Source organism: Lagenorhynchus albirostris, chromosome 2 (assembly GCF_949774975.1).
Source record: "Lagenorhynchus albirostris chromosome 2, mLagAlb1.1, whole genome shotgun sequence".
Lineage (NCBI taxonomy): Eukaryota > Metazoa > Chordata > Mammalia > Artiodactyla > Delphinidae > Lagenorhynchus > Lagenorhynchus albirostris.
The window spans coordinates 166,697,021-166,841,199 of record NC_083096.1 but is presented as its reverse complement, the minus strand read 5'-3'; positions in this window follow the sequence as shown (position 1 = coordinate 166,841,199).

Sequence of the window (144,179 nt, the reverse complement as noted above, 5' to 3'; positions counted from 1 at the left end):
CCCAGTACCCTCCCCCTCATCTGGCTGGTTCGCTCATTTACTGAGCACCTGCCGGCTGACAAGTGCTGCCGGCACCTGTGAGCCCACCTGAAGCCCAGCGTGTCTCCCATGGGAGCGTGCCCCAGCTGAGCCCGGGGGTGTGGGGGGAGCTGGAGTGAAACTCAGAGGGGTCGTGGTTGTCACCAAAAGGGAGACTGGCTGGTGGTCTTCAGCTGTGAAGTCAGCTTTGGTTTTTCGGTTGAGAATCACACCCACATTCACAACCCGCGGGAAGGAAGATGACTGGGGCCAGATTCTATGTTCTCTGGAAACACCACAGGGCGGTGAAAGGTTTTCCAGGCCCTGACCTCAAGCTGAACAGGCAAGATTTTAATCACTGAACTGTCATTAAGTGTCTCCCACGACCTGGATCCAGCTTTGTAACCCGAGAACATCAGGAAGAGAAATACCCCGGCTCAGAGGCCCCGCCGCCTACAGAGAACGTGACAGAACATTCGTCAAGCACGGACTTTGTGCCAAACATGCGTTGGCCTGTTTAGTTCTCAAACCTGTGCCGTGACAGGTGCTGTGATTCTCACTTTATAGGCGGGGAAGCCAAGCCTCAGAGATGTCAAGTGATGTAGCCATGGCCACACAGCCGGTGACCCAGATCTACCCCCTCGAAAGCTCAAGCTCAGAGCTGCTAAGCCACAGAGCGCCAGGCTCCCAGAGCCCACCTTCTCCTGCACCTGCAATGCCTCAGGAGCATTGCCCGGCCCAGCGGGACCTGGTAGCAAGACCAGAAGAGGAGCCCGTGGACCAGGAAGACCACACATCCCCTGCCCTCGGTGAGGGTTTAGGAAATGTCTGTTGACCAACGATCCCGTTTTTATAAAAACAAAACTGTGGGTACATGTGCATAAAATAGATACTGGAATAAAATGTACCCGAATGTTAGTACTGGAGGGGATAAAGAATGAATTTCCTTTTTCTTTTCTGCATAAATCTGTATTCTCCAAATTTGCTGCAAGACGTTGGAAGAAAAACGATAAAAGGGAAATCGGATGCCTACCCCAGAGCTGTCCAACCGACCTGGGGCTCGGGGATTTCGGGGAGGGGTGGTCTGTGATGACTGCAGATGGCCAGACAGGCTCTCCAGTGAGGTGGCCATTTGGCTTCACACCCAAGAGGGGACAAGGACCAGCGGCCGGCCTCGCAAGTGTGAGCATCTTGGGGTGTGGGGAGGTGGGGGAACACGTGATAGTTTTGGGGGCTAGTGGGCAAGGAGGAGGACGTTGGGGCAGGCAGACCCCGGCTGCAGCTTCCCCTTTGGCTCAGGGCTTTAGCTGGGGCAAGTCATTGCCTCTGTTAGCCTCAGTTTCTGCATCTGCAAAATGAAGCTCTGGAGGGCTGGCATAAGGACTAAATGAGATCTGTAAACAGAGGGTCTGCCAGTCCCTGGCACACAGTAGGCGCTCAAGCACTGGCAGCTCTTGGCCATGGGTCTTTTCTTCCAGGCCTGGGCAGCTTTTGGGAAAAGCTCTGGCACCCAGCTGGGAGTTGGCTGCAGGGGAGTAGGGTCTAACCCTCTTGCTGAAGGTGAAGAATCTGAGGTTCAGAGAGGCGAGGAGGTAAAGACAGGATGGACTCCTCCCCCACCACACCCAGCTGCCTCTTCCAAGCCTCAGTTCCCCGTGCAGCTAGTGTGGGGCTCTGCTGCTCCAGGAGACCCGAGATCCATTCTGTGCGTCCTAACATCTTCCCTGCGCCGGGCCCCTCCCCTCCTCCCGCCCGGCCTGACCCAGGACCCGTGGAAGCCAGGAGGACTGGCCAAGTTCTCCTTCTCGCTCTCCTTCTGAGTCAGTGCCCCTGCACCACGGAGGTGACTCAGCGGAGGCAAAGCCCCACACCGCACCCCAGCCATCCCTGAAGAGAGGAGCTTCGCCCCAGGGCTGGGTTTCCCAGCGGCCACCCTGCCCTGCCTGTGTCTCTCGGGCTCCCTGGGAAGAGGAGGCTGGAGGGATAGAGGAGGAGATAAGGAACGGGAGGGCGCCGCGTCTTCCAGATCTCTGTCTGCTGCAGCCCCACCTGCCAAGTCTAGCGTGGAGACAGCAAGAAATCCAGGGCGCCCCGTTATTTGACATTTGTTCAGGTGCTCATTTGTCCAACAAACATCTCCGAAGTGCCCACTCGGTGCCAGGTACTGGGCTGGGCTCGGGGGTGAGAGATGAATCAGACTGGGTGCCTGCTCCCCGGGGACCCCCAGGCTGCTAGAGGAGACATTCATGGAAACAAGTAATTAAAGACATAATGAAACTCTTTGAGATAAAAATACACGAGGTCTGTGAGCGAACACAGAGGGGCCGCTGAGATGAGAAACTTAGCGTTTTACGTAAATTTAACTATAGAGGGAGGACTCATGTATCCCCCAGAGTGGGGTGGGTGGTGGAAGGCCAGGGCAGGGTGTGACCCTGAGGGATGCCGAAGGCCCCACCCTCTGCCTGTGATCTTCCTTCCTGCCGCCAGCATTCCACTGTTCTTCTGGGAAGCGTTACCCCTATACAATTCCGGACCAGGGAGAGGCCCCTCGCAATTCAGAAATCAGGTTTGGATTCAAGGATCCATTTGTAGGCCTTGATCTGTAGCCCTCTTACTTTGTGACTGTGTGCACGTCACTTGTCTCCTGAGCCTCAGTTTTCTCATCTGCCAAGTGGAGGACTGGATTTGAAGATAATTAAAATAGCTAGTATTTGCAGAACATTTGCTGTGTGCCAGGCATTGCACCAAACTCTTTGCATGTGTTACCTCGTTCAGTTCTTACATCCGCCCCATGAGGTAAGTACTTTTAATAGAAGAAATCTCTTATCGAATGAGAGCAAAACCAGTGGTCTGTTACTAGAAAAAAAATATTTAAAGCGGGACATCTTATGATACATAAAATAGGCATTATATCAAACATAACTCGTGTACAAGTTATATTTATTAGATGATCTTTGGCTGAAGGGCCAAGGCTCTTTGAGACCTGGGCCTCTGGCCAAAGTCCTACCTTATTTTTCTTGCATAAAACAAACCTGTGCAGCAGAGCTGATGGTCCCCATTTGGGTTTCTTTCAAGTGGAGGGAGACGTAGAGATGCTTGTCAAGCGACCTGTGAGCAGAATCCTTCTGGATTTTTAAAAGCAGCCCCACCAAGTTTTAACCTACGCCCAATTCAACATGTTTCCAGTGGATTTTTTTTTTTTTTTTTTTTTGCTGTACGCGGGCCTCTCACTGCTGTGGCCTCTCCCGTTGCGGAGCACAGGCTCCAGACGCGCAGGCTCAGCGGCTGTGGCTCACGGGCCCAGCCGCTCCGCGGCATGTGGGATCTTCCTGGGCCGGGGCACGAACCCGCGTCCCCTGCATCGGCAGGCGGACTCTCAACCACTGCACCACCAGGGAAGCCTTCCAGTGGATTTTTAACGCTTGTTTTCTCCAGTCTTTTATGGTTGTCTTGCCCACGCCTAACTGAGCGTGTTTTCTCTTTAGGACAGCTCTCCTTTGTTGGATCTTTCCAAGGCCCTTTCTTAGCTTTCAGAGACACACCAACTCTCTGTCCCACTCTCACTCATGTCGCATTGGTTTAGCAATTACAACTGGCAGCTACGGGTTCGGGGACGGGCCTCACCGGGCCAGCAGGAGGACCTTGATAGCACTGGGGAGTAGCCGGCCAGCCTGGGAACATTCGGAACATTGTGACACCCATTAGTCTGCCTTTCAAAGGAAAGGAGAATGTTTATAAATCCAGAGAATTCGTTGAATGGAGGCCAGTTAAGGCAGTCTAAACTGTTTTGTTCCTAGTTTACAGGTGAGGAAACAGGTACATGAAGTCATTTCCCCGAGGCCACCCTAGGCTTGGCAGAGCTAGCGTTTGAACCTGGGCCTCTCTGGCTCCATGTCCTTCATCCCTACATTCTGCTGCCTCTTTAACACTCTGAGACCCTGTGATCCTCTGGCTTCCCCGCTAGAAGCATTAAAGGGTGTTGTGATCTCCCACGTGGGATTTGAGGTGTATTTAAAAATCTCAAGCACCGTTCCTGTATAAGAGTCAGGGGATAAGGAGTAAGGCGCTGTGTCTCCCTCAGGTCCATGTCCCCAAGCCCGGGGCTCAGGCCTATCTGTGCAGTTGGCTGGGAGCAGTTAGGGTGCGTTTGTCTTTTGGTGTGTCCGAGGACCTGCTCTGGGGCAGGCGCGGGGCTCGTCCTGGGATATAACAGGACACTGCCCTCAGAGCTCAGTGTCTGGCGGGATCCTTCCAATGTCTCCCATGTCCAAGCCTCCTCTGGCTCAGACTTCCTCTGGGGCCCACTGTGGATGTTAAATGTGCAAAGGAGGCAGAGTTGGAGTCAGACACATCTGAGTTCTAATTCTCGTTCTGCCACTTCCTAGCTGTGTGACCCTGGGCCACCGACAACCTCTCTGAGCCTCAGTGGGAGTGAGAAGGCCTCGCGGCAGACCCTCCGTAGGCAGCTCCCCCGAGGGCCCAGCACACAGCAGGGCCGGGAGGTGCTCAGCTGTGGACAGGGGACCGGGCGGGCAGCCCTGCGCAACTTCCGACCGTTGGTGGCTGTGGAGAGCGACGCGGTGAGCAGGGGAAATGAAAAGAGGCCAGACGCCGTCCAGGCCGCAGCACGCGAGGGGTGCCTCACTAGGCCGCCCGTCCCCTCCCAGGCTCAGAAAGGGGAAGGCGGCCCAGACCGGGAAGTGGTCGGCCTCTGATGACCACCCCACGGGGACCGCATCAGCCCGAGCAGGAAGTGGTCACCCCTTCCCACCCTCCACCCCAAGCCGGTCCTGCCTGAGCTCACACTTGGGAAACAGCTGGGCCCAAAAGTCCCTGTTCTCTGGTCTGTTCTGGGAGCCGGCTTTATTCTTAGAAACCCAGCTCGGCCTGGGGCCACTGACTCTGTGGCTGGGGGTCTGCAGACCTGGCTTCTCGTCCCAGCTCTGCCACTTCCTTGCGCTGAGGCCTTGGCCAAGTTGCTTCCCTGTCTGGACCTGTTCCCCATCTGTGAAATGGGGTGATAATCCCCCACCTGCTGCCTCGGAGAAGAAACATGGACAGTCCTAAAAGGCCAGGGCTGGAAAGTCCCCCAGGGCTCCTCTGGTCCAATATCTTTTCACGGACGAGGAAGCTGAGTCTGGAGAGGGAAGGGGATTGATCCTCTTCCCACAGCCAGGGAGTAGCAGGGGTTTCTGAGGTTTTGGAAAGAGCACTGGATTGGGAGCCAGGACGAGGTCCAAGGCTTCACTCAGCCCCTTCCTTGCGGTGGGACCTTGGTCAAGTCAATCAGCCTTTCTGAGCCGTTTTCTGCAGTGACGGAACTAGCCTTACTTCTCAGGGCTCTGGTGGGGCTCACCTATAACGATGCATGTGGGGATGCTTTGCAGAATGTAATGCCCTGCGACCGTGAACAGCTTTTTAACTAGGGTGGAATCAGACTGGAACCCAGATCTCATGTTTCCAGCTCTTTGCTGCCCCCTGCTCGAGGCTCCATGCACAGGGAGTGCAGTCTGGGCCCCAGGAAGCTGCCTTCATTCCCTTTTCTCCCCTCACTTGGGTATAGGTAGCTAATCTCTTTCCCTGATTCCACTGAGTCACTGGAGGCCGTGCTCCGGGAGGGGCCAGGTGTGAACTCACTTTGCCCACATCAGTAACCAGAGATGCTGTTACCACCAACATCCACCCCTTAGCTTGTGGCTTCTACCCACCAACTCCTCCTTTCCTGTAGGGCCCTCCTAGGACCCTGAGCCCAAGCAGATTCTGTGGTGGGGGCCAGAAGAATGGGCAGGCTGGATCAGACACGGGCAGCCCCCTGGTGCCGCCTAGCACAGGCCACCCAGGCCCGGCTTGGGCTTCAGGAGAGAGGGCCTCAGACCAGGGAGTCCTGGATGACGGGGCTGGCAGAGGGGTTAGAGATTAGCCTATCCAGGGGACAGAACTGGGGTCCACGGATCTGAAGAAGAGCTGGAAACCCCCAGATCACACAGAGACTTGTGGTTATGTGGGCGGTTGTGTGTGTATGCGTGTGTGTGGTTGTGTGTACGTGTGTGTGTAGCTTTGGTTGCGTGTGTGTGTGTGTCTGCATTTCCTGAGGGGGGTGGTCCAGATTTCATTAAATTTTCAAAGCAAAATTTTAAAGGTCAGGACCAATGTGCTTTCTCCCCTTTCCCATTTCACAGAAGAAGAAACTGAAGCAGAGAGACATGAAGTGTCTCACAGCCTTTATAAGCAGGATGATGTGGGGTACTTAGTGCTTCGATTATGACCTCCTTTTCCTGACTCAAAAATAGTTCCTAGGAAGTTCAGAGGCAATCTGTATCCCGTCCCCTTGTCCCAGGACTTTGAGGGTGGCTGAGGCTTGAGGAGATTGGGAGAGAGGAAAGTTAGGTCAGGTTCCCTGTGCCAAGCCCCAGAGCTCCTGCCAGCACCACCACCAGCAGCACCACCACCAATATCACCAGCAGCACCACCATCAGACCATCATCAGCACCACCGCCGTCAGCACCGTCATCAGTATTATTAACAACGCTGCTATCAGCATCACCACCAGCAGCACCACTTCAGCATCACCATCAGCATCACCATCAGACCATCATCAGCACCACCGCCGTCAGCACCATCATCAGTATTATTAACAGCGCTGCTATCAGCATCACCACCAGCAGCACCACTTCAGCATCACCATCAGCATCACCATCAGACCATCATCAACACCACCGTCAGCACCGTCAGCACCGTCATCAGTATTATTGACAGCGCTGCTATCAGCATCTGATCTGCCTTACAGGCCGGGCCAGTCACCTTGTTTCCACCATCACCCTGCCTCTGTTGACGGCAGTTGGGATGCCCAGCTCAGACCTCATCTAGAGCCATGCGGGGCCAGCCCAAGGGTGGGATGAAAACAAGGGTGGGGTCATTCTGAATTGAAGATGCCCATTGCAAAATGAGCTCAACTGATCTGACCCTCATATAAGACCCCCTTAGAGACAGGTTGTACAGGCAAGCTCTTATCCGATTAAGATTGGAAATATGTGCGTGTTGTTCCTTTCATCTTTCCACAAATATGTTTTCATTATTATTGTAGCTGACACCTATCCAGAATTGACTGGGCACTGCTCTGAGTACTTTAGATGTATGAATTACTTCAACCCTTTCAGCAACCCTATGAGGTGGGTAGTATTATTATCCCTATCTTATAGCTGGGGAAACAAAGGCACTGAAGAAGTCCAAGGTCAGACACCTAGTAAATGGCAAGACCAAGATTTGAATCCAAGCATCCTCACACACTCTTAGCCACTACACTACAGTATCAGATCAGAGAAGTACAGAGCAGGCCAAAGAAAACCCCGGATGTGCAACCCCTGCAAATGACTGTGATCTCTTTGAAGGCATGGGCCATATTGTTTTCAGTGCTGTGTTCTCAGGGCCTGACACTAGGCCTGGTATACAGAAGGAGCTCAGTAAATGTTGGCTAAGTGAGTCAATTGACAGTACTTGCCTCCCAAGCCTTCCCCAGCTTCTGCTTCTTCCTCCACTGAACCACGCTTGAGGGCTGTCCCTGAAGCTGTAGTTCTTTTTCCAGCAAACAGAGGGCAGCATGTACAATAAGGCAAGACCCTCTTCCAGGTGTCAGGAAGAAGGAATTAGGAGGAAAAGGAAGAAATACTTTGTGGCTGGCAGGAACACACTTATTGATTAAAAACAAGTTGAGACAAACCCTGGGTCCCACAACATGATAGGATGCCACGGCTGGTGTTCTTAATTTGACAGCTGAGGAAACTGAGGTCCAGAGAGGGAAAGCTTCTTGCCCAAGATCACACAGCATGTGAGCAACAGACCTTGAAATCCAGGTCTCCTGGCTCTTTCTCCACTAGAATGATAGAAATAGCTGACAGGTTGGGGTATGGACGAGGCCTCCCCTTGTCTGTCAGGAGAATAGCAGATGTTAAAAGTTACCAACCAGGGGCAGCTCTTTGTGCACATAGCCAGGCCGCCCCCTGGTGGCTGTAACTGTCATATACCCAGAAGCGCAGTCACGATTTTGTCAATCCATCAGCCAATGGGCTGCATCTCCACCTTACTGGCCCTCGGCCTGGCCTCAGGCTGTTGGGAAGACAAGAGACCAAGAGGATCAGGTTCTAGTCCCTTCGGGGACTTACAGTCCAACAAATGAGGCAGGATGGCCCATGGAACAGAGCAGAGAGCATGTGTGCCTGAGTCCCAGGGATCACAGCCACGGCCACCTGTGCGCCCAGCACCGTGGATGCCCCATCCCTTGGAGTTCCACGTCATCCCATAGGGTAGCTACTCATAGTCTCCCATTGACTGTTAGGAAACGGAGGCTCAGAGACAGGACACAATTGTGTATGAAGCCACACAGCCAGGAATAGAGGAGCTGGGAAGTGAAGCCCAAACTGGCAGTTTCCAAGTCTAGGGCTTATTCAACTTCCCCCACGTGATAACCACGGCAGCTCTGAGCAAGTGCGGTCAGCTTGGACTGGAGTGGTCTTGGAAAACTCCTGTGAGGAGGCGAGGTCCACCATCCCAAAGGCCAGACCCAGTTCCTTATGGCTACATCACCCAACGATAATGATGAAAATCACCATGACAGAAAATATCATCAATTAAGGATTTAGTGCTGGGTGCTGTGGTTTAAGTGCTTTCCATGAGTCAGTTATTCATTCATTCATTCACTTAAATATTGATCAAACATCTTCTATGCGTCTATGTTTTAGGTACCAGGATCACAACAGTGAACAAAGCATAGAGAAATCCCCGCCCTTGTGAAACTTGTATTCCAGACAAGGGAGAAAGATATATTATAAATCATTATAATATATATATAATTAAAATATATAGTGTGGCAGGTGGTGATAACTTCTGGAGAAAAATTAAGTAGGGAATAAGGATAGAGAGCATTTTGGGAGGGAGGTGGAATCCCCCAAGATGACATTCGAGCAGAAAGCTGAAGGAGAGGAGGAAGTGAGCCATGGGGGTGTCTGAGGGAAGGGTGTCCAGGCAGAGGGAACAGAGTGCCAAGGCTCTGAGGCGACTGTCTCGTTAATTCATCTCAATCAACCTTGAGTTATAAACCACCACTGTTCCCGTTTCATGGTTAGGGAACACCTTCCAAGTCTGGTAGGGAAGAGGCAGGACGGAGCAACTGAGGCCAGGAAGGTCATGCCCAACAGCGCATAGTGAGTCAGTACCAGAGCGGGGATCCAAACCCTGTGCTCTGCCCCCCATACCAAGGCTCTTTAGAGTGTCTCTAGTGTCTAAAGGGATACATCACATCCAGCACCCCCAGAGATCACAGCCCCCAAAGAACAAGGGCAGGATGCAGGCTCTGGAGGGGCTAATCAACCAACGGTAGGAGCTGGATCCCAGCCTGATGGGTGCAGAGCTGGAGTTGGTGGCCATGATCAGCGATAGTGGGACTCAGGGTCAGACAGGCCCCGCCTCCCTGCCACCCTTTCCGTTGTTTCTCCATCCTAAGGAGAGGCTCTCCTACTTGAATGCGGTTGTACCTCAAACCCACTTGGCAGGGAGGGTAGCTGAGGAATATCAGTGACTAATCTTAGCCTGACCAGCCACTGCCCAGAAACCCGAGGTCAGTCTGTGGTTGGGATCAGAGTTCAGCCTGGGTCTGAAGTTTGTGGCTGGACCAGGGGTCGGTCAGTCTGTGGCTGAGATAAAAAGTCAGTCTGTGGCCAGGTCAAGAGTCAGTATACGGTTTGGCTCAGGGGTCAGACTGTGACAGGGACAGTGTCAGTCTGTGTTCAAATCAGGACTCCATTCATCACCAAGGTCAAAGACCAGATGGGCCAAGGTCAGGGCTCAGTCATGGCCAGAGCTGGGAGTGTAGGTCTGTGGGATAAAGGCTGCCAACTGAGCTGCACTGGGCCGAAGTCTGACCTCAGAGCCAGGCAGGGACAAACCATCAGGTGCTCTAACCACTGAACCCCAGCCCTGCCAAGTAGAGTGCTGGACAGAGGGGACAAACCAGTCCCCTCCATCCCCTATGTCAGCCTTAGCAAGTCTGCACAGTCTAGCCCAAAGCCTCCCCCTTTTCCAACAACTTGAGGGACTTGACTGATCACACACACACACACACACACACACACACACACACACACACACACACACACACACACACACCATCCAACAGATGAAGAAATGAAACCCAGAGACAGCCAGGATCTGTCCAAAGTCATTCTGAGGCTGAGGGTACAAAAAGGACCAGACCCTGACCCTCCTGACATCCCTGGGTTTTCCTCATCTGAGCCTGAGACAGGGTCACCACCTGCTCAGTCACTGCTCGGGGAGGGAGATTTGAGTCACTGCACGGGCCCTGTGGAGAGGCATCTGGGCAGAAACGGGGAAAGCAAAAGCCACATCTAGGAATCAGGTGCTCCTGGGTTCTCTTCTTTTTTATTTTCTTTTTTTTTTTAACATCTTTATTGGAGTATAATTGCTTTACAATGGTGTGTTAGTTTCTGTTTTATAACAAAGTGAATCAGTTATACATATACATATGTTCCCATATCTCTTCCCTCTTGCGTCTCCCTCCCTCCCACCCTCCCTATCCCACCCCTCTAGGTGGTCACAAACCACCTAGCTGATCTCCCTGTGCTATGCAGCTGCTTCCCACTAGCTAGCTATTTTACGTTTGGTAGTGTATATATGTCCATGCCACTCTCTCACTTTGTCACAGCTTACCCTTCCCCCTCCCCATATCCTCAAGTCCATGCTCTAGTAGGTCAGTGTATTTATTCCCATCTTACTCCTAGGTCCTTCATGATCTTTTCTTTTTTCTTAGATTCCATATATATGTGTTAGCATACAGTATTTGTTTTTCTCTTTCTGACTTACTTCACTCTGTATGACAGACTCTAGGTCCATCCACCTCACTACAAATAACTCAATTTCGTTTCTTTTTATGGCTGAGTAATATTCCACTGTATATATGTGTCACATCTTCTTTATCCATTCATCTGTTGATGGACACTTAGGTTCCTTCCATGTCCTGGCTATTGTAAATAGAGCTGCATTGACATTTTGGTACATGACTCTTTTTGAATTATGGTTTTCTCAGGGTATATGCCCAGTAGTGGGATTGCTGGGTCGTATGGTAGTTCTATTTTTAGTTTTTTAAGGAACCTCCATACTGGCTGAATAGTGGCTGAATCAATTTACATTCCCACCAACAGTGCAAGAGGGTTCCCTTTTCTCCACACCCTCTCCAGCATTTATTGTTTCTAGATTTTTTGATGATGGCCATTCTGACCAGTGTGAGATGATATCTCATTGTAGTTTTGATTTGCATTTCTCTAATGATTAATAATGTTGAGCATTCTTTCATGTGTTTGTTGGCAGTCTGTATATCTTCTTTGAAGAAATGTCTATTTAGGTCTTCTGCCCATTCTTGGATTGGGTTGTTTGTTTTTTTGTTATTGAGCTGCATGAGCTGCTTGTAAATTTTGGAGATTAATCCTTTGTCAGTTGCTTCATTTGCAAATATTTTCTCCTATTCTGAGGGTTGTCTTTTCATCTTGTTTATGGTTTCCTTTGCTGTGCAGAAGCTTTTAAGTTTCATTAGGTCCCATTTTTTAATTTTTGTTTTTATTTCCATTTCTCTAGGAGGTGGGTCAAAAAGGATCTTGCTGTGATTTATGTCATAGAATGTTCTGCCTATGTTTTCCTCTAAGAGTTTGACAGTGTCTGTCCTTACCTTTAGGTCTCTAATCCATTTTGAGTTTATTTTTGTGTATGGTGTTAGGGATTGTTCTAATTTCATTCTTTTACATGTAACTGTCCGGTTTTCCCAGCACCATTTATTGAAGAGGCTGTCTTTCCTCCACTGTATATTTTTGCCTCCTTTATCAAAGATAAGGTGACCATCTGTGCGTGGGTTTATGTCTGGGCTTTCCATCGTGTTCCATTGATCTATATTTCTGTTTTTGTGCCAGTACCATACTGTCTTGATTACTGTAGCTTTGTAGTATAGTTTGAAGTCAGGGAGCCTGATGCCTCCAGTTCCATTTTTCATTCTCAAGATTGCTTTGGCTATTCGGGGTCTTTTGTGTTTCCATACAAATTGTGAAATTTTTTGTTCTAGTTCTGTAAAAAATGCCAGTGCTAGTTTGATAGGGATTGCATTGAATCTGTAGATTGCTTTAGGTAGTATAGTCATTTTCACGATGTTGATTCTTCCAATCCAGGAACATGGTATATCTCTCCATCTATTTGTATCATCTTTAATTTCTTTCATCAGTATCTTATACTTTTCTGCATACAGGTCTTTTGTCTCCTTAGGTAGGTTTAGTCCTAGATATTTTATTCTTTTTGTTGCAATGGTAAATGGGAGTGTTTTCTTAATTTCACTTTCAGATTTTTCATCATTAGTGTATAAGAATGCCAGAGATTTCTGTGCATTAATTTTGTATCCTGCTACTTTACCAAATTCATTGATTAGCTCTAGTAGTTTTCTGGTAGCATCTTTAGGATTCTCTATGTATAGTATCATGTCATCTGCAAACAGTGACAGCTTTACTTCTTCTTTTCCGATTTGGATTCCTTTTATTTCTTTTTCTTCTCTGACTGCTGTGGCTAAAACTTCCAAAACTATGTTGAATAAGAGTGGTGAGAGTGGGCAACCTTGTCTTGTTCCTGATCTTAGTGGGAATGGTTTCAGTTTTTCACCATTGAGGACGATGTTGGCTGTGGGTTTGTCATATATGGCCTTTATTATGTTGAGGAAAGTTCCCTCTATGCCTACTTTCTGCAGGGTTTTTATCATAAATGGGTGTTGAATTTTGTCAAAAGCTTTCTCTGCATCTATTGAGATGATCATATGGCTTTTCTTCTTCAATTTGTTAATATGGTTTATCACGTTGATTGATTTGCATATATTGAAGAATCCTTGTATTCCTGGAATAAACCCCACTTGATCATGATGTATGATCCTTTTAATGTGCTGTTGGATTCTGCTTGCTAGTATTTTGTTGAGGATTTTTGCATCTATGTTCATCAGTGATATTGGCCTGTAGTTTTCTTCCTTTGTGACATCTTTTTCTGGTTTTGGTATCAGGGTGATGGAAAGATTTTGGGAGTATAGAAAGATTTTAGAAAGAAAGATAGAAAGATTTTGGGAGTATTCCTCCCTCTGCTATATTTTGGAAGGGTTTGAGAAGGATAGGTGTTAGCTCTTCATGTTTTCTTCTTATAGATTGACTTAGTCTGTGACTTCAGAGAGATCTGTTTATTTGCTTGTTCATTGATTGGCTTATTCAACAAATAAAAACTGCAGAGAACTTCCCTGGACCTCCATTTCCTCATCTGTAAAATGGGCAGAATGCCCTTTCCAGGACTGTTGTGGGAATCATATGAGAAAACAGGTGGGCAACACATAGTTACTGAGCACACAGTGTAGAAGTTGTGGCAGGTACCATCAGTGCCTCATCCGTTTCCCCACTCTCTGTGCACGCCAACCTGATAGTCTGGAAGTCCCCACCTGACATCTTTCCCCAAGTCACAAGTGTGGGGCAAGCCAGAGTGCCTGGCAGGTAGCATTCCCCTGGGAGTTGTTCTCAATCGATGATTGGCAGAATCATCTCCTGCCTCCTGGTGGGGTGAATCTAAGGCTTGTCATGCACTGTCCCCACACTCCCCATCACCCACAGGCTGAGTCCCCTCACCCACACCAGTAACTTTCTGGATGATGCCTTCCTTGGTGACAATCCCTCGCTCTCACTTCCTGCCTCCCCTGAAAGATCTCCCTGGGTCATGGCTCACGGGAACCAACTCCACCTCACGTCCTAGTTTTAGAGCCCACTTTGGATCAGCCCAGCCTAAGGTGCAAGTACATCACATACACGGAGAGGTCAGTCTCACTGCCCCACTCTACAGAAACCAAGGCTCGGAAAGTTTAAGCACATAAATGGCAGATCTGGGATTCCTCCCCAGGACTGTCTGTCTCCAGAGCCAACACTCAATTCCAGTGTTACACAGGGACCTCCCTAATAGTGGAAGGAGGAGCACGGACTCAGTATAGATGGAGGTAAGTGCTGGTGACAGTGTTGTCATACCGGTAATGGTCCCTCAGCAAGCTGAGAACGCTTCACTGGGGGCATGAAACTTGAGCTGGATGTTGAAGGATGCGTAGGAGTTTTCTAGGGGGTGATAAAAGAGAATGCACTCCAGGCAGAAGGAAGAGGATGCACAAAGGCTCAGAGGCACAGAGGAGGATGTCAGGTTTAGAGAATGCCAAAAAGCAACAGGGCTGTGTGCAATGTGATGCATTCAGGGGAGTGGTAGGAACCTTTGCTGCAGGGTGGGGACCTGCACGACAGGTGGTGAACTGGGTGCCACAGTGCTCAGAAGGCACCAGAGGACCTGCAGAGGCTTGAATCAGGAGCGTGGTCTGGTCAGATGGGTGGCTCTGGTGGCAATATGAAGGGGCTAGTGCTCGATGCATAGTATATGCTCAACACAGGTGTGTTCTTAACTATTAATCTTTTATTTTACGATTTGAGCTTTTGTATGTTGTTTTGAAAAGCTTTACCCAAAGTCATGAATAAACATTTTCTTCTAAAAATTTCAAATTTTGTTCTTTCATATTTAGGGCTTTAAATCATTCGAAATTTATGTTTCTGTTTGGCATGGGTAGGGATCTCACTTTACCTTTTCTATCTGAATAGCCAGTTGACCTAACGCCATTTCCTTATTAAATAGCTTGCTCCATAAAGGCTGATTTCTGCCATATGCTAAGTCCCATTTGTAAGTGGATGTATTTATAGGCTCCCTCTTCCATTGTTTAATCCTTCTTCTTTAATTACTATAGCTTTATAATAAGTCATGGTATCTTAAAAAACAAGTCCTTCATTCTTCAAAATTGTGTTGGTGCATTAGTTTCCTATTGCTGATGTAACAAATTACCACGAATGTAGTGTCTTAAACAACACAAATTTCTTCTCTTACAGTCCCGGAGGCCAGAAGTCTGAAATCAGTTTCACTGGGCTGAAGGCAAGGTGTCAACAGGACTGCATTCCGTTTTGGAGGCTCTGAGGGAGAATCCGATCTCTTGCATTTTTCAGATTCTAATGACCACCTGTATTCCTTGGCTTGTGGCCCCTTTCTCTATCTTCAAAGTGCATCACTCCAATTTCTGCTTCTGTCATCACATCACCTTTTCCTCTAATTTGACTCCTCCTGTGTCCCTCTTGTAAGGATAATCTGGAATAATCTCCCCACTTCGAGATCCCTAATCATATCTGCAAAGTCTCAGGTATGGGTGAGACCCTGGACAGGATCCCTCCTGGGGCAAAATTCCCTCCATCTGTAAAACTAGAAAAGAAATCCTCTGCTTCCAAAACACAAAGGTGGTACAGGCATAAGATTCAGGTTACAGACGTTCCCATTCAGAACGGGAGAAGATGGAAGGGAATAAAGAATCAGCAGTCTCTAGCAATTTTGAAATCCAATGAGGCAAACTCCACTCGGTGTCAGGGCCTGGGAAAAACCTTCTACGGTTTGCAGTTCTGCCCTCCACATGCGAAACAACAAGAAGACAAACATAAAAACTTCAAACCTGACTTCACACCATATATAAAAATAACCTCAAGATGAATTATAGACCTAAAGAAGTATTGCTAAGTAAAAAAGCAGGCGCAGAAGAGTACATAGTGTGTGGTTCAACATATAGGAGATTCCAGAAGGGACAAAGTTAGAGTGACAGAAAGCAGATCAATGATTGCCAGTGGGGGGGGGGGGGAGGAGGGATTTGATTGATAGCAAAGGGTGGGAGGTAACTTTGTGGGGTGATGGAAATATTCCATATCTTGTTTGTGATGATGGTTCACAACTGTAGAGAGAAAGAAAGAGAGAAAGAGAGAGAAAGAAAGAAAGAAAAAGAAAGGAAGGAAGGAAGAAAGGGAGAAAGAAAGAAAGAATAAGAAAGAAAGAAGGAAAGAGGGAGGGAGGGAGGAAAAAAAAGAAAGAGAAGAAAGAAAGAGGGGGGAGGGAGAAGGGAAGAGGGAAGAGAGGAGGGAGCAGAGGTAGGGAAGGGGAGGGAGGGATGGGGAAATGAAGGAGGGAAGAGTTAGATCTAACAGGCCTAGGGTGGGGTGTGACCGCCATCAGTCAGAGGGGCCAGCAGAGCTCCCTGGACAGGTCTACTGGAGTTTTGGCCCCTAAACTGCTGGGGAAGTCATATCCTGCCCTCACCTTTCTAGAACAGAAAAGTGATCAGGACACCTGGATTTGTATCCCGGACGTTTCATCAAGCAGTCGAGTCCCTTAGCAAAGCTCTTCCCTCCTGCTTTGTCTCGGTTTCCTCGAGGGCAGGGATTTTAGTCTGTGCTCAACTCCAGCAGTGCCTGGCACGTAGCACACACTCCATACACGTAAGCGTCTGTGTTCTTCTCATTTTGTTTCTAAGCAAATGGAGGGTAGGGCGCATAGCCCAGCTCACTCAGCAGAGGGGCAGAACCACAGTCCAGCCCCACACAATTTGGCCCCAAAGCCCAGCTGTTCAACCACCACAGGGACTGCCCGGCATGGGGTCCCTGGGGGCTCAGCTCAGGTCACCACCTTCAGAGAGGCAGGCCTTCGGTGGGCACTAATCCACATTGGTCTCGGGTGGCTTCTGGTGGCTTCTCTTTTTTTTTTTGTTTCTTTGCGGTACGTGGGCCTCTCACTGTTGTGGCCTCTCGCGTTGCGGAGCACAGGCTCCAGACGCACAGGCTCAGCGGCCATGGCTCACGGGCCCAGCCGCTCCCCGGCATGTGGGATCCTTCAGGACCGGGGGCACGAACCCATGTCCCCTGCATCGGCAGGCGGACTCTCAACCACTGCGCCATTCTGGTGGCTTCTGATTCTCTCTGGTCAAGAAGCTGCCTCTGCTCACCACACACAGGCCTCTAGTGGGCCCTCATTTCCCTGTTACAATAGGCATGAATAGCTCAGGCTCTGGAGACCGGCAGCCTGGGTTCAAATCCTGGCTCTGCTGTTGCTTCTCTGTGTGTCCTTGGGCAGGGCCCTCAATCCATGCCTCAGTTTCTTCACCTGTAAAGAAGGGAGGATGGTATTACCTAGTCCAAGAATTGTGGGGATTCAATAAGGGAACCCGGGTGAAATGCGGAGAGCAGTGTGTGGGCCTGATGAGTGTTGGCCATTGTCACTGTTAACCACCGGCACAGGGCACCTGGCCTGTTGCTTCCTCTTGTCCTTCCAAAGCCCCAGGCCCCTGCGCACCCGACAGCAGGGCTCAGCGGAGACTGACTGCTTTCCCAGAGGGCCGGCCCAGCCCCTCCCACCCCATCTCAGAGCCCTGCCCACCCAGGGGGCTCAGGCACTGTCCCCAGTCAATATGCCCAGCTGATTGTGGCTTTGGGGTCTCGACCACAGGTCCAGCTGGGACTGGGAGCCGGTGGAGGTGACAGTGGGGGGAGAGTGTGAGCCGGGTTCCCAGGTACCCCAGGGCCACTGCTGTGGGCCCAGAGCAGACTTTGCTCTGCTGACACCAGCCCTCGCCCCCAGGGGTGAGGGTAGAGACGGGTCAGGGATGGGGGCAGGCAGAGGGCAGGGGTCCCATGACCAGTCTCAGCTGTACCAATGCCTTGCTGGGTGATCTTTGCCAGGTCTCTTCTCTCTGTGCCTCCTTTCCTTTTGTAAAATGGAGGGGATGGGAGTGGCGGCAAGCCCAGGCCCCTCTGCCTCAAGCGCTATTATAAGAGAAAAAGATCGGGGTTCTGTCTGGTGCTGAGAGCTGGGCCCTGTGATACGTGCTCACGACAGCCCATTTTACAGACGAGGAGAGTGAGGCTAAGATGTTCCCAAGAGCTTTCTCTTTGGGGAGGTCAGTTTCACCATGAAGCTCATTTCAGAAGGCTTGGGAAAGTGATCAGCCTGGCCTACAGGCTCCCTGGAGGAGGCCAGTTCCCAGTTTTAGGAAGAAATTATTTTCTTCTTAGGCCAACCTCAGCAAAGACTTTGCCCTGCCCAAGCCCCTTTCTTTACCTGGAAATCAATGTGGGGTTACTTTTTTCCTACTTCCTGTTTTTCACAACTGACACCAGAGGGGCAATCCAGGATGCCTTCTGGAGAGTGCTGGCTCCCACTCTCAGCCCACCTCTGCTGCAGCCGCCACAGCTCGGCTCCGATCTGCCCATCCGCCTCCCATGGTATCAGGGGGGTGTTTATAGAAACCCTTGCCCAGTTTGGGTATCCCCCAGGGCAGCCGCATCTTGGCAAAGGCTTGACCCCAGCGCATTCTTTGGGGAAGGGGCTGTAGAGCCTGCTGACTCCAGGGCTGGAACAGGAGCTTCGACTTCACAGCCTTGGCCCCTGAGCAAGGCTGGCCCTCATCCCGACCCCCCTCCAGCTACTTCCTGCAGTCCCACTACTGCACACACCACCGAACCTCGTGCAGGGTGAGGCCGGCGGGGCCCAGACCCAGACCCAGACCCACAGCAGCGCAGCTTCCTGGGAAGGCAGCATTTCCAGAGCACCAGCTCTTTAGAGGACGCTTTCAAAGCCCCCATCCAGTCCCCGCTCAGCATGAAACCCTGTCACCCCAGCCTAGCCCTCTGTGTGGTCATCTGAGACACTGAACCCATAATACTAACATGGTTAGGGAGTTGGGGTGGGAGAGGCTCCAACCCTCAGTAAATATCACTGCTGCACTAAACACTTTAAATGCATCATCTCATTTTAATCCCAAACAAGCCTATGAGAGAGGTGCTGCTATTAACCCCATTTTACAGATGATGGAAACTGAGGCTCAGAAAGGTTAAGTAACTTACCCAACATCATCCAGCTAGAAAGTGGAGGGGCCAGGATTAGAACCCACTTATTACAAGACATTGGCCCCTCCAGGCAGAGCCGAGTGCCCCCCGCCCCCTGCTGCCCCCCTCTGATTTCTCCCTGGACGCGTCTCATCCTACCCCTGGAGACCTGTCCTGAGCAGCAGTGGCAGCACAGGGCTGCACACACGGCCAGAGTGTATGTGTGTGGAGTGCTGTCACCCCTCCACCCAGCCCTGCAAGACCTTCCTTCCTGCCCTTGCCCTGCTCAGACCAGGGCTCCCCACTCCTAGAGGAGCCCTATCTGGGTTCCCTCTTCACCCTCACATCCCCAGCTTCCATCCTGCCATCCAGAGCTGGGCTGTCCATCCCAAGGTGCCCTCGGGATTCTGTTTGCTTCCAATTCCCAGGCCACCAGCAGATCTATTACTCCTCTCATTCCTATGATTCATTTATTCAGTGGGCTTAGGGGCAGTCAGGAAGCCCTAGGGACTTGGGAGTGAATGGATTGGCCAAGGGCCAGGCCCAGCCTCTCTGTGCACATTAATGCCTCATCAGGTCTCTGGAAAGGTCAGCACTGTGGAGGCCTTGGGCTGCACGTGGTTGCTGTGGTCAGCCCTGGGGCAGGAGACAGTGTCCAAGGCCACATCTACCTGCCCTGGCATCAGTCCCTGGTCACCAGAAAAGGCTGGGAGAGGAGGAGGAGGAACTGGGGGTAGGTAAGCCCCTTGGGGGTCCTCTAGTTACCCAGAAACCCCAGGGATAGGCAGGATCAGTCCTCTGGAGAAACCCCCACCTACACATAGTCTCCCACACCCCTCCTTTCCTGGCCCCTGAGACATGGAGGCAGCAGGAAGGGTGGCAGAAGGACCCAAGATGTGAAGTTCAAATATGAACGGTCAGCCACAAGCACCCCTCCCCCCATGACCATGACCATCACGGAGGCCCATGGGCACTCACACCCCTCCTTGCTGCCCTTGCTGTTTTCATTTGCCACTCACCATCCACTCTCAAGGTCTCTATGTTGTGAAGGCACCCCAAGCCTTGGGAGGTAAGAGTAACAGCCCCCTTCATACCCTCCCTACAAGTCCTTTTGCTCCTCCTTGGAGGTGACCCCTATGAACAGCTCGGCATCTACTCTACAGACCCTTTTTTGTGCATTTATAAAACCTATGTAGATATTATTTAGCTCTTCACATACCATACATAGTTTTCTCTGACTTGCCTTTTTTTTTTTTTTTTTGCGGTACGCGGGCCTCTCACTGTTGTGGCCTCTCCCGTTGAGGAGCACAGGCTCCGGACGCGCAGGCTCAGCGGCCATGGCTCACGGGCCCAGCCGCTCTGCGGCATGTGGGATCTTCCCGGACCGGGGCACGAACCCGTGTCCCCCGCATCGGCAGGCGGACTCTCAACCACTGTGCCACCAGGGAAGCCCTGACTTGCCTTTTTTGAAGTTGCGTGGATATCTTTCCATATTTGGGTCTACAGATCTGTCACCATCATGATTAGCCGCTGCAGATTTTATGCTGAAAACAAGACAAAACAGAAAAGCAAAAGCATCCACATGCCATAGCTTTTTCCTTAAGTACATAAATTCAGAAGTAAAAGCCCCCAAATACGCTGTGCCCTTGGTACCCTCTCCCTAAGTTTGTGGAGTCTCTGCTGTATAGGAGGTGTCTGCCCCGTCAGACATACACAAGCACTTCCTTACACGTCAGAACCATGCTGCTCCAGTTGCCCTCTGATTAGCTTTTCTATTTAGCAGTGTGTCTTGCAGGTTTCTCCAGATTCATATATTTTGATGTTACTTGATCCTGTTCAACTGCTGAATATTACTCCATTGTATGGACATACCATGTCATACCCACTATTCCCACTCTGATGGGCACTTCAGTTAGTTCCAAGCCTTTGCTATTGCTGAAATGAATAGCCTTCCATATATGTTGTCTCTGTGTCCTCCTTCTGAGGTCTGAAGTCTGAGCAGCTGGGGATGATTTGGTGGCAGGGGATGGTCAGTTCGTAAGGCGGCATTTTCCATAGCACACACACCCACAACCCCGCCTCCTCAGCCGGTGGGGACTCAGCAAGCCTCCGGGGTCTACAGATAAACAGGCGAGCTCCTTGGTCCGCATTTAGCAAGCATGTTACAGAGCTGCATCGCCCACGGTGACAGCAGCCCGGGTTTGGGGGCGGCAGAAGCAGCTTCTGTGTCCCTCCCCTGGCATCCCCTTGCCCAGCTGCTCCTCACCATCCTTCCTCCAGCAATGTGGTCACCTGGAGTGGGAGGGGGGACCACAGCCCTTCTGGATAGCCCTGGCGAGGCCTTAGAGGCCAACCTGACAAGGGGGCTGCTCCCAGGCACGGTCTCCGGGGTCCGGGTAGCTGTTCAGCTGCTTTTCTGTCCAATTGCGTCAAACTGCTGCAAAGCTAAAACGCTCTAAAACCGAAGCAGGAAAATTGGGTCCACTATTGATCCTCATTGCTGTGTGACCTCTGTGACCCCTGTTAGCCACAACCCAGCCAATAGCAACGGACCTAAAAACAAAGAGTGTTTGTAATGGGGGAGAGAAGGAGATGAAGACCGGGCCGAGGTAGGGGACAAGGGGACCTTTCCTTTGCCCCCAGAAAACTTTGCAGGAAAAAGATTGGCAGGAAAAAAGCAGTGGGAGGAGGGCAGCCGTGGGAACCTCTGGGACCTCCGTTTCCACGGGTCTTGGGGAAACGACCTCAGGCCATTTTTGTGCCACATCTGCAGTTCCAGCAACCAGCCTACTATGTGCAGGGCCCGGGGTGTTCGTTAAAGTGTATAATGTCCTGTGCACGTTAAAACTCATGTTCCAGAAACAGAATCCGGGGTAGTCAGGGCCAGGGCCTTGGAGAGTAAACAGACTGGCAGCAACCAAGCTGGCTCCAAGAAATATGGGTTCCTGAGTCACCCTGGAGACCCTGATTTGGCATGTCTGGGGCAGGGCATGTCTGAGGTGGGGCCTGAGCACATGTATTGTAAAAGTTTCCAAGCTCAAGACCCTTACTTTCCAACACAGCCGTGTCCTCTGGCGTCTTGGGAGCGGCAGAGGGACCCAGGGTTCCTTCAGGGGTGAGGGGCCTGAGCGGGTGGAACTCCAGGCTCCTTAGCTCTTCAACAGGGGTGCCGTCTTTCTCGTCTTTTCTTGTGCATTCCCCTGGGTGGATGACATCTTCAATGGACCATAAGACACACCATAGTTTTACGTCCCTCGAAGAAAAGCATTGCCAGTTAAACGAAGACAAACTGTGGATTGTAAAATGCATCTCAACTTCGGAGATGTGAATTCCAGAATCCACAAAATAGTGGTATGGTGGTCACGCCCTTCAGTGACATTTTACAGCTCTTAGGGACGTGTTCTTACCTCTCCCAGGTGACCCTTAAGGCCCCGGGCACTCTGGCCCCACTCACATCTCCAGCCAACTCCACCTCAAATTCTCCCCTTCTCTGTGCTCCTGTCCCTCAGGTGATCCACCTTCTTTCAGGCCCTTGTATCCTCCTTGTTCCCTCCTACCAGAGGGCCTTTGCACAGGCTGTACACTCTTCCTTTTCCTTCTTTTTTTTTTTACTTTTTTTTTTGTGGTACGCGGGCCTCTCACTGCTGTGGCCTCCCCCGTTGCGGAGCACAGGCTCCGGACGTGCAGAATCAGCGGCCATGGCTCACAGGCCCAGCCGCTCCGCGGCATGTGGGATCTTCCCGGACCGGGGCACGAACCCGCGTCCCCTGCATTGGCAGGTGGGCTCTCAACCACTGCGCCACCAGGGAAGCCCTCCTTTTCCTTCTTAACCTGCTCATTCTGAAAACAAACCTCAATGGCCACTTCCTTAGGAAGACCCTCCCTGATCATCTCTGTTAGCTCACAGCCTCCCCCCACCACACACCACCACCATCGTACAGTCTCGTGGCCTCTCCACAGTGCTGGTCGCAGCTGTAATCTCACCTTGTTGTGTGTGATTGGGTGGTGAATGCGGGACTACCCTGTCCGACTGTGAATCCCATGCAAGTAGGCACTGCCCTGGCTTGACTTGCTACTGAATCCCTTGCATCTAACACTCTGCCTGGCACATCTAACACTCTGCCTGGTAGGTTCACAGCAATCTACACGGGCTGGTACCTGTCCCCTCCTACGTGGGGCTCCAGGTTTCAGTGCCTTGAAGGGGCAAAGTCTTAGGGGCAGCCTGGGAGAGAGGCCTCACTGTCGTGTGCTGGCCTCATCGACGTGGCCGTGGGGATGGGAAGCTGACAGCTGTTGCAGATGCCTGAGTTACGGTTGCCCCAGCTCCTCCACCCCGGCTTCCTCGCTGGGTCTCAGCCCAGCAACCTGTGCTCAGCTGCCCTGTGGAGCTCAGTTCTGCTTTCCTGCCCCTCCTCACCCCCACCTCCACCTGCTGTTCACTCAGGAAACCAAACCAGAGGCAGACAAAGGAGAGGGGCAAGGACCACCTGCCCGTCTGTCCACCAAGCTAGCTGGACAAGGAGGAATCTAGGACATGACCAAGGAGAGACGAATCTGGAAAAATGCATTATCAAGAGCCTGGGGTTTGGAGTCAGGCTCTCTGGGTTTGAATCGCTGCCCCACAGGGGGCAAATTCTTTCAACTTCTCTGAGCCTCAGTTTCTTTATCTGTCAAATGGGGATTATAGGAGCAGCTTTCCAGGGTGGTTTTGAGGGCTACATAGGGCAATGGACTTGACTGAGTGCCTCCTCAGTAAGCACCCGTGGCAGGGAAGTGCTTAGCACACAGTCTCACACTGTGGCGGTGCTGTTGTTACCCTGTCTGGGAGCCAAGGTCAAGCCCCCAGGGCCTGCTGTGTTCTCATCGACCCGGCTGCCCTCATTGATCTGGCCAGGGCCCCCTTGGGAGCCCTTTCTATGTGGACCCGCCGCCCTCTGCCCTTGGGTGGCTGCCCTTTGCCAAGTTCACGGTCTGGAGCAGCTGGCCAGCTGGACCTCCTGCTAATGAGCCCCTCGCCCTGCCCAGACCAGCTTCCCCCACTCTGCGTCCATCCCTGACCTTCCCGGGAAGTTCCCTCCTCCACTCCTGCCTCTACCGTAACTGCTGCTGCCTGCCCTGTGCGCTCCTGTCTCTGGCTAGACCTCATCTGCAGACCCTGAACCCCAGCCTCTCCCCCTCTGACAGGTGTGTTTCAGGGCCAGGGCTGTGGACTGGACAGGTGGTCTGGGTTCAAATCTTGGCCACTTCCTAGCTGTTATGGACCTAATGTTTGTGTCCCCCGCCCCCCAAAATTCATATGTTGAAGCCCTAACCCCTAATACGGCTGTATTTGGAGAGGGGACAGCTAAGGAAGTAATGAAGGTTAATTGAGGTCATAAGGTCTCACTGTCCTATAGGATTAGTGTCCTTATGAGGAAAGACACCAGAGAGCTCGTTCTCTCCTCCCTCTCTTTCTCTTTCTTTCTCTCTGTTTCCCTTTCTCTCTCCCCACCCCCTCCCCATATACCCACAAAGAAGAGGCCGCGTGAACACACACAAGATGGCAGAGGCCTGCAAGCCAAGACAAGAGGCCTTAGAATGAAACCCACCTCGCCAGCCCCATGATCTTGGACTTCCCAGCCTCCAGGGCTGTGAGAAATGAATCTGTTAGAGCGGCCGGAGCAGACTAAGACACTCGCTTTGTGACCTTGGGTAAGTTTCTCAGCCTCCCTGTGCCTCCGTTTCCTCAAAGGTAGAGTGGAGATGGGCTGCTGCCTCCACAGGGCAGCCGTGCGGACCGGATGCATTGACTGTAAGGTGTGTGACAGCGTTCGGCCTGGACGGGGATGACACCAGTGCGTGCTCCCATGCATCCCCTGGACACACTCTCTGCTCCTCCTGGGACCCCAAGCCTCCCTTCCTTCCTAGCCCATCACTGGGGCCCCTAACTGGCCTCCCGCCCTGTCCATCTCTCCGCAGAACAGCTTGAGGTCCCCACCTACTATTTGCATCAGAGCCTGAGCCCTCGGCCTGAAGAACCTGGGATTTCTCTCTTCCTAGATGGGTACCTCCTGTCCCTCCCTGACACGCACATGTGTGCACCTGCACACACACACACACGCGCACGCGCGCGCACACACACACACAAGCATTCTAAGCATGCCCGGGCTGGGCTGTGCCTCAGTTTACTCCCTTCCCAGGAAACCAAGTGCAGGAGGGCAAGGGGCACAGCAGGCGCTGAAGAACAAAAAACACCTCAGATTCCCCCACGAGAAACGCGCCCCAGGCCTTTCCACCCCACACACAGCTGTCCTCCACAGGGTCCCTGTCCTTGGTGGAAGCCTCTGGCTTTGGCTCTGGGCACCTTGAATCCTAGCGATGCTGACGAGTGCTGATGGCTATTTGACTGTACTGTGTGCATCCCTTGACGTACACTGCCGTGTTCAATCCTGCCAACATCCTTCTGAGGGTGCTACTGGGACGATCCCCAGGGGATGAAGGAGGAAGGGTTGTAGGCTCAGCGAGGTGAGGTGACTGGTGGAAAGTGGCGGAGCTGGGATAGGTGTGCAAGGGAGGCTGACTCCAGAGCCCACGCTCCACCACCTTATCCCACCCTGCAGCTGCTTTCCCAGGCCAGAGCATGGGCGACGTTTCTGCCTGGAGTACTGCCTAGGATATTCCAAGAGCCAAGCTTTGCCCAAGAGCCAGATGAGGAACTGGGTGCCCAGGGTAGGTGACAACACTGATCCCATGGACTGAGCACTTTGCAGTGTCAGCATAGGCCGGTGGGGACGCCCTACCACCCCCTCCTCTGGGCGAGCCCTGGCCCACCCCTAGGCTCTCTGCAGAAGCATCATCTCCCAGCTGCTTTCCAATGTCCCTTTCTTGGCTTTCGCCCACACGTGGCATGAAAAACTGTCTTGGGAACTCCTTTAGGGCACACGGGCAGGGATGTTGAGGACACCAGCCGCCCATCACTGAGCGCCCCTCCCCCAGACTGCCCCTGAGGAGCCGGTGGGTTTCCTCCTTTTTGACACCAATGCTGATGTAACTGACCACATCTTCGTTTTTGCCTTGGCTTCTGGGAAGCTCAAACTCAAATTTGGAGCTCAACCTGAGCAACTATCTTGCCCTTCTCTGTGAGTTTGACTGTCTATTTCTGTTCCTATGTTCTTATTTCCCAACTCTCTGTTTCTACCTTTCCCTCTCTCCCTCCCTCCTCCCTCCCACCCTCCCTCCCACCCTTCTCCCTCCCTCAATCCCTCCCTCCCTCCTTTCCCTCTGTCCCTCCCTCCTCCCTCCCTCCCTCCCTTCTTTCCTTCTTCCCTGCCTTCCTCACTGTGTGCTAGGTCCCTGCCCTTGGAGCCCGCTCTGGACCAGGGAGGATAAACACATGAAATGAAGAATCCCAAACATAATTATATAATTATAATAAGATTAGCAGGATCAGGTGGCAGGACCACCTGCCAGGGGCTTCACAGCCTCAGGGTTTGGGGAAGGCTTTCCCAGAGGCACAGCCCTGGAGCTGAGGTCTGAGGGGTATGTAGAAATGTGTGGGTAAGGCACAGGGAGTGGAGGGTGGCAGCCAGCCCTGTGCTGAGAAGATGCTCTTTGAGCTGGAGGACTGAGGAGCTCGGGCCCGGGGCCCAGAGCACAGAGATCTAGGGAAGAGTGGCTGCAGAGAGGGAGGTCAGAGATGTGGGTAGGGCCAACCTCGCAGGGCCTGGAAGGCTGTGGTTTATCCAGAGAGCAGAGGCTAAAATGATATCCTTACATGACGTGTAACAAGGTGTGTGCTCTAGTGGTCAGTATAAAGCCCGTGTTGAAACGCGGAATCTAGACTGGCAGAACCGTGCTGGTGGGAGTGAGTCTCCTAGATCGCTTTCTTCCTGGGAAAAGCAGAAACCTTGCCTCCTTTGGGGGATAATGAAGACAGTTTGTCTGGGTTTGGTGAAGGCATGGGAGGAAATCAGAGGCTGAGAAGGGGTGGGGGAGGCATCACTGGAAGGAGAAAGCAGTCTGGAAGATTCGAGTGTTGGTTCGGCTTGTGGCCTTGAGAAAGTCCCGTCGCCCTTCTGAGCCTCGGTTTCCCTCTGTGGATGGTGGAAGGGGCTCCACAAGGGCCCCGCCAGTCAAAGCTTTATGCCTTGACAGTGAACTGCGAAGCTGGTCAGACAGAGCCCCCTGACAAAAGACCTCCTCGCCAAGTCCAAGATCAAGGTCCCCAGAGTGCTTCCACCCCAGCCGTAGCCCAGCCCCTGAGCCGCCCTCCACAGAAGTGGGGAGTGGCGACAGAGAGTCTTGGTAAGCCATTAGGGCCTGGGCTCTGTCACAGATCAAATGACGTTGTGTTGCTTTAATAGCCAGCACGGCAATCCTGCCCTCGTGCTCCCTGGAGAAAATCCCCGCACCACTGGGGGCAGGAGGCCTCTCAGCCTGCCCCAGTCCCCAGGCCAGGTCTCTCCAGATGTGGCTCAAGGATCTCTTCCGAGTCAAACACCTCCAGAGTCAGCATCGCTTCTTGGGAGGGAGGCTGTCCAGGCATTTGACCTCAAGGTTGGATCAAGGGGGTGAAGCGGAGGTAGGAAGCGATGGAAGGCAGAAGTCTGCGTTCTGGAACTGGCTCTGGCTGTAATTTGCTGTGTGCCTTTGGGTAGGTCACTTCCCACTTCTAAGCCTCAGTTTTCCCATCTGTAAAATGAGCGTGTTAGCTTGACCCTGTGATAAGCAGAGGCCAGGGTGGGATTAGATATACAAGAGATTCACTGGGGGAAACAGCTGGGAAGCCTAACATGGAGAGGGAGCAGTGGGCAGGAAGGGCCCCCAGAGCAGGACACAGGCCTGACACCTCTGCTGTGCTCAGGTATCGTGTAGGGGAACCGGGGGAGCTGGCCTGAGTGCCAACATGGCGGTGGGTCCAGAGCTGTGGCAGCTGGGTCCTCAGCCGCTGTGCTCCGTGTGGTAGGCCCTCCCGAACGAGAGCTGGGGGACACATCTCCACGGTCCCTGCAGCAGGGACCCAGTCCCCACCCGGCTGTGCTCTGGGACTCTGGCTGAGTTGCCGTGTAAAATGGGAAGTGCTGTCTCCACGTGACCGTGTGCTGATTATGTCGCAGGAGCCGGTGTAGACCTAGCCCAGGGGAGAATCTGACAGTGAGTTTGGGGCAGGGCTGGGGTGAGAGGACGGCCCCATCACCAGCCTGGGACAACTCCAGGGCCAGGCCAGCCTCACACTGCCCATCAGGCCACACCGTGAAGGCTGAGGGCAAGTGGAGGTGGGACCGAGGCAGGCCTAGAAGGTCAGTGTGAGGAGCTGGATGAGGCCTCACTCTGTGGACAGGAGGGAGCCGTGGACAGGCCGGGCCGGCAGAGCGGCTGGTGGCGCTGGGCCTCAGGAAGGTTAACTTGGCTTCGGTTGACCCGCGGATCCGGCCGGAAAGCCAGAGGCCCAGGGCTGTCAGGGCTCGGGTGGCCAGGCCTGGGGCCCGCACTTCCCACCCCCAGGGCCCCGCTGACCACAGGGATTTTCCACCTTGGGCTGAGCCTCTCTGGCCCTTCCCTGGAGACGCCTCTTACTTCTCTATTCACGGCCGGCAGGAAAGCGGCTCCCAGGCTGGGCTGTGGGACTCGCCATAGGGGCCACACTCCCCATGCCAAACCCCACGCTTGGTTCCCCTTCTGGAAGTCATGGCAGAAAGAAGGCCCAACTTCCTGAGTGTTCGCCCTCCTCCTGGGCCTTTGTTCCCCAAACACCCTATGAGCCCTCTTGGGCCCCACTGAGCCCAGCACCCCAGGAAGCTCCTTGGTCCTTCTTCCTCATCACGACAACCCTTTAAGGTGTCCTCGCTGGGGGCCAGGGACCAGGTTGAAGGCTTTCCTGAATTAGCTCCTTGAATTTCTATGCAACCCTGTGAATAGTATACTTTCCTGTCTATTTTGCAGATGAAGAAACTGAGGCCAGAGAAGTTCACCCCCTTGTCCACAACTGGTCAGTGGGGGAACTAGAATTCAAATCCAGATCTCTTCAGTCCAAAAGGTCACCAGTAAAGAAAAATAACTATCCCTCAAATCTCTCCCCTCTTGACAGTTCTCAAGTACATTTTATTTCAAACCTAGACCAAGCTGGAGAAGTATATTTTGCTGGTGAGAAAACTGAGGCCGGAGAAAAGCAGTAGCCCAAACTCACACACGTGGTCAGGGTTGGACAGGAGGGGCCTGGCCCACTGCCCCTTGCCTCCACAGGCCAGAAACAGAAGATGGGGCACCATGACCCCAACTCCTCGGCTGCAGCAGCCCGAAGGGTGCTCAGAGCAGGACAAAAAGCAGAGATTTTTCCTTGTGACACTTTTGCCTTGCCCTCTGGGTAGGGACAGACCTGAGTCAGCCAGTCTGTCAAGGCAGAGATGTCCCTTATAAGAGTCCGGGAGCCAAAACCTGGGGAGAGGCCCTCAGGACACCTTTTGAAGGTTCTTTCATATCTTTTCTTTTAAGAAACGTGTTTCCTGTTTAATTACAAAAATAACACATGCTCGTTGTAACAGTTTCCTACTCTTGGCCAAGCTGGTTCTCCATCCCGCCTCCCATCCTTCCTCTGAGAAGCAACCTAGCTGCACGCAGAGGTTTGATCTGGAATCCTCCTGCCCTTTCAATACTTCGTGAGACGAGTGGAATTTGTTTTTTTCTCTATTATAAAAACGGGCTCAGGCACACAGTGGCAAATTACTTTTTTCAGTTACTATACAATTTCCATACGAAGCCTGCCGTTACAGCATACCGTTGACCTCGTTCTGTTCAGCCGCCGGAGGTCTCGTTGGAATGTTCTGGAGTGGCGGCTGTTCCGTCGATGGGCAGGGACATGACCCCTTCTGGTTGTGCTGCTCTTACAAGCAAAGCTTCTGTGAATTTTCCAATACGTCTCATCACCGTCAGATAATGCTCCCAAAGGTAGAGGCAGAATGTCACAGCGGTTACGAGCGCGGACACAGGAGCTGGCTCTGTCACTTAGCAGCTGGGTAACCTTGGACAGGGTAGTCTCTCTGAGACTAAGTTTCCTCATCTGGAAAATGGGGATAAGAACAGTGCACCTGCCTCAGAGGTCCTTGTCAGAATTCAGTGAGTTCATACACATAAAGCACTTAAAACTGCCTGGCACAGAGAAAGCGCCGCTGGCTCTTCTTATTACTTCTAGGAGGGGGACGGCTGGGTCTCAGGGTTTGTGCGTTTTTCAGTTTGACCAGGTTTTGCCAAAGAGGACTCTGCCCCTGGGGGCCTCTTGCTCTCACAGCCGCAAGGATACTGGTTCCCCCCAGACACCAGTAACCCCCATGCAGGGCAGTCCCTACCCTCTGGAAGGTTAATCATTAGAATTACACCCCCCTTCACTGGGCCCCATGCTGCAGTTTAAGCTCCCCCATTCTCCAGGCAGAGCTGCAGACTCCCGTGTACTTCTAAGGCCCTGCATTTTACCTTTAACCAAGACCCACAGACCCCCGTCTTCCATCTTCTAGGACCATTTTCCCACTAACAAGCCCTCCATTTTAAAAGGCTCTCTTGCCGTGATGAAAAGGAAAAAAACCCTGGCCCAGAGGTCAGGGGAGACTGACCTCGGTGACGAACTCAGCCCTCCCCGCTGAGAGATGAGGGCAGGGCCGGTAGCCCCTCCAGCCTGGCTTCAGGGCCAGGACCAGGGTGGGCCAAGCCAGGGCCACAGGGCTGTTGACCCTCCACTTTCTGTAAGTGTCAGGTTGATGCCAAACAGCGAGGGCCTCCTCAAACTTTACATCTGGGGCACCTTGCCAACCTCACCCTAGTCCTGGCCCTGCTCAGTTTTCTTATCTGAAAAATGGGAGTCCTAACTGCAGCCTAGAACCTCAGGGGCTGACTCAGAGTAGCCAGTGAGAGAGAGTTGAGAGTACAAAGGGATTTGCAAACTCTCAAGTGCTGGGTTTAGGGTTATCGAGCAAGGTGGGTGTGAAGCAGGAGAGGGTGATTCCGGCTGCGGTAACTCGGAAACCCCAATTCAGGAAAACTATCCCTGGAGGTACGTGCGTGATTCAGAGAGGAGGCCCCGGGGATGTGTGCGTGGGATACAGGGTGTGCTCCTGATTGAGGGCAAAAGAGATTCACCTGGAACCTCACTCCTTAAGACTTTGGGGAGCACCCTAACCCCCTTATCTCTGGGGGAGCAGCATCTCTTTGGGCATAAAGACCCTGCAGCCACCATAGCCCCTGGGGCTTTGTGTGAGGTTTGAGGCCAAAGGCAGGGAAGTCAGAGATGGTGCTGGGGCTCCACCCCCAGCTCCAGACCACAGCAGGGGCAGTGAGAGAGGGGCAAGCAGAGGTCTGGGCAGCGGGAGGAGGCCATATGCCCTTTCTTAGGCAGGAAGCTTGCTCACTCTTCTCCTTCTCCGGCCCAACTTTACTTTTACTGACCCTTCAAAACAACCCTAGGAAGTCATATTATCATTGGTTCCGTTTTTAAAGACGAGGAAACAAGTTCAGAGCGGGGAAGTGTCTTGCCCAAGGTCCTGGTTCAAGAACCTACCAGAATCTGGGCAGGTTGAAGACTTGTATTTGATCTTCCAAGGAGACAGCTTAGGGCATCCCAGTCTCCCCCCCACGCCCACCCCGGAAGCATTCTGAGCTGAGGGAAGCAGACCCGGCCTCTCCGGAGCACTGGGTGAGTGGGTGCTGGGCAGGCCAGGCTGCGGGACCCCCCTCACCCACCCTACACCTGCCCCTCCCCTTAGCCTCACCCCGCCCCCTCCCCCTTGATGGCGATGGTCACAGCTGGGCCTGGCCGCATTAGCACCATTTTCACTAACCACTCCGAGGCCTGGGGGGGGGCAGATGGGCTCCCCCGGGGCCCAACCCTCTTTGCTACACAGACTCCACCCTCCCCACCATGGAAGCCACAGTCTTCCCTGCCCTTCCACCCTGAGCCCTCAGTCCATCCCGGAGGCCCTGCTGGGGTAGCCGGGCTTCCACCTCCAAGCTGCCCTAAAGGTCCTGGCCTTGGGACTGGGGGTCAGCCCCAATATCACAATGATATCATCAGTGATAACAAAAGCCACCTCCTATCGAGGGGAGGTTTTCAGGCTGATGGCTCCTGGGCGTATTATGTGTGGGGGAAATTGTTTGCCCTCACAGCACTTCCAGAGATATTAACCAGACCCATTTGACAGCTGAGTAAACTGAGGTTCTTTGTTTAGTTTCCTCCAGAAGCAGACCTCCAGACAAGAGCTTACCGTGAATAGTGTATTTAGGAGGTGACACCAGGGAACACTGGTAAGGAAGAGGGAAGATTAGGCAGGGGAGGGCAGAAAGCCCTGAAGGGTGAGTCATCCAGCAAATTACCGCTGCAGCAACTGGAGGTGATCCCCTTGGGGAACGTGGGAGATGGTGCGAAATATGCCTCAGAATTATCCCAACCGAAGGGTGAAGGAGCTGGGATATTTGTCCTCCGATGCCCTGTGTTTCGTTGCCTGAGGGGGGCTTCACTGGCATTCTTGCTCCAGGACTCACAGCCTGGCCCGTGAGCACCTATCTTGCTCCACAGCCAGGGAAGGCCCTCAGGAAGAGTCGTGGAGTTTGCAGTAAGCAGCCCTGAGTGTGAAGAAATGAGTGCCAACGGGACACAGCCAGGCATCTGCAATATCTTCTTTACAGAGGCTCAGAGAGGGTAACCACTTGCTCAAGGTCACACAGCTTGTCAGTGGCAGAGCCAGGATTTGAACCCAGGTCTGTCTGATCCAGAATTTTAATCCTCAGCGTAGGAGTGGGACCAGGACTAGGGGCTGAGTGTCTGATGGAGGGTCTGCAGCTCAGTTCAACCTTCTGCCACACCAAGGAAGCCTTGCCCCTTGCCCAGGAAGATGGGGGAAGAGGCAGCAGCAGGCTCCTATGTTCTCCGAAATCCTTCCTTGCCCCCATCCTTGCCGCTGGGATGTTGGGAAGCTCAGATAGGTTCATTCTGCCCTGGGACAAAGCAGATAGACATAATGCCCAGGACACAAGGGTGAAGGAGTGAATGAATGACTGCAATAAGTCAACGACAGAGTCTCAAAGCTCAAGTCCTCTTACAGGACCCAGCCTTTCACCTCTTCCTGCAATCCTAGCCACCAAGTCCCGAGAAAGCCCCAAAGTCACCACCTGCAGCCCACGGGCAGCAAACGTGTCATTGTGCTTTGCATGTCACCGTGCTGTTAAATTTTTTGAGTTTTGCCAACATTTCACAATTGTAGAACTTCACATAAAAGCTCAAAGTTTTAGCTTCGCTTGAGAAAGCAGAAGTTCTGACAAAATGAGGTGCACCTTCTTGCACAGTACAGGCTGAGTGCTGGTTGCCTCTTGGGACCAGGCATGGGCTCTCCAGGTTGTCACAGTCTCCAGCACTCCCTCTGCTTCCCTGACACTGAAGCCAATGTCAGCTTCCCGCTTTGCAGCTTGAGCTGTGGTTTTAATGCCACATACATGACCCCTGGAAGCCTGGAAGTTTCAGAGGAAAATACCTTCAACTGCAACCCTGGAGAGCTGGGTTTTGACTTGCTGTGTGACCTCAAGCAAATCCCTCCCCCTCTCTGTGCCTCAGTTGCTTCCTATATGAACTGAGGGGCAGACAGATGATCTAAGAGCCCTTCTTGCCCACAGTGCCCCAGGCTTGATAAAGAGGCCTGGGGAGCCAAGCAGGCCTTCCTTGGCTCAGAGCACTGGGTGGGATGTAGGACACAGCTGCGAAGAGCTCACTCGCTCCTGACACTCCAAAGCTGCTTCCAGGTGCTCAGGCCGTGGGCTCCACTGAACATTCCCCCAGCAGGGGGAGGAACCCCCTCAGATCCACGGGTCTCCGTGCCCGGGGTTCCACAAGCATGTCCAACAGGCCGGCGGCAGGTGGAGGAGTTGGACGTGGTCTCTGCTTCCACGGGCCATTAGTGTCAGAGCGGCAGCTACAGCAGAAGGAAAGCCACTCACCAGAGTAAAATTTAATACCCGGAGTTGGCTTGAACATGCGGGAAGCTATGGAGGGGCTGGGGTCCCCCCAACCCAGCCTCCTTCAGGTCAGCCCCTGAGAAGCCATCGGCGGTGCGGGGGGCGCAGGGGAGAGGGCAGGGCCTGGGCCAGGCGCAAGAGGTGGCTGGCTGTCCAGGGAGTCAGTTCTGAGTCTAGGAAAATTCATCTCAACCCAAATTCTTCACACGCCTCCTCTGTGCCTGGCGCTGCGCTCTACGTCCAAGCGGCCACTTCCTAAATAGGAACAAACCTCACCATCATCTTTGCAGTTACTGCTGCCACTGTGGTCGGTGCCTTCCCTAGCGACCTGGTAGGAGCACGTCTGTGAGCCTCCCCCTCCTTTGTGGAATCACCTCCCTCTTGCTAGAGCGACTGTGAAAAGTAGTAACAACAAATTGGTGTCGAGAGCATTGGAGGTACCAAGCGGTTTGATCTTTTCTCATGAGACACTGGGCATGACAGGGTCCACCCACCACGCTCCGGTGCACCCCACGCTCACACCCGTTTCCACACTCCCGCACACCCGCCCCTCGCTCCCTCCCGGCCCGCCCTGCCCCCCTCCTCCCGTCCCTGCGGCCAGCCGCCTCCCAGCATTCCCTGCGGCCAGCCCCCATGGCGCTGGGTTGGACTCCCTGAAGCCCTGACTCCCACAGCCAAATCAAGTCAAAGACCAATTAATGTTCTGATACCTGTGGCCGGCTGAAGTGATGCAGAGCTGATGATTTCTTTTTCCATTTTACTCCAACTGTGGTTTCATTTTTTTCCCAGCCCTCCTTTGGTCAGTGGTTTTAGGGGCACTAAAGTTCACTTTTGTGGGTAACCTGCACTGTTAGCTGCTGATTTAATTAACTCAGCCTTTCTCTTCCTTGACCAGAACAAGGCCAGCCGGGCTGCTTTGCAGACACCCATCTGGACAGCCAACAGCCAGAGGCGTCTGGCGGGAGAGTGTGTGGTCCCTGGCAGACACTCGCCAGCCCTGGCCGTCATCCGCTCCATGTTTTCTGAAGCACTTCTGAGCCACTATCTCATGAGGCCCCAAGGGGTTTGGTTCCCATGTGACAGGTGGGGAAACTAAGGCTCAGAGATGTGAACCCGATGACCTGGGGCCGCAAAGCCGAGCTGGGCTTGCAAGACAACTTTGTCTATTTCCATGGTCCTCTATTTCAGAGAGACAGTTTACTCCTGCAAAAGGTCCCCCATTGAAGGAGAGGAAGGAAAAGGCTGGAAGACACATAGGGATGATAACGAGGAACAGGAGGAAGGGAGGGAGATGCTAGTTGAAATCACAGCCTCCTGGCTTCACTCCTGAGGTTCTTCCCCACAATGGAGCAGGCCAGAGTCTTTCATCCTCTGAGAAGTTTCCAGAATCCTAGCATGAATCTCTTAGTGGCCAGGTGAGGGGAACATTCAGCCCTCAGCATTCAGTCCTCAAAGGCCTCTGTCCAGTGGACACCTGGTGCCACAGAGGACCCTCAGGGGAAGAGAAGCCCGGAGCAGGAGGGAGCAGGAAAGACCAGAGCAGACATCTGAAGAGGCTTTAGGAGGAAAGCTTTCAACCAGGGACGTGCAAACAGCCGAGGCCAGGGAGGTGCTGAGAATTGTGGGGAGACTCACTGTGTGACCTGACCTGAGTCCTTCCCCGTCCCTGGCCCTCAGATGCATTTGCAGATGCTCACAGCCAGCAACGACGGCCCTTTCTGTCGGTGCAGCTAGTGTTTTAGGGAACTCTGGCTGCTAGACTAGAGAAGGAAGGGCCCTCGGCTTGGAGACAGACCCTCCTCTGCTCACCTTCTCACTCCACCTCCTCCGGGAAACACCCCACACCTCACCCACACCCATTCCTCAGTCTCTATTCAGGGCTCTGTGGACTCTTTCTTCTCTTTTCTTTTCTTTTTTTCTTTTCTTTTTTTTTGGCCACCAGGGTGAATCGTCAATTGATTTGTTATTTATCCCACTGACAACAAAGAGAGTGAAAAGGTAATAATTCTGGGCCCTGGGGTAATTCAATTCCTGTAGCACCGTCAGCTACATTAACTTACTTCCTGGATCTCAATTCAATTAGAGCAACATTCCCCAGCATTAATAAATCAATACTCATGCCATTTGGATATATTTTGAATGTCTTTCATTATACATTGCAGGTCGGGGATGGCTGTTGAATTGGAAGTTAATGGGACAGGACAAGGCAGGTGGGGCTGCCTGGGGAGAAGCTTCCAGCCGTTGACTCTAATTGCCTCTGCTGCAGAAGAGACCGTTAGTAAAACAGGGGCCTGGTTAACTGAGTGAGCCCACTGGAGTTACCATGAGCTGCAGCTCCGGCCTGGGTGGATGGAGGTGCAGAGGTTGGAGAGACTGTGTTCACCCACTCTTGTATTCATTCATTCATTCATTCATCCACTCATCCATCCTCCCAGTCTTCCTCCATCCTCCTCTCATCATCCTTCCTCCCACATGTCCTCTCACTGTCCTGCAATCCCTCTTCACACCTCCTGCAAGCCTTCTTTTCATCTTCCTCCCATCCCTCCTCCTGGTTCCTCCTTTTATCCCTCCTCCTACCCCTTCTCCCATCCTTCCTCTCATCCTTCTTCCAAGTCATCTTCCCATCCCTCCCCGCCATCTTCTTCCCATCCTTCTTCCTACCCTTTCTTCCAATTTTCTTTCCATCTTTTCACCCTTCTATCAGCCAGAACATTTTGCTGAGGGCCTCCTAGACAATAGGCTGCAGAAGAGCATGTAGTGACCTGTACTGACTTCTGGGCTTATATAGATGTATATCATACATGTTCGTCAACTTCAGAGACTCAGAATCTAAACAAATAGTTACAACACAATGTTCAGGGGCCACAGCATGAGCAATCAAAACACTTCTGTGCCAGAGAAGCCAAAGCAGGGCTCAGCGGAGAGCCAGTGGCAGAAACGTCCGAATCTAGGGGTTGGAGGAGAGTAAGGGGAGGGCTCCCCCGAGGAGGTGAAGCCTGGGGTAGGCTTTGAGGATGAGAAGGTCTTGGCCAGTTGGATTGAGGGAGATCAGGAAGTGCAGAGAGCCTGAGGAAACTGAGGACTGCAGCGCAGGGGCTCGCAAACATGTGTATGGGTCCAAATCACCCAGGAGGTAAATAAAAATATGGCTCCCAGGATCCTCTCTGGGGAGTCTCACCCAGGAGGTCTAGGAAGGGGTCAGAAATCATGGTCAGCAGGCACGGCCTGCATCTCAGGCTGGCCCTATCTGGTTGTGTGGCTGAGTGAGACCCAGCCCTCTCTGAGCCTTCCTAGGTGTGCAGTCGAATTTCTCACTGAATAATGTCCCTTGAGATAGGCAAAATTGGTACCGTTTCCTGCCTTTGACAAATGAAGAAACTTAAAACCAAACAGGCAAGGGCTGAGCCACCGGTGGAGTCTCTGCCTTCCTCTCATGGAGGCTCAGGGCCTTTGCACCTGCTGCCCCTCTGCTTGGATCACACTCCCCACCAGGTATCCATGTGCTTGGCCCCTCCTCTTCTGTATTTGTTATTTATTGCTGCATAACAAATTACCCACAAGTTTGGTGGCTAAAAATGACAAACATTTATTATCACACAGTTCCTCTGGGTCAAGAAGCCAGGAGTGGCTGGTTCTAGCTCAGGCTCTCTGAGGAGGCTGCAGTCAGAATGTCAGCAGGGGCTGCAGTCGTCTGGAGGCTTGACTGGGCCTGAAGGGCTCACCTTCCAAATGGCTCACTCTAGCTGTTGGCAGGAGGGGTCAGTTCCTCACTAGGTGGGCCTCGCCACAGAGCTGCTTGAGCGTGCTCACGATGCGGCCGCTGCTCTCCCTGGAGCAGGTGATCTGAGAGAGCAAGCTGGAAACTGCAGTGTAGCTTATAACTCACCCGGAAGCCATATGCTATCATTTCTGGCACATTCCACTTGTTAAAAGGGAGTCACCAGGTCCAGTCCACACTCCAAGAGAGGACAATTAAGCTCTATCTCTTGAAGGGAAGAATACCGGAGAATTTGTGGACATCTTTTAAAGCCCCCACATCTTCTCTCAGATCTCACTCAAATGTCACCTTATCAGAGATGCTTTCCCTGACACATCTGTCTGTAAGAATCCCCAGCTTCTTGTTCTCTCTCACCCCTCTTGCCCTGCATTTTTTTGTTTTTCTCCATGGCATTTGCCATCACATGATACCCTCTTTTTTTAAACATCTTTATTGCAGTATAATTGCTTTACAATAGTGTGTTAGTTTCTGTTATATAACAAAGTGAATCAGCTATACCTATACATATATCCCCATATCTCCTCCCTCTTGCGTCTCCCTCCCACCCTCCCTATCCCACCCCTCCAGGTGGACACAAAGCACCGAGCTGATCTCCCTGTGCTATGTGGTTGCTTCCCACTAGCTATCTATTTTACATTTGGTAGTGTATATATGTCCATGCCACTCTCTCACTTTGTCACAGCTTACCCTTGCCCCTCCCCATATCCTCAAGTCCATTCTCTATGTCTGCATCTTTATTCCTGTCCTGCCCCTAGGTTCTTCAGAACCATTTTTTTTTTTTTTAGATTCCATATATATGTGTTAGCATACAGTATTTGTTTTACTCTTTCTGACTTACTTCACTCTGTATGACAGACTCTAGGTCCATCCACCTCACTACAAATAGCTCAATTTCATTTCTTTTTATGGCTGAGTAATATTCCATTGTATATATGTGTCACATCTTCTTTATCCATTCATCTGTCGATGGACATTTAGGTTGATTCCATGTCCTGGCTATTGTAAATAGAGCTTCAGTGAACATTGTGGTACATGACTCTTTTTGAATTATGGTTCTCTCAGGGTATATGCCCAGTAGTGGGATTGCTGGGTCATATGGTAGTTCTATTTTTAGTTTTTTAAGGAACCTCCATACTGTTCTCCATAGAGGCTGTATCAATTTACATTCCCACCAACAGTGCAAGAGGGTTCCCTTTTCTCCACAGCCTCTCCAGCATTTATTGTTTGTCGATTTTTTGATGATGGCCATTCTGACCAGTGTGAGGTGATACCTCATTGTAGTTTTGATTTGCATTTCATTGTAGTTTTGATTTGCATTTCTCTAATGATTAGTGATGTTGAGCATCCTTTCCTGTGTTTGTTGGCAATCTGTATATCTTCTTTGGAGAAATGTCTATTTAGGTCTTCTGCCCATTTTTGGACTGGGTTGTTTGTTTCTTTGATATTAAGCTGCATGAGCTGTTTGTAAATTTTGGAGATTAATCCTTTGTCAGTTACTTCGTTTGCAAATATTTTCTCCTATTCTGAGGGTTGTCTTTTGGTCTTGTTTATGGTTCCCTTTGCTGTGCAAAAGCTTTTAAGTTTCATTGGGTCCCATTTGTTTATTTTTGTTTTTATTTCCATTTCTCTAGGAGGTGGGTCAAAAAGGATCTTGCTGTGATTTATGTCATAGAGTGTTCTGCCTATGTTTTCCTCTAAGAGTTTGATAGTGTCTGTCTTTACATTTAGGTCTTTAATCCATTTTGAGTTTATTTTTGTGTATGGTGTTAGGGATTGTTCTAATTTCATTCTTTTACATGTAGCTGTCCAGTTTTCCTATCTATTTTAATTATTCATCTTTTCAGCCTCTCTCCGCTAGTATAGACTCCATGAAATCAGACACTGTGTCAGTTTTGTTCACTGCTGCATCCCCAGCACAAGAATGGTCCCTGGCACATAGTAGGTACTTAATAAGTAATTGCTGAATGCAAGGATGAAGATGAAGGTGAAGGAAGAGAGAGCAGCGCTGACACGCTCTGGGTCTTCCCTGTCTCTGGAACCTGACCTTGTCAGGTGACTTCCCTGTCACCTGAGACCTCATCCTGTACCAGATTGGGGCAGCCCGGTCCGAGGGTCAGTTCTGGTCCCAGATTGGTCATTAGCCTTCATTGTGATGCCGGACATGTCCTCTATCCTGGCTCAGCCTCAGCTTCTCCCTCCGACAGAAGTATGCTGGATTCCTTCTTCCATTTAACGAGTATGGCCCCAGCACCTACTAGGTACCACACAGTGTTCTGGGCACCAGACAGACACAGCAACTGCCTTCACAAGCCTGAGCCTCTAGAATAAAACCACTGAGGGTCCTTCCAGCTCCCATGTGCTCCTGTTCTGCCCTCAGCCCACTGGCAGATGCTGATGTGTATTGAATTGTGTCCCCACAAGTTCATATGTTGAAGTCCTAATACCCTACAGTGATAGGGCCTTGGGGAGGTAATTAGGGTTAGATGAAGTCATGTGGGTGGAGCCCTCATGATGGGATTAATGGTTTCATAAGAAGAGGAAGAGAGGGAAAGATCACTCACTCTCTCAGTCTCTCCACTGTGTGAGGACTCAGCGAGAAGGTGGCAGTCTGCAAGCCAGGAAGACAGCCCTCACCAGGGACCTCATCAGCCAGCACCGTGATCTTGGACTTCCCAGCCTCCAGAATTGTGAGAAGTAAACGTCTGTGATATTTTCCTAGAGCCGCCCAAGCTAACTTACGCAGATGTGGATGGCCGATTGCCTGAGTTCAGAGGCCCACAGGCTCCATATTATGTTGGGATATTTTAAAATCCTGGTTTTTAAACATCCCTTCCTGGGAAGGGGTGGAAGGCCCTGAGGGGAGGGGTGTCTTTAAAGCCAGTATGAGGGGGCTGTGGAGAACAGGCACTTGCTCATCTCTGGGCCTTTGTATATGCTATTCTTCCTGGTCTTGGCTTCAATGCCATCTCTACCAGGAAGCTCTCTTTAACCCAGAGTCTGGGTTAGGGCCCTCTGCTGGTTCCCACAGTGCCCCCGGGCATCCTGTATGAGTGCACTCTCCTCGCTAGGCTGTAATTCTTCCTTCTTCACCTGTCTCCACACAGCATCTTTTGTGAGCACCCCAAGGGTAGCCCTCCAAGCCAGGATCCTCAATACCGGCCCCATTTCTGCATGTGGACCCAGCTTCAGCGAGGTTGATGTCTTTGCCCAGATCCCACAGCTGGTGATTCTCCCAAGTCATGGTAAAAACCCAGGCCTGTCTGACTCCTCAATGTGTGAAGCACTTCCCCAAATGCTCTCTCCTGTATCTTCATACAAAATGAGTCTGCTCATGTCTCAGATGCAGGAACTGAGGTCCAGAGCTCACCTACACCCAGCCGGCCATGACCCAGGCCCCACTCACCCGGAGGAAATCTTTGGCCCAGAGATACATCAGCTACCTTGCCGGGAGCTCTTACTGTGTGAGACGCTCACCTCTGCACTCTTGTTTATGCCACTCAAATATCCTGGAGAACATTGTTATTAGTCCCACTTTCCAGATGAGAAAACAGAGACCCAGAGAACTGAGATTGCTTGTTCAGCATCCTCAACTAGTAAGTGGCAGAACAGGGATTTACACCCAGGTCCAGTTTGTCTCTAACCACTATGCCACAGAACCCCTCCAAAGCACTGAGTGAGAGGCAGGTGACCATTCATTCATCCACTCATTCACTCACACATTCATTCATTCATTTAATCAATGATAAATGAGATGCCCTGGGTGGGGGGAGATGGTTAAAACATAAATTAAACAGATATGTAAACAAGGTGATTTCAGAGAGGTAAGTGCTTAAAGGGGATGAGGTGGGGGGAGCACATCTTCTGTTTGGGGCTCCTTTCTGCAGAGGTGATGCTTGGGCTACACCTGAGAGTCCAAGAGCTGGTCCCTCAAAGATTTGGGGAAAGATGCCAGGGTGAGAAATTATGCAGCACTTTGAGGAAGAGTAACAGCAGCTTGGAGGGGCAGAGACTGGGAAGGGATGAAAGCCTCAGACCACCTGTCTCTTGGGTGGGGGACCCCAACCAACCACTGTTCCCACTGGGCAGTGGGTCCTGCCAGGTCCTGTTAATGCTGGAGGGGTCTTGATTCAGGGCTGGATGGCTCAAGGAGGCAGGAAGAGAAGGGGTCTGTGGGCCACCGCGCTGGGTGAGGCTGCCAGGGTGAGGTTCACCGAACGAAGGCAGCATGTCCCCAAGATGCAGCTGGGCCCTGCGACTGTGCCAGGAGCCCGTGCTGCTTCTGGATGCCTCTCCGGGCCTGAGGAGGGGGCGAGAAGCGGCAGCACATAGCTCTGCTGGCCCCGGCGTCTTCATGGGCCACCGGGATGGTGTCACTCACGGGGCAGGGGCTTGATCCCAAGGCCACACAGCTCAGGCATGAGGCCTGGGACGAACTGCAGGGGTGAGAGGCCTGACTGCCTCTTCCCTGTATCAGGACTGGGCCAGACCAAGGCCTCTTAGGTCCTCAGCAGGTCCTGGGGAGAGAGGCCTGCCCAGGGAGGAACGAGAGATCCAGAGCTGAGGCAGGACACTGGGAAGCACATGGGCTTTGAAATTTTATTAGAAAACCTGGGTTCAAATCCTGGTCCACCTTGTGTGACCTTGGGCAAGTCACCTCACCTCTAAGTCCTCAGTTTCCCTCGCAAAATGGGGTGCATGGTGTACCAGCAAGGCCAGTTAGAGATTAAAGGAGAAAATGCAAATAAAGAGCCCATTGCCCTGGGAGCTCATCAAGTTTTATGAGTGGGCTCCTCCCACCACCCACTTTTTCTCTCTTAAATCTATTTTTATGCCCCCACTCCCCATCTACCTGTGTCACTACTTAGGTGTGTGTGATCCAACATAAGACTTCTATTCTCTCTGGGCTTCATAGAGTTTGGTAGCTGGAGGGATTTCAAGTTTCATGTAATGAACCCATGTTTGTGTGTAATGACAAACCAAAGCCCAAGGTCAATGCCAAAGTGGAACTTTGGTCTCCATGAGGCCACAGATGTATTGTTGGAATCTCCGCCTGGGGCACCCCCAGGGTGCTGGACCTCTTCCCCATTACCCAGCTGTGAGACCTGAGCAAGTCCCTTCCTTTCTCAGGGATGGTTGCCCAGTGATTGCCAAATCACGAGGGGCTGAGCCAGGTGTGTTTTCCTTTTTTTAAAACATCTTTATTGGAATATAATTGCTTTACAATGGTGTATTAGTTTCTCCTGTATCACAAAGTGAATCAGTTATACGTATACATATATCCCCATATCGCCTCCCTCTTGCATCTCCCTCCCACCTTCCCTATCCCATCCCTCTGGGTGGTCACAAAGCACCGAGCTGATCTCCCTGTGCTATGTGGCTGCTTCTCACTAGCTATCTGTCTTACATTTGGTAGTGTATATATGTCCATGCCATTCTCTCACTTCATCCCAGCTTACCCTTGCCCCTCCCCGTGTCCTCAAGTCCATTCTCTATGTCTGCGTCTTTATTCCTGTCCTGCCCCTAGGTTCTTCAGAACCATTTTTTTTTTTTTTAGATTCCATATATATGTGTTAGCATACAGTATTTGTTTTACTCTTTCTGACTTACTTCACTCTGTATGACAGACTCTAGGTCCATCCACCTCACTACAAATAGCTCAATTTCATTTCTTTTTATGGCTGAGTAATATTCCATTGTATATATGTGTCACATCTTCTTTATCCATTCATCTGTCGATGGACATTTAGGTTGATTCCATGTCCTGGCTATTGTAAATAGAGCTTCAGTGAACATTGTGGTACATGACTCTTTTTGAATTATGGTTCTCTCAGGGTATATGCCCAGTAGTGGGATTGCTGGGTCATATGGTAGTTCTATTTTTAGTTTTTTAAGGAACCTCCATACTGTTCTCCATAGAGGCTGTATCAATTTACATTCCCACCAACAGTGCAAGAGGGTTCCCTTTTCTCCACAGCCTCTCCAGCATTTATTGTTTGTCGATTTTTTGATGATGGCCATTCTGACCAGTGTGAGGTGATACCTCATTGTAGTTTTGATTTGCATTTCATTGTAGTTTTGATTTGCATTTCTCTAATGATTAGTGATGTTGAGCATCCTTTCCTGTGTTTGTTGGCAATCTGTATATCTTCTTTGGAGAAATGTCTATTTAGGTCTTCTGCCCATTTTTGGACTGGGTTGTTTGTTTCTTTGATATTAAGCTGCATGAGCTGTTTGTAAATTTTGGAGATTAATCCTTTGTCAGTTACTTCGTTTGCAAATATTTTCTCCTATTCTGAGGGTTGTCTTTTGGTCTTGTTTATGGTTCCCTTTGCTGTGCAAAAGCTTTTAAGTTTCATTGGGTCCCATTTGTTTATTTTTGTTTTTATTTCCATTTCTCTAGGAGGTGGGTCAAAAAGGATCTTGCTGTGATTTATGTCATAGAGTGTTCTGCCTATGTTTTCCTCTTAAGAGTTTGATAGTGTCTGTCTTTACATTTAGGTCTTTAATCCATTTTGAGTTTATTTTTGTGTATGGTGTTAGGGATTGTTCTAATTTCATTCTTTTACATGTAGCTGTCCAGTTTTCCTATCTATTTTAATTATTCATCTTTTCAGCCTCTCTCCGCTAGTATAGACTCCATGAAATCAGACACTGTGTCAGTTTTGTTCACTGCTGCATCCCCAGCACAAGAATGGTCCCTGGCACATAGTAGGTACTTAATAAGTAATTGCTGAATGCAAGGATGAAGATGAAGGTGAAGGAAGAGAGAGCAGCGCTGACACGCTCTGGGTCTTCCCTGTCTCTGGAACCTGACCTTGTCAGGTGACTTCCCTGTCACCTGAGACCTCATCCTGTACCAGATTGGGGCAGCCCGGTCCGAGGGTCAGTTCTGGTCCCAGATTGGTCATTAGCCTTCATTGTGATGCCGGACATGTCCTCTATCCTGGCTCAGCCTCAGCTTCTCCCTCCGACAGAAGTATGCTGGATTCCTTCTTCCATTTAACGAGTATGGCCCCAGCACCTACTAGGTACCACACAGTGTTCTGGGCACCAGACAGACACAGCAACTGCCTTCACAAGCCTGAGCCTCTAGAATAAAACCACTGAGGGTCCTTCCAGCTCCCATGTGCTCCTGTTCTGCCCTCAGCCCACTGGCAGATGCTGATGTGTATTGAATTGTGTCCCCACAAGTTCATATGTTGAAGTCCTAATACCCTACAGTGATAGGGCCTTGGGGAGGTAATTAGGGTTAGATGAAGTCATGTGGGTGGAGCCCTCATGATGGGATTAATGGTTTCATAAGAAGAGGAAGAGAGGGAAAGATCACTCACTCTCTCAGTCTCTCCACTGTGTGAGGACTCAGCGAGAAGGTGGCAGTCTGCAAGCCAGGAAGACAGCCCTCACCAGGGACCTCATCAGCCAGCACCGTGATCTTGGACTTCCCAGCCTCCAGAATTGTGAGAAGTAAACGTCTGTGATATTTTCCTAGAGCCGCCCAAGCTAACTTACGCAGATGTGGATGGCCGATTGCCTGAGTTCAGAGGCCCACAGGCTCCATATTATGTTGGGATATTTTAAAATCCTGGTTTTTAAACATCCCTTCCTGGGAAGGGGTGGAAGGCCCTGAGGGGAGGGGTGTCTTTAAAGCCAGTATGAGGGGGCTGTGGAGAACAGGCACTTGCTCATCTCTGGGCCTTTGTATATGCTATTCTTCCTGGTCTTGGCTTCAATGCCATCTCTACCAGGAAGCTCTCTTTAACCCAGAGTCTGGGTTAGGGCCCTCTGCTGGTTCCCACAGTGCCCCCGGGCATCCTGTATGAGTGCACTCTCCTCGCTAGGCTGTAATTCTTCCTTCTTCACCTGTCTCCACACAGCATCTTTTGTGAGCACCCCAAGGGTAGCCCTCCAAGCCAGGATCCTCAATACCGGCCCCATTTCTGCATGTGGACCCAGCTTCAGCGAGGTTGATGTCTTTGCCCAGATCCCACAGCTGGTGATTCTCCCAAGTCATGGTAAAAACCCAGGCCTGTCTGACTCCTCAATGTGTGAAGCACTTCCCCAAATGCTCTCTCCTGTATCTTCATACAAAATGAGTCTGCTCATGTCTCAGATGCAGGAACTGAGGTCCAGAGCTCACCTACACCCAGCCGGCCATGACCCAGGCCCCACTCACCCGGAGGAAATCTTTGGCCCAGAGATACATCAGCTACCTTGCCGGGAGCTCTTACTGTGTGAGACGCTCACCTCTGCACTCTTGTTTATGCCACTCAAATATCCTGGAGAACATTGTTATTAGTCCCACTTTCCAGATGAGAAAACAGAGACCCAGAGAACTGAGATTGCTTGTTCAGCATCCTCAACTAGTAAGTGGCAGAACAGGGATTTACACCCAGGTCCAGTTTGTCTCTAACCACTATGCCACAGAACCCCTCCAAAGCACTGAGTGAGAGGCAGGTGACCATTCATTCATCCACTCATTCACTCACACATTCATTCATTCATTTAATCAATGATAAATGAGATGCCCTGGGTGGGGGGAGATGGTTAAAACATAAATTAAACAGATATGTAAACAAGGTGATTTCAGAGAGGTAAGTGCTTAAAGGGGATGAGGTGGGGGGAGCACATCTTCTGTTTGGGGCTCCTTTCTGCAGAGGTGATGCTTGGGCTACACCTGAGAGTCCAAGAGCTGGTCCCTCAAAGATTTGGGGAAAGATGCCAGGGTGAGAAATTATGCAGCACTTTGAGGAAGAGTAACAGCAGCTTGGAGGGGCAGAGACTGGGAAGGGATGAAAGCCTCAGACCACCTGTCTCTTGGGTGGGGGACCCCAACCAACCACTGTTCCCACTGGGCAGTGGGTCCTGCCAGGTCCTGTTAATGCTGGAGGGGTCTTGATTCAGGGCTGGATGGCTCAAGGAGGCAGGAAGAGAAGGGGTCTGTGGGCCACCGCGCTGGGTGAGGCTGCCAGGGTGAGGTTCACCGAACGAAGGCAGCATGTCCCCAAGATGCAGCTGGGCCCTGCGACTGTGCCAGGAGCCCGTGCTGCTTCTGGATGCCTCTCCGGGCCTGAGGAGGGGGCGAGAAGCGGCAGCACATAGCTCTGCTGGCCCCGGCGTCTTCATGGGCCACCGGGATGGTGTCACTCACGGGGCAGGGGCTTGATCCCAAGGCCACACAGCTCAGGCATGAGGCCTGGGACGAACTGCAGGGGTGAGAGGCCTGACTGCCTCTTCCCTGTATCAGGACTGGGCCAGACCAAGGCCTCTTAGGTCCTCAGCAGGTCCTGGGGAGAGAGGCCTGCCCAGGGAGGAACGAGAGATCCAGAGCTGAGGCAGGACACTGGGAAGCACATGGGCTTTGAAATTTTATTAGAAAACCTGGGTTCAAATCCTGGTCCACCTTGTGTGACCTTGGGCAAGTCACCTCACCTCTAAGTCCTCAGTTTCCCTCGCAAAATGGGGTGCATGGTGTACCAGCAAGGCCAGTTAGAGATTAAAGGAGAAAATGCAAATAAAGAGCCCATTGCCCTGGGAGCTCATCAAGTTTTATGAGTGGGCTCCTCCCACCACCCACTTTTTCTCTCTTAAATCTATTTTTATGCCCCCACTCCCCATCTACCTGTGTCACTACTTAGGTGTGTGTGATCCAACATAAGACTTCTATTCTCTCTGGGCTTCATAGAGTTTGGTAGCTGGAGGGATTTCAAGTTTCATGTAATGAACCCATGTTTGTGTGTAATGACAAACCAAAGCCCAAGGTCAATGCCAAAGTGGAACTTTGGTCTCCATGAGGCCACAGATGTATTGTTGGAATCTCCGCCTGGGGCACCCCCAGGGTGCTGGACCTCTTCCCCATTACCCAGCTGTGAGACCTGAGCAAGTCCCTTCCTTTCTCAGGGATGGTTGCCCAGTGATTGCCAAATCACGAGGGGCTGAGCCAGGTGTGTTTTCCTTTTTTTAAAACATCTTTATTGGAATATAATTGCTTTACAATGGTGTATTAGTTTCTCCTGTATCACAAAGTGAATCAGTTATACGTATACATATATCCCCATATCGCCTCCCTCTTGCATCTCCCTCCCACCTTCCCTATCCCATCCCTCTGGGTGGTCACAAAGCACCGAGCTGATCTCCCTGTGCTATGTGGCTGCTTCTCACTAGCTATCTGTCTTACATTTGGTAGTGTATATATGTCCATGCCATTCTCTCACTTCATCCCAGCTTACCCTTGCCCCTCCCCGTGTCCTCAAGTCCATTCTCTATGTCTGCGTCTTTATTCCTGTCCTGCCCCTAGGTTCTTCAGAACCATTTTTTTTTTTTTTAGATTCCATATATATGTGTTAGCATACAGTATTTGTTTTACTCTTTCTGACTTACTTCACTCTGTATGACAGACTCTAGGTCCATCCACCTCACTACAAATAGCTCAATTTCATTTCTTTTTATGGCTGAGTAATATTCCATTGTATATATGTGTCACATCTTCTTTATCCATTCATCTGTCGATGGACATTTAGGTTGATTCCATGTCCTGGCTATTGTAAATAGAGCTTCAGTGAACATTGTGGTACATGACTCTTTTTGAATTATGGTTCTCTCAGGGTATATGCCCAGTAGTGGGATTGCTGGGTCATATGGTAGTTCTATTTTTAGTTTTTTAAGGAACCTCCATACTGTTCTCCATAGAGGCTGTATCAATTTACATTCCCACCAACAGTGCAAGAGGGTTCCCTTTTCTCCACAGCCTCTCCAGCATTTATTGTTTGTCGATTTTTTGATGATGGCCATTCTGACCAGTGTGAGGTGATACCTCATTGTAGTTTTGATTTGCATTTCATTGTAGTTTTGATTTGCATTTCTCTAATGATTAGTGATGTTGAGCATCCTTTCCTGTGTTTGTTGGCAATCTGTATATCTTCTTTGGAGAAATGTCTATTTAGGTCTTCTGCCCATTTTTGGACTGGGTTGTTTGTTTCTTTGATATTAAGCTGCATGAGCTGTTTGTAAATTTTGGAGATTAATCCTTTGTCAGTTACTTCGTTTGCAAATATTTTCTCCTATTCTGAGGGTTGTCTTTTGGTCTTGTTTATGGTTCCCTTTGCTGTGCAAAAGCTTTTAAGTTTCATTGGGTCCCATTTGTTTATTTTTGTTTTTATTTCCATTTCTCTAGGAGGTGGGTCAAAAAGGATCTTGCTGTGATTTATGTCATAGAGTGTTCTGCCTATGTTTTCCTCTTAAGAGTTTGATAGTGTCTGTCTTTACATTTAGGTCTTTAATCCATTTTGAGTTTATTTTTGTGTATGGTGTTAGGGATTGTTCTAATTTCATTCTTTTACATGTAGCTGTCCAGTTTTCCTATCTATTTTAATTATTCATCTTTTCAGCCTCTCTCCGCTAGTATAGACTCCATGAAATCAGACACTGTGTCAGTTTTGTTCACTGCTGCATCCCCAGCACAAGAATGGTCCCTGGCACATAGTAGGTACTTAATAAGTAATTGCTGAATGCAAGGATGAAGATGAAGGTGAAGGAAGAGAGAGCAGCGCTGACACGCTCTGGGTCTTCCCTGTCTCTGGAACCTGACCTTGTCAGGTGACTTCCCTGTCACCTGAGACCTCATCCTGTACCAGATTGGGGCAGCCCGGTCCGAGGGTCAGTTCTGGTCCCAGATTGGTCATTAGCCTTCATTGTGATGCCGGACATGTCCTCTATCCTGGCTCAGCCTCAGCTTCTCCCTCCGACAGAAGTATGCTGGATTCCTTCTTCCATTTAACGAGTATGGCCCCAGCACCTACTAGGTACCACACAGTGTTCTGGGCACCAGACAGACACAGCAACTGCCTTCACAAGCCTGAGCCTCTAGAATAAAACCACTGAGGGTCCTTCCAGCTCCCATGTGCTCCTGTTCTGCCCTCAGCCCACTGGCAGATGCTGATGTGTATTGAATTGTGTCCCCACAAGTTCATATGTTGAAGTCCTAATACCCTACAGTGATAGGGCCTTGGGGAGGTAATTAGGGTTAGATGAAGTCATGTGGGTGGAGCCCTCATGATGGGATTAATGGTTTCATAAGAAGAGGAAGAGAGGGAAAGATCACTCACTCTCTCAGTCTCTCCACTGTGTGAGGACTCAGCGAGAAGGTGGCAGTCTGCAAGCCAGGAAGACAGCCCTCACCAGGGACCTCATCAGCCAGCACCGTGATCTTGGACTTCCCAGCCTCCAGAATTGTGAGAAGTAAACGTCTGTGATATTTTCCTAGAGCCGCCCAAGCTAACTTACGCAGATGTGGATGGCCGATTGCCTGAGTTCAGAGGCCCACAGGCTCCATATTATGTTGGGATATTTTAAAATCCTGGTTTTTAAACATCCCTTCCTGGGAAGGGGTGGAAGGCCCTGAGGGGAGGGGTGTCTTTAAAGCCAGTATGAGGGGGCTGTGGAGAACAGGCACTTGCTCATCTCTGGGCCTTTGTATATGCTATTCTTCCTGGTCTTGGCTTCAATGCCATCTCTACCAGGAAGCTCTCTTTAACCCAGAGTCTGGGTTAGGGCCCTCTGCTGGTTCCCACAGTGCCCCCGGGCATCCTGTATGAGTGCACTCTCCTCGCTAGGCTGTAATTCTTCCTTCTTCACCTGTCTCCACACAGCATCTTTTGTGAGCACCCCAAGGGTAGCCCTCCAAGCCAGGATCCTCAATACCGGCCCCATTTCTGCATGTGGACCCAGCTTCAGCGAGGTTGATGTCTTTGCCCAGATCCCACAGCTGGTGATTCTCCCAAGTCATGGTAAAAACCCAGGCCTGTCTGACTCCTCAATGTGTGAAGCACTTCCCCAAATGCTCTCTCCTGTATCTTCATACAAAATGAGTCTGCTCATGTCTCAGATGCAGGAACTGAGGTCCAGAGCTCACCTACACCCAGCCGGCCATGACCCAGGCCCCACTCACCCGGAGGAAATCTTTGGCCCAGAGATACATCAGCTACCTTGCCGGGAGCTCTTACTGTGTGAGACGCTCACCTCTGCACTCTTGTTTATGCCACTCAAATATCCTGGAGAACATTGTTATTAGTCCCACTTTCCAGATGAGAAAACAGAGACCCAGAGAACTGAGATTGCTTGTTCAGCATCCTCAACTAGTAAGTGGCAGAACAGGGATTTACACCCAGGTCCAGTTTGTCTCTAACCACTATGCCACAGAACCCCTCCAAAGCACTGAGTGAGAGGCAGGTGACCATTCATTCATCCACTCATTCACTCACACATTCATTCATTCATTTAATCAATGATAAATGAGATGCCCTGGGTGGGGGGAGATGGTTAAAACATAAATTAAACAGATATGTAAACAAGGTGATTTCAGAGAGGTAAGTGCTTAAAGGGGATGAGGTGGGGGGAGCACATCTTCTGTTTGGGGCTCCTTTCTGCAGAGGTGATGCTTGGGCTACACCTGAGAGTCCAAGAGCTGGTCCCTCAAAGATTTGGGGAAAGATGCCAGGGTGAGAAATTATGCAGCACTTTGAGGAAGAGTAACAGCAGCTTGGAGGGGCAGAGACTGGGAAGGGATGAAAGCCTCAGACCACCTGTCTCTTGGGTGGGGGACCCCAACCAACCACTGTTCCCACTGGGCAGTGGGTCCTGCCAGGTCCTGTTAATGCTGGAGGGGTCTTGATTCAGGGCTGGATGGCTCAAGGAGGCAGGAAGAGAAGGGGTCTGTGGGCCACCGCGCTGGGTGAGGCTGCCAGGGTGAGGTTCACCGAACGAAGGCAGCATGTCCCCAAGATGCAGCTGGGCCCTGCGACTGTGCCAGGAGCCCGTGCTGCTTCTGGATGCCTCTCCGGGCCTGAGGAGGGGGCGAGAAGCGGCAGCACATAGCTCTGCTGGCCCCGGCGTCTTCATGGGCCACCGGGATGGTGTCACTCACGGGGCAGGGGCTTGATCCCAAGGCCACACAGCTCAGGCATGAGGCCTGGGACGAACTGCAGGGGTGAGAGGCCTGACTGCCTCTTCCCTGTATCAGGACTGGGCCAGACCAAGGCCTCTTAGGTCCTCAGCAGGTCCTGGGGAGAGAGGCCTGCCCAGGGAGGAACGAGAGATCCAGAGCTGAGGCAGGACACTGGGAAGCACATGGGCTTTGAAATTTTATTAGAAAACCTGGGTTCAAATCCTGGTCCACCTTGTGTGACCTTGGGCAAGTCACCTCACCTCTAAGTCCTCAGTTTCCCTCGCAAAATGGGGTGCATGGTGTACCAGCAAGGCCAGTTAGAGATTAAAGGAGAAAATGCAAATAAAGAGCCCATTGCCCTGGGAGCTCATCAAGTTTTATGAGTGGGCTCCTCCCACCACCCACTTTTTCTCTCTTAAATCTATTTTTATGCCCCCACTCCCCATCTACCTGTGTCACTACTTAGGTGTGTGTGATCCAACATAAGACTTCTATTCTCTCTGGGCTTCATAGAGTTTGGTAGCTGGAGGGATTTCAAGTTTCATGTAATGAACCCATGTTTGTGTGTAATGACAAACCAAAGCCCAAGGTCAATGCCAAAGTGGAACTTTGGTCTCCATGAGGCCACAGATGTATTGTTGGAATCTCCGCCTGGGGCACCCCCAGGGTGCTGGACCTCTTCCCCATTACCCAGCTGTGAGACCTGAGCAAGTCCCTTCCTTTCTCAGGGATGGTTGCCCAGTGATTGCCAAATCACGAGGGGCTGAGCCAGGTGTGTTTTCCTTTTTTTAAAACATCTTTATTGGAATATAATTGCTTTACAATGGTGTATTAGTTTCTCCTGTATCACAAAGTGAATCAGTTATACGTATACATATATCCCCATATCGCCTCCCTCTTGCATCTCCCTCCCACCTTCCCTATCCCATCCCTCTGGGTGGTCACAAAGCACCGAGCTGATCTCCCTGTGCTATGTGGCTGCTTCTCACTAGCTATCTGTCTTACATTTGGTAGTGTATATATGTCCATGCCATTCTCTCACTTCATCCCAGCTTACCCTTGCCCCTCCCCGTGTCCTCAAGTCCATTCTCTATGTCTGCGTCTTTATTCCTGTCCTGCCCCTAGGTTCTTCAGAACCATTTTTTTTTTTTTTAGATTCCATATATATGTGTTAGCATACAGTATTTGTTTTACTCTTTCTGACTTACTTCACTCTGTATGACAGACTCTAGGTCCATCCACCTCACTACAAATAGCTCAATTTCATTTCTTTTTATGGCTGAGTAATATTCCATTGTATATATGTGTCACATCTTCTTTATCCATTCATCTGTCGATGGACATTTAGGTTGATTCCATGTCCTGGCTATTGTAAATAGAGCTTCAGTGAACATTGTGGTACATGACTCTTTTTGAATTATGGTTCTCTCAGGGTATATGCCCAGTAGTGGGATTGCTGGGTCATATGGTAGTTCTATTTTTAGTTTTTTAAGGAACCTCCATACTGTTCTCCATAGAGGCTGTATCAATTTACATTCCCACCAACAGTGCAAGAGGGTTCCCTTTTCTCCACAGCCTCTCCAGCATTTATTGTTTGTCGATTTTTTGATGATGGCCATTCTGACCAGTGTGAGGTGATACCTCATTGTAGTTTTGATTTGCATTTCATTGTAGTTTTGATTTGCATTTCTCTAATGATTAGTGATGTTGAGCATCCTTTCCTGTGTTTGTTGGCAATCTGTATATCTTCTTTGGAGAAATGTCTATTTAGGTCTTCTGCCCATTTTTGGACTGGGTTGTTTGTTTCTTTGATATTAAGCTGCATGAGCTGTTTGTAAATTTTGGAGATTAATCCTTTGTCAGTTACTTCGTTTGCAAATATTTTCTCCTATTCTGAGGGTTGTCTTTTGGTCTTGTTTATGGTTCCCTTTGCTGTGCAAAAGCTTTTAAGTTTCATTGGGTCCCATTTGTTTATTTTTGTTTTTATTTCCATTTCTCTAGGAGGTGGGTCAAAAAGGATCTTGCTGTGATTTATGTCATAGAGTGTTCTGCCTATGTTTTCCTCTTAAGAGTTTGATAGTGTCTGTCTTTACATTTAGGTCTTTAATCCATTTTGAGTTTATTTTTGTGTATGGTGTTAGGGATTGTTCTAATTTCATTCTTTTACATGTAGCTGTCCAGTTTTCCTATCTATTTTAATTATTCATCTTTTCAGCCTCTCTCCGCTAGTATAGACTCCATGAAATCAGACACTGTGTCAGTTTTGTTCACTGCTGCATCCCCAGCACAAGAATGGTCCCTGGCACATAGTAGGTACTTAATAAGTAATTGCTGAATGCAAGGATGAAGATGAAGGTGAAGGAAGAGAGAGCAGCGCTGACACGCTCTGGGTCTTCCCTGTCTCTGGAACCTGACCTTGTCAGGTGACTTCCCTGTCACCTGAGACCTCATCCTGTACCAGATTGGGGCAGCCCGGTCCGAGGGTCAGTTCTGGTCCCAGATTGGTCATTAGCCTTCATTGTGATGCCGGACATGTCCTCTATCCTGGCTCAGCCTCAGCTTCTCCCTCCGACAGAAGTATGCTGGATTCCTTCTTCCATTTAACGAGTATGGCCCCAGCACCTACTAGGTACCACACAGTGTTCTGGGCACCAGACAGACACAGCAACTGCCTTCACAAGCCTGAGCCTCTAGAATAAAACCACTGAGGGTCCTTCCAGCTCCCATGTGCTCCTGTTCTGCCCTCAGCCCACTGGCAGATGCTGATGTGTATTGAATTGTGTCCCCACAAGTTCATATGTTGAAGTCCTAATACCCTACAGTGATAGGGCCTTGGGGAGGTAATTAGGGTTAGATGAAGTCATGTGGGTGGAGCCCTCATGATGGGATTAATGGTTTCATAAGAAGAGGAAGAGAGGGAAAGATCACTCACTCTCTCAGTCTCTCCACTGTGTGAGGACTCAGCGAGAAGGTGGCAGTCTGCAAGCCAGGAAGACAGCCCTCACCAGGGACCTCATCAGCCAGCACCGTGATCTTGGACTTCCCAGCCTCCAGAATTGTGAGAAGTAAACGTCTGTGATATTTTCCTAGAGCCGCCCAAGCTAACTTACGCAGATGTGGATGGCCGATTGCCTGAGTTCAGAGGCCCACAGGCTCCATATTATGTTGGGATATTTTAAAATCCTGGTTTTTAAACATCCCTTCCTGGGAAGGGGTGGAAGGCCCTGAGGGGAGGGGTGTCTTTAAAGCCAGTATGAGGGGGCTGTGGAGAACAGGCACTTGCTCATCTCTGGGCCTTTGTATATGCTATTCTTCCTGGTCTTGGCTTCAATGCCATCTCTACCAGGAAGCTCTCTTTAACCCAGAGTCTGGGTTAGGGCCCTCTGCTGGTTCCCACAGTGCCCCCGGGCATCCTGTATGAGTGCACTCTCCTCGCTAGGCTGTAATTCTTCCTTCTTCACCTGTCTCCACACAGCATCTTTTGTGAGCACCCCAAGGGTAGCCCTCCAAGCCAGGATCCTCAATACCGGCCCCATTTCTGCATGTGGACCCAGCTTCAGCGAGGTTGATGTCTTTGCCCAGATCCCACAGCTGGTGATTCTCCCAAGTCATGGTAAAAACCCAGGCCTGTCTGACTCCTCAATGTGTGAAGCACTTCCCCAAATGCTCTCTCCTGTATCTTCATACAAAATGAGTCTGCTCATGTCTCAGATGCAGGAACTGAGGTCCAGAGCTCACCTACACCCAGCCGGCCATGACCCAGGCCCCACTCACCCGGAGGAAATCTTTGGCCCAGAGATACATCAGCTACCTTGCCGGGAGCTCTTACTGTGTGAGACGCTCACCTCTGCACTCTTGTTTATGCCACTCAAATATCCTGGAGAACATTGTTATTAGTCCCACTTTCCAGATGAGAAAACAGAGACCCAGAGAACTGAGATTGCTTGTTCAGCATCCTCAACTAGTAAGTGGCAGAACAGGGATTTACACCCAGGTCCAGTTTGTCTCTAACCACTATGCCACAGAACCCCTCCAAAGCACTGAGTGAGAGGCAGGTGACCATTCATTCATCCACTCATTCACTCACACATTCATTCATTCATTTAATCAATGATAAATGAGATGCCCTGGGTGGGGGGAGATGGTTAAAACATAAATTAAACAGATATGTAAACAAGGTGATTTCAGAGAGGTAAGTGCTTAAAGGGGATGAGGTGGGGGGAGCACATCTTCTGTTTGGGGCTCCTTTCTGCAGAGGTGATGCTTGGGCTACACCTGAGAGTCCAAGAGCTGGTCCCTCAAAGATTTGGGGAAAGATGCCAGGGTGAGAAATTATGCAGCACTTTGAGGAAGAGTAACAGCAGCTTGGAGGGGCAGAGACTGGGAAGGGATGAAAGCCTCAGACCACCTGTCTCTTGGGTGGGGGACCCCAACCAACCACTGTTCCCACTGGGCAGTGGGTCCTGCCAGGTCCTGTTAATGCTGGAGGGGTCTTGATTCAGGGCTGGATGGCTCAAGGAGGCAGGAAGAGAAGGGGTCTGTGGGCCACCGCGCTGGGTGAGGCTGCCAGGGTGAGGTTCACCGAACGAAGGCAGCATGTCCCCAAGATGCAGCTGGGCCCTGCGACTGTGCCAGGAGCCCGTGCTGCTTCTGGATGCCTCTCCGGGCCTGAGGAGGGGGCGAGAAGCGGCAGCACATAGCTCTGCTGGCCCCGGCGTCTTCATGGGCCACCGGGATGGTGTCACTCACGGGGCAGGGGCTTGATCCCAAGGCCACACAGCTCAGGCATGAGGCCTGGGACGAACTGCAGGGGTGAGAGGCCTGACTGCCTCTTCCCTGTATCAGGACTGGGCCAGACCAAGGCCTCTTAGGTCCTCAGCAGGTCCTGGGGAGAGAGGCCTGCCCAGGGAGGAACGAGAGATCCAGAGCTGAGGCAGGACACTGGGAAGCACATGGGCTTTGAAATTTTATTAGAAAACCTGGGTTCAAATCCTGGTCCACCTTGTGTGACCTTGGGCAAGTCACCTCACCTCTAAGTCCTCAGTTTCCCTCGCAAAATGGGGTGCATGGTGTACCAGCAAGGCCAGTTAGAGATTAAAGGAGAAAATGCAAATAAAGAGCCCATTGCCCTGGGAGCTCATCAAGTTTTATGAGTGGGCTCCTCCCACCACCCACTTTTTCTCTCTTAAATCTATTTTTATGCCCCCACTCCCCATCTACCTGTGTCACTACTTAGGTGTGTGTGATCCAACATAAGACTTCTATTCTCTCTGGGCTTCATAGAGTTTGGTAGCTGGAGGGATTTCAAGTTTCATGTAATGAACCCATGTTTGTGTGTAATGACAAACCAAAGCCCAAGGTCAATGCCAAAGTGGAACTTTGGTCTCCATGAGGCCACAGATGTATTGTTGGAATCTCCGCCTGGGGCACCCCCAGGGTGCTGGACCTCTTCCCCATTACCCAGCTGTGAGACCTGAGCAAGTCCCTTCCTTTCTCAGGGATGGTTGCCCAGTGATTGCCAAATCACGAGGGGCTGAGCCAGGTGTGTTTTCCTTTTTTTAAAACATCTTTATTGGAATATAATTGCTTTACAATGGTGTATTAGTTTCTCCTGTATCACAAAGTGAATCAGTTATACGTATACATATATCCCCATATCGCCTCCCTCTTGCATCTCCCTCCCACCTTCCCTATCCCATCCCTCTGGGTGGTCACAAAGCACCGAGCTGATCTCCCTGTGCTATGTGGCTGCTTCTCACTAGCTATCTGTCTTACATTTGGTAGTGTATATATGTCCATGCCATTCTCTCACTTCATCCCAGCTTACCCTTGCCCCTCCCCGTGTCCTCAAGTCCATTCTCTATGTCTGCGTCTTTATTCCTGTCCTGCCCCTAGGTTCTTCAGAACTTTTTTTTTTTAGATTCCATATATATGTGTTAGCATACGGTATTTGTTTTTCTCTTTCTGACTTACTTCACTCTGTATGACAGACTCTATGTCCATCCACCTCACTACAAATAGCTCAATTTCGTTTCTTTTTATGGCTGAGTAATATTCCATTGTATATATGTGCCACATCTTTTTTATCCATTCATCTGTTGATGGACATTTAGGTTGATTCTGTGTCCTGGCTATTGTAAATAGAGCTTCAATGAACATTGTGGTACATGACTCTTTTTGAATTATGGTTCTCTCAGGGTATATATATGCCCAGTAGTGGGATTGCTGGGTCATATGGTAGTTCTATTTTTAGTTTCTTAAGGAACCTCCATACTGTTCTCCATAGTGGCTGTATCAATTTACATTCCCTCCAACAGTACAAGAGGGTTCCCTTTTCTCCACACCCTCTCCAGCATTTATTGTTTGTAGATTTTGTGATGATGGCCATTCTGACCAGTGTGAGGTGATACCTCATTGTAGTTTTGATTTGCATTTCTCTAATGATTAGTAATGTTGAGCATCCTTTCCTGTGTTTGTTGGCAATCTGCATATCTTCTTTGGAGAAATGTCTATTTAGGTCTTCTGCCCATTTTTGGATTAGGTTGTTTGTTTCTTTGATATTGAGCTGCATGAGCTGCTTGTATATTTTGGAGATTAATCCTTTGTCAGTTTCTTTGTTGGCAAATATTTTCTCCCATTATGAGGGTTGTCTTTTGGTCTTGTTTATGGTTTCCTTTGCTGTGCAAAAGCTTTTAAGTTTCATTAGGTCCCATTTGTTTATTTTTGTTTTTATTTCCATTTCTCTAGGAGGTGGGTCAAAAAGGATCTTGCTGTGATTTATGTCATAGAGTGTTCTGCCTATGTTTTCCTCTAAGAGTTTGATAGTGTCTGTCCTTACATTTAGGTCTTTAATCCATTTTGAGTTTATTTTTGTGTATGGTGTTAGGGATTGTTCTAATTTCATTCTTTTACATGTAACTGTCCAGTTTTCCCAGCACCACTTATTGAAGAGGTTGTCTTTTCTCCATTTTGTATTCTTGCCTCCTTTATCAAAGATAAGCTGACCATATGTGCGTGGGTTTATCTCTGGGCTTTCTATCCTGTTCCATTGATCTATATTTCTGTTTTTGTGCCAGAACCATACTGTCTTGATTACTGTAGCTTTGTAGTATAGTCTGAAGTCAGGGAGCCTGATGCCTCCAGTTCCGTTTTTCTTTCTCAAGTTTGCTTTGGCTATTTGGGGTCTTCTGTGTTTCCATACAAATTGTGAAATTTTTTGTTCTAGTTTTGTGAAAAATGTCATTGGTAGTTTGATAGGGATTGCCTTGAATCTGTAGAGTGCTTTTCGTAGTATAGTCATTTTCACAATGTTGATTCTTCCAATCCAAGAGCATGGTGTATCTCTCGCTCTGTTTGTATCATCTTTTATTTCTTTAATCAGTGTCTTATAGCTTTCTGCATACAGGTCTTTTGTCTTCTTAAGGAGGTTTATTCCTAGGTATTTTATTCTTTTTGTTGCAATGGTAAATGGGAGTGTTTCGTTAATCTCACTTTCAGATTTTTCATCATTAGTGTGCAGGAATGCAAGAGATTTCTGTGCATTAATTTTGTATCCAGTTACTTTATGAGATTCATTGATTAGCTCTAGTAGTTTTCTGATAGCATCCTTAGGATTCTCTATGTATAGTGTCATGTCATCTGCAAACAGTGACAGCTTTACTTCTTCTTTTCTGATTTGGATTCCTTTTATTTCTTTTTCTTCTCTGACTGCTGTGGCTAAAACTTCCAAAACTCTGTTGAATAATAGTGGTGAGAGTGGGCAACCTTGACTTGTTCTTGATCTTAGTGGAAATGGTTTCAGTTTTCACCATTGAGAACGATGTTGGCTGTGGGTTTGTCATATATGGCCTTTATTATGTTGAGATAAGTTCCCTTTATGCCTACTTTCTGCAGGGTTTTATCATAAATGGGTGTTGAATTTTGTCAAATGCTTTTTCTGCATCTGTCAAGATTATCATATGGTTTTTATTCTTCAACTTGTTAATATGGCGTATCACATTGATTGATTTGCGCATGTTGAAGAATCCTTGCACTCCTGGGATAAACCCCACTTGATCATGGTGTATGATCCTTTTAATGTGCTGTTGGATTCTGTTTACTAGTATTTTGTTGAGGATTTTTGCATCTATGTTCATCAGTGATATTGGCCTGTAGTTTTCTTTTTTGTGTGACATCTTTTTCTGGTTTTGGTATCAGGGTGATGGTGGCCTGGTAGAATGAGTTTTGGAGTGTTCCTCCCTCTGCTATATTTTGGAAGGGTTTGAGAAGGATAGGTGTTAGCTCTTCTCTAAATGTTTGATAGAATTTGCCTGTGAAGCCATCTTGTCCTGGGCTTTTGTTTGTTGGAAGATTTTAAATCACAATTTCAATTTTAGTGCTTGTGATTGGTCTGTTTATATTTTCTATTTCTTCCTGGTTCAGTCTTGGAAGGTTGTGTTTTTCTAAGAATTTGTCCATTTCTTCCAGGTTGTCCATTTTATTGGCATATGGTTGCTTGTAGTAATCTCTCATGATCATTTGTATTTCTGCAGTGTCAGTTGTTACTTCTTTTTTATTTCTAATTCTGTTGCTTTGAGTCTTCTCCTTTTATTTCTTGATGAGTCTGGCTAATGGTTTATCAATTTTGTGTATCTTCTCAAAGAACCAGCTTTTAGTTTTATTGATCTTTGCTATTGTTTCCTTCATTTCTTTTTCATTTATTTCTGATCTGATCTTTATTATTTCTTTCCTTCTGCTAACTTTGGGGATTTTTGTTCTTCTTTCTCTAATTGCTTTAGGTGTAAGGTTAGGTTGTTGTTTTGAGATTTTTCTGCTTCTTGAGGTAGAGTTGTATTGCTATAAACTTCCCTCTTAGAACTGCTTTTGCTGTATCCCATAGGTTTTGGGTCACCGTGTTTTCATTGTCATTTGTTTCTAGGTATTTTTTGATTTCCTCTTTGATTTCTTCAGTTATCTCTTGGTTATTTAGTAGTGTATTGTTTAGCCTCCATGTGTTTGTATTTTTTACAGTTTTTTTCTTGTAATTGATATGTAGTCTCATAGCATTGTGGTCAGAAAAGATACTTGATATGATTTCAATTTTCTTAAATATACCAAGGCTTGATTTGTGACCCAAGATGTGATGTACCCTAGAGAATGTTCCATGAGCACTTGAGAAGAAAGTGTATTCTGTTGTTTTTGGATGGAATGTCCTGTAAATATCAATTAAGTCCATCTTGTTTAATGTGTCATTTAAAGCTTGTGTTTCCTTATTTATTTTCATTTTGGATGATCTGTCCATTGGTGAAAGCGGGGTGTTAAAATCCCCCACTATTATTGTGTTACTGTCAATTTCCCCTTTTATGGTTGTTAGCATTTGCCTTATGTATTGAGGTGCTCCCCTTTTGGGTGCATCTTTACAATTGTTATATCTTCTTCTTGAATTGATCCCTTGATCATTATGTAGTGTCCTTCTTTATCTCTTGTAATAGTCTTTATTTTAAAGTCTATTTTATCTGATATGAGTATTGCTACTCCAGCTTTCTTTTGATTTCCATTTGCATGGAATATCTTTTTCCATCCCCTCACTTTCAATCTGTATGTGTCCCTAGGTCTGAAGTGGGTCTCTTGTAGACAGCATATATACACGTCCTGTTTTTGTATCCATTCAGCCAGTCTATGTCTTTTGGCTGGAGCTTTTAATTCATTTACATTTAAGGTAATTATCGATATGTATGTTCCTATTACCATTTTCTTAATTGTTTTGGGTATGTTATTGTAAATCTTTTCCTTCTCTTGTGTTTCCTGCCTAGAGAAGTTCCTTTAGCATTTATTGTAAAGCTGGTTTGGTGGTGCTGAATTCTCTTAGCTTTTGCTTGTCTGTAAAGGTTTTAATTTCTCCATCGAATCTGAATGAGATCCTTGCCAGGTAGAGTAATCTTGGTTGTAGGTTTTTCCCTTTCATCACTTAAATATGTCTTGCTCTCTTCTGGCTTGCACAGTTTCTGCTGAAAGATCAGCTGTTAACTTTATGGGGATTCACTTGTATGTTATTTGTTGCTTTTCCTTTGCTGCTTTTAATATTTTTTCTTTGTATTTAATTTTTGATAGTTTGATGAATATGTGTCTGGGCATGTTTCTCCTTGGATATATCCTGTATGGGACTCTCTACGCTTCTTGGATTTGATTGACTATTTCCCTTTCCATATTAGGGAAGTTTTCAACTATAATCTCTTCAAATATTTTCTCAGTCCCTTTCTTTTTCTCTTCTTCTTCTGGGACCCCTGTAATTTGAATGTTGGTGTGCTTAATGTTGTCCCAGAGGTCTCTGAGACTGTCGTCAATTCTTTTCATTCTTTTTTCTTTATTCTGCTCTGTGGTAGTTATTTCTACTATTTTATCTTCCAGGTCACTTACCTGTTCTTCTGCCTCCGTTATTCTGCTATTGATTCCTTCTAGAGATATTTTAATTTCACTTATTGTGTTGTTCATCATTGTTTGTTTGCTCTTTAGTTCTTCTGGGTCCTTGTTAAACGTTTCTTGTATTTCCTCCATTCTATTTCCAAGATTTTGGATCATCTTTACTATCATTACTCTGAATTCTTTTTCAGGCAGTCTGCCTACTTCCTCTTCATTTGTTTGGTCTGGTGGGTTTTTACGTTGCTCCTTCATCTGCTGCTTATTTCTCTCCTCATTTTGCTTAACTTACTGTGTTTGGGGTCTCCTTTTCACAGGCTGCAGGTTCGTAGTTCCCGTTGTTTTTGGTCTGTCCCCAGTGGGTAAGGTTGGTTCAGTGGGTTGTGTAGGCTTCCTGGTGGAGGGGACTGGTGCCTGTGTTCTGGTGGATGAGGCTGGATCTTGTCTTTCTGGTGGGCAGGACCACGTCCAGTGGTGTGTTTTGGGATGTTGTGAACTTAGTATGATTTTAGGCAGCCTCTCTGCTTTTGGGTGGGGTTGTGTTGCTGTTTTGCTAGTTGTTTGGCATGGGGTGTCCAGCTCTGGAGCTTGCTGGTCATTGAGTGAAGCTGGGTCTTAGCGTTGAGACGGAGATCTCTGGGAGAGCACATGCTGATTGATATTACATGGGATTGAGAGGTCTCTGGTGGTCCAATGTCCTGAACTCGGCTCTCCCTCCTCAGATGCTCAGGCCTGACACCCAGCTGGAGCACCAAGACCTTGTGAGCCATGTGGCTTACATGTATATGGGTTAAATTCTCCAATCCAAAGGCACAGGGTGGCTGGCCTGCTCTCTGCTTGATCCTGCAGCCGGGCGTTTTCATCTGGGCCTGTCTATATGGTGAGCCTGCTTTGGATCCAGGTTCAGCTGCATACCCTAGCATCTGGAAGAAGCAGCCAACGCCCCCATCCTCCCCTATCCCTGCCGCAATTTGTCATGATCCTGGAGTGCCCGAGGCTCCGCCCCTCATGCTGAGCCAGGTGTTTTTGAGGATCCTTTTTAGTCTGTCTTTTTAGTCAGTTCCAGGACTCTGTAAGTTGGATCAGTAGGGTTACAGCTTTGGCCACTTCTGAAGCCACCAGGGTGACTCATCTAAGAAGTCAAGTGGCTCAGTTTCTTGCTCCAGGTGGGTCACACTTCCATGCCTTTGCCTATGTTGGTGTCTGTGTCAGGAACACCCTTCCCACCCTGGCAATTATCTTTGTTCACACTCCAAACATTTACTGGACACCACTAAACTGTCACTTCTGATATCAAGCTTTTCCTGCCTGCCAGCTCCCCATGGAAAACTAACCTACCCCTCATGCTCCCCAGGCCCTGAACACACTCCCAGCTTTAGACACATACCACTCACTCTATTGCCCTTATTTTTTGTGTGTGTCCTGGGAGTTCCTTGAGGACAGGGGTGGGTCTGATCCATTTCTGTGTCCAGCATCAGGGCTGGCACACAGTGGGCAAAGTAAGAATCTATTGAGTGAATGAGTGAGTGAATGAATGAATGATAAGTCACAGTCCAAGGTGAATGGCAGCCAACAGGCCTTGCCCCTGTCTCTTGCTGAGAGCCTTTCCCCTGCCTAGCCTATCTACCCAAGTGATCAGCCCTGGCCCACCTGGCCACCAGAGTCACTAATGAGCATTGATCCCGATCGGTCCCATCTATCACGCCGCTCAAGCTCCTTTCCTTAAAGAACATTAGGGAGCAAATGTATCATCGGTGACTGGAGGCCCAATAAAGCAGGCACCTCGCGAAATTTAGTATTCAACTCGTAAAGGCCTTAAAAGCATTTTTCAATTATGAATGGCCTGGGGGGAGTTGTTCTTTCTTCGCCGGGGGATGAATAAAGATGGAAAATAATAGCATATCAATATTGTTGCAACTTAGCAGGATTAATCTGGAAGAGTTAAAGTCATTGCTCTCTACTGCCTGTGTACTCAGGTGTGCTGGGAAGGACTTGGTCAAGGTGACCCTCACCAGGACCCCTGTGGGCAGAGTTGCCCCCCAACAGATCAGCACCTCAGGTGCCATGACCCACTCTCTACCACCCTCGGGGCCTCACCCCAGAACATTCCCTGGTTCTGAGCCAGTCTTCTTACCCACACGAGGCCTCCAGGGCCAGGCTTCTCATGATAATCTCGAAGATCTGTACCATGCTTAGGGTTTAAAAGGGGTCTTTATCCTGATTGTAGTGATGGTTGCTCTAACGTACACATGTGGTAAAATGTCATAGGACAATATACCAAAGAATAAAAGAAAGAAAGAAAGAAAGAGAAGGAGGGAGGGAGGGAGGGAGGGAAGAAGGGAAGAAGAAAGAAAGAAAGAAAGAAAGAAAGAAAGAAAGAAAGAAAGAAAGAAAGAAAGAAAGAAAGAAAGAGAAAGAAAGAAAAAGAAAGAAAGAAAGGAGGGAGGGAGGGAGGAGGAGGAAGGAAGGAAGGAAGGAAGGAAGAAAGAAAGAAAGAAGAAAGAAAGAGAAAGAAAGAAAGAAAGAAAGAAAGAAAGAAAGAAAAAGAAAGAGAAAAAAGAGCATGTAAAAGCCAAGTGAAAGTTACACTTTTGTACTATCTCTGAAATTTCCTGTGAATTTTAAACTATTTCAAAGTAAGAAATTATAATAAAAAATGTAATACATAAAAATGTAAAGAGTGGGTCTTGTAGAAACAAAAGGAATGGACCTACATTGGTGGAAATATAAATAGGCAAAACCTTTAGAAAACAATTTGCATGACTTAGTATAATAAGCAGAATGATTCACACCACCACCACCAAGAAGTGTCTACATCTTAATCTCCAGAACCTGTGAATATGTTAGCTTACATGGCAAAGGACAATTAAGATTGAAGATGGAATTAATGTTGCTACTCAGCTGACCTTGAGGTGGGAAGATTATCCTAGATGATATGAGTGGGCACAATGTAATCACAAGGTCCTTATAAGTGGGAGAGGGAAGCCTCAGAGTCAGAGAGAGATTTGAAGATGCTACACTGTTGGCTTTGAAGATAGAGGAGGGGGTCATGAATCAAGCCTCTAGAAGCTTGGAAAGACAAAGAAATAGATTCTCCCCTAGAACATCTAAAAGTTACACAGCCCTGACAACACCTTGATTTTAGCCTGAGACTCATTTTGGGCTTCTGTCTTCAGAACTATAAGATAATAAATGTGTTTCTTTAAACCACTAAGTTTGTGGTAATTTGTTACAGCAGCAATAGGAAAAATAATAATAAATAATGTCTTTGAATGAAATACACACACACCCTAAGATTCAGCAATTTTACTCCTAAAAAAATTAGGTCATAGCTGTGGTGTGGAGATATCTACAAGAATGTTCATAGAGCATTATTTGAAATAACTCAAATAGAAATGATGCAAACATCCAGCAATCACAGATGGATAAATCCATTGTGGTATATTCCTACCATGGAATATTATACAACAGTGAAAATGAATTACAGCTACACACAAACACATGGATGGATTCCACAGCACAATGATGACTGAATGGAGCAAGTCACAGAAAAAGACATATATAGTGGAATTCATTTATATAAAGCTCAAAAATAGGCAAAGCTAAAAAAAAACACTCAAGGGATATCTTTTTAAGGAGTGAAACGAAAAAGAATTGAGAATAGTTAGTACAAAATTCAGCACACTGGTTACTTCTTGGGAGAAAGGCAGGAAGCTGTTGAGATCCACAAGGAGTCTCAAAGGTACAGTTATTTTTTGAGCTGGGTGATGTGGACACAGGTATGTATTTTATAATTATTATTAATTATATTATACTGTATTCTATTATTTATAATTACTATTACTTAAACTGTATGTGTATATAAACTTTTGAGTGGATGGTATTGTTCACAATAAAATAAACAATCTTTAAGCATCCTTGCTTTTGAGCATTCATTTGATTCTTTGTATTTATGCTGTGAGCAGGCAGGATAGGGGTCTTTACCTTCAATTTACAACTGGGAAAGTTGAGGCTCTGAGGGGTTAAGTGACTTTCTCAAGCTCACCTGCCTGCTTTCCAGGCTTCATTTCTAACCACTCACCCCATCTCTCGATGCTCTGACCTGACTGAGTTCAAGGAAGCAATGAGACAGCAGGAAAAGAAAATGGAAATCTCTTTTGAATTTCAAATAGGAGAATCATAACCTCAGGTCATGGAGAAATTTTGGAGATTATGTAAAGAGTGAGAGCAAGCTCCCCTATCTCTCAGATTATGTAAAGATTCCTGGGCTGATGTAAGTGTAAATGTGTCTGTGTGTAGCAGGGTGGCATATGGGATTTGGGGAGAGGCAGAAGCAGTGAAGAGTGGTGTAGAGATTATAGCTCTCTGATAAAGGTGGACCTTACACTATACTTCCTCTAGGTCAAGTGTTATAGGAGGACAATAGAATACCAGAAAGCTTCACAGAATCTGAAAAAAAATCTATAAATCTTACTTCCAGGGAAAACCCAGGGAGGCAGCAAGAATCCAGAGTAAAAAAGTTTGAGCTGTATTCGGGCTGGTAAGATCTTGGATAGCTTCATTGAACTTCCTAAAGCTGCTTTTGTGTAGGAGAAGGCATAAATAACCAAAATCTGAAATGCAAAAAGGAAACAACACTACAAAGCTTACAGATATTAAAAAGATATAAAAGTTAATAAAAAAGATATTGTGTAGAGTTTTACAATAATGAATGATAATTTTGATGAACTGGACAAATTCCTCAAACAATTCAATTAACATAAACTGACAGAAGAAGAAATAGAAAATCTGGTTAGTCCTATATATTTTAAAGAAAAGATGTCCATTAAAAAAAAAAGAAGTATCACAAAGAAAATTTTAGGTGCAGGTTGTTTCACTGTTGAATTCTTCCAAACATATAAGGAGGAAATGGTAACAATCTTACACAAACTATTTCAAAGAATGTATTTTAAAATCATATTTTTAATACATTTTGAGGCCAAAATATATTAAAACATTCTGATAACAAAATATTGCAAGAAAAGAAAATTATAGGCCAATCTCTCATGATTAATTAATCACTCTAAGACTCAGTTGTTTATTTGTAAAGTGGAGATCATAATAATTATCTTCCTTGCAGAGTTCTTGTAAGGATTAAATGAGATAGATGGAAAAATCCTTACCAAAATACAAGCAGACCAAATCCATGTGTATAGAGATTATTATGGTCACAACCGAGTTGAGATTTTTCTCCCCAGGAATGAGAGGTTTATATAAAATAGATAAACAACAAGGTCCTACTGTATAACACAGACAACTATATTCAATATCCTGTAATAAACCATAATGGAAAAGAATGTGAAAAATTATATATATATATATATATTCTGAATCACTTTGCTCTACACCAGAAACTGACACAACATTGTAAATCAATTATACTTCAAAAAAAATTTAAATCAATTATTGTAATTGACCATATTAATAGAATAAAGGAAATAAATGAGAAAAATCATACAGTCATCTCAATACATGCAAAAAAACTCATCTGATAAAATTTAACACCATTCACAATTTTAAAACTTTTAGCAAATATTTAAAAAGGAAAATTCCCTTAACCTGACAAAAAGTATCTACATAAAATCACAGCAAACATCATACCCAAGAGTAAAATTTTGAGAACCTTCCTCTGAGATTGCTAATAAGACAATTGTATCGACTATCACCACTTCTAATTAACATTGTGCTGAAGATCCTAGCCAGAACAATAAGATAAGAAAAGAAATAAAAGAAATAAAGATTATAAAGGAAGAATCAGGAGACAATGTGGTTGTGTTCACAGAAAATCTAAAATAATTTACAAATAACTTAAATGATTTGACAAATTTAGCAAACAATTGAATTGTATTTATATATTAGTAATAATAATTAGAAAATGAAATGTAAAAATATATAATTTATAATAGAATCAAAAATATCAAATAAATAATAATAAATCTAAAATGAAATGTATAAGACCTCTACATAGAAAACTAGAAAACATTATTCAAAGAAATTAAAGACTTAAAATCAATAGAAGGTTATACCATGTTCATGGATTAGAATACTCAATATTGTAAATCTATCTATTCTCCATAAATTAGAGAGAAACCATAAGTTTGGATTCAGTGTAATCCAAATCCAAACTCCAGCACACTTTTTGGTTGAAACGAATAAGTTAACTTTAAATTTTTTTATGAAAATGCAGAGGTTAAGAATAGTCAAAGGCTTCCCTGGTGGTGCAGTGGTTAAGAATCCGCCTGCCAATGCAGAGGACATGGATTCGAGCCCTGGTCTGGGAAGATCCCACATGCTGCGGAGCAAATAAGCCCGTGCATCACAACTACTGAGCCTGCACTTTAGAACCCACAAGCCACAACTACTGAAGCCCACATGCATACAGTCCATGCTCTGCAACAAGAGAAGCCACCGTAATGAGAAGCCCATGTCCCGCAACGAAGAGTAGCCCCCGCTCACCACAACTAAAGAAAGCCTGCATGCAGCAACAAAGACCCAACACAGCCAAAAACAAATAAATTAATTAATTAAAAAAAAAAAGAAGAGCCAAGATGATCTTGAAGAACAAAGTTAAAAAACTTAAACCACTGAAAATTAAGATATTATAAAGCGAAGGTAATTAAGATAGTGTAGTATTAATGCAAAGAAAGACGAATAGACCAATGGAACATGAAAATAAAGAGATTCCATTTCTTTTTTTTTTTTTTTTTTTTTTTGCGGTACGCGGGCCTCTTATTGTTGTGGCCTCTCCCGTTACGGAGCACAGGCTACGGACGCGCAGGCTCAGCGGCCATGGCTCACGGGCCCAGCCGCTCTGCGGCATGTGGGGTCTTCCCGGACCGGGGCACGAACCCGTGTCCCCTGCATCGGCAGGCGTACTCTGCGCCACCAGGGAAGCCCAAGAGATTCCATTTCTTGCACATCTGAGTTTATGGACTGAGGTTTCTACTCACAGCACAACCATAAATGCCATAAGGGCATCTAATATGTGGGCCTTGACTTTGTCATGAGGGTCAGGAATGCTTCCTTGATGAAATGATAATAAACCTGGGATCTGAAGAAAAAGCAGAGAGGGCATGTGCAAAGGTCCTGTGGGTGTAGGATCTCTGGACCATTCAAGAATTTAAGAGAAGGCTCTTGAGGCCTGAGCACAGAGATGAGAGGGGTCAAGATAGGAGCTGTGGCCAGAGTGGTTAAAGGTCAGAATGGCCTCGAGGGCCACAATAAGGAACACAACTTCATTTCCACTTTCACAATGTTCCTTACACCTGCTCAGGCACTTGCTTCCTATAAGGCTGGGAGCACCACAAAAGTAGACCTGGGCCCTGTGTCACCTTGGTGGCAATAGAAGATGCTCAGAGGTAGCTGATGAATACCTGTGATGGCAGAGCTGGGAAAAGAGCCAGGGCCAGCGACTCCTGTCCAGGGCTCTTTCTGTTCACCTTGGATTCTCAAGGCTTCCAACAGCTCCCAGAACTTCCCTAGAATCCCCCTCCCTCCCTCTCCCCTTAAATACAAACAGAAACACCCTTTGCTTTATACACAAGACCTTATCAATACTGTGTTGTCTTCTCCCCAAGAATGTGGCCACAGGGCCAGGGTCTGCATTCTGTACTTCCGTCTCCCAGCTCCTGACACAGGGCCTGGAACCTAGGGAGTAATCGGCAGACACTCAATGAAATGTTTTCTGACAGCTCTGTGCTCAAATCCCAGCTCCACCTCTTACCTCCTTTGTAACTTCAGGTCATTTAATTGGGCCTCTGAGGCTCAGCTGTTCATCTGTAAAATGGGGATGATAATAGCTACCTCCCTCCGAGAATTCTTGTGAGGATTACATGAGGCAATGTGTGAGAAGTGCTTAGCAGAGTTTGGCACACCCTAAATGCTCAAGAAATAGTAGCTGCCATTATTATTCTTATTCTCTGGGTCTCGGTTTTCTCATCTACAAAATGGACAAATGAATATATCTGTGAGCGATATGAATGGAGATGCTCACAATTTCCTCATATATTTCGGCAATGGTTGAAATCGCCCGTCAGGCAAATATTGCTTTTGTCACTTTTAATATGAGTAAATCTTACCTTTTGGAATTGTCATGAAGATTAAACAAGGCAGTGTATGAAAGCACTTAGTGCAGTATCTGGTTTATAGTAATGACTCAATAAATGGTGAATTGGGTTATTACCAACAATAAGCAGAATCCTTTTTCCTGGAAAAGGCCTTCTCAGCATGGCAAGTCTTGCCCTGTCCATCCAGCAGGTGACCTTTTGGAGACATTCAGGTTTCCCTGGCTGATGCAAAGAGCACTGGAGATCCTTCTCTCACCGTGACCGCCTTCTCCCCTGACTCTTCCTATGGAGCATTTATCCTTGGAGTCTTCAGCCTGCCTCCTCCCAGAATAAAAAGGATACCAAACTTTGGTGTCTCCATCCAGGCTTCTGGCCATCAACCCAAAAAAGTGGTTTCAGTCCTTATACCACATGCAAGCCAGCCCTACTTTCACAGAGAGACACCGGTGTTTTTACAGGAGGCACGCCATGGAGTTTGGAGTTGAGTAGCCAGCACCTCTGGGTGACACAGGGAGCCCAGATGCCCCAGGAAGCAGGCTCTGTGGTTCCTGTGGACTCTAAGGCAGAGAGGAAAACTCTCAGCTTGTCCCTCTGACTCCCAACCAGGGCTAAACGTCACAGAGACTTAATGCTGGGTGGCAGGTCCCCCCACTCCTCCACCAGCTCCCAGGACCGGGCCACCTCATCTCTCACCTCAACCAGAGAGACAGTCTTCTTGCTGGTTTTTCCACTTCCATTTTTAGCCCCTGTATTAGGCCAGATTAAGTGGTGCTGCAGTGACAAATTATCTCCTTGTCTCAGTGGCTTACCGGAATGAAGATTTATCCTTCAGTCACACTGCCTGGTCAGTGCTGGTCAGATACAGCTCTGATCCATGTCACCTTCACTCTGTACCTGGGTAGATAGAACAGCCTCCTTTTAGAACATTGCAAGTTGTTTCGGAGGAAGGGAAAGAGACGTGGCCTATCACACAATGCCTTAAGGCTTCTGCCCCGAAATGGCACACGCCACCACTCCCATTTCATTGGTCAGAGCAAGTCACATGACCAGACTGTAAGCCAATGAGGTAGGAATGTATGATCCTCCGGACAGAAATGAGTAATTGAGGACGATAATATAATACACCCCCGCACACTACCTCCCACTTGACACCAGTCCATTTTCAATTAAGCAGATAGAGTGATCTTTACAAACATAAACCAAATCGTCATGTCCCCTTCTTCAAACCCTCCACCCTTCATCTTTAGAACAAAATACAAATTCCTGATGGGCCTGGCCCTGCCTCTCTCCCACCTCATCTTCAGTTATTCTTCTGTGTGAACACTTGCTTCATCCACACTGGCCTCTGAATGTGCAGGCTCTTTCCTACCCCAGGGCCTTTGCATTTGCCATTCCCTAGGCCCAGGTCAATGCTTTAATTCAACGCTTCCCAGGCGTGGCTCTTCTTATTTTTCAGGGATCAGCTTAAACGTCACAGAAGAGAGACTTCCTCAACCACTTCAGGACTCTCTCAAATAATACCCTGTTTACATCCTTCTTAACACTTAGCAAGCTGGAATTATTTTGTGTACATAATAGTATTATTGCTCACTGACTGTTCCTTCCACACATACGCTGGAACCTAAGCTTCTTGGGAGTCCATGTGTCTGTCCTGTTCACCACTGTACCTCTAACTCAGTAGTTCAGCAAATGATAGTGACATGACTAAAAGAATCAGATCAAGACAGAAAGGGCAAGGCCTGGCCCAGAAAGCCCAGTGCGTGTAAGTAGCATGAAACCTGCCAACCCCACAGTACGTCCCTGGGGTGTCATGGCAGGGTGGGCAGGGTGCAGCCCAAGCCTCACCTCCTCTCTGCCCTTGCCCAGCCTCTGCAGTGGCCCCAGAACCAGAATTTTTAGGTTTTATGCCACCTAAAAATTAAAGCAGATGCAACCATTTATTGAGCAGTTACTCTAGACCGGGCGCTGTGGTCTGCACCCTACCCGCAGTATCTTAAGTGTTCATTGCGTGCCTGTGAGGTGGGTATTATGATTCTTGATTTACAGATGAGGAAACTGAGGCTCAGTGCAGTTGGCAGATTTGCCGACCATGGCCATGCAGCTCACAGGTAGAAGAACTGGGATTTGAACCCGAGACTGGCTCCAAGCAAGGCCTGGACAGGACTTCCGTGCCACCTGAGAGTTTTGGACGCAGGGACTGTCTTGACACCTGTAGTGGCATAATAATAGCCCTCAAAGAGGCCCATGTCTTACTCCCTGAAATCTGTGACGTGCAAAGGGACTTGGAGGGTGTGCTTAAGTGAAGGAGGCGCATCCCGGGTCACCCCTTGTGATTCCTTTGGGACCACCTGGATGACCGTCTGGCTGGAGTGTCAGAGTCGGAGAGAAGATTGGAAGATGGTGGCTGATGGCTTTAAATATGGAGGAAGGAGGTCACGAGCCAAGGCATATGAGTGGCCTCTAGAAGCTGGACAAAGCGATGAAACAGATTCTCCCCTAGAGCCTCCAGAGGGAGCACAACGGACTGACAACTTGACCTTAATCCAGTGAAACTTCTGACCTACAGAATTATAAGAGAATAGATCTGTGTTGTTTAAAGCCAGTAAGATTGTGGTAATTTGTCACAACAGCAATAGGAAAGTGACACAACCCCTCACTGCATTGCGCACACATCCTGCAACCCCAGTCTCCCCAGCTGAACTGTCGGTTCCCTTATGGGCAAGAGCCCAGCAAATGATGGTAGGGCATACAGTAGGCATTCAATAATGACTCTGAGGGTGTAGTTCAGTGGCATGCAGGGGTGAAAAGTCCAAGAAGAGGGGAAGGAGAGGACAACTGGTGAGGTTATGGGGCGGGGGAGGGGCAGGATGCTGGCTGGAGGAGCCCCAAATGCCAGCCCCTGAAGCATGGCACAGACCCAAATCCCACTGCTGGAAGGATCCCCCAAGCTAGGCCAATCGCTCCCATTTTGTACATGCAAAGGCCGAGACCCAGGGTGAGGAAATCACCAAGACCACTAAGCAGGCTTGTGGCCAAGACGGGATTAGAAATTAGATCACTGACTCCTTGTTCCTGTGCCTCCGGCCAGCCCTGCCCCACCTTGGGTGGTAAAGATGGCCCTCATCCAAGCACCTGGAGTGGCAGGTCCCTGATAGGCCAGAGGCTGGGGACCAAGTGCAGGCAGGATGGGGGAGGGGTATGGATGGACCCAAGAGCTCCATCACATCCATTCTCTGGGAATCAGAGACCCAGATTCTAGGCCCAGCTCTGCCACCCTGTGACTTCCAGCAAGCTCCTCGCCCTCTCTGAGCCTCAGGTTCCCCATTAAGGGACGGAACCTGACCTCCAAGAGTTTTTCCGCCTCTCGTGTGGTGTGATCTGCCATCAGGCCTGCTGCTCTCAACTCCCCGTGCCCCCCACTCCAGCTGGAGCCTCATGGGTTCTCAGCAAGTTCACCTCCTCTCCAGACTCTGCCCAGACCCGACCCAGGGCTCAGCAAGGGGTCTTTTCCCCACCCTGTCCTGGCCTTCGCCTCTCCCCTCCCAGCACAGTTGAGTTTCCAGCCTGCCCTGCTCTGGGGTCCTAACGCCCGAGAGACAAGGGGGGCTCAGACTACACAATGCAAAAAGGGCATCTGGCCCCGTGTCTGTGTCTCTCCCGCCCTCAGCTCCCCATCACTGGGCCGTCCCGACCCTCCTCCCAGACCTATTATGACCACTGCATGTCTAGACACCCAGCCTTTGGCCGCACTGCTCCGCCAGCTGGTCTGGACTTTCTCCTCAGGCTTTGGAAAACCTCAAGCTCCTCTCAACCCCAATATCCTGCTATCCCCAGAAACTACCCAGCTCCCCAAACCGCTTGGATTCCATCTGTAGAGAGGCTTACAAAGGAGTGAATCCTAGCTTGAAAACCAATGCACACAGAGGGTCAGCAATTCCCTGGAGGACACATAGCAAAGGCACGGAGCTCCCATATTCAGTGTCTTCACCTGGAACCACTCCCCAGCACCCCACCACCACCCATCCACCCCCTCTGACAGCCTGAAGGGCAGGGAGCACAGCCAGCCCCTTGACCGATGTCCAAGACCACAGTGATGCTATTCTTTCCTCGAGTGAGCTCCACCCACCCTGCGCCAGATTTAGCTATTTAATGCAGCCAGGCCTGCTCCGTCCCTGCCTCTGAGATTAGCTCTGGAACGGGGCTTTGAATGCCTGCCCAGAGATACTCAGCTTAAAACACCGGGAACCAGAAAAAAAAAAAATCGACCACATTTAATGGAGCCGTTAGCAGGCGGGTCTGGGCCATCCATTATGCGGCCCTGCCAGCCCAGGGAGCCCAGCCACGTGGCCGCCTGACCACAGCATTAAGGCGACACTAGCCCGCAGGCCGGTCTGCAGGGGAGGAGCTGCCAGAGCCCAGGCCTGGGGCCTACCTCTCCCGCCCCGCAAGGCCCAGGGCCCCAGGGATTCTTGGTGTCACTCAACAGGCAGCAAGGAAGGAGGTCTCCTTGGAAAAATCTACCCCTTCTGGTCTCAGGGCCCCACTCTAGGACAAGCCCTGCATGTGGCCCTTCAAGACCTAAGATACCCTCAAGTACTGCCCATCTGAGCTCTACTGCAGTGGCAGAGATGGTATCAGTGAAGCACCCGGAGGTCCCACTGTTCCCTGGATCATGTTTGACATACCCCTACAGCTGCTCTTCTTTTGCTATTTAAAAATTGCCCTTGTTAACATCCAAGTTGCTCTCGGACACTGCCTCCCAAAATGTGCCCCAGGATACGCCAATCTCTCAAGATGCTTCATAGAAAACTAAAAGGGGGGAGGATTCAGTAATCAAGTAAGTTTGGGAAGCACTATGAATGCCAGTTCCCTCCTGGAGGGTTACAAGGCTAGTAAATGCTCTGAGAAGTCCTGCAATAGAGTTTGATTTTTTTTTTTTTTTTTTTTTTTTTTTTTTTTTTTGCGGTACGCGGGCCTCTCACTGTTGTGGCCTCTCCCGTTGTGGAGCACAGGCTCCGGACGCGCAGGCTCAGTGGCCATGGCCCACGGGTCCAGCCGCTCCACGGCATATGGGATCTTCCCGGACCGGGGCACGAACCCGTGTTCCCTGCATCAGCAGGCGGACTCTCAACCACTGCGCCACCAGGGAAGCCCGAGTTTGATTTTATTCAAACCATTTCTCAGACTTATTTGATTATAGAACCTTCCCCTTTATCCTGGCAGAATCCCCGTTAATATGCTGAGGGCCTAGTGTTCCAGGAAACACTCTTTGGGAAAGGACACTTTAAGGGTCTGAGCCCCTCTCCTTCCTCAAGCCCCAACTGTGGGACCTCCAATTATGAGGCTGTTCAAAGTCTGTGAAGAGAGTAAGGGGGCTCCGGCCTTCAATTACAGGTAGATTCAAAAGCTGGAGTCACAGGGAGGGAACATAGACTCACCTCTCCATGGAAGGAGGGCCAATGTCACATGGTAAGAAGAGCATGTGGGGTGTCCTCCATCCCCCGCCCCACCCGACTCCGATAGAGCAGGGATTTAGCCATGGAAGCAAGGTCTTGCCCTTGACAGAGCTACTTCTCAGAAGCTCAAACACTTAAACCCATGCTCCCAGGCAATTTCTTCTGCAGATTCATGGGCTACCCAGTGTCCTGGCGAAAGCCCCAAGAGAGACAACAGGAGACCTGGATTCTGTTCCTGCTTTTCCTGATGGTCTGCTGTGTGACCCAGGGAAGGCCTTTTGATCTTTCTGTGCTGGTGGCCGCAGGTCTGAGCTGGAGGGACCCCTCTGCATGGACTCACAGCTTCTCCTGCCCTCCTAGGAACGTTGGGCCGTTTGCGTACAGTGCTCTGAGATCCCACTGGCCAAAGCTTATCAAGCACCTTCTCTGCGTCGATCCTATGCCTGGTGCTGGAGCCTCAGCTTACCCTCATTCCTCAAAGCCGTGTTATCTTACTGCAGGCTGATCTGCAGGCCGATCTGGAACACCGGTGGCGACAGTCTTCAAGGGAGAAGAGCAACTTGGTAAACATGGATCTCCCAGATGTGAGAGAAGAAAGCAGAGGGGACATCAAAGCTCCTTTCTGGGACCACAGAACTCATGCAGTGTGACAGATGTATTTTCCAAACATGCCCACCATGACACCCTCCATCCCGTGGTCTTCTAACACGGCGACAGCCATCCTCTCCTCTCCCTCCCTTGATCTGGGTGGGCCTGAGATGACAGTGTTCGTGGTGTTATGTGACTTCTAGGTCATGACGGGCAATACGGCTTCCACCGGCCCACTTGGGACGCTCCCTCTTGGAACCCAGATGCCATGCTCTGAGGAAGCCCAGGGCACATGGGGAGAGCACGTGGGGGCAGCCCAGCCAACGGGCCCAGCTGCGGTCCTAGAGGATGCAGGCATCAGCCATGAGACCTGACACTGAGGAAGCCTTCAGGATGGCTCCTGCCCCAGCCACAACTTCATGAACACCTGAGCAAGAACCGCCTCCCTGAGCCCCGGCAACACTCAGAACTGAGAGATCATTGAAAAATGCCACTGCCTTAGATCACAGGGCTTGGGGCGATATTTTCTCACCAGTGATAGATAACCAGAACATGTGGCAAGTAGCTTCCTTCAAACCACCTTTGCAGGGGTGAGGAGGGCCTGCCACACCCCAGAGTGTCCCTCTCTTTCTTCTGTACTCTGCGGAACTAGGCCCCTGTCATATGACAACGATCTACACCAACCAGCTCAGACATTAGGAAACCCGTGCCCTGAGCTCCACCACTTGCCCAGGTCTGATGTCCCCTCCTATCTATATCACTCGAAACATCCCTGCCAGTTAGATATCTTGAGCTGTGTTTTATAGATGAGGAAACAGAAGCTCAGAGAGGGTGAATGATTTGCCCAATGCTGCACAGCCAGTGTGGGGAGGTCCAGGATTTGAGGCAGATCCCACTGGCGACCCTTCCCCTGGCTGCCTCCTCTCTCCCTCCTGGGGTGGGCTGACGAGGGAAGCAGAACAGACCATGAAGAGCACCCAGGCCTAGGCCCCATCCTGATTCTGCCTCTCGTTAGCTGTGTCTCTTTGGGCAGCTTTCTTTACCTCTCTGAGCCTCAGATTCCTCATCTATGAAATGGGCTACAGGTGTAGGGTGGAATAGAGAAAATACAGATACTGTGCTTTGATGCTAACAGGAGTGAAGATGTGACAGTGTCTGCTTTCAGAGGAGAACGTTCAGTGACCAAGGCCAGCCTGACAGTTTGTTGAAGGTCTGGACTCCAGACAAGATCAGGGACCACGGGGTGGCAAACTCAGCCCCCATGTCCCCCGACCAATCCATCCCCATTCCCTTGGGATGGAGCCCTCTCCCCAGGCACACAACGCCTCCACCAGGCAGAAGTGCACACCTGGCTGAGCTGGCTCCAGTGAACACACCTGTTGGAGGCTCCTGGAGAAGAAACTCCCGTGTCTTCCTTCTGCTTAATTCACTTCGACAGACATTTACCACCAGCTGTGCTGTCTCTTCTGGTCACCCCTCCAGGTCCTGTTTCTGCCTTCTCTGCCCTGCTCTGGGCCTGTGAGGCTGACCCGCACGGGTGATGTCAACACACCCCTGAGCCCTGTGGCTCCCCATTGGGCTCAGCTAATGGGAGTCCCTGGCAGGAGCCAGGGGGAGGAAGGAGAGAGAGAGAGCAGAGATAGACCCACAGCATCTCGGGCTGGTAAAGCTGGAAGGAGGCTTGGAGCTCATATTCACTGCCTCAAATGAGGCTTCCAGGGCCCAGAGAGGGAAGGTGACCTGCCCAAGCTCACACAGCAAGTAGGTGGCTAGTTCTCAGTCTAGTCTATGTTTGTGGGTGGGGAGGGTGAAGGGGCAACAAGAAAGATGCTGCCCTGGCCCACTGTGTGCTGAAGAGCACCTGCTCCCCTTAGTCCAGGCTCCCTCTGAATTTCAAGGGCCCCCTCCCCGGCCACTCCATACTCCTCAGCAAGGACTCAGACCAAACACCCACCCCCATCCCAACCCCAGGCTGACATTCCAGGACTAACGTCAGCCATCAGGTAGGACAGTGGTGTTTGCAGTCTAGCCTCTAGAGCCAGTCAACCTAGTTCAAGTCCTGACTCTACTGCAGACTGGCTGCATGTGAGCTTGGGCACGCCACTAGGCTCTCTGTGCCTCAGTTTCCTTGTCTGTAAAAGGGGAGAATAGCGGTGCCTGCCTCGTGGGACTGTGTGGGGATTAAATGAGATAATACTTTAAAACTTCCATATTAATTCCAACAAACATCAGTTGTTCCTAAGACCCACTCCCACCCCCAGGTCACAGACAACCAGGCATTTCCACACTGGAAAGGCTTTGGGGTCTGTCTTAGTCTGTTTGGTCTGCTGTAACAAAATATCACAGACTGCGTGGCTTCTAGACAACAGAAATTTATTTCTTGCAGTTCTGGAGGCTGGAAAGTCCAAGGTCAAGGTACCTGCACGCTTGTGTTCTGGAGCGGAACCTCTTCCTGGTTCATGGCGGTGCCTGCTGGCTGCATCCTCACGTGGTGGAAGGGGCTGGGGGTCTCTCTGGAGCCTCTTTGTAAGAGCCCTAATCCCATTCATGAGGGCTCCGCCTTCCTACTTCAGTCCCAAACTCCTACCTTCTAACACAATCATCTTTGGGTTAGGATTTCAACATACGAATTTGAGGGGGAAAGCGACATTCCGTCCATAGCACGGCCCACTCAGTCTAATCTGCCGGGACAGATGAGGAAACAGAGCCCCTCTCCTGGGCCCCTCCCAGCTCCCTGCCCAACCTGTGCACTTGAGGTGTGGTGGGTGGAGGAGGGAGGGTTCTGCTTTCTGGTCCCCACCCCTGCCTCTTGGCTGGGGCCACATCCTGAGACAGCCTTAGCAGCTTCTAGAAGCCCCCAGAGTCCAGAGTTCAGGGCTTGGGCCATCCCCATCCCTGTCTGCTTCCCATGCCGACCCTCACCCCACAGGACGATGGCCTAGCACATTCAGCATCTACCCAGCATTCATGTACTGAGCTCCTGTTGTATGCAGACCTTGTACGGGGCACTGAGGAGGCCTCAGAGACCAGGACATGCAGGGGAGACAGACAAAAAAACAGATGGGTGTAACCCCCAAATCAGTGCTAGAATATGACCCTGTGGGTGCTGAGGGAGCACATGACTCAGCATAGTGGGGTGGGGGGATTGGCAGGGTGGGGGCCAGGAGAGTGGGACAGACTTCCCTGGAGGAGGTGATGGCTACACAAAGACATAAAAGATGACTTAGAGTTAACCGGTTTCTTTTATTCTTTTAGTCAACAAATATTAATTGAGCACATACTGTGAGCCCAGTTCTATTCTAGGCACTGTGGAAATTGCAGTGAACAGACGGGATGAGGTTCCCAGGGCTGACATTCTAATGAGGGGAGACCTTCAATGACCCTGCAGGGTGATAAAAGGGCAGGTGTTGATAGCACAGGAAAGAAGATGAAGCAGGGCATGGTGGATGGGGGCGAGGGGGTGGAGAGGATGGACAGGCGCTGCTGGAAAGAGCCTTGAGCAGAGACTGGAGCGAAGTGAATGGGAGCCATGTGAGGACCTAGGGAAGGGTGTCCCAGGCAGAGGGAATGGCCTGGGCAAAGGCCTGGCATGAGCGGAGCATGGTCCCCAGCGGGTGTAGCTGGAGCTTGGGGTGCATGCAGGAGGAGCTGGAGGCAGGAGGTGTGGAGGAAGAGGTGAGCCGGGGCAGAGGGTGAAGGGCTTTGTACAGCAAGAAGAGGAGTCTAGGCTTTCTTCTGGGGGCGTGGGGAGCTGTGGAAGCTGAGTGAACGCACACGCTCGGCTCGTTAATGCCAAACAGGACATGCAGGACACGTCCTTGCCTATCCAGACCCCAGCACTTCACCACAACGCTGGCCTGAGCCTACACCTCCCCGTTGGAGACCAAGCCTCCCCCCACCCTCCAGCCAGGGCCGAACAGTTCTGAGAAGCACACAGGACAGAGCCAGGCGCCAGCCCAGGCCAGGGGTGAGCAGACAACCCCGAGGTCTGGGGTGACAACCCCCCACCCCACCTGTCAGAGCAGAGCTGACCAAGGCTGGAGTCGGGAGCCCTGGGTCCTCTTCTGAACCTGCCACCGAGTCCCTGTGTGACTCTGGGAGATCCTTTCCTCTCCCTGGGCCCCAGTGTCCCCTCAGATCCCTGCCAGCACTTCAGTACCACAACCTCGCCTTGCCCTTCTGTCTCAGAGGCGGACTTGCCTCTGGTTTGGCCTCTCCAAGTTCCCCCCTCCCAGAGCCTCCAGAAGCATCCGCTCACCCCAGGGAGGCCTGGGGCCTCTTTCAAAGAGCTGCACTCCGCACTCCGGAGACCAGCGTCTCCCCGAGGCCGCCCTCCCCGTGGGGTCCAGCTACCAGGAGTGGGGAAGTGTGCTAATTCCACTGGAGGCCCGACCCCACGCTCATTTATTTCAGACATGACCTTTGATTTCTCGGGTAGAGTGTAAATTACATGTCGCCAGCATAAAATATTAAATCCAATTTATAGTTAATTATTGATGCTATTATGTATTCTATAGTAATGGCATCAGAATCGCAGGCCCCGTCCGTGCCCAGTAAATAGCTTTTTTGCATTAGAGGCTCCTTGAGGTAAGAAATCTTGCTCCATTCCTTCTTAACCGTATGATTGATGATTATGGGGAAGTTCGTAAATAGTCTTCCAGAAATATTTCTCTGGTCGTCCGTCCTCTGAAGGAAGGTGGGGGCCGCACTAATGATCAGGGCTGCCGGGCGGATGCAGCTCTGCCCACCGCCATTTAGGGCCGGTGGGTTGAGGGTTGGCGAGATGGGGACGGTTTAAGCGCCGCCGTGCTGAGTGGTTTAAGAGAGAGGGAAGGAGAACCACAGTGGTTTTCTGAAGGCTTTAAGTCACATGTAATCTTCACATGGACACTGGGGTTTTGTTTTTATTGAAACATTAATAATTCCGGTTTCTTGTAAAATATTCATGGTTCCTGTTGCTGCATTCAGACCGACTCTCGGACACCACTTTTAATTTCCAGCTCAGCCTGTGCAGGCCTTTGTCGTCGACCACCCATTGCTCCTGTGCAATTTATTAAGTGGAGGGAACGGTGGCCATCGGGTGGTCAGAAAAATCGAGCTCAGGGTTTCTCTGCAGCAACTGGTTGCAAGCCAGAAAGGCCCTGGGCGGGCAGGGCTGCCACTGGGCAGGCAGGGCGAGCGCTGTGGCCCAGGGCATCTTTCCAGCCAGCGGATGACTGCGACGCTGGCAGTGCCAGGCTGGATTGCTGGCGGGGGTGGGGGCCTGGTAGGGTAGACAGAGGCAGGAGGGAGGGGGCAAAGGGAATGAGGAGGGAGAGAAGAGGGCGCTCGGAGGGTGAGAGGTGACAGTGCAGGGCAGGGGACAGCAGAGAGGTAAAAACGCAGGCTCTGGGAACAGGGGACCAGGGTTTGAGTCCCAGCTCTGCCTCCAATTAGCTGTGCATGCTTAGCGAGTGACTTCACCTCTCTGAGCCCTGAAAATGGGCCCTGAGGCCAGGCAGGTGCAAGGTGTCCGGCACATCACCCCTCCTTGGAAGATGGCAGCCGTGAAGGCTACGGTGGTTGTTTGGTCAGTGCCACGTGGAGGGCCCATGCGTGGCAGAGCTTGGAGAGACCTTAAGAGACCTAAAAACTCAGCCCTTTGAACGGAAGAGGGGTGAGACCCAGAGAGGGGAAGTGACTTGCTCATGGCCCCCAGTCACGCCTTGTGTGTAGGATTCAATGCTGTGCCCAAACCTGAGCTCTGAAATTCAGTCTTTATAAACAGTCAACATCCTGGGGATCACAACTGCCGGAGCTTATCCACGGAGCCCGGCCCCATCCCCACCCTCTGCCACGCCAAGGAGCCGTGATTAAAAGGTTCCACTGCCATCACAGCTGGGGTCCCATCCCTCCCTCATCTCCCATCAAGGGCCCATCCTTCCATCGGGATAGACGTGATTCCGCTCAGAAATGCCCCCGCATTTCCCTGGGGCTCCAGCTAAGAACACAGCCCACCCGAGGCCAGTCGAATCCCAGGATGTCGGCTCTGGAAGCAAACTCAGCCGTCAGTTTCCTCTGCTCCATGGCTTTGTGGGTGAAGAACCTGAGGCCCAGAGAGGTTAAGTGGCTTTCCCAAAGTTGCACAGACACAAACAGAACCTCAGCCCCCCCACCCTTTAACCTACAGAGGGATATCCATTGTTGACTCCTCCTGTGAAAGCATGGGGAGGAGAGAATTAGCCCAAGACTTTAAGCAGGAGTGACCATAAGGCCACACGCACCTGCGGGGTGGAGCCCTCTCCTGCTCTAGCTGTTGGTAGTCCACCGCGTGCAGGTTTTTCCGGGCCAGATCCAGCTCCCCTTGTATCTGCCCATAATCAGAAACGTGTCTGTCCACGCTGGGCATGCTTAGATTCGAATGTCCAGATGGTCTGTGCCCAAATCCAATAAACAAACTCCCTACAGCCCCATTCCTGAGTGTCAGCACAGAGGGCCAGGAGGCACCAGTGTCCCTGAAGGGGTGGGACCTCCTTGGTTCTCCAGGAGACAGACAGGGACCTGACCGGCCCACCTGCCCCAGGGGCAGAGGGGTGGCCACCAATCCTAGCCACAAAGCCAGAGATGCCACAGGAAATATCTGAAGCCCGAATCCCCCAGTATCTCTGTTGGCCCAGGAGATGATTTTTTCCCCTTGACCCTAAATGCAAATATAACTTGTTATCAGTAATACAGAAAACAAAGAAAAACCAAAACCGCTGTACCTCTACCACCAGAGATAAGCTGGAACAAAATGGAAATACACTTCCATTATTTTCTGTGTGCAGTTAGCTTCAACTTTCCTTCAGGTTTTTTTCCTTCATATTAACAGAAACACTAACAGAATATACTCTCCCTGCTGCTTAGTTTACAGACGGCTGCAGCATCCACCTTTCACAGTGAAGCACATGGCAAAGGATGATAAAGCTGGTCGCTTCTCTCCCTGTGCTTCAGTTTATCCTCTAGGCAAGGGGTGGCCTCCACGTACCCTCCGTCCCCAAAGAGCCTGTGGATTGCAGACTCTGAGGGCACCCGCGTGAGCTTCTGGGTTTCTCTTTGATGCTCCCAGGCTAAAATTCAAAAAGCTGTGTGCGTGCTGCAGAGTCAGCCAGAAGGCCTTGGTCCTTGAGGAAGTGGATCCCAGACGTGCTGGAATCTCACTCGCGGTCCAGGCTACGGCCCAGAGTAGTTTAAGGGTCTGGCAGACCTGAGATCCACTTCAGGTTTTGCCGGTCGCCAGCTGTGTGACCTTCAGCTAGTTGTTTCTCTTCTCTGGGCCTCAGTTACTGCCCGGGGGAGCTTACTAAAAAATAAAGATTCCTGGGCCCCACCTGGGAGATGCTGATTCTATAAGTCTGAAAAGAAGCAGCCCCCAACCCGCCAGCCCCAGCGTTCACTTTGATCAGAGGGAATACACCCTATCTAAGAATCTGATCCAAGATAAAGAAAAAGTATAATTTCGTGTAACGGATGGAGACCAGGAGAGAGTGGCTCTGTACAGAGGAGGCTCAGGGCCCCCACTGCTCTGCAAAAGAGAGAAACTAGAACCTGGGACCATTGGCTAGCAGCTGGGGAGGCGAGAGAGAAACAGGAGAAACAGTTCCTTTGACTGGGAGTCACAGGAAGGATACTGCCAGCAAGAAAACTCTGCTGGTAGGGTGTGGCCAAGACATTTCTAGAAACGTGATGTCTGACATTGATTTTGAAATTCGTCCTGCTCTTTGATGAAATTACCCGCTGCTCTCCCCCAACCTTCAGGAAATACCTGCTATACACAAGAAGTTTGTGCTAGGGGTACTTTGGGAGGACACACTGGTGTCCAGTGTGGGGCAAAGAGGGTGACAAGAGAAGAGGGTCAGGAGCAGGTGGTGGTAGGGATGTCTAAGGCCACAGCACAGGGGATGCAAGATGAGTGAGATCAAATGGCTTCTTCCCTAAATGCACCAGAGGATGGAGATCTTCATAAAGGGAGGAAGGAAACATCTGATGTGTCAGTTAAGACTGGGTTTGACTATATATTGAAAAATCCAATAACAGTGACTTAAAAGTTTATTTCTCATGTAAGTCAGGAAGAGCTGGAGTGGGTGTGGTAGTTCTGCAATGATCTTAATATCTTCAGATCATTCTCTCTTTCTCCTCCACTTTTCTTAGAACATGGCATCCTCATGGTTTTCTGATGCTCCAAAATGACTGCTGGGGCTCCAGAGGCAAACAAGGAAGGAGGGAAAGGGTCCAAATGGCATGTTCCAGCTGGCTGGACCCCATTTAAGACCCTTCCCAAAAGTCCCCCCCAACAACTTGCATTTGGTCACAGATTTAGTCACATGGTCACACCTAGCTGCAAGACACTGGAAAATGTGATCTTCTAATGACATCGGGATAACCTGAGTAAAACTGGTGTTCTGCTACTCAGAGAGGAGTAGGCAACCAGCTGTCTCTGGCACAAACCAGTTTCACTTAGAGTAAGCAAAGCCTGCTTCCCTCTGACTTCTACCCGCGCGTGCTGGTTTGCCCTTTGTAACATCGTCTATAACTATAGAGCCGGTCTCCTAAATGGCAGACTTCCTCTGCGCCTCCTCTTTTCCAGTTAACTATCCCCAGGTCCTTCAACCACTTCTCAGGACACAGGCCAACATAAGTTCTGAAGACTTCCATTTATCGATTCCACAGATTGTCAACATGCACCTGCTACCTGCCCTCCACACACAGTGACGTATGAAACAGACACTCGAGCTTCCAGTTGGGATGGTCATGGAACCAATCCTCGCCAGGGAGCTGAATCTTAACAGAAAAGGAAGATGTGCAGAGTCAAGGCCTCCCTGGAGGAGTGATGTTTAAACTGAGTCAGAGGAATGGGGAGTTGCCTGGGAAACCATTGAGGGGATGACTATTCCAAGGGAAGGAACAAACAGGGATGAAAGCCCAGAGTCACCAGAAGTGAGAGGAAGGCTCAGGGTAGCTCAGGGAACTAACTCAAACTGGGGAATGGCGAGAGCTTTAGGATCCAAGGAGAGCGGGCTCACAGTGAGACGCGGCCTCCGGGCACAGTCTTTGGGGAGGTTGCTCAGTTCTGCTCCACCTGCTCTTGCCAACACCTAGCCTCTCATCAGATCAAAAGGAAAACCAGGTCTGTTTGGCAAAACTTTTCTCCCAGCAGATGTCACTTTCAGCAGCTGCTGACGGGTCTGTTCTGGAACACAACAGCGCAAGGCAGGGCCTCATGGTTGGTCAATGATTTCCCAGAATCTTCCTATTTCTCTTTTGTGAAAATGATACAAAAGGCTTCATCTCCCCACTGCGAGCCTTCCAAGGCCTCCTTAGTTATCACTCCTCAGGGGTGACAATGGCTGTTATGGGGTCACTTTGGATGTTCTTTAAGTTTAGGAGATCTGAATTCATGCAAAAAAGCCTAGTATTGTCCTGAAGTGTCCTTACCTATCTTGGGCTGCCATCTCTTTGAAACCATTTTTTGATATCTACATTGTCAAGAAACCATGTAGAGACAAATCAGTGTGGTTTGTGTTAAACCCCAACAGGGTACAGACAGCAGCCAAACTACTTCCCTCTTCCTCTAAGGTTTCTGCTGACATCTCAGCCCAGAGCAGATCTGAAGAATGTTCCCCACAAGCTCACCAGAGACCCCACCCTCATCCCTCACCGGGAACCTCACCTAACACTGGGCCGTGGGCTCTTCCCATAGGAAAGATGATAGAGGCTGTGAGAAGAAAGGGAGGCATAGAGACACCTCTTAAGAAAGGCAGCAGGAAACTATCAGCAGAACACGTGGAAAACAGACCAGGGAGACCAGGGAGAGAATATGTACTGAGCCTCACGGACAACAAGGTCCCAGTCATTTCTATCTTGGGAGGATAATCTTATTAAAAAGTGGGGGAAATGCCAACAAAAAGGTGCAAATATTAAGGTCTATTTAAAGTATTTACATTTAGTGAACTTAACACCCTAAAAATTATATTGCAATTTGAGAAATTTCCAAGACTGCTCCCGGATGTATTTTAACGCATATGAATTTGTAGCTTACTCCAGCAGTGAGGTGCAGAAATAGGAAATGGGCAGTTCTCTCAGCCTGGTCAAGGGCCCTCTGTGATGGGTGTGTAACCTCATTTGAGGAGAAGGTCAAAATCTGTATTTGAGGCACTTTGATCATGGGAGGTTCTTTCCAAATATCTGGAAGGAAGACCACCCTTTAGAGCAATGGTTCTTAACCGGGAGTGATTTTGCTGCCTTCCCCAGAGGACATTTGGCAACGTCTAGAGACATTTTTAATGGTCATGACTGTGGGAGATGCTATTGGCATACAGTAGGTAGAGGCCAGTAAGGCTGCTAAGCATCCCACAAGGTACAGAACAGCCCACACCACAGAGAACTGACAGCCCCAAATGTCAACAGTGCCAAGGCTGAGAAGCCCTGCCCTTGAGCGAGGCTATTCTAGATCCTCTCTGCCAAAACCTGAAACAAGCCTGGATAAAAGCCACAGGGAAGAAAGTATTTGGAGGCTGAGTCCCAGCACGTTAGAAGGGCTTGGAAAAAAACTTTAACTTCTTCAGGTCTGTCCTAACAAGGTACAAAACCAAACTCACACAAGTTCAAGGTGACAGGCCAGTTACTGAACTACCTCATCGAACACAAATCAACAACCTTCAGAGGAAGACAAAAGAATATAGACTCTCCACAAAGAACAATCCATGGTATGTAGTCAAAAATTATCAGATGTGCAAAGAAGCAGGTAAACGAAACCCAGACTCAGCAGAGGGATTGAAACTAATTTTAAAAGAATCAAATAGAAGTTCTACAACTGAAAAGTACAATAATGGAAATGAAAAATTCACTAGATGGGCTTAACAGCAGATTGGAGATGGAAGAAGAAAGGGTCAGTGAACCTGAAGATGGATCAATAGAAATTACCCAATAAGAAGAACAGAAAGACAAAAAAAGATTGGAGAAAAGTTTCCCAGTGGAGGAAACCTCCTCCACAGGGGCAGCTGGACGAGCCTAAGGTATTCTCCCCCACTCGATGCCTAAAATGCCACCATCAACGCTGAGTTAAGGCTCTGGCCACCACGTGGACGTTACTTGAGAGGAAAAACATACTGAGCCACTGTTAGGCAGCCGCACTTTAGCTGGAACCCTGGAGAGAGCCCGTCACTGTTCCCTGCTAATGTGCTGAATCCATCAGAGACTCCAAAAAATATTCAGAAATGGGTGGGTCCTCAGCATTTTTCCTTTCTTTCTTCTTCTTGCTTAGAGAGCGGCAGGATAGGGCAGTGTCTAAGACCCAGCCTCCATAGCCAGACCGCCTGGGTTTGAAACTCAGGTGCGTGGCCTTGGCAAATTACTTGATCTCTTTGTGCCTCAGTTTCCCCATCTGTGAAGTGGGGATTTAGCAGTAGTTGCCTGGTAGAGCTCTTATGAGGTTTCAATGAAATGGTGTATAGCACATGGTATTTGTTATTATTGTGGCTTGGGGCAAGCCCCTTCCTCTCTCTCTGGGTCTTGGTTTACACACCTGTGAAATGGCCTGGAAGCTCAGAGACAAATTTGGGGTTCAGCCAGATTTTCTGGTACAACTATCTCCTCAACTCCATTCACTGCTCTTGTTCTTTAGACCTTGAATTAATGTTTCTAGTGTCTAAATGTCTGTTCTGATCATCCTTTCTGGAATCAGGATGAGTAAGTTTTGTTGATAAATATTCACAGCCCAGAAAAGGACATTCTCATACCAGTTTAAAGGAGGAGGAATCTGCGACTTACAGACTGAGTCAGACCCATCAGGAGTGGGCTGCGTCAGGATGGCCATTCTCCTTCTCCCTGTCCTGACCTTGGTCTGAGCCAGGCACAGCCTTGGACCCTGTGGGGGTACTAAGGAACCACCCCACCTCAACACACACACAGAGCATAGGGTACAGGTGGAAACGAGACCGCATGGGCCATGAGAGGCAACCAGCACACAAGACAGATCACACGGAAGACAGAAGTGGGGGACTTCCCTGGTGGTGCAGTGGTTAAGAATCCACCTGCCAATGCAGGGGACAGGGGTTTGAGCCCTGGTCTGGGAAGATCCCACGTGTCACGGATCAACTAAGCCCGTGCACCACAACTACTGAAGCTCGCATGCCTAGAGCCCACGAGCCACAACTACTGAAGCCCGCGTGCCTAGAGCCTGTGCTCCGCAAGAAGAGAAGCCACCGCAATGAGAAGCCCCTGCACCGCAACGGAGAGTAGCCCCCGCTCTCCGCAACTAGAGAGAAAACCCGTGTGCAGCAACAAAGACCCAACGCAGACGATAAATAAATAAATAAATAAAATTACTTAAAATATCATTAATAAAAAATTTTAAAAACTATGCATTTAAAAAAAAATTTGGGAGTCATCAGTGAATAGTTTTTTTAAAAAAAAAGACAGAAGGGGGCAGAGATGACTTCATAGGGCATCTGGAACATAATCCCAACTTTTCATTCATTCATACATTCAAACTTTCATTTTCAAACCTTTATGGAGCATCCACCGTAGGCCAGGCCGAGTCACTAGCAGAGTGTGTGTGAGTCAGTGGAGAGGAGGACACAGGAAAACATAACATGCATTTCAAGGCTAATGTAAAGGGTGAGCTGCCTGGCTGGAGTACGCAGCGTTCGTTCATTCATCCTGCCAGTATTTATCGGGCAGTATCCTAGGGGGTATAGCTGGAGAGATCTGGGGCCATAGAAAGGTGGGTCCTTGACCCCAGGCTAGGACTTTGGGACTTTCATAGGCCTGGGGAGCCACAGCAAGTTTCCTGAACAACAGAATGGCAAGATCAGTGAGCCGGCCTGGGCTGCAACCTGACCAGGGCCCCAGCCAACACTTCCCAGTCGCAGGCATGGGCTGCCTCAGCCTTGGCCTTCTCTGCAGTTCCCCGTCCAAAGCCCAGCCCCTCTTCAGTGCCCAGGGGCTCAAGGGGAGATTAACAGCCTCCTGGAGCTCGGGAGCCCCTCCCCCTCCCTTGAGCCTTTTGGGGTTTAGGGTGTTGGCACAGCTCACAGACGACTCCTTGTCCATTCACACATTATCCCAATTAATTTGGGTTGGTGGGAGCTGCCCCTTCATCTCCAGCGTCCCCTGTCTGTACCTGCCTCACCTAGAGCTGAGCCAGAGAGAAAAGGTGAGTGGCGAGGCCTTGAGAACTCTCTGAGGACTGGGGCCAGGCATCTGGGAGAGAGCTGTTAAAGGTGGATGTCCAGGGAGGACCTATGGAGACCCAAATTTGAAATTGTAAGGCTACGTCAGGAAAGAGGACAACGGTTGAGGTACGGTGGCAGTTCAGGCAGGCAGGACATCCCAGGACAGACCAGTGCATCCATCCACACACAAAGAGGGGGGAAGAAAGAAAACAAAAGCAAACCAAAGCCAAGGCTGGCAGGGATGCGCACCGAAGCCATTTTATGAGCTACTTCTTTCTGCTGGATCTGTGCGTGGCAGAGCGTGGCTTCCCTCTGCTTCGCGGCACGGACCACTGGCTCCAGGAAATCTGGACTCTTTTTGCCAAAGTCCCTTCCAATTGATGTTGACATGTTCACCACTTGCTTCCTGCTCTGCTAGGGCCACTCCAGGGAGGGGGTGAAGGGGAGGGAGGGCTCTGAGCCCTCCTGTCTACACGCAGTCCCAAACCAGAGACGGCCTCCAGTCTCTTCCCCTCCCGGCCCTGCCCACAGCAAACCTCCCCCACCCCACCGGCCTGGCCTCCTGCCACTGGCCCAGCTCTAAGGGCACCACCCCCCGAAACAAGCCCTGAGGCACCCATGGACACACGTGCACACAAGACAGTCATTGCTTTGGAAAATTGACGATTGTCATAGAATAATGAATGACAATGGAAAGTTGTACACAATACACCAAGTCAGTGGTTCTCAAACTTGAAAGCATCAGAATCACCTGCAGGACGTGATAAAACAGACTGCTGGGCCCCCGCTCACCAGGGCCTCCGATTCAGTAGTGGGGCTGGGGGGCAAGAATTTGCATTTCTAGCAAGTTCCCAGGTGAAGCTGATGCTGCCAGTCAAGGAGCACGCTTTGAAAACCACTGTCCTAAATAGTGAGAAGAAAATTCAGACATGTACAGCATGTATTTATATGTAAGTACATGATTAAGATGTTGATAGTAATTATTACTGTGTAATGAGATTGATTATAGCCTTTTTGTAATTTTATTTTTTCTGTCTTATCGCAATCTTCCAAATTGTAATAAATATGACTTATTTTAACATTTAACATTTAAGCACCTCCTTCATGAGCTCTCTCCCCAGGCCTCCCCTGATGAGAACTGACTACCCTCTCATGTCCCACTGCTGCTGACGCCTCTGATGAACTCTTTTTCCTCCTGCTTTGTGTTTGTGTTACACGGTCCCACCCTTGCCCCCACCAGTAAGCCGTAAATGCCTTACGTAGGAACTCTGGCTCAGGCGCCGGCATACCCTCCCTGCCCCCGAGAGGGCCCAGCACGGCACCCTCCACCCATCTGAAGTCAATGGAAACTCAGGAGGCACGGGGCACCGTGGAATGAACGTGGGCTCCCCAGTCCAATGGCCTGGGTCAGGCCTGAGCTCTGCCACTGCTTGGCTGCTCTTTGGCCCTTATTATGGGATCTGGAATGGTCCAGCCTGCCCCCCTCGCCACCAGCTTGGCCCTCTAAGTACCCAATATCATTGCATGACCCTAACTGGAAATACATCTGGAGCCCTCCCCCCACCATCAAGCACCCTGGTTACCACAATGGTCATTGGTGACGGCACCAATGTCCAGAGAGTCCCTGCAGGCCCGGAGATGCACTTTCTTCAGGCCCAGAGACATGGCTAGCCAACTCAACCACGCAATGTACATTTTCTTAACTCTGTCACTTGTCAGCTTCATGCCCTTGTACACATAAACTTGGCATCTCTGAGTCTCAATTTACTCAGTTGTCCAATAGTGAGGTTGCATTAGAGAAGAGACAGCAAATACCTGACATTCGTGCAGCCCCTCCCCAACCTCACCCTAACAGACATTGCTAATCAGTCACAGTATTCTATCCTCCTTGATCAGGATGCAGCCTCTGAATTTTTCTTAACACTTGCTCCAGGCATGGTGCTCCAATCAAAGTAAACCAACATTTGAGATGAAAGATAATTCCTATTCCTAAGATCATTCTCTACTTCCCTGAGACCTAGAACAGAGCTCAGCATAGAGTGAATCTTTGTTAAATAAATCCAAGTGGACACATTCCAGTCACCACTGGTTATTAAGAGAGAAATCTTTGGTAGCCACCAACCATCATGTACCAACCCCAGATCAACTACTTCCTCCTTCCTGGGATTCCTAGCCATTCAGTTGATGCCCTCTGTCCATCAGCCTCTACTGCAAGGGTCTTCCATTCCCAGCCCTAAGGAGCTGAGGGTAGTGAGGCCATCACTATCACAAATAGGCTCAAACTTCCTCATCTTGATAACCACCTGGGTGGCTTTGGATGCAATCAGTTGCAAGCCCAAACAGACACCCATTTAGTCATTTTGATCTTTGCTTGGTCTCCTTTCCTCCTGTCTCCCCTCCTCCACATCCATCCTCAGAACTGAGAGCTCAGTAGTCCAATTCTCTTTCTCCACAGCTGATAATATTAAGGCCAAGTGAGGCGAGGAGACTGGCTCAAGGTCACACAACCAGTCAGACCAGAACTCTGGTCCCCACATTCCCAGGCCCTGGCACTTTGACACACCAGGGTGTCTTCCTCTTTTCCAAAGAACAGGACAGGAAAGAAGTTGCTCTAAGTTGTGGAGGCTTGAATTCCTCCCGGGGCCTCATCCGCTGCTTGGAGCTGAGGAGCTATGGGGCCCCTCTGAGATCATCCTGCCATCTCCTTACCAAGACCTGCCTGATCTGACCTCCATCTACCTCTGAACTCATTCCCCCAAGCCTGCCTCCCATTCACTCTGCTCCAGCTTCAGTGACCTCATTCCAACCCCAGGGCCTTTGCACTTACTATGACCTTTTGTGGAATACTTTTGCCCCAAATCTTCACATGACTGATTCCATCCTGTTGTTTCTCAAATGTCCCCTCTACTAAGAATACTTCCTCTACCAGCTCAGGGTGGCCCTCTGCATCAGTTTGGGCTGATATAACAAATTACCTAGACTGGGTGTCTTATAAACAACAGAGATTTTTTTCTCACAGTTCTAGAGGCTGGAAGTCTGAGATTGGGCTGCTAGCTTGGCCAGGTTCTTGGCGAAGGCCCTCATCCAAGTTGCAGACTGACAGCTTCTCACTGTATCCTCACATGGTGGAAAGAGGACTAGAGAGCTCTCTGGGGCCTCTTTATAAGGGCACAAATCCCATTCATGTGGACTCCAACCTCACGACCTACTACCTCTCATTTAAATTCCTCACCTCCTAATACCATCACGTTGGGGGCTGGGATTTCAACACATGGATTTGGGAGACATAAACTCTTGATCTATAACATTCCCCACACTCCATCACACCCCCTTGCTTTATTTTTTACAGCTATCCATACAACACACATTTATCGAGCAGATACTGGTCACATTTCCTTATCTGTTTTTCTGTTCATTGCTTGTTGTCTGTCTCCCCACATGTACACCCCTTGGGAACAGGGGCTTTTTGGGCGAAATAACACCCAGCACTAGAATGAGCACACAGGAAGCATGCAGTAAATATTTGTTGACAAAATGAGTAAATTTGGGGCTTGAAAAGGAGATAGGAAGAGAGTCCTGCACAGGAAGTCAGGTGTTAAATGATGTGAGTCTGAGACCCCCCTCAGCTGCTGGGTGACCTTGGGCTAGTCACAACCTCTCTGAGCCTCATATGTCCTGATTCTGAAGGTCCTTTCCCACCTGGAGAGCCTGAGGCTCTCTGACCAGGAAGTCCTCAGAGCCCACCCAGGATGCAGCTCTGTCCTTCAGACCTGGTGAGACAGAAAAGGTGGGCTCCCTTTCCCCCTTCTCTGTGGTTCCCTCCATTAGTTCCAGGTCCAAACCCTCCTGGGAAGAGAGGTGGAAGCCAAGGTGAGCCGGCAGCCCTACTCCCCAAGAGCCTGCAGCCCGCATTCAGCCTCCGGGATAACTGTGGCCAGCTGGGCTGCATTTACCCTGCCAGCTCCCTGCCCCTGGGAAGCTGGAGGAGCTCAGCCGCTGCCCACATGTGGTTGTTTGATCAGGGAGTGGGGAGAGGGAGCTGACAGCCTGACTGCTGGGCCGTGGTGCCAGTGGGGCCAGCCCTGCTGATGGTCTCACTCGAGGGCCCAGATGTTCAAGTAGAGCCAGGCACAGTGAAGTGTCAGAGCGCTGCTGCCTTCCTCCTAGCCTGGGGTGACAAAAGAGGTTCCGGGTCCCAGCTCAGAGCCACATGTGGCTGTAGGCTGTGGTCGGCAGATCCCTTCACAGCCTAGAACACTTTGGGAAAAGGTACCTACAGCTCAACTGAGAGAGCTAGGAACGAGCTACTGAAAGATGCAGAGCCCGTGCACCGCTACGCTGAGAAGCAGGAATAGATGTAAGGGCCAGCAGCCTGCAGGAGCTTAGGTGGGGTTTGACCATCAGCCATGGAGCCAGAGCCACAGACAGGCTCTGTGCCCATGGAGGAGGGACAGCAAGATGAACCAGGCTGGTCCTCGGCCTTTCATGAGGGCCTCCCCAGTGACAGCGCAGCCAGGGCACCATGTTCCTAGATTATCCCAGATGGAAACTTCTTTCAGTCAAGAGCCAAACTGGAAGGGCACTGAGCCACTAATTCATACTAGGGTGTCAATGACTTAAGGGTAAATTAACAGGACAAGTCTTCAACTGGGGATCAAGCTTCTTGGGTTCAGAGCCTTCCAGCACAGTATCCCAGGACGACCAGTCATATGTGGAATGAATTTTAGCTTCAAATATGTAAGTGTGTGTGTGTGTGTGTGTGTGTGTGTGTGTGTGTGTGGAAAGAGAAAGCGAACTGCGTATCTGACACCTTTTAAATGTCTCAAGAGATCCTCAGCCTTAACATGTGCAAACGCAACCCAGAATCTACCCTCCACCCAAGCCAGGTCCTCTCCATGGGGTCTCCCCAGCACCCCCCAGTGTGCAGGCAGGAGCCCACCCCTCAACTCCATCTCCCTGTTCTATCTTTCACTAACTCCCAGAGATTTCACATCCTGAACACCTCCTGGGTCTGCCCACTTCTCTCCCAAGTGGTGGCCATGCTGGGTTGCCCATACAGGCCCACTCCTTCCAAGAGAACAAATGGGGGCTGTGGGTCCCTGTCCTCTGCCTTCTCTTGCCGCCCCTGCTCCATCCTGCTGTAAGGGCAGGGTGTGGACACGGCAGCCACACCCTTGCACACCCACTGCTTTGCCACCCTCAGGCCCAGGGGTGAAGGGGGAAGAGGGCCTCACAGCCTTGGAATCAGGCTGCTGCGGCGGAGGGTTGTGGGTAGAGGATGGGGGAAGGTGGGCAAGGGCCCTTGGCCCACAGACTTGTCTCCCTGTTGGGAGAGGCACAGACCACAGAGGGCAAGAGCAAGGCCCTCTAAAGGGTCCAAGGATGATACTGTGCCCACCTCTACTCTTGACTGCCCCAACCAACTTCTTCTCTATTAGCCAAAGTGATCTTTTAAAAGCAATCGGATCACATTACACTCCCCTGCTTTAAACCCTTCAATGGCTCCCCATTGCTCTCAGGGTAAATGCAAAACTCCTCAGATGCCAGCTATGAGGCCTCTGGGTCTGGCCCTGCCAACTTCTCCCTTCTTGTCACCCTCCCTTCACTCTCCACCCCAGTCACGCTGGCCTTCCTTCCGACCCACGCTGGCCATGTCGCTCCACCCACAGGCCTCAGCACATGCTGTTCCTGCTGCCTGCAATGCTCTTCCCTCCCAACCTGGCCTAGTTCATTTCTCTGCATCCCTTAGATCTCGGCTCTTGATTAACCTCTTCCTCCCCCTGCTAGACCAAGGGCTCATGCAGTCAGAGACCTGTCCTTTCTGCTTACAGCCCGGCACAGAGAGTAAGAGCTGGCATTTACTGAGAGCTTACCACGTACCAGGCATCGTGCTGCCGTTTTCCATGCATAATCCCTGTGGATCCTTGTCACAACCCTATGAGGTTTAGGGTTGTATGCTGCTATTATGTCCATTTCGCAGATGAAGAAACCGAGGCACATGGGGTTAAGAACCTTGCCAACGTCACATGTAATAAGTGGTAGGGCCAGGACTGAACCACACAGTGTCATGGAATCCACGGGCTTCCCTCTCATCGCTTCGGCATCTCCATTGCACGTGCTCCGTGAATAGTTTTCAAATGAACAGAAAGACACACACACACAAGATCCAAATGAACACGCCAGGATGAGAACAGAGGTGATTTCCGGTTGGTGGGAGTGTGAATGTTTACTTTCATCTTTCACTTACTCGTATGTTCCAATTTTTCTATATGAGACAAGTATTTGTTGATGTCTTTAAATTAAGAAAGAAAACCTTGGGCTTCCCTGGTGGCGCAGTGGTTGAGGGTCCGCCTGCCAATGCAGGGGACACGGGTTCGTGCCCCGGTCCGGGAAGATCCCACATGCCGCGGAGCGGCTGGGCCCGTGAGCCATGGCTGCTGAGCCTGCGCGTCCGGAGCCTGTGCTCCGCAACAGGAGAGGCCACGACGGTGAGAGGCCCGCGTACTGCAAAATAAAATTAATTAATTAATTAAAAAAATAAATAAAAGAAGCAATCGTGGACCAAAATCAAGACTTCCAGAGAAACGGTGTGTCCTTCCCTCCCATTCCGCCCAAAGCCCTACTTTGGTAGAAGATAACAAAGCATCTTCCAGCGGTAAAGACCTCGGTATGTGTCAGTTAAAACATAGACGTAAGCTTCAAACAGACCAGGTCTTAATCTCGGCTCTTACTGTGAGGCTTTGAGCCAGTCTCCTCTCTGACCTCAGGGGACGTCCTGACCTCTGACCTCCTCTGTAAAACAGGGCACTACTGCCTTATTGTCCTCACGGGACTGTTGTGAAGACTGGAGAGAAAGGGCGTGAATGCCTCCAAGTGGGTCTTGGCACATAATAGATGCTCAGTGAACAGTGGCCATCAGCCTCAGCCCAGCCCTCCTGGACAAACAGAAGACACGGATGCCTCACGGAGCCCATGCGCCCACACCCAGAAGCAGCCACCTCCAGCCGCTCCGCTGCGCCTCTTGTGAGCCGCGTTCCTGCCTGCCGGCCCCAGCCACGTCTCTCTGGGTCTAAGGACACTGGGCCACCTGAGATGACCCCCACCTCCACCCCCGAGGCAAGCCGTGGGGGAGAGCCCAAGGACGCAGGCCACCCAGATGGCTGTTTTCATGCCTGCACAGCCCCCTCCCGACACATCCTTGTCACCCCTCCCAGGAGGACAGAAGGAGCATTTTTTCACCTAGGTGGAAACCCCAAATCAGCTTCTGGGGCTGTGGTTTGGAGACGACCTAGGGGGATTCTCTTGTGAGGCCTCAGGAAGAAAAGCAGAGGAGGGCAGAGAGAAACGGAACTAGGGAGATGGAGAATGGGCCGCCTGGAGGCCCCTGTGGCTGGTCTGGTATTTACTTTCTGCCACAGCCTTGAATACCGTGGGGCTCTGAAGGAATTTCCAAGAAGATGGAAATTTGAGGAAATCAAAGTTTAATTAGTCACAGCTGCTGTAATGTATTCCAGGTGATGGCTGGTGTGGCCGCATCTCCCCTCCAAGCCCCCTGACGCCTCTCACCCTCCACGGGGGCAAGTAAACAGTGGGGTGTTTGCGGTGGGAGCCCTTTCCCGGGTCAGCTGGGCAGGGATGGGGTCTGGAGTGGGCCTCATGCTACCTCCTGCTACCTGGACAGACACGGGGGAGGGAGCAAGAGCAAGGGTTACACACAGGCTCTGTCCTCCTCTCCGCTCCTTCTTCAATTCCCATGCGGCTCTTTGCTCTTTGCGAGTGAGAGCAGAGGACTTATGGAAGGCCAGAGAGCATGGGCTAGGAATAAGGGGGAGGTCTCAGCTCACTCCTGAGTTACAGCGTGACCTTGGACAAGTCGTTTAACTGCGAGACTGGCAAAACACCCAGGAGTCAGAGCACTCGGTGGGAATCCCAGTTCTCCCCCTCCACTCTGTGGCCTTGGGAAAGTTGCTGAACCTCTCTGAGTCTCGGCTGCTCCAACTATAAAATGGAATTAGGAACCGCATTGGCACATAGGATTGTCATAAGAGTTAAGCAAAGTCCCTTAAGTCAAGGAGCGTATGTAGAGGACGTTAGCACAGAGCTGACAGGAGCTCAGTTAGTAACCACGGTGGGACTCAGTTTCCCTATCATCAGACTGGAATGGGATTGCAATACTACAAGAGAGGGAGAAGCACTTTCAGCCCCTCAAAATAAAGCCAAGCTGACAGACATGCAAGGGCAAGGTTAACCCATCAGAGCACTGTTCTTCAGAGAGGGGTCCGCTGAGAGCCCAAAGGGGCTGACAGGTAGTGCCAGTTGTCCTGTGATGGGTCCAGCTCCAGAGCTGGGAGGGTAACTGATAAGGGTGCGGAGCAGGTTCTCCCTTCTCTGGGTCGATGCAAAGATGGACCTGCCACCGTGACCGCCTGCAGAAGCCTCTCTGCTGTGTTGACACCGGTCTTCCTCTCTGTCGTTGTCATCTTGTCAGGCGGAGTGTCCACACTCCCAGCCCCAGATGGTTCACAAGCTGGTTCTGTTTAGTCCCAGCCAAGTTTGGGGACAGGGACAGGGGCTGGGGCTTGCCCTTTCCCCCCACTCTGCCCTCCACTGAGCCCTCACTCCACCCTGTGTTTGGGGGTTCAAGTGTCTTGGAGCGTCAACGGGGGCAGTCCCCAAGAACACAGACGGGCACCCTGCCAGCTGACTCGTCAGTGGGCAGTGCTCCTACTGCAGTCCGTGGGAGACCTCATGGGCCAGCAGCCCAGCCACAGAGGGCTTGAGGACGCTGGGCCATCTGCAGTGTGTGCTCTACTCCACGCAGCTCCCTGGGGTCTGCCACAGACGGTTCCCTCGGGATGGAGCTGGACCTGACTCCTCTCTCCCCGATGTGGCCTCTCCAGGGCCAGCTCCCGCCCTCTCCCCACCAACTTCTCCCCACTCTGTTTCTCTAATTTTTTCCCCAGCGCTGGGGGTTATTTCTAGTCTAAGTCTTTGAAACTCATAGCTAAGAATCCATTCTTTTTTCTCTCTGCATTTCTGCTGTGTCATCCCTTCCCTGAGGAAATGATCAGAAGAGTCTAGCGAACTGAAGGGAGGGGTCAAGGGGTAGAAGGAAACACCAGAAACCAACACCTCTCGGTTAACAGTGCTTCGTAGCAGAGGAAGCTCATGTGTAGTTCCAAAAATACGTCTAGGCAGCCATGCTGTTGTACGGACTATTTTCCTTGATTAAATGTATTATTTGTGAAGACTGTCATTTGTCCACTATTTACCTTTCTGTTCCCTTGCAGTGGTTATGAAGAAGTGAAAGGGAGTGTGGCAGACACTATGGCTTGTCTGTCCACAGCCTTCCCCCCTCTTTCCTTGTCAGCCAACCTGCTTCTACCTCAGAGCCTGAAAATGCCAGCTGGTCACTTTCCTATCCTCCCTTGCAGCTAGAGATGGTCAGGGGACCCGATTCTGGTCAGTGGGACCTGAGAGGAAGTTGGCTGAGGTGACTTCTGGGGAAGCCTTTCCTCTCTGGTTTAAAAAAGAGAAAAGATAGGTGAGGAGAAAGCCTCCTTCCTGCCCATGGTGGCCATCTCGTGATCACACAAGGACCAGCCTGAAGACAAAAGCCAAGACCTGAGGTCGGCAGAGCAAAAATGGAAAGCACCTGGGTCCCTGATGATATCATTGTGCCTTGTAGAATCAACCTCCAGACTTCTGGTTAAATGAAATAAAGAGTGTTCTCATCGCGTGAAAACTCTTTAAGATTTACTTCAGCCACTTGTAGCCCAAAGCAGCCCAACTTATGCTGAGAAAATATTCCAGAATCCTTTCAGGTCTGTGCTAGTCAGGGCTCTTTTTAGTTGCAAGGTAGCCACAGGAATCCAACTTCAGTTTGCTTAGCCAAACAGGACAATTTTTAAAATTAATACACATGGGTATCTTGTGAAACTCAGCAGAAATATGACTGGGTCTCAGAATGTGGAACCAGGGACTCTAAGGCTGTCAGAATTTTCTCTCTGACCCTCATATTGTGTCCCACCATTCTGAGGTAGTAAATCCTTGGTGATTTATCACAAAAAGTCTGATTGTTCGGAATTGACTATTTTTCTTTTTTTTTTTTTTTTGCAGTACGCGGGCCTCTCACTGTTGTGGCCTCTCCCGTGGCGGAGCACAGGCTCCGGACGCGCAGGCTCAGCAGCCACGGCTCACGGGCCCATCCGCCCCGCGGAATGTGGGATCTTCCCGGACCGGGGCACGAACCCGTGTCGCCTGCATTAGCAGGCGGACTCTCAACCACTGCGCCACCAGGGAAGCCCAACTATTTTTCAATTTAATTTTAACATGCCTGGAGAAATGCATTTCTTAGCTTTAAAACTATATATTGCAGAAAGACTTCTTTTTAAAGACAATAACTGATTCATGTTGTTAATAATTTACCTCTAGAGTTCTAAACGTGCCCACGGGGCCTCAAGGTTCTGGAAAAATAGTTTCCTTTTTTGAATGTTCAGCGTGTCCTATTCTGGGTGTGATATGACTATGGCTGATGGTGAGAAACCCGCTTCTGATGGGAGAGAGAGCTTCCCCCCTCCCCCCCCCCCCCTCCCCGGAGCCTGTGTGAGGAAGCCAGTGCCTCAGACGCCGGCGGGGCTCGCTTCCCACGGGGGCGACATCGTCTTCTGATGAGTGGAAACCTTCCCTCTGCAGAGAACCTGCTGCTTCACTTTCCCAAAATGAGTTCAATATTTGGTTTCAAATCCTCCTTCAGGCGCCAATGCAGGAAGAACTTTCAATGTCGTGGGAACTCGGTCAACCTATAAACAAAGATTTTTGAATGTTGTGTCAGTAAGAAGTAAAGGTTGTATGATTTTCTAAGTCTCTCTTTTACAGGTTTAGAAGCAAAAGATCAGTTTTTGAAAAAGAAAAAATTGGATAAGAATAGCACAGTGTAATGTGAAACGGAAGAGAGAAAGTAGGCAGTTAGGAGTGGATGTCCTCTGTCACACCTGGATGGCTTGGCCATTTGTGTGTTTAAAAAGCTTTTCTGGTGATTCTGGGGCACAGGGTGCTAGTCCCTTGAGGACAGGGCCCAAGTCTTATGTGTCATTGAGTCCCTGTCCCTAACATTTACATGACTGGTACACAGTAGGTGCTTAATAAATGTCCCCTGAGTCAATGAATGAGGAAAAGGAAAGATGGTAATGCAGAAGTCAAGGAAGGTTTTTTTCTGTAGGATTTTCTCATCCATAAAATACCAGAGAATCTGTGCCTCTGGGAATGTCCCCTCCAGGTAGGGGTGGGGTAGACAGGAGCTCAGCAGAGGCCAGGGCCCTGCCCAGGGTGCTGACCTGAAGCTGGGGCTCAGTCCAGACAGAGCAGCTTCTCGGAAGCCCCTGCCCGTGGGGAGGCTCACTGCCCTGCACCAGGCCCCGAGGAGAAAACACATTTGTTTACTTGACCTGAGTGACATGTTCATTGATTTCTCTGGAGTGGTTCATTCATAAATGCAAATTGAGCTCCCCTCCTGGGGATGCCAACGGCCTTTTAACAAGCTCCCCAAGGCGTGACTTCTGAAAATGAGTCACTGATGAGCCAGAAATGGAGTTCACCTGCCCACCCTGGCCCTGCTGGCTCAGGACCACAGAGCAGCTGGGCAGGAGGTGCCACCTTGGACTTGGGGGTGGGGGTGGCCTCGGCCAGCAGGTGGGGTGTGGTGGGCGGGGCAGGAGTGAAATGCACCAGCTCCTTCACACTCAGGAGCATCTGGACAATTAAGGTGGAAGGGGTTTGTTGCTCACATTTTCTCCATCAATCTCCCACTGCAGTCAGCTTAAGTAGATGAATGTAAAAAGAGAAATGGACTGAGAGGGTTTCTTCAACAGAAACACCACGTTTTCTTTCTTTTGGGTCTCAATAATTTCAGTTCTTGCCAACACCAGCTGCTCAGGGATCGTTGAGGAAACAGAGGCCCAGAGAGGAGCAGTGACCTACCCAAGGTCAGACAGCCTGGTGTTTTTTAATAGGGGTTTACTGTTCACAGTCAGGCACGTTTACATCTGTAATCTCGCCTGACCCTTACAACAAACATATGGGGTAGGTATTGGTACCCATCACTTTATTTTATTTTATAGTCACATTACTTTTCATTATTTCTAACCTTGCCCCCTTTCTCCCTCACGTTCTATTTTAGGAAAGATTTTCTTTTCTTTTGTCTTACCAGATGACACTGTTGGAGCTGATTCTCAGAAGACATCTGGGATCCACTGGTCTGGAGAACACTTGCTTCCTTTACTTTTGTTGTTGTTTTGTCCCCTTTGCTTCTTCCTTTTACTTCCTTATCCCTTTCTTTCTCTTCCACTTCTACCTCTTTCTTTTCTCCCTTCCGTTCACCCCTTTTTTCCTTAAAAGACAGCCCAGAGACTGGCCCAAGAATTAAGAGATATGAGTTCCAGTTCCTGTCCTGCCACCAACTTGCTGGATCACCCAGGACAAGTCACTGCTCTCTGAGCTTTGGTTTCCCCATCTGGAAAAGAAGAGGTTGATCCTTCGCTCTTTGAAGCTGCTTCCAGCTTAGAGATCCTGAGATGGCTACGACCTCTGGTACTCTGTTGACTCACAACGGAAGCAAATGGATTTTGTACTTTCTAATCTGCCGGCTGAAGTCTTAACCTGAGAAATTGGGGTGCATTAGTAAGAAATCACACCGATGGGGCCAGCCTGTTACTCCTGCCCACTGGAGAGGCCCCCTCCGTATCTCACTCATGATTTCCACTGTGATGAATCACCAGCGCGTTCGCACGGGTGAGAGGGCTCCTTGCATGCACTCTCCTTCAGAATGATGGGCCATCTCACTTTGTTCTGTTTATTGTGTGTGACATGGCTGTCACTATTGATTCAGCATTATTGAGAGAGAAGCTTCTTAGTTCTTCTTAGGGATTTTGCCAGCAATTAGGATGTGCAGCCAGCAGTTGAACGATGGAAACTTAGTAACGGTCAAAGCCTTTTTATACTCCATTATTCTTTTGAAAAAAAATTGTTATGAAAATTATTAAATAAATAGGAAAGAGTGAAATAGTCCTAAAAGATCAGGAGATTTAAGGAAAGCAACTCATAAACATAATATGGTACTCTTCTCACAATACTCATTCAACTCTGCTCATTCTAATCCTGGTTTTATCTGAAGATTCATCAAACACTTCTTACAACTTTCCCTTCAGTAGGTTTTAAGAGGAAAGCATTCCCAGGGAGCGTTTATGTTCTAGCACTTGAGGACTTTAGGGAGCGGGTATTTAAAAGCCCAGGTCTCTCCCACCCATGCCTCTCTTTCGCTTTGTCACAGCTTACCCTTCCCCCTCCCCATATCCTCAAGTCCATTCTCTAGTAGGTCTGTGTCTTTATTCCTGTCTTGCCCCTAGGTTCTTCATGACATTTTTTTTTCTTAAATTCCATATATAACTGATTCATTTTGTTATAAAGCAGAAACTGACACACCATTGTAAAGCAATTATACTCCAATAAAGATGTAAAAAAAATAAAAAGCTAGATCATAAAGAAAACTAAAATGAAATAAAATAAAATTACTTAAAAAAAAAAAAAAAGCCCAGGTCTTTGTTCTCTCTAATAAAAGGGATGTGACTGCCTGCTTTTGACTAATCACAAAACCAGTATTACTGGTCTTAAGAAAAAGGTCTTATGGCTGTAAGTTGTGTTAGTTTTCTATTGATGATGTAACAAATCACCACAAATGAGTGACAAATTATACTAATGTATCAGAGTTCTGGAGGTCAGAGGCCTCAGTGGGCTAAAAAGCAAGATGTGGGAAGGGCTGCAATCCTGCTGGAGACTCTAGGGGAGAACTCATTCCTTGCCTTTTCTTCTGGAAGCTGCCCTCATTCCTTGGTTCATGGCCCTTTTCCATCACTCTGACCTCTGCTCCTGTCGTCACATATCCTTCTCTGATGGGACTCTCCTGCCACCATCTTTCACCTATAGCAACCCTTGTAATTACATTGGGTCCACCCAGATAACCCAGAAAAATCTCCCCATCTAAAGATATTTAAATTAATACTTTAATTAATTCATTTAATAAATTGGTTTTAATTATTAATAATTTAATAATGAATTGTTTAAATTACTAATTTAATTAATCTGCTATGTCCTTTTTACCATGTAAGGCAAAACATTCATGAATATAGCACACGAACGTGGAAATCTTTGAGGGAGCCATTATTCTACTTACCTACAGGTATCTTTTGACCTTAGGAAAACCAACCTGATAGACTGCAAAAGTAGCCTCAGATTCCTTTCAGCCCTAGACCTATGTCTCTTCTCAACATGACTTTGTAACTCTTTCCAATGAGAGGTTGAGTCTATTCCTTTACCTTTTGAATTTGGGCTTGGTCATGTGACTTTCTTGGGTCAATGGGACATTAGCAAATGTGATGCAAGCAAAGACATTGGGGATTGCCTTCTCTTGCTACTCTATGGAGCCCCATGACGACACCCATGTTAACAAGCCTTAGGTAGCCTGCTGGATGATGAGACACAGCTCAGTTACTGCTGTCACCCCAACCAACAACCAACAACATACCAGACAAGTGAGTGAGACTATTGTCTGTCAGTTGACTGTGGACACGTGAATGAACTCAGCAGAGACCAACAGAAGAACAACCCAGCGGATCCTGGCCCAAACTGCCAAACCATAGAATCCTGAGCAAATAGATGTCTGTTTTAAGCCACTATATTTTGGTGTGGCTTGTTACACAGCAAATGCTGACTGATATAACTAGTGACCCACTGTCACCTGATCAGATAAAGTTTTTTCAAGTAAGATATCCTTACATCAAACATTTCCTCCTGGTTCTCACTATAGAGAGGCAGATACCTTTTTATTGACCAGTCAAATATAACAGAATTGCTTCCTAAACAAAGATTTAACAAAGTATTTCAAGTCCTCTTTCCTCTATTAGATTCAATTTCCTTGAAGGCGGGGACGATGTCCTCTGGGTCAGGTCTTTCTCATAGAGCAGAAACTCAGATGGCATAGAGCTTAAGAGCATGGAATCTGGAGTCAGGTATACATAAGTTCAAATCCTGAATTTATCTGCTGATTATAAGAACTTAGGCAAGTTACTTAACCTCTCTGCAACTCGCTTTTCTCACCTTTAAAACCATAATTCAAAAAGATACATGCACCCCAATGTTCATTGTAACACTATTTACAATAGCCAGGACATGGAAGCAACCTAAATGTCCATCAACAGAGGAATGGATAAAGAAGATGTGGTACATATATACAATGAAATATTACTCAGCCATAAAAAGGAATGAAATTGTGCCATTTGCAGAGACTTGGATGGACCTAGAGACTGTCATATGGAGTGAAGTAAGTCAGAAAGAGAAAAACAAATATCGTAAAATATCGCTTATATGTGGAATCTAGAAAAATGATACATATGAACTTATTTGCAAAGCAGAAACAGACACAGACGTAGAAAACGGACATATGAATACCTGGGGGGGAAGGTGGGGTGGGATGAATTGGGAGATTGGGATTGACATATATACACTACTATGTATAAAATAGATAACTAGTGAGAACCTACTCTATAGCACAGGGAGCTCTACTCAATGCTCTGTGGTGACCTAAATGGGAAAGAAATCCAAAAAACAGGGGATATATGTATACGTATAGCTGATTTGCTTTGCTGTACAGCAGAAACTAACACAATGCTCTAAAGCAGCTATACTCCAATAAAAGTTAATAAAAAAAGAAAAAGGAATCTAGTCACAAATTATCTGTGACTTGACAATAGTAAATCACCTACAATATTGATTATTTTGTAACAAACAAAGCATTGATGACAAAGAATCATCCCATCTTGCTGTAATGTGGTGCCAAAGGATAATTTTCAAAATGTTAAAGACATGATTTTCATACAAATATAAAATTAATGCATAAAAAATAAAATGAGGCTAATGAAAATACCCACCACATGGGATTGTTATGATAATTACATCCAACGATATGTATGAGTACTTTGAGAATGTCAGGTACAAGCCCTCAAAAATGTTAGTGATTATTATCACACAGGGCAGGGCATAGAGTAGGTGCTCAATAAAGACTTGCCCATTTGACTTAAGTCAGATTTGGGAGATTTGGTTTAGAAGAATCAGAAAACAAAATTTCCAGAGCCCAGATTTAGGCAAACTTCAGTCCTTTGGGAGAGTGTGAGGGTGCCTGAGACATTACAGGCCAAAGAAGTGTCAGCTCTCCTCATTCAGGAGTTTACCTCCAAATGAACACTTGACCCAAGTCTCCTGAGTAGATCCTGATTCTCAGCCATGCCACAGTAACTGAAGCCCTTGGGACCTTCATGATTCAGTGCTGCTCCCGTGGTAACTAGTCTCCAAAAGTGCCCTCCCTCTGAACCAGTGAACACACGTCCCAGTACTCACTAGACCAAAATGACAGCGTGTGACTTCCAAGGCTGGGTCATGTGACTTTCAAAGCTTCAGCCGGGGCCTCTTGGAATGCTTTCCCTGGATGGAGCCAGGCACCGTGTAAGAAATCCAACTAGCTTGAGTCCACCATGCTATAAGGAAGCTCAACCAACCACATGGAGATGCCACGCAGCAGTAGAGATGCCTGACCATCCTTCAGCCATCTTGAACGTCCAGCCCAGGTGAGCCGTTAGATGACTCCAGCATCAGTTGCCATCTGACTTAACCTCAGGAGGGACCACGAGCCAGAACCACCCAGCTGAGCCCCATCAAATCCACAGAACCATGAGAGATAATAATAAACAGTTATTTTAAGCCACTAGGTTTCAGGATGGTTTGTTATAGATATAGTAGTAGATAACCAGGGAAGCTGCCAAAACTTCCCACGAATTCATTCCCCAGCCATTTTTTCACTGATTCAATCCACAAACTTTGGAAACAAATAAATCAAAGTCCAATATTGGGCCCTGTGAGGCGAGTTCATATTCAAGCAACATTTGAGAATCTGTGGCTATGGGCCAGGCACCACCCCAGGCACTTCCACACATTTTATGGTATTTAAGCTAGTAGTTATGGACTCTTCCATTAGACTGCTTGGGTTCAAGTCCGGGCTTTACCATTTACTAGCTGATGACTTTAAACAGCTTAACCTCTGCCTCAGTTCCTTCTTCTATAACATATAGAGGATAATAACACCCACCTCATAGTTTTGAGAATTAAATAAAATAACTCCCATAAAATGCTATAGGCCTGGTCACAGAGTAAGCATTCAGCAACTGGAATTTACTATTATAATTATTATCACAACTACCACCGGCTTCTGCCTTTGAGGAACCTGGAGACATAAGACATGGGCAGAATGACATTCCAGAACCAAAGCAAGTACCCACAAGTGTTTGTGAATGATGGAGTGACTCAATTACAAGGTAAAAGCTATCCCAGTAAAGGTAAGAGCATTACTTCTGGTTGAGACACTCAGAGAAGCCACCCTGGAGGAGGTGGCTCTGGGGCCGGCCAGTGAGAGGTGGAGGGGACGCCAGCATCAGCGATGGGGGAGTGAGCCCTCCAGGTGATGGGGACAACCATGCAAACCCAGACCACCGAGGGCCCCACACGCTGACCGACTTAGCTGAGACGGGGAATGTGTGAGAGGAGAGGGGAGACAGAGGTAGATCAGGGCCAAATCATGATTTGATGATTTCCTGTGTTTATTTATTTACTGGAGCCTCCAAAGCGAGCCAAGCATGTTAGCCAGGAAGGCCATCCTAAGCAGCCCCTCATGTGGGGGAGGGAATGGCAGGGATCTGGCCCTGAGCCTGGCTTCGCACCCAGAGCATCACAGAGTTCCCAGCCAGCCGGCGGCCACTCTCCATTCTGCTTCTGGCCCATGGAGCCCTGGAGGGACCTCTGGGTGTTCAATTCAGCCCCCAAGGCTCCTGACCTGTGTTCCTTTGCCTTCCTCAGCATCTACCACTTCTCTCCCTCCACATCCATTTTTAAAATCTAGCCTTCGCTCCTTAACACCCCCACCCCACCCCTCCTTAGACACTTACATAGGCTCAAACAGAGAGAGTGGACAATCCTGATTGAAAGGACATCATCCCGAGGCCTTGGGGCAAAACAGAAGGCACGGTCCCTCGGTCCTTCTGTGAGCCTCACCCCCATCCTCTCTGTCTCTCCTGACTCAGACAGCCCTGAGTTCGGATCATTCAGATCCCAGCTCCACCACCTTCTAGCTGTGTGTCTCTGGGTCAATCACCCCAATTTCTCTGGGTCTCAGTCTCCTGATCTGAAAAATGGGGAGAACAGCCGGTCCAATTTTTCTATAGGGACTGAATGGGGAAATAACGGTGAAAGCCCAGGACATGATAAATGCACAGCAAATACCGGGGATTATGATCATCAATGTGCTTCCTGCTTCCCTGATTCTTTCCTCTGAACCCCTGCCTCACACCTGGGAGCCAGCCTCCTACTGTCCTGACCTGAAGGCCTGAGCACACCTTCCCTGATCTCCCTGCCTGGCCTGGCCAGCCCATTGCTCAAGGGGCTGCCTGGCCAGGGAGCCCCCTTTTTGCCGGCTGCCAGAGGGGCCTTCTTGAGTGTTGAAATCCTTCCATTTCACGAGGCCAGAAACTTGATTATGTTATTAATTAAAGCAAGATGCTGGGCCTGGGAGATTTATTTTCTTTTCCATATCTGTGGCTGTAAATGCCACTCAGGGAGCTCAAAGGCCCATGTCAGCCTGAATCAGGCTCCTGAACAGACGTTTTGTTCCCAGTTTGGTCTCCTCGGCCCCTCCTCCTCAGTGCCAGGAAGGAAGTGTGTGTTGTGATACCCGGCCCTCACCCCAATTTCCCTTGCTCCATCTGCATGAGGCAAAAAGGGGGAAATACCTGGGCAGTGTGGCATGGGGAGGGAATTTTCCAAGAAAGTTGTTTTAAGTTTCTGCCTCATTATTATAGGACTTTCACGTTTCTATTTTTAGCTGCACAAACGAACCAGGCCCACATTCCCCTCATCTCCCTGCCCCAACCTTTGTTTATACAAACACATGCTGAAATCATTATTTGAAAACCTCCAAACCCATAATTGCTCAGGTAGGCGAAGAATGCAGGCTTTATGGACACAGCTTACAGAGGGGCCAGAGTATTCCTGGGGAACTATGGCTTATTCATATTTGCATCCCCCTGCTCCTAGCCCAGGCTGAACCCCTGGAAGGCCGAGAGGAATCAAGTAACTTAGAGCAAGAAGAGGCATTATCGATAATGAGAGTCCAAGCACTACATTTTAGTTGGTGTTGTTTAGTTTTATTCTTTATCAAAGCATGGTTTATTTATAACATTACATTCATTTCAGGTGTACAACACAGGGCTTCAAAATTTTATAGATTATATTCCATTTAAAGTTATTATTTAAAAAAATGGTTATATTCCCTGAGCTCTACATCAAGCACTACACTTAGGAAGAGGAAACAGAGCCCTGGAGTACAGATGAGGCACATCCAAAGGTCCACAGGATCTCACTGTCATTGCTGGGATTCAAACCCAGACATCCTCACTTCTAATGCGGCACTATCGATTCTACTCCACTAGGAAAATGAGTCTAAAGCTGGACTGTTTGTCCCAGCGCTCCAGTTACTAGCTGTCAGACCTTGAGCAAGTTACTAAACCCCTCTGGACCTCAGTTTCCTTATCTGTAAAATGGGGATAACAAAAATACCCACCTGATAAGACTGGTGTAGGAGTCAATGAGTGCCTGGAAGGAAGGAAGCCCTGTGTTTTGGTTCTGGTTGCCCCAGAAAGCAGAGCCAAGCCATTAGCCATGTCCAGGAGGTCATGTCTTCCTGTATCTCGGGTCCTTTTTCTCTCTGTGCAACATGGACCACAGAGGGTGCTGCTCACAGCTCTGCCCGTCTAGGATTTCCCTTCACCGTGTCTCTTAGGGCCACCCCTGAGTGGGGTGGCACCAGGCCAGTTTTGGCCAGTTCCATGTATTGCTTCAGCTCACATGTGAACCAGGCCAAGTTCTTCCTTCAATCAGTCTTGAAGAACCCCCACCAAGGCCACACGTGTGAGCTGAGGAAAGGGTGTCCGTATGAAGAAGGTAGTTGCACGGGGTTCTTCTCTATCTGTTCATGAATTTATTTGTGCCTCCTGGATCCACTTGGCCTCAACCCCAAATAAGCCCTGTCCATCATACAACTTGAAGCATTATAACTAGCATTTTGACTTGGAGCATCTGACAAGACACAGCTCACGACGGACAAGCAGCTCTGGCCACACAGGCACTTGTGTCCCATGGTTAAACACTCAGTCTGTGCTTGAAGCTGCTTTTCAGATAGAGTAGCTCTCTGCCAAAGAGGGCATGGCCTTGACACAGAACCCTAGGGAACTGCGCTCTGACTCTCTTAATGAGACTGACCAGATATTCTCCACGGCAACCTGATCTGCCATAAGTACGCCTAACAGCATCAAATTGACCAGATCCCACGTGGTGAGAGGCAAAGCAACACCCAGAGCTGCACTGTGGCTTTCATGGGCACCAGGCATTCTTGCCATGTGGGCTCTTTCTTTCATAAAAAAAAAAAATTAAAAAGTGCATTTTACAACTCCATTGGCCTAAAGATGGGTGTAATCTAGGCTGAATTCATGATCATTAGATTCATTTTTTTCTTTTGATTTTAAAATAAACTAAAATTAAAATATTTTTATAAATGTATCTTGGGCCCCAGGCATTGTGCAGAATGAATAAGCAGACCCTGCTTGCATCTCAGTCTGGATCCAGTCTGGATCCATTGCAGAGTCCTCTCTTGTCCTGGACCCACTTAAAATTGGCAGCCTCCTAAGTCATCTAATAAATGAGTCAGGGCAGTATTAGCAAGTGTGGTAAACAGCGCCTCCAAAATCCAAAAGGCCCCACCAGGCATTAGGTCTATTTCTTAGCGGTAAGATGTGTAAGGCACAACAATTTGTCCTTTACTTTAGAGAAGGTGTACTAGCATTCCCCAGACCACTGTATCCCTACAAACCCCACCAGTATGGCAGGTCTCTGAATCTTTGTGGGGTTTACCTCCTGCCCTATGGCACATAGGGGTCTTTCTAGGGTATCTTGGTATCTACTTCCTGCTCACCAGGTCCATTATCATGATATCATCAATACAGTGGACCAATAAAATATTCTGCAGAATGTCAAGACCATCAAGATCCCTATAGACTATATCCTATCAGAAAGTGGGAGAATTAATGTAGCCCTGGTGCAAGACATAAATGTGTACTGCTGTTCCTGCCATGTGAAAGCAAGCAGCATTTGCTCTTCTCTACTGATGGGAACCAAGAAAAATACATTCACCAGATTGTCACATACTAAGTTCCAGAGGTTGTGTTGATCCGCTCCAGTAAATATATCACTTCCAGCACAGCAGCTAGGATTGGGATACCCACTTGGTAAGTTTACAGTGTGTCATAATCCATTCAAGTCAGATAGGCGAATTGGGTAGGGATGGGATGTGGATCACCACTCATGCACCCTTCGAGTTTTTGTTGGTGCCACTAATCTCTGCAACTCTTCCCTAAATACACTATTGCTTCTGATTTACTGTCTTGGCCAGGAGTGGCAGTAGAAAAGAGTTTCAAGGGCTTCTATTTGTCATCTCTTATCATAATGGCTCTTACCTCCATAGGTCAGGGAACCAATGTGAGGGTTCATCCAGCTGCCAAGTATACCTTTCCCAGGTATACGCCCAAGGACCAGTAAACTTCAGAGTAGGTCTGCAAAACTAATGTGAGATGTACTTGGGCCCAAAGTCCATTTGTCACCTGACTTCCATAAACCCACACTCAATTTAGACTCCTTATCTAATAGTACTCAAAAAGTCTGATAGAGCCTGAGAGCAGGTTAATGATAGGCTCTTAGTGCGAAATATCTTGGCCCCTTCCCTTCCCAAGTTGACTCTTTTGAATCTATCAGTTACTTCAGTACCCATTAAATTACCAACTGTTTTCCTTTTTAAAAAAATGTCCATTTCTATTGTTTTCAGCCAAAATTATTTTAACAAACACAACAATGGCAAAATGTCTGTCACTGGAGACTGGTCAATGAAGCTCTTCTCATGTTACTCAAACTCTCGGCATCACCTGACACTGTGGACCTCCCAGTCCTTCTGGAAACTTCTTTCTGGTGGCAACCAGGACACCAGACTTCCCTGGATTTCCTCCTAACTCACAGGCAGTTCTTTCAGGTAGAGAGGAAGAGGAGGCCTTGTGGCATCATATACGTCATATTTAAAAACACTTGCCAAGGTTGCAATTTTACTGCTGTTTGGTTCATGCTTGTCTCCTCCATTAAACCCCAAGGTCCATGAGGGCAGGTGCCATGAATGATTTGCTCACCAGGGTATCCCCTACATCAATGGTGTTAAAACTTTCCAGTCTCAGGACCCCTTTCCACTCTTAAAAATTATTGAGAACCCCAAAGAGCTTTTGTTTGTACTGGTTATATCTATAGATCAGAGGTTCTTCACTGGGGGCCATTTGGCTATGTCTGGAGACATTTTTGGTTGTCACAACTTCCAGGGAGTAGGTAGCAGGAGAGCAGGGAATGATACTGGCATCCAGTGGGTAAAGGCCAGAGATGCTGCTAACATCCTACAGTGCACAGGACAGCTCCAATGACAAAGAATTATCAGAACAAAACATCAATAGTTCCAACATTAAGAGATCTTGCTATATATAGATATTTACCATATTAGAAATTAAAACAAAATTTTAAACGTTTACTAATTCACTTAAAATATTGATAATAAACCTATTCCATTAGCAAAAATGAATTTTTAAATAACTGTATTTTTTCAAACCAAAAATATTAATGAGAAGAATATATTGATTTATTTTGTAAATTTCTTTAATGTCAGGCTTAATAGAAGACAGCTGGATTTCCATATCTGTTTCTGCATTCAATCTGTTCCAATATGTTGTTTTTGTTGAAGTGTATGAAGAAAATCTGGCTTCACACAATATGTAGCTGGAAAGGGGGAGAGTGTTTTAATAGCCTTTTCAGGTAACTATGCATATTCTTCTTTGTTACTACACCAACACTCAACAACCTCTTAAAGGTTAGTTACAGTGTGGAATCTTAAACCACATCCATGAATTTTTCATATTCAGTTACTATTAAATCCATTGGTCTGTCTTGAACTTTGAATGAATCTTTTACCCATGCATTATTTTGTGACATCCTGTGCTGTGGGCTGAACTGTATCCACCCCCCCCCTGCAAATTCATATGCTGAAGTCCTAACCCCCAGCACCTCAGAATGTGCCCTTATTTGGAAATAGGGCCATTGCAAATGGTATTAGATAAGATGAGGTCATACTGGGGTTAGGAGGACCCTAATCCAAAATGCCTGGTGTCCTTATAAAAAGGGGAAATTTGGATATAGACACATACAGGGAGATTGCCACATGACGATAAAGGCAGAGATCCAGTGCTGTGTCTACAAGCCAAGGAATGCGAAGGATTGTCAGCAAACCTCCAGAAGCTAGAAGAGAAGCATGAAACAGTTTCTTGTCACAGCTCTTGGGAGGAACCAACCCTACTAACCTTGATCTTGGACTTCTAGCCTATAGAACTATAAGAAGAAAAATTTCTGTGGTTTAAGCCAAAGTGCCAGTTTGTGGTACCTTGTTAAGGCAGCCCTAGAAAACTAAAACATCATGCACTGGTCACTTTGAAAACAGTGGTTCATTGAATTTTGCAGATCTTCCAAATGTTGACACATTTCATTATGTGATACCAAAAATCACATTTGTTAATACCATCACAGATCTCCTCAGAAAAGTCTGCAAGTATTGAGAAGCTGCCAAGCTCACAGTGGCAGATACAAGCTTTCCAAAATTCTAATTTTCAGTTGAAAGCTCAAATTTTATCACTGACCACAAATACTGTCTGTTGTTTTCCTTGAAGTGACAGACTCATTTGGTTCACATTCAAGAAAAGATCTACCAGATACCCAAGTCTGAATAGCCATAGTTTGTCCATCAGTCTTTAAAATAAATATGGTGACCCATGAAAGAAGCAGCTATTTCAGCACACCACCCAAGTAATCCACCAGTGTTTGTTCTCAAGGCAATCATCAGACTTCTGTACACAGACTTCTGTTATGTGTCTCCCCATTGCCCCACACAGAATACTAAAGAGATGTGTACTCAAAGATCAAGATTTAGCAAAACGAATACTGCTTTGTTTTATTTTTACTGTGGGTACATGGCCATGAAGAATACAATGAATCTAGTACATTGGACACCACAATGTACTAGAATACAAGAATACAATGAATCTAGTACATTGGAAAAGGTCTTGATTCATGTTAGGACACTGGCAGTGTTACCCACCGTTGCTTTTGTACCCGCTGAACAAATTACCAATGTGAAAAAGGCAAATAACGTCTTAGTGTCATTATGAAAATAGCTTTGGTTTCACAGACATCCTGAAAGGGTTTCAGAGACACCCCCCAACACCCCCACCAGGGACCCACAGACCACAAATTGAGAACCACTGCCCTGCATCAAGCATAGTGAAAGTCTTTGCTGAAAGAATGTTTGAGTGGATGGATGGATGGATGGATGGATGGATGGATGGAGTCAATAAAGGAGTAGAGAAAGAGAGAAGGAAGGTCTACTTTCCTTCTGCTCTTGGCTTTCCATATCATCTGAAAGACTGGGCCCTACTGAAGACAGTTGATAGAGAGGGCTCTGTAGTGGGTTTTTCCCAAGCCTGGGAGACAATTCCATGAATGAGCATTGTTGTCGAGTCGTGTCTTTGAAGGGGCTCAGTGAGATGTGTCTTAACAGCACACCGAAGTACCTTGGCTCAAAGTGCCCCCAGTCTCAGTGACATTATTATGACAAAAAGAAGAATGGAAAGAAAGACTGTTTTACCCTTCAATGCATGAGGAAAAGTAGTCATTATCATTTGCCATCTGGGAGTAATGAACCACTGTAAAATATTTTTTAAGTCCTTTGTTTTGAAAAATTTTACTGAAATGAGAATAAAGGGAGAGTGAAGAACAACTTTATTAGATATTCTAATAAGAATTTAAACTTAGCAAACCTAAATTTTTATTCCATGTTATCCTGGTTTTGAAGGTAACTGACATGGGCAACATCCTCCAAATATAAACAACATCTCATCAACTGTCATCAACTGTCGTGCATGAACAGGAACACACACATCTTGTAAATACTGATTTCAGATTCAAAATACATCTCCACTGGATTCTAGATTCTTATCATTTCTGATTTCCCTTCTTTCGCTTGCAAATCCAAAATGCAGTTCCTGAAGAAAATTTTGAAATCTTTGATGGCTCATAATTTTGCTGAAGAGAAGACGGTCATCTTCTTTGCTCCATAATTGCAAAAGAATTGCACTTTTACTTTTATAATCTCCAACCAGAATGAGAATCCAATGATTTTTTAAAAACTTCTCCTCCAGGTATTTCCTTTCAATTACCTTTTGTTGACACCTGTCTTAGCATTTGTCTACTTATGAATTATATTAAGTAGATGTTGGTGCACAAACATCACAAAAGATGAAAATAGTGTGACACATTCTTTTAGTGAAACAGGGTAGTCCAGGTCCTTGTCCTGCCTGTTAAGTGAATGACTAGATGAGAATGCCACATTTCCTTTTTTCTCTAGAAATACATTGTTTACTCATTGATTCTTGCATTTGAGAAAGTTCAGCTAGGACATTGTCATCTGAAGACTGATGATCTGAGATTTCACTAATGTGATAAGTTTCACCATCCTCATTAACTTGAGTCTAAAGTGATGCTATCTGTCTCTCTGCATTCATCTTCTGAATCATCCAATTATTTCAAAACACCTTCCTCTGTCCATTTTCTTCTCTTTGTCATTCTAGATGAAAAGGAAAACATTCTGATTTCTCGGTTGTGTTCAAGGAAAGCAAAAGTCAGACTATAAAATGGTGTTTTCAGATTTCTCTTCATATCTTCTGACAATGCAAGATTTGGGGCAACTGTATTAATTTCCTACTGTGTCTATTAAATATCACCACAAACTTGGTGACTTAAAACCACACAAATATATTACCATCTACTTCTGGAGGTCAGAAATCTGCAATGGGCCTCACTGGGCTAAAATCAAGCTGTCAGCAGGGCTGCGTTCCTTCTGGAGGCTCTAGGGGAGAATCATCTCCTTGCCTTTTTCAGGCTGAACCACACTGCCTAGCTCACAGCCCATTCCTCCATCTTCAAAGCCAGCAATGCTGTATCACTCTGGTGCTCCATTTTCATAGTCACATCCTCTTCTCTGACTCCTTTAGGGACGCTTGTGATCATATTGAGCCACTCAGGTAATCCAGAATAATTTCCCATCTCAAGGTCCTTAACTTAATCACATCTTCAGTCTCTTTTGCCGTGTAAGGTAACATATTCACAAGTTCCAGGGATTAAGATGTGGACATTTTGAGGGGCCATGATACTGCCTGCCACAGCAACACAGTAAAAAAACTGTAGATGATACAACGGTGATGACTTGTGTCACATCATCCTTCTAGATAATTCCATCATTGTTCCCTTTTCCTATTATTTTAGTCTTTTTAGCATAGCTGAGAATAGTTGGCAAGTAATGATGAAATAATTCCTAGGATGAGGAAATAGAAGAGCGTTTTAAGAGATAGGAAAAATAAGATCACTAAAATCCCAAAATCTATCTTAGATTTACAAATGTGTCCAATGGACCCATATGGTAATTGCAAGATAGAGTAATATTTTTCTATTTAAAAAGCAATAAGTACCATTTCTCTATATTCTTTGGAAAATCTATAAGGAAGAGTAAAAGCTATGAAATATCAAGCCTTACAAATAGAACTGCTCAAAAAATAAACCAAATTAAAATCAGGTGCAAAGGACCCTGATTATGTACTGAAGTTTAGGCTGTACTAAGCAAAAGCCCTATCTATTCCCAAATAAGAACATTGGTACAGTGGTAGAGGCTAAATCTTGAATTCTGAACATTGAGCTTAAAATCTGTTGGGGTAAAATAAGTGGGTAAGCTGCTGTAACATAAGTAAACCCACACATTCAGTGACTTTAAGAACAACAAAAAAAAGCATATTTGTGTCTCTCATTCATATCTGAGTTGAATGTTGACAGTTGGCAGGTAGTTCAGCTCCATGTGGTGATTCAGGGAACCAGGCTCCTTTCATCTTGTGGCTCTGCCATCCTTTGGGAAGTTGTCATCTGCGTGGCTGAGGTCCCAGCTGGCTGGAGAGAGCTCACAGAGAAGACCCAGCCTCTCTCTCCAGGCTTAGCCCCAAAGAGGTGTGCATCACTTTCCATGAGCTAGAACATAGTCACATGACCCCTCTCAACTCTAAAGGAGACTGGCACTTGTGGTCCAGCTATGTGCCCAGGAAGAAGGGAACGAATCTCAGCGCCCAGCTAGCGGTCTCTGCCCCAGGGAATGACCTTTGATGCTTTGATCATTGCGGATAAGCCATCTCAGCTCCTGAGGGACCAGAAATAATTGGACTACCTTACAAAGCAGTAGTTCTTAGTGGGCCAAAACTGAGAAGCAGAATTAATGTGGAAGCTTTTTTTGATTCAGCCTTACTGAGTCAGACACGCTGAGGGGGGACCCAGGCAAACACATTTTGAAAAGGATTCCCCAGGTGATTCTGCTAGGATTAAGATCCACTGTGAATTCAGATAAGAGAGGTAAAGCCGGTGTTTAAGGAGGCCCTTCCTATAGTTAGAGGCCGTGTGTAGGGACTGACCTGGCTGTGGTCTGCATCCTTAGGTGCTTCCTGATTGCATCTTACTCAAGCCTGGGATCCCCTCTCCAGACCGTAAGCCCCAGGCCCAGGTTGTGGCCCATAACAGGCACCGAGTGAATGTTTGTTAAATGTATTGGTTTTACCCTCACAACAGAAAAAACAAAGTGGGGAAATCCTTTGAAATGCCTTTACACCTACAGAAGAAAGTGTCATTTGACTCAATCTGCTTTTAAAAATAAGCATAGATAAACCACCTCAGAGGAAAGGTGTTTCCCAAGGGTCGCCTCCAGTGAAACTGTAGCATCTGCTCTGAGAGCAAAGCTGTCCCTCTACCACCTCTCCCTGCCGGCCAGCGGCTGGGGTGGGGTTGTGGGGGACCGCTTCTCCACCTTGAACCTTGAACGTTGAAGTGCAGATTCTGCTCTGTGGGGCCCAGGTCCTGCATTTCTAACAATGCTCAGGCATTGCCAGGGCCACAGCTCCACAGACCAGGCTTCCAGGATTCAAGCTGTAGAAAGCAAATGAGCCGGCAAAGGTAGGATGTGATGGAGTAAATGCAGAGACAGCCCTGCTACCTGGCAGCTGCTGCCGCAATTCACTTTTGCCCCTTTGGATTCTCTCTCCTCCCTTTCCCAGGCTCCCCCCGCCGCTTTGGGGAGGGAGCAGAATCCTCTCCCAAAGTTTGGAGTCTTATGGTAGGAGCCAAAGATGTGGCCTGGAGTGAAAGGTGAAATCTGGGGCTTGGGGTCCTCTTCACTGCAGAGCATTATCTTCAAATATCTCATGGATGGAACAGAAGCCAGAGGAAGTCTTTCCTCAAAGATCCCAAGGACAAGAATCTCAGAGCAGGGAGAATCTTGAAAAAAGAGCTAGAACAGACCCAAGTGATGGATTTCCTGAGTCCTGCTCGTCTGTGGCTCTTAACAAACTGTGTATCTGGACCGTCCCATCCTCAAGTTCATGCTGAGTGCATTGAATCTCACAGCTGGGAAGGATATAGGCATCACTGTCAAGGATCTACTCTCCCAATTGAGGCAGACGGGCAAAATATAATCTGCCGGAGGCCACAAAATGAATACTATTTCCATGTGTCTGAGCTTCTGGCCTAGAGGTTTTCCCAGGAAGTCACACCACCTACCAGACTTGTAGGAAACAAGGATAATCTGCGTGCTGGGCCATCTCCCTGCCGGACAGCCAGGGGAAAGGGACCGTTGGCCACGTCCCATGCTGGGTCACCTGACTTGACCCTCCCACACAGCTGCTTGCCTTGCAGAACTCCCTGTTTAATGTTTTATTCCTCCCAGTGTTTCATTATTGATTCAGCCCCTTGCTGCCGGGTCTGACCAAATAAGCCCTGAGCGTTTGTATAATGTCAACTTCATCAAAAATGCAGGAGTTGGGGTTTTACTTGTCTGTGCTACCTACACGGTTTAAGTCGATGATTGGTGGTTTTGTGAGCCAAAGGGTGCTGACAGCCCACAGGCTGACTTCTGGCTTCTCTGAAGGGATGCTGGGTCCTCAAGCTCCAGGGAACCCAGCATCCCTCACCTCTTGCAGATGGGAATGAGATCTAGGAGAAGACTTTGGTTGAAGGGGAGAGTTAGGGGGTTGGGAGCGATTTTTTAAAATAAGCGCCAGGCACGAGTTTAGAAACAAATTCCGCAAGGCATTATTATGCTGCTGTTAAATGTAGCAGATGAAAATCTAACGAGGTGAAGAAATGTCTCTTCATCTATTTAGTCAAAACATGTTTACTGAGCACCTACTATGTGCTAAGCACTAGATGACCCACATGAGTAAGGCATAGAAGGTTCTCATTCTCATGGAGTTGAAATTCTATTTAAGAGAGAAAATCAGGCTATAAAATAGAAATAATGATAATAACAGTTTACACTTATCAAGCACTTACCATGTGTCGGGTACTGTTTTAAGCACTTTACATAGAGAATGATTCTATTTTCCAGGGTTTTTTTTTTAAGCCTATATGTATAGACAGGAAGGATATGCACCAAACATTAACAAGCATCATCCTCAGATTGTAAGTTTATGGAGGACTTTTATTTTCTTCTTTGGGCTAACCTGAATTATCTAAATTTTCTTTATGTCTAGAACAATAAGGGAGGAGAATTAAAGTGGGGAAGGCATTTTCTTGGGCCTCAACCTCAAAGAAATCAGGCAGAGAGTCTCAAAATGTTTCTCATTTGCTGCCTGATGTCTTCAGGCTCTGAGTATAGAGGCTCTGGTCTGCTCCAGCCACTCTGGGTTCTGTCCCAGTTCAGAAATCCATCGCCTCTTCCTCCCTGGAGAATAGAGTCGCTGGAGAGCCCGGAGGATGCAGCCTAGCACCGCATGGCTTGTGGTGGGGGGAGGGCCAAGACATCTGAAGATGGAATCCTTTTTTATATATATATATAAATGTATTTATTTAATTTATTTATTTTTGGCTGCTTTGGGTCTTCATTTCTGCGCACGGGCTTTCTCTAGTTGCGGCGAGCGGGGGCTACTCTTGGTTGTGGTGAGCAGGCTTCTCATTGCTGTGGCTTCTCTTGTTGCAGAACACAGGCTCTAGGCGCGTGGGCTTCAGTAGTTGTGGCATGCAGGCTCAGTAGTTGTGGCTCACAGGCTCTAGAGCGTAGGCTCAGTAGTTGTGGCGCATGGGCTTAGTTGCTCCGCTGCATGTGGTATCTTCCCGGACCAGGGCTCGAACCTGTGTCCCCTGCGTTGGCAGGTGGATTCTTAACCACTGCGCCACCAGGGAAGCCCTGAGGATGGAATCCTTTAAGCAAGGTCCCCAGATGAGCATTGGGAGCCTGACTCCCTGCTGGTGCCAGGTGTGCAGGTGCCAGGATCCAACCTCCCTTACTGATGAAACTCCAACCTGACTTGGGCAGCCAGGGCTGCCGGCCAGCCCAACTGGACCCCTGCCCTGGCTGGAGAAATAGACAACAACAGCTATGCCACTGTCCGAAAGGCCTCATGGCCCTGGAGGCCCTGCTGGGCCACTGTCTGGCTCTGAAAGCTCCCAGGGAGGAGGGTAGAGAGCCCACCTTCAAGTGGATGGCCACCCCAGGGTGATAATAATAACCACAAAAACAAAAACAAGTTGCATCCAGGAAACTTCAACTGAGCTCTGGACACACAAGGCTGAGCACCTTACATTTCTAAGTGCATTTGATCCTCCTTATCACCATCATCCTCATTTTACCAATAAGGAAACAAAGGCCCAGAGAGGTTAAGTTACTAGCCCAAAGTCACACTGCCAGGGAGTGCTGGAGTGGCAGAATGACTCCAGATTCCACACCTTTAACCACTTTGCCACACTGTCGCCCACTCTCTGCCTGGGATCTCTGGGGACATTGCCCCGCAGACCCTTCCCTAGGACTTGTCACATGAGGAGGACAGCAGCTCTGGTCACCGAGGAGGCAGCAGAACACTGAGTAAAGGGAACAGGGTGTGTGTCAGGCAGTCCTGGCTTTGGATCCTGGCTGAGCCACCTGTCACTGTGTGACCACAGGCAAGTCTGTTTCCTCATCTTCGGTGGATAGGTAATGCCTAACTTTTCAGACTGCTGGGCAGTTTTCTCCATACAGACAATTACTAGTGTTGGTTGAACACCCGCTAAGTATGCTATGAAAGAGCGCCGTGTGCATTTCTAATCTGTGTAACGGCTGGAGACGCTATGATCACCTCCACCTTACAGAGGGAGAAACCGAGGCTTGACTAGGTTAAGTGACCTCCCAAGGTTATAAGGAAGAAGCAAAGGCAAGATTTGAGCCCATGTCCCTCTGAGGGCAAAAGCCCCAGTCTCAGCCCATCTGCCGTAGATGCCACATCTGCATCACGTGAAATGAGGCCTGTCAGGGGCTTGGCACTGTGCCTGGCTCATGTGAGCCCTCAAGTCACAGAGCTGTTATTGCTGTTGCTATAACGAGGAGAGAGAAAATGTACTTGCACTTAGCCTAGTGCCTTGTTCCTAGGAAACCTCAGATCAACCACGTGTGTTCAGTGGTTGTAGTTGTCTCGGACAGGTCAAGGCCACCTGCAGCAGCCAGGGCCTCTTTGCTCAGCCCAGTGAGGGCTCCAAGGGAAGCAAGCAGGTCCCTTCTCCTCCCCAGGACCCTATGGTTTACCTGGGAAGTGAGGAAAGAGCCGCGTGCAGCAGTCATGTAACTGTTGCCTCCTCCACAAACCAACCAAAGTGGATGGGAGACGCTCAGAGGCCCTTCCAACCCTAACATGCTTCACATCCTGCGTGGAATTGGCACCAGGCGAAACTCGAAACAACACAGCTTGAGTGCTGTTTGATCAAAACATCTCCCAGGCCTGTGCTCCCCATAGAGCGACTTCCTATACAGACAATGCCAGGGGGCCCGATATTCCACCCAGGTCAGGAGTGGATCCTTACGAGTCTCTGGATCTCGGGCATCCCAGCCATCCATCCTGCCTCAACCCCATGTTTGAAGGCTGACCCCCGGCTCTCAAGTGTTCACCAGAGTCCTCAGCAGCACTAGTTCACTTTTGACCCCTCGTGGGCATCGCTGCTAAACACGGAGGATTTGCCGTCCCTCCAACCCTCTCCCACAGCCATTGTGTTCCTAATGTCCCCCTGGATTATCTACCAAGCCACTTGCTCCCATTCTGCAAATCTTGACACTGAAGCTTTCGGTGTTTGCCCAGACAACAGCAACTGTAAGACACCATCGATCGTAAGATACATCCAAATTCCTGAGGTGTAATATGTGAAAAGGTTTGTTTTTATAGAATGGATGATTTTGGTAATAACATTTATTAAGGCCCCAGTATGAGCCTGGCCCCATGCTAGGTGCTCCTAGCACACATCTTCCCTTAGTGTCACATCTCTTTCCTTTATTATTGTTATCATTCCTCTATAGAGAGGTAAAGCAATCTGTCCAAGGTCACATAGCTAATAAGTGGCAAAACCAGCACTTGAACTGTGGTCTCTTTGATCTTGTCACAATAGCAGAGATAGACCCTCTCCAGGGTATTTCTTCCAAGCTACCTTCTGAGCCCAATGGATTTATGCCAAATTAAGTCAGCTCTGAACTTGGGAAGCTTTTCCCACCTTTTGATTTCCTTACATTAGAGAGTAATAATAATAGTACTCTGTGCCAGGTACTGTACTAGCCACTGTATGTGTCCTAGAGCATTCCATGTTCCCATCTGCCTTATAGGGTAGGCTCTATCATTAGCCCCATTTCACAGATGAGGAGACTGAGATGCAGAGAGGTAATGTCACATACTCAGGTCACATTGCTGGGAAAGGGAAGAGCAGTCTGGCTCCAGATCTCACTTTCCTAACCCATCCCATCTTCCCACTTCACCAGACAGGCACAGGAAGCCCTCTGCTACCCCAAACCCACCCCCACCCCTCCCCACTCCTGCCACCCCAAATCCTACTACTCCAAATCCTACTGAAGTTCATGGTAGCCAGGCCCCTTTCCTGCTGGGAAGAAGGACCTGGGCTGTCGGGCTTGAGTCAGATGGATGGTCCCCCCCAGCCAGGCCCAGCTTCCAAGTTTCTTCATGCTGAACCCAAACATAACACAATCTAGCAGCCCTGGATGCTCTTCAGAAAAAAAACTCGAGGGGCGGTGTGGAAAGAAATCTAATTAGAATCCCTTGGAGCCCCAGCTCTTCCTATTATTAACTTAGCCTCCTTTGAAGTGGAACTTGACTCATTATAATAATTTGAATGCTGAGGAATTTTCTTCTATGATCCTGGTCCGAGGCAAATTGCTTTCACAATTGCATTTATCCATGTCCTGGTCTCTCTCCACTGGAACAAAGGATCGCTGGGGATGCCAAGTGGTTCCTGCTTCAGAGAAGAGCTTGGGGAGTATCCAGGAGGCCTGCTTCCCTGTGGGCCAGAGCCGCTGAGATGCAGTGTTGGGGACCCCACACAAACGTGGTAAGAGGGGCTGCCCAGGTTTCCTACGACATCATAGCCATAGGCCCCAATCAGAGGGTCGCGCTGGGACAGGAAATCTGGTGGGGAAATTTAGAAGGTCTGGGCCAAACACTTCATGTGGTAAATGGCCCAGAAGAGGGATCCCCTGGGCATGTATAAAACCACCTGGCTGCAGATTCCAGGGTCCCAGCCCCAGAGATTCTGACTCTTCGGGTCTGCAGAGGGGCCCCCTAATCTAATTTAAGGCTCCCAGAGTGAATCTGAGGTGCAGCCAGGTTTGGGCCCTGCTGGCCTGGCACCACTGGGGATCCTTCTGTGGTACCTGATATCCCGGGCCCATCCACCACCCCGGAATCTCATTACTCTTACAGAAGGGGATTCCAGTACCCCCGGGCTGGCAAAATGCTAAGAGGGTCAGCACTGGTGGCCATCTCCCCTCTTTCCCTGGAGTCTTAGAGAGCAAGACCCATGGCTGCCAGTCTTGGTGTCCTTGGAGAACACCTGACACCTGTTTCACCAAGGATATTTTTGCACCCAAAGATATTTTTGTACCCTTTATCGAGGACAGAAACAAGAGGTAGTGTTTTCTCGGAACATTTTTAAAGGAATGTGTTTTGGGGAATTCTGATGTCTGCCCATCTTATCTGACCTAGTTCAAGTCTCGCCTCCTCTAAAAAAGACTGCCAAATCCTCCAAGTACTCCAGCGCTCACCTGGTCTCCACAGCCCTTATTCCGTGAACTGGCCCCCAGGTCACCATGCGGCCTGGTGCTGAGCTCCTTACTACTTCCTGCTCTCCCTGATCTTTACCCACTAGTGGTGCTCTGGGGATCCGGAGCCAGCCATCGGTTTATAAAGCGCACTGGATATAGTGAATGGAACCCCAAATGGATCTTCTCTAAAGCAAGCCCAGGCCAGTTTCTCAAATATCTGACCGGTCATCCCTCGGGGGATCCCCTGGGGACAAAGGAAGCTCAGGGACCAGGTCCCATCCTTCCCTCTTTCGAGATGAGTAGCCGGAGCCCCAAGCAAGACGGCACAGCGCCGAGTCCCCGCCCTTCACCCACCCAGACGGCGGCTTCTTCTTCCCTCTGTTCAAGCAAGTGAACGCCGGGCCTCCTTCCCTCCTGAGTGACTATTTCCTGCCCAACAGACACATTTGAGGAGGTTCCACATGGCTTCTGTCTTCCCACAGGGCTGGCTGCTGCGAGTGCGGCCTGGACAGTGCTCCATGCACCTGCCAGTCTTAAGAAAGAACCACGGTATTTCGGAAGAGAATTGTGGTCAGAAAAGTGATTCAGTTTCAATGGTCCTCTTTACTCGATAGAGCTTCTCTCGTGTCTCCTAGTCACATCCGCTTGCCTTCCTGACCTGAGGGCAGGGTCTCCACAGTGTAGGACGTAATGAGCTACCAGCAACAGTGCTTTTCTAGTGACTGTTTATCCTTTACCTCCCCATTCCCAAGACCCTAAAGAGAAGAACAAATCCAAATATCTGATTTCCAGAAAATGTTTTCACCATCTGCCGTTAGTCTCATCCTGAAATGGAATAAATCCAACCCTTGCATTAGCTTGCAGAGAATACCCCTGCTTTGACATTACAGATGATGTCCAAGGCTGGCAAACCCAACAGCTTGCAGCAAAACAACCACAGGGTACAACCTTGCAGACCTCCCTGCTTCCTTCTTCTGGTTTCTCATTCATACTCTTAATTAACTCTGTCCACACTGCACTCTACTGTAGGACATGAGTACTGCAGTGCCAGAGACTCATGACTCAGAACTGCTTTCTCCAGTCTTCCAAATCCCTTCCACTAACCTTTAACTATAGACTTGCCAAAGTAGGTTCAATCACTTGTGACCCCTTCATCCTGCAACAACCATAGGGCAGAATATCACATGGGCCTTGGCACCACATAGACTTTGGTTCTAGTCCTGGCTCTGCCACTCTGTGACCTTGGACAAGTCATATATGCTCCAAGCCTCAGTTTCTGTGTGTGTAAAATGGGAATGATAATGCCAACAGGTTTACTGTAAGGATCTACTGAGATCAAAAGGCTTATCACAGTGCCTGGAAGAAAGTGAGTACAATGAATGTTCTATATTATTATATTTTTTATTTTCCATTTTCCATATGAGGAAATTGAAGTTCAAGAGAGGGAAAATGGTTTCTCAAGAGACACACAGATGCATGAGGAGTCCAGGAGGCAAACACATCTCCTGATTCTACATTCTGGGCCCTTTTTATTCAACAGCAGAGTTCAGCCTTCAGACTGAATTTGAGAACAAAGGCACCTTATGTAGACTCAGAAAAGATCAAACAGGATAAAGTCACAGCAAGAGGACAGCACAGAGGACCCAGGTAAAGATGGAGATCCTCACTGATTCCTACCGTGTCTCCTTATTGATGTAGAGAAACACAAAAGTGCAAAAGAATGTCAAGGGGGAAAAAAAAGACAGGGATAGGGACATAGAAGGAGAGGAACCTCAGTGTCTGAGGAAGGGAGCTGGAAAATTTAACTCCAAATGCATCACAAATTCACTGCCCCCTTCAATGCTCCTCCCTAGGTCAGATGGGCATCCGGGTCTGGCCCCTTTCTGGATGGAGAAATGGCAGCGACAGAGGCAAAGGATTCAGCCCTGCTGCCAGAAATGGTCGGCCCCAGAGACAACAGAGGCTCCCAAATTCCTGGTGTCTCATCTCTGCCTTGGAACACTCTCGGGCCAAAATAGACGTGAGAACCTGATGGTGGAGTCTTTGAGCTGGAAGAAAATCCAAGATGTCGCCCAATGTAGCCCAGTCCTTCCAGGCAAAACCACACCAAAACCATCCGGACAGATGTTAATTGGATGAATGGTTTTAAATTACATAATGGGGGATGGGTGGGGAGAAGGCAGCCAAGGATTATCTGAACAGAAACACAGTCCAAGGCTTCCCTGGTGGCGCAGTGGTTGAGAGTCCGCCTGCCGATGCAGGGGACACGGGTTCGTGCCCCGGTCTGGGAGGATCCCACATGCCACGGAGCGGCTGGGCCCGTGAGCCATGGCCACTGAGCCTGCGCGTCCGGAGCCTGTGCTCCGCAACGGGAGAGGCCACAATAGTGAGAGGCCCGCGTACTGCAAAAAAAAAAAAAAGAAAGAAAAGAAAAGAAACACAGTCCAGAGAAAATAGTGGTGACAACAAAGAATGACTTAAGCACACACAAAGGAAGCCGGGATACAGGTAGGGGCCTCTTTCCCCCACAGGGGGCTGAAGGCAAAGATGCAGCCGCAGAGCCTCACAAGCCAGGGAGAGCTTTGGCCTGGGCCCTTCCACTTCTCAGACAGGTTGCTGGTCTCTCCCCACCAGTCCTCCTGTCGATGCTCCTCCAGCCTCATCTCCCTCCTCGCTTTCAGTTCTTGGAATACACTGTGCTTTCCCTTCTCAACCTTTGCAACTGCTGTTCCCTGGGCCTGGGGCACCGTTCCTTCACCCCACTTCCCACCCTGGATGCTAGCTCCCCAGCTCCCATCCTTCCTGGCGGTCCGAGCTTGGTCCTGGGAAGCCATTTACCATGCCCATCCCAAAAAGGCATGGACTCCAAGTGCTTGGGAAACTCCCTGTGCCCACCCACCCCGGCCCAGGGCATGTCACTGAGGCCCCCCACTAGGCTGGAGGCTCCCAGCCAGCAGGGACTGTGGTCACATTTTCACAGCTGTATCTCCCAGATGGAGCCCCAAAGAGTAGACGCTTCATAAATATTCGGTGGATAAAAAAAGACAATGAATGCTAATTTCCCATAGCGTAGCCCACTGTTTCAATTTTTGAGGCTGCAAATAATAAGAAATTGGTATCGAATGTGCCCTAACAGGTCTCTAAATAAAATACAAGACAGATATTTATTAAGTGCTTCTAATGTGCTGTGCCCCATGCAGGGTGCTTCACACTCCCTGACTCAGCTAAGTGCACACAACTCCATAAGCCAGGGGTGGCTGTCATTATCTCTACCTCCAGGACAGAGAAATGAACAGAGTGGTTGAGAGTCACAGATCCTTGACTTGACTGTGGGCCTGGCTGACCCTGGAGCCCAAGCAGTGGCCAAGGCACCCCAGCCTCTCCCCTTGAAACCCACCTCAGAAAGCCCCTTGTGTGTAACTCTAAACCATGCCTGCGGCGAAGTCAGCCCATCTCCTCTTCTCACATCTCAAGCCCAGATGGGGTCTGAGTGACATTGATCTCATCCCCAGTCACAGAGCTGGAGCCCAGCAGAGCCCTGGGAACATGGAACTCCCCACAGACAGAGAGCAGGAGGAAGTGACCGCTGGCCCGAAGTGGGGCTTGGTCCCCTGGGTCTGATGGTGCCTCTGGCCCCTGCTGCCACATGCCTCGTGTCGGTAAAGCAGGAGTCTCAGAGACAGGGAAGGAAGCCAGTAGCAAGCAGACTGTCATCACAAGGTAGGTGTTCTCCTGTCCGAGGATAACAGGAACTAGCCAAGGCTGCCTCCTCCATGCAGTCTTCCTTGATTTCTTGATTCCACATTTGTGAACAAGTGTTGCTTGAGCCCCCAGATCCCTCTGCTGGTACCTGTACTATGGTCCTGCCCTGACCTTTTGTGTACCTTGTGACCCAGCTACAAGCAGCTTTTAATTGCTCGCCTTACCTCATCTGTAAAATGCGGCTGTTAATATCACCTACCCTTGGGGCTGTTGGAAGGAGTGTGTGTGTATATACTCATATAGATTACTATAGATAATGTGATTACATAGATGACTATATAGATGTATGTGTGAGTGTGTAAATGCTTGGAACAACTCTTGGCATATAGTAAGTGTTTAATAAACATCATCTGTTCTTATTTATGTCAATATGATTATGGAAATAGGCCAGGGAGAGGCATCCTTTGCAATGACAGAGGAAAATGCCTTTTATGAATCAAGCTGAGATTCCCAAACACTGGTCTGTGAAACAGCCTCCAGAGGACCTCCCTGGGGCATTTGTCAGAGACAGAGTCCCGGGTCTTGCTCCTGGACCTACTGACTTTGAGTCTCGGAGGTGGAGCCCAGGAATGTATATTTTTACATTTTTACAACATTGATGATGACAATGGTCAGCCAGGTTTGGGACCCACTGGGCTAGACCAGCTGTTTCTTGAGCAAGTGGAGGAGTGGGCTCTCCTGGGATTCCAAAGTGGGGAGGGGTCTCTCCCTCCCTCCGTGCCTTTTTTCATCAGTATTTTGAGCTTTACTCCAGAAGAACTCCCAGTAGACCTTCTGACCATGTGACCCCTGAGTACACTTAGTCTTGTTTCACACCCACTAACCGTCCTTGAGCAGTTTGTTTTCCATCCCCTGTGCAAATAAAGGTTTGCTACAAATGGGACTTGTGTACACTGGATAGAGGGGGCCATGTCTGATCTACCAGAAAGGTGCCTTGGAGCACTTAACCTCTCTCTTCACAGCTAAGAAGCTGAGACCCAGAGAGCGTATGATTTGTCCAAGGTCACACAGCAAGCAACCAGAGTGCAGACTATAGTCAAGTCTCTGGTCTCTTAGCCACCACCATTTCCATGGTGACAGGCCTCTCTTCCAATCCCACAGGACCACTCATGTGTATACACCAATTAGTAGGGTATGAGTTACAAAGTTTTATCTATTGAATACTCTATGTACCAGGCATAGTGCTAACTGCTTCACGTACATTCTTTCATTTAAGCCCCGTCAAGAGTTCATTGTGGGCATTTTATCCTCATTTCACCTCTAGGACAACTAAGCCTCAGCGAGGTAAAGTGACCACTCAAAGCTACACAGCTGGAGTGAGCTGGGATTGCAATCCAGGCAAGTCTGATTCCAGAGACAGGATTCTTGGCTGTGATGCCGGTCACAGAGCTAATGTCTCTCACCTCAAACCCCGCCTTCTCTATCTACTCTGTGATGCGGGCGGGGACTCAGCACACCGCATCTTCTCTGCCAGCTGGCTCTGCCATGAAGGGGATAAAGGGAGACTGCAAGGCTGGAGGAGGAAGGAGGGACCTTCTCCTCCCTGCTCGTTTCCTGCTCCTTCACAGCCCCACTCAGAGACACCAGAACCAGCCTGACCGCACCTCTTCCTTAAGAGTTGGGTCCCGGCCCACGAGGCCCCTCATCTGGTCTCAGAAACACCAACCCCAGCTGAGCTGCAACCCATCCTCAGAGGTCTGTGTTTCCTCTCCACGGAATTGCTCCTCTAAATTCCTGTCTTCATAATTCCAACTTCCTCCTTTTGTTCTCCCATCCCTTCTGCAATACCTCAGTGTTCTTTTTTGACCTTTTCAGTTTCTTAGTTAACAACTTTATACCTGGTTAACAATTCTTTATATTAAACCCTGTCTGTTTAAATAAGTGATGTGGTTTCTGTCTCCTGACTGGACTTGACTGAACCAGGAGTGGTCCCAGGAAACAGATCCCCAAAGATGGAATTTGGAAATTGGTTTTGCTCCTCTGAGGTCATCCTAGCAATGTCCCTTCACCCCGGCAGCAGCAATTCCTTCTGGCAGCAGAAGCTGAATCCACTTTGCAGTTTTTCCAGCAACTGCGGAACCACTTCATTGCCCCCACCTCACCTCCAGATTCCAACACTAGCCAGCCAGTGCCCACCCCCACCCCCAGAGGTCTGGGTCCTAGTCTCATGGGGCCTATGAGCCCAGAGACACCAGTACCAGCCAGAATGCTCTTGATGGACACAGTCGTCATATTACACTGCATAGTGTAAGTTACTGTAGAGGCTGCAAAAAACAAAAGGACTTGTGTCTATGGGCAGAGGGTATGATCCCAAGGCATCAGTTTGACCTAAGCAGGACTGTCCAAAGAGAGAGAGAGAGAGAGAGACTGCTCTCTTGGGCAGAGAACTAAGCCCAGTGGGGTGGACCAGGCCTGCTGTGTGACCAGCACTGCCCATCAAAACTGCCTGGGATGGGAATTCCCTCACGGTCCAGTGGTTAGGGCTCCGCGCTTGAGGGAGCACAGGTTTGATCCCTGGTCAGAGAAATAAGATCCTGCATGCCATGCTGTGCCACGCCCCTGGAAAAAAAAAAAAAAAAACACCTGCGTGGGATTTCACCAAAGAGGATAAACAGACAGCAGATCAGCACATGAAAAGATCTTCAACATCATTAACTATTAGGAAAATGCAACTTACAAACGGCAATGAGATACCACTACACACCTATCAGAATGGTCAAAATTTTAAAAAGTGACAACACCAAATGCTGATGAGGATGCAGAGGAACTGGATCCCGCATACATTGCTGGTAAGAATGTAAAATGGTACAGCTGCTGTGGAAAACAGTTTGGCGGCTTCTTTAAGAACTGAACATGCAATTATCATATGACCCAGCAATTGTACCCCTGGGCATTTATCCCAGAGAAGTGAAAACTTATACTCACACACAAAAGAGCTGTACCTGAACGTCTATAGCATTTTTACTTGTAACAGCCAAAAACTGGAAACAATCCAGATGTCCTTTAATGGGTAAACAGTTCAACAAACTTCAGTATATTCATACCATGGAATACTATACACCAGTAAAAAGGAAATATTGATACACAATAGTATACATAACGATTGATACAAAAGAATTATTGATACACATGACAACCTGGATCAATCTCCAGAGAATTATGCTGAGTGAAACAAATCAATCTCAAAAGGTTAAATACTGCATGATTCCATATATGTAATACTCTTGAAACCACAAAGCTATAGACCTGGAGAACAGATTTGTGGTGGAGAGGAGGGAAGTGAGTGAGGCTAGAAAAGAGCAGCATGATGTAGCCTTGTGGGGACAGAAATGTTCTGTATCTTAACTGTGTTGATGTCAATAACTGGGTTGTGACTACAGGCACACTTTGGAGACATTGAGGGTTGGGTTCCAGAGCACTGCAATGAAGCAAATATCGCACTAAGGCGAGTCACACGAATGCTCTGGTTTCCCAGTGCATATAAAAGTGATACTTACTATACTGTACTCTATTAAGTATACAATAACACTGTGTCTAAAACAACAACGTACATACCTTAATTTTAAAATACCTTATTGCTAAAAAATGTCACCCATCCTCTGACAATGCAGGGTTGCCACAAGCCTTGATTTATAAAAACCAAAATATCTGCAAAGCGCAATAAAGTGAAGAGCAGTAAAGCGAGGTCTGCCTGTACAGTTTTACAAGATGTTACCTTTGGGGGAAACTGGGTGAAGGGTACAGTGGCTCTATCTTATTTCTTGCAAATGCATGTGAATCTACAGCTCAAAAGTAAAAGTTTAATTTAAAAAACAAAAAACACCTGAGATCCCTTTCCAGAGCCCCCATCTGAGCTGGAAGACTGGTTCACACGTGTTTTTTGAGAGTCTCCACAAGAGTTGAAAAGCACACAATTAAATGATTGCTAAAATCCTTTCATCTAAAAATGTAACATTTTTATGTGAAAATATATCATAATCCAAACATCTTATGAAGTAAGGCTGGCACTACACCCTCCAACACCACTCCCCTACCCCAGCCCTGGTCTCCCCAGCAGAAAGGGAGAGGAAGCCCTGAAAGACGGAATCAGGACGCAAGGGAGGGTGACCGGGGAGGGGGCAGCTCTCTCTTTCATGGTCCAAGGACTCCCAACCATGAGACTCTCAATGAAGCAGAGCTAATAGCCACAGTGGCTGAGGGCGGGATTAGAACCCACCTTTCTGGCTCTGCTCCCCGCAGCTCAGCGAGCTCTGGGCAGCCCCCCCTGAATGTGTCAGAACAGTTAGAAATGGTTCCAATTATAACCAGGAAGTTTTTAAGCCTGTGGCTGGAAAGGAATGCCGATTCATGTAATAGCCGTTACCGCGCACAATATCCCCCCACCAAGTGTTCTTGGCGCAGTTTTTGAGGGTGACAAATGGTGTCCCCATTGGCACAGATAGGAGCCTTTATCACAAAGGGGAGAAACCCCCAGTCTCTGGAGAAGAACAATAGTGGGAAAGGTCTTGGGGAGGACAGCACTCTGTGTCCCTGGATGTAACTGGATACCTGGGGGGGGGGAGGGGGTAGTCCTTCCCCCTTCATAATTAGTCACCTAATTATCCTCTTCTCCATGCTAATGAGTCACCAAAGACTCTTTCAGGAAGAAGCGTAATCAGAGAGGTTTCGCTGTCTGGGGCCCCACAGCCTCCCTCCTCCTTTCTCCCTGGCTCCCACTGGGGTCTCCTCTGCCACCCCGAGCAGAGAGCCAGCCATGAGCTTGTGATCCGGAGCCACTGGGCCTCACAGCTAACATGCAGCGCAGGGGGTTGGGCTGGGCCGCGAGCTCTCGGGGTACTGCTTCAGATGCTATTATCTCCTTCTTCCTGGTGTGTCCAGCAGCTCCTTCAAGTGCCAGCGATGGTGTTACCAATCACGGCAGGAGGCCTGGAAATAGGCATCTTCATCCACCGTTTCCTAGCTGTCTGACTCTCAGCAAGTCACTTCACCTCTCTGCACCTTCCAGAGTTTCTATCTCCAAGGAACCTTCTTCAGAGAGCTATGGGGGTGGGGGTCGGTGCCTGCCACCCAGAGCCCAGGCAAACGGTGCATGCTCCGTGAACGGTGATGGCCACAGAAGAGAGGGAAATGCTCTACTTCCAACCTCCCAAACTCCACCAGCCCCTTGGTAGGTTCTCTGTGCAGTCCAGCTTTTCCCAGCTTGGACCTCAAAAGGTCTGAAACATCCAACAGCCATTCAAGATTGTGTTCTTGAAGAATATTTAAGGATATGGGGAAAGGCTCCCAAAGACTCCTGAATGATAAGCACAGAGTAGCAAATATATAGGCACCAGGATGACAGTACTGTCACAGGTAGAAAAAAGACTGTAATGAAATCCACCAAAATATTAGCAATGGATTTCCTGGGGTGTGGGGGCACAGCAGGAGATGGTCTTTTCATCATTATACATCTAACATTTATGAAATTTCTACCATGAACATTTAAAACTCATAGAAATACTGTTTTATGTTTATATGCTATATACAATAATTTTACATTATATACAATATAGAAAAGCTACCATTTAAAAAAAAATTAAAACCTTTCAATAGAATTGTTGAGGGCGGAGATTGGTTCAAGATGGCAGAGTAGAAGGACGTGCATTCCCTCCCTCTTGCAAGAGCGCCGGAATCACAACTAACTGCTGAATAGTCATTGACAGGAAGACACTGGAACTCACCAAAAAAGATACTCCACATCCAAAGACAAAGCAGAAGCCACAATGAGACGGTAGGAGGGGCGCAATCACAATAAAATCAAATCCCATAACTGCTGGGTGGGTGACTCACAAACTGGAGAACATTTATACCACAGAAGTCCACCTACTGGAGTGAAGGTTCTGAGCCCCATATCAGACTTCCCAACCTGGGGGTCCAGCAACGGTAGGAGGAATTACTAGAGAATCTGACTTTGAAGGCTAGCGGGATTTGATTGCAAGACTTCAACAGGACTGGGGGAAACAGAGACTCCACTCTTGGAGGGCACACACAAAGTAGTGTGTGCATTGGGACCCAGGGGAAGGAGCAGTGACCCCATAGGAGACTGAACCAGACCTACCTGCTAGTGTTGGAGGGTCTCCTGCAGAGGCGGGGGGTGGCTGTCGCTCACTGTGGGGACAACGACACTGGCAGCAGAAGTTCTGGGAAGTACTCCTTGGTGTGAGCCCTCCCAGAGTCCTCCATTAGCCCACCAAAAAGCCGGGTAGGCTCCAGTGTTGGGTCGCCTCAGGCCAAACAATCAACAGGGAGGGAACCCAGCCCCACCCATCAGCAGACAAGTGGATTAAAGTTTTACTGAGCTCTGCCCACCAGAGCAACAGCCAGCTCTACCCACTACCAGTTCCTCCCATCAGGAAACTTTCACAAGCCTCTTAGATAGCCTCATCCACCAAAGGGCAGACAGCAGAAGCAAGGAGAACTACAATCCTGCAGCCTGTGGAACAAAAACCACATTCACAAAAAGATAGACAAGATGAAAAGGCAGAGGACTATGCACGAGATGAAGGAACAAGATAAAAGCCCAGAAAAACAACTAAATGAAGTGGAGATAGGCAACCTTCCAGAAAAAGAATTCCGAATAATGATAGTGAAGATGATAGAGGACCTCAGAAAAAGAATGGAAGCAAAGACCGAGAAGATGCAAGAAATGTTTAAAAAAGACCTAGAAGAATTAAAGAACAAACAAACAGAGATGAACAGTACAATAACTGAAATGAAAAATACACTATAAGGAATCAATAGCAGAATAACTGAGGCAGAAGAACAGATAAGTGACCTGGAAGACAGAATGGTGGAATTCACTGCTGTGTAACAGAATAAAGAAAAAAGAATAAAAAGAAATGAAGACAGCCTAAGAGACTTCTGGGAGAACATTAAATGCAACAACATTCTCATTATAGGGGTCCCAGAAGGAGAAGAGAGAAAGAAAGGACCTGAGAAAATATTTGAAGAGATTATAGTCGAAAACTTCCCTAACATGGGAAAGGAAATAGCCACCTAAGTCCAGGAAGTGCAGACAGTCCCAGGCAGGATAAACCCAAGGAGAAACACACCGAGACACATAGTAATCAAACTGGCAAAAATCAAAGACAAAGAAAAATTATTGAAAGCAACAATGGAAAAACGACAAATAACATACAAAGGAACTCCCATAAGGTTAGCAGCTTATTTCTCAGCAGAAACTCTATAAACCAGAAAGGAGTGGCATGATATATTTAAAGTGATGAAAGGGAAGAACCTACAACCAAGATTACTCTACCCAGCAAGGATCTCATTCAGATTCGATGGAGAATTCAAAAGCTTTACAGAAAAGCAAAAGCTGAGAGAATTCAGCACCACCAAACCAGCTCTACAACAGATGCTAAAGGAATTTCTCTAAGTGGGAGACACAAGAGAAGAAAAGGACCTACAGAAACAAACCCATAACAATTAAGAAAAGGGTAATAGGAACATACATATCGATAATTACCTTAAACGTGAATGGATTAAATGCTCAAACCAAAAGACACAGGCTCGCTGAATGGATACAAAAACAAGACCCATATATATGCTGTCTACAAGAGACCCACTTCAGACCTAGGGACACATATAGACTGAAAGTGAGGGGATGGAAAAAGATATTCCATGCAAATGGAAATCAAAAAAAAGCTGGAGTAGCAATACTCATATAAGATAAAATAGACTTTAAAATAAAGAATGTTACAAGAGACAAGGAAGGACACTACATAATGATCAATCCAAGAAGAAGATATAACAATTATAAATATATATGCACCCAACATAGGAGCACCTCAATACATAAGGCAACTGCTAACAGCTATAAAAGAGGAAATAGACAGTAACACAATAATAGTGGGGGACTTTAACACCTCACTTACACCAATGGACAGATCATCCAAACAGAAAATTAATAAGGAAACACAAGCTTTAAATAACACAATAGACCAGATAGATTTTTTTTTTTTTTCGGTACGCAGGCCTCTCACTGTTGTGGCCTCTCCCGTTGCGGAGCACAGGCTCCAGACGCGCAGGCTCAGCCGCCATGGCTCGTGGGCCCAGCCGCTCTGTGGCATGTGGGATCTTCCTGGACCAGGGCACGAACCTGCATCCCCTGCATCGGCAGGTGTACTCTCAACCACTGTGCCACCAGGGAAGCCCAGACCAGATAGATTTAATTGATATTTATAGGACATTCCATCCAAAAACAGCAGATTACACTTTCTTCTCAAATGCACATGGAATATTCTCCAGGATAGATCACATCATGGTTCACAAATCAAGCCTCGGTAAATTTAAGAAAATTGAAATCATATCAAGCATCTTTTCTGACCACAATGCTATGAGATTAGAAATCAATCACAGGGGGAAAAAAAACATAAAAAACACAAACACATGGAGGCTAAACCATACGTTACTAAATAACCAGAGATCACTGAAGAAATCAAAGAGGAAACCAAAAAATACCTAGAGACAAATGACAAAGAAAACACAATTATCCAAAACCTATGGGATGCAGAAAAAGCAGTTCTAAGAGGGAAGTTTATAGCAATACAAGCCTACCTCAAGAAACAAGAAAAATCTCAAATAAGCAATATAACTTTACACCTAAAGGAACTACAGAAAGAAGAACAAACAAAACCCAAAGTTAGCAGAAGGAAAGAAATCATAAAAATCAGAGCAGAAATAAATGAAATAGAAACAAAGAAAACAATAGCAAAGATCAGTAAAACTAAAAGCTGGTTCTTTGAGAAGATACACAAAATTGATAAACCATTAGCCAGACTCATCAAGAAAAAGAGGGAGAAGACTCAAATCAATAAAATTAGAAAGGAGAAGTTACAACAGACACTGCAGAAATACAAAGAATCCTAAGAGACTACTACAAGCAACTCTATGCCAATAAACTGGACAACCTGGAAGAAATGGAAAAATTCTTAGAAAGGTATAATCTTCCAAGACTGAACCAGGAAGAAATAGAAAATATGAACAGACCAATCACAAGTAATGAAATTGAAACTGTGATTAAAAATCTTCCAACAAGGGGCTTCCCTGGTGGCGCAGTGGTTGAGAGTCTGCCTGCCGATGCAGGGGACACGGGTTCGTGCCCTGGTCCAGGAAGATCCCACATGCCACGGAGCGGCTGGGCCCCTGAGCCATGGCTGCTGAGCCTGAGCGTCCGGAGCCTGTGCTCTGCAACGGGAGAGGCCATGACAGTGAGAGGCCTGTGTACCGCAAAAAAAAAAAACAAAAAAAAAAACTTGTAACAAACAAAAGTCCAGGACCAGATGGCTTCACAGGTTAATTCTACCAAAATTTAGAGAAGAGCTAACACCCATCCTTCTCAAACTCTTCCAAAAAATTGCAGAGGAAGGAACGCTCCCAAACTCATTCTATGAGGCCACCATCATGCTGATACCAAAACCAGACAAAGATACTACATAAAAGGAGAATTACAGACCAATATCACTGATGAATATATACATGCAAAAATCCTGAACAAAATACTAGCAAACAGAATCCAACAACACATTACAAGGGTCATACACCATGATCAAGTGGGATTTATCCCAGGGATGCAAGGATTCTTCAATATATGCAAATCAATCAATGTGATATACCATATTAACAAATTGAAGAAGAAAAACCATATGATCATCTCAATAGATGCAGAAAAAGCTTTTGACAAAATTCAACACCCACTTACGATAAAAACTCTCCAGAAAGTGGGAATAGAGGAAACCTACCTCAACATAATAAAGGCCATATATGACCAACCCACAGCAAACATCATTCTCAATGATGAAAAACTGAAAGCATTTCTTCTAAGATCAGGAAAAAGACAAGGATGTCCACTCTTGCCACTATTATATCAACATAGTTTTGGAAGTCTTAGCCACAGCAATCAGAGAAGAAAATGAAATAAAAGGAATACAAATTGGAAAAGAAGAAGTAAAATGGCCACTGTTTGCAGATGACATGATACTATACATAGAGAATCCTAAAGTGGCCACCAGAAAACTACTAGAGCTAATCAATGAATTTGGTAAAGTTGCAGGATACAAAATGAATGCACAGAAATCTGTTGCATTCCTATACACTAATGATGAAAAATCTGAAAGAGAAATCAAGGAAACACTCCCATTTACCATTGCAACAAAAAGAATAAAATACCTAGGAATAAATCTACCTAGGGAGACAAAAGACCTGTATGCAGAAAATTATAAGACACTGATGAAAGAAATTAAAGATGATACAAACAGATGGAGAGATATACCATGTCTTGTATTGGAATAATCAATATTGTGAAAATGACTATACTACCCAAAGCAATCTACAGATTTAGTGCAATCCCTATCAAATTACCAATGGCATTTTTTTACAGAACTAGAACAAAAAATCTTAAAATTTGTATGGAGACACCAAAGACCCCGAATAGCCAAAGTAGTCTTGAGGAAAAAAAACGGAGCTGGAGGAATCAGACTCCCTGACTTCAGACTATACTACAAAGCTACAGTAATCAAGACAATATGGTACTGGCACAAAAACAGAAATATAAATCAATGGAACAGGATAGAAAGCCCAGAGATAAACCCACGCACCTATGGTCAACTAGTCTATGACAAAGGAGGCAAGGATATACAATGGAGAAAAGAGAGTCTCTTCAATAAGTGGTGCTGGGACAACTGGACAGCTACATGTAAAAGAATGAAATTAGAACACTCCCTAACACCATACACAAAAATAAACTCAAAATGGATTAGAGACCTAAATGTAAGACTGGACACTATAAAACTCTTAGAGGAAAACATAGGAAGAACACTCCTTAATATAAATCACAGCAAGATCTTTTTTGATCCACCTCCTAGAGTAAAGGAAATAAAAACAAATATAAACAAATGGGACCTAATGAAACATAAAAGCTTTTGCAAAGCAAAGGAAACTACAAACAAGACGAAAAGACAACTCTAAGAATGCGAGAAAATATTTGCAAATGAATCGACATACAGAAGATTAATCTCCAAAATATATAAACATCTCATGCAGCTCAATATTAGAAAAACAAACAACCGAATCCAAAAATGGGCAGAAGACCTAAATAGACATTTCTCCAAAGAAGACATACAGATGGCCAAGAAGCACATGAAAAGCTGCTCAACGACACTAATTATTAGAGAACTGCAAATCAAAACTACAGTGAGGTATCAACTCACACCAGTTAGAATGGGCATCATCAGAAAACCTACAAACAACAAATGCTGGATAGGGTGTGGAGAAAAGAGAACCCTCTTGCACTCTTGGTGGGAATGTAAAAGGATATAGCCACTAAGGAGAACAGTATGGAGGTTCCTTAAAAAACTAAAAATAGAATTACCATATGACCCAGCAATTCCACTACTGGGCATATACGCAGAGAAAACCATAATTCAAAAAGATACATGCACCCCAATGTTCATTGCAGCACTATTTACAATAGCCAGGTCATGGAAGCAACCTAAATGCCCATCGACAGACGAATGGATACAGAAGATGTGGTACATATATACAGTGGAATATTACTCAGCCATAAAAAGGAATGAAATTGGGTCATTTGTAGAGACATGGATGGATCTAGAGACTGTCATACAAAGTGAAGTAAGTCAGAGGAGAAAAACAAATATCGTATATTAACACATATATGTGGAACCTAGAAAAATGGTACAGATGAACCGGTTTGCAGGGCATAAATAGAGACACAGATGTAGAGAACAAACGTATGGCCACCAACAGGAGAAAATGGCGGGGAGGTGGAGTGATGAATTGGGAGATTGGGATTGACATATATACACTAATATGTATAAAATGGATAACTAAGAAGAACCTGCTGTATAAAAATATAAATTAAATTCAAAAATTCAAAAAAAAAAAAAAAAAGAATTGTTGAGAGCAAAAGAGCTGATTTCCCTCTATTTACAATAGCCCGGAGATGGAAACAACCTAAGTGCCCATCATCAGATGAATGGATAAAGAATATGTGGCACATATATACAATGGAATATTACTAAGCCATAAAAAGAAACGAAATTGAGCTATTTGTAATGAGGTGGATAGACCTAGAGTCTGTCATACAGAGTGAAGTAAGTCAGAAAGAGAAAAACAAATACCATATGCTAACACATATATATGGAACTTAAGAAAAAAAATGTCATGAAGAACCTAGGGGTAAGACAGGAATAAAGACACAGACCTACTAGAGAATGGACTTGAGGATATAGGGACGGGGAAGGGTGAGCTGTGACAAAGCAAGAGAGAGGCATGGACATATATACACTACAAAACGTAAGGTAGATAGCTAGTGGGAAGCAGCCGCATAGCACAGGGAGATCAGCTCGGTGATTTGTGACCGCCTGGAGGGTTGGGATAGGGAGGGTGGGAGGGAGGGAGATGCAAGAGGGAAGAGATATGGGAACATATGTATATGTATAACTGATTCACTTTGTTATAAAGCAGAAACTAACACACCATTGTAAAGCGATTATACGCCCCCCCAAAAAAAGAGCTGATTTCCTTTCATTGTGCATTCAGCTAACATTACTCTGGATGCTTCAGGGGGTACAGGGGTGTGAAAGACCCAGGCCCAATGCTCAGGAAGCTTGACAGTCTAACAAACAAGGAAACTCAGGTGTTATTGAAGTCCAGGCAGCAGGGAGATCAAGGAGGGCCACTTAGAAGAGATGCCATCCAGACAGGTTTGGGAAGGATGGAATTGTAGGGTTGAGACACATGGTTATATTTCACCCCACTGTACCCATACCTGGGACATCAGTTGGGGGGTGATGTCCCAGGTATGGGTACAGTTGGGGTGAAATATAGGGGGTGAAAAATAGGTCTCCTGCCCCTTTAATCTTCTACACCTGCACCTCCCTGGACACAGCACAGAAACTGATCCCTCTCTGGGCATCTCACAGAATCACAGGACCATAGTCTGTTGGATATGGAAGGGTCCCTTAGAGATGATGGAGTCAAATATCCTTATTATATATACAAGGATATTGAAACCCAGTGAGGGGAAGAGTCTTGTCCCCAAGGCCTCTTAATTTTCCATCCAGGGAACCAGCTAGACTCACATCCAAGGACAGACTTGGCTTCTGAAACCACTGCTATGCAGGGTGCATTTTCCAGAAGTAAGTGACAATAGCAGCACCACAACCCCAAGATCCGACTCTGGATGCTACTAATTTCATCTTCCTCGTTGCTTTCCACATCCAACAGCACTGTGTGATACAAATGGCTTCGGAAGAACATGAGACTTCATCTGCTCAGTCCTGTTCCTTGGAACTCTAAGCTCTGATCATGGATTAGCCTGACCTATTACCCAAATTCATCCTAAGAAAGCTAACAATGGCTTCTACCTGCATATCCCTCCACACACGTTAAGAAAGAAAGTGCCCTCTCTTCCGGGCATACCCAACAGTGCCCTCTTTTGGCATAACAAGGAGCATGATGTTAAGGACAAAGGCTTTGCAGCCAGGCAGACCTGGGCTCAAGTCCCTGATCCACCTCTTTTTTTTGCGGTACGCGGGCCTCTCACTGTTGTGGCCTCTCCCGTTGCGGAGCACAGGCTCCGGACGTGCAGGCTCAGCGGCCATGGCTCACGGGCCCAGCCGCTCCGTGGCACGTGGGATCCTCCCGGACCGGGGCACGAGCCCGTGTCCCCTGCATCGGCAGGCGGACTCTCAACCACTGTGCCACCAGGGAAGCCCCCTGATCCACCTCTTAATAGCTGTCTGATCTTGGGTAATTTACATAAATTTTCTGTGCCTTCCTTTCCTAATCGATAAAATGGTTGTCTACAACCCGCAGGGTGGTTATGAGGATTAAATTAAATAATGTGCATAAAGTGCTCAGCACAGTACTGTACATTCAAGTCACTGGACTGTGAGCCTCATGAAAGCAGACGGGGTTGAGTCTGCCCTGTCCACCTGAATCCCCAGGACCGAACAAAAAGCCTGGCATTTAACAGAGGCTTAAAAAAATGATTAGTGAATGAATGAATAAACATGCTAGCCCACATGAAAGATTCAATGCTGTGATCATTACATCTGACCATGTCCTCTACTTGCATGTCCGAAAACAATGACATATTAGGAAGAGAAAACCAACCAGAAGCTGATTTCACAGGTTTTCACTAAAAAAAATTGCTGGCAGGGGAAGTGAGGGTCTTGTGTCTCCAGCAGGATGCTGCACTAAACACTCTTTAGACCCTCCAACCAAAACCAACCAAACATGCCAGCTAGGAAAAAAACAAGCTTTGATTGCACCAATTAAGTCTTCAAAAGGTAATGCCTATCAGAACCAAAAACTAACTGAACAGTGGAACTCAGAGAGATTAATGTTGTTCCAAAGCTACATGGGGTACAGACTGGGGACAAAACCTAGAGCCCACCCAAGGTGAGGACTCTAAGAGAAAAGCCCCTCAGCATAAAGCCCAAAAAGTTACACATTGGTATCAAGGGGAACTAGACCAAAACCACCCTACCCTCTACTCCCTGGAGACTACAGGCAAATTGCTTGTACTGAACACTGGCAGTGAGTAGAAGAGGGGGGAAAAAATCTCTCTCAGAATTCGTAACTACAAGCCAACACCAATAAGAGGGTTTGCAGCCTGAATTCACTCTACTTGGGTGGTCAAAAAAATACCAAGCCAAGAATTTAGTTTAAAATGGTCTCAAGCCGGTAATGACCACAGGCTCCTGGCAGAAGTCAATGCACATCCCCTGTAGGAACCGACCTCCATCACAGTCCCAAAAATTACCCAAAGGTAAAATTCTGATCTATGAGCTCATGGTAGCGATCACAAAACACACAAGGAAACCAAGCATCCTGAACAAGACTCAGCAGAAACAACAGGTAGTAGACTCAGACCCACAAAGACCTCAAACACTGGAATTATCACACATAGAATTTAAAATAATTTTAACATATTTAAAGACATTTTTAAAAGGGCATTTGAAAATATAAGTAAAGAGTGTCTATAAAAATGACTACATAGATTTATTTATCTTTGGCTGCGTTGGGTCTTCGTTGCTGCGTGCGGCTTTCTCTAGTTGTGGCGAGCGGGGGCTACTCTTCATTGCAGTGCACAGCCTTCTCATTGCAGTGGCTTCTCTTGTTGCAGAGCATGAGCTCTAGGTACATGGGCTTCAGTAGCTGTGGCTCACAGGCTCTAGAGCGCAGGCTCAGTAGTTGTGGCACATGGGCTTAGTTACTCTGTGGCATGTGGGGTCTTCCTGGACCAGAGATCAAACCCATGTCCCCTGCATTGGCATGCGGATTCTCAACCACTGTGCCACCAGAGAAGTCCCGAATTCATAGATTTAAAAAAAGAACCTCTAGAAATGAAAAATATAATGACTGAAATTTAAAACTCAGTAATTGTCTTTAACAGTGAGTTAGAACCTGTTGAAGAAGAATAAAACAGAAATTATAGAGGTGGAAATTATCAAAGAAAGGTTAAGATACATTGAGAATAGTATGACAATTTGTAACATATACCTAATCATGGTTATAGAACGAGGGCAGAAAAAGAATATGACAGAGGCAATATTTGAAGAGATAATGGCCATTGAATCAAGCATTATCTCTGAGAAGTTTCTATAAATAATGAAGATAAATAGCCACAGATTTAAGAATCTAAAAAAGCCCAAGCAGTGTAAATAAAGGAATTAACACCTAATAGTGTTACCAGATTTAGCAAGTAAAAATACAAGACTCCTAGTTAAGTTTGAATTTCAGATAAACAATGAATTTTTTTTTTAGTATAAGCATGTCCCATGCAATATTTGGAACATACTTATACTAAAAATGTACTTGTTGAGACTTCCCTGGTGGTCCAGTGGGTAAGACTGCAAGCTCCCAATGCAGGGGGCCCGGGTTTGATTCCTGGTCTGGGAACTAGATCCCACACGCCTGCCGCAACTAAAGATCCTGCGTGCCACAACAAAGATCCCTCATGCTGCAACTAAGACCCAGAGCAGCCAAAATAAATAAATAAATAGCTATATTTTTTTAACTTACTTGTTTTTTATCTGAAATTTTAATTTAACTGGGCCTCCTATTTTTTTTTTCTGGCAACTCTAACACCTAAACACATCATAATGAAACTGCAAAACACCAAAGAAAAAGAGAAGTTCAAAAAAGCAGCCAGGGGCTTCCCTGGTGGCACAGCGGTTGAGAGTCCGCCTGCCGATGCAGAGAACACGGGTTCGTGCCCCAGTCTGGGAAGATCCCACATGCTGTGGAGTGGCTGGGCCCATGAGCCATGGCCGCTGAGCCTGCGTGTCCGGAGCCTGTGCTCCACAACGGGAAAGGCCACAACAGTGAGAGGCCCGTGTACTGCAAAAAAAAAAAAAAAAGCAGCCAAATGGCCTCTAAGTTGATGACAGATGTTCTCTAAGTCGATGACAGTTAGACTGACAGCTGACTTCTCAACCGCCACAAGAGATGCCAAAATTCAGTGGAGTAATGTCTTCAATGTACTCAAAAAACATAACTAGAATTTTACATCTAGAGAAAATACCTTTAAAAATGAGACTAAAATAAAGATATTTTTAAACAAATAAAAACTAAACATGTTTGCCATAAACAGATCCTCATTTTTTTTAATGATAAAGGATTTATTCAGTCAGGAGAAAAGTAATACCAGATGGAAGCTTAGAGAAGCAAGAAGGAATGGAAAGCAAGGAGGATGGT